This window comes from Phaethon aethereus (genome assembly GCF_964289735.1).
Source record: "Phaethon aethereus genome assembly, chromosome: 1".
In the NCBI taxonomy this organism is placed as follows: Eukaryota; Metazoa; Chordata; class Aves; order Phaethontiformes; family Phaethontidae; genus Phaethon; species Phaethon aethereus.
Window position 1 is genome coordinate 187,393,291 of NC_138575.1, and position 101,008 is coordinate 187,494,298.

At 39.4% G+C, this 101,008-nt stretch overlaps 2 protein-coding genes across 3 annotated transcripts; both read left to right on the forward strand.

The window, feature by feature from the left end:
- Nucleotides 1-3,661: 3,661 nt before the first annotated feature.
- NAA16 (N-alpha-acetyltransferase 16, NatA auxiliary subunit) lies at nt 3,662-70,181 on the forward strand (the record flags this gene model as incomplete). 2 transcript variants are annotated; one of them, XM_081998071.1, is made up of 20 exons in its annotated part: nt 3,662-3,715; nt 15,562-15,646; nt 17,812-17,916; nt 21,932-22,089; nt 23,149-23,283; nt 29,217-29,370; nt 30,918-31,037; nt 33,153-33,248; nt 36,934-37,040; nt 58,778-58,850; nt 59,088-59,257; nt 59,613-59,765; nt 61,696-61,824; nt 62,368-62,581; nt 64,594-64,787; nt 65,528-65,636; nt 66,129-66,242; nt 66,812-66,955; nt 69,609-69,706; nt 69,981-70,181. In XM_081998071.1, the coding sequence occupies 20 exons, from the start codon at nt 3,662-3,664 to the stop codon at nt 70,179-70,181; spliced, it is 2,613 nt and encodes an 870-aa protein (XP_081854197.1). The 2 variants fall into 2 exon arrangements, with proteins under 2 accessions (XP_081854197.1, XP_081854198.1); XM_081998072.1 differs by having other exon boundaries at nt 66,129-66,227.
- A 15,357-nt stretch (nt 70,182-85,538) lies between these two features.
- On the forward strand, nt 85,539-100,791 carry RGCC (regulator of cell cycle; the record flags this gene model as incomplete). The annotated part of the gene is made up of 5 exons (XM_082014593.1): nt 85,539-85,700; nt 85,953-86,607; nt 97,078-97,185; nt 99,090-99,152; nt 100,784-100,791. 5 exons carry the CDS (start codon nt 85,539-85,541, stop codon nt 100,789-100,791), a joined length of 996 nt encoding a protein of 331 aa, XP_081870719.1.
- Between the last annotated feature and the right edge of the window lie 217 nt (nt 100,792-101,008).

Consider the following 101,008-nt stretch of genomic DNA (forward strand, 5'->3'; position numbering starts at 1 on the left):
GCCAAGGAAAATCAAACCAGCTTCTATTCCAGCCAGTAATGGTTCTTACATTAAATCCTCTGATTAAATGTAATCATCATTCACTTTTTATTATGCCTTGCAGGTGAATTCTTTAACTTAAGTGTGAAAATAGAGACTGTAACAAACTCTCAGCCCTCCCTACCAGGCAGCAGACCATGCAGGGACCACGTGGCCAAGGCAAGGGCTGGACTTGGTACTGTCAGTAGGGTTGCCAGATAGACCGCCAATCACAGGACCTGTGTCCATGCATCTCATATTAAAAACATGTAAGATACAGTCTTTCCTTATATTTACTGTTTGCTTTTAGAATGCAGTACTGGAATTGAGTATGAAGGATGGGAAATCCCATCGCTGCCTGTGCTTCCACCCCCCCCTTATGGTTTGCTTTGATGCCTTAAAACCTGCGTGGCTGAAGCAGCTGCCAAGGAACCAGTGAGGACCAGGGGTTACGGGGCGGAGGCTGGTTGGGGCAGGGTGCCACTGCCTTCCTCAGCAGCCATGGCAGGCCACGGGGACGTCGGGTGCAGAAGGTAGGAGTGACAGCAGAAATACAGCTGGGCTTCAGGGCTTCGGGACAGACATGGCGGTCCTCTACTTTAAAATCTGGCAATCCTAAACCGCCAATTGCTTTAGAAACTGGAGGAAAAGAAATGGCTCATCAGACAAAACAGGCTCCAGGCCTTACAATGTGCTTGGCTTGAAGGCTGGTCCCTGCCCACATGGAGGCCCTTTTTCACTCAGGGGGCCCTAACCAGGTTTAGCTATCTGCAAGTACCGTGCCACACCTTCTACAGACACCAACTGATGTTGACAGGTAAAGTGAGAGAGACAGCAAAATCACAAGCTTCTTATAACATAGATATCACTTTAATATTGCTCCCCCCTTTTGACCCAAATAATTTGTCAACAGACTTCTGAATTCTTTCTCTTTGAAGGAAAAACTGGTGACAGAATCATACGCGTCTTGAATACAGTCCTGCTTATTAACAAAGCCTGTAGAAAGAGCTTTGTTTTGCCCAGCACAGTGGGATTAAATGACAAGAAGTTTTCTTGACTGTGGTCCCAAACCTCACTTTCAACTAGAGCTCTGCCTCCCCCCAAAAGCTAATTTCTTTGTTTATTCTCTCCCAGCTAGCCTACAAACGTTTCTTTTCTTGCCTCCTTGCTCTCCTTTTCTTGCTGCTTTTAATACAGATTTTTAACACAGGCACATGTCTAAATGCAAATCGAACCCCTGACTTTTATTTGCAATTTGCCTATTTTCAGTGTTTCCAGTATCTGTACTGCGGGAAACAGAGACCTTTAGCTGTCAAGAACAGCCTTATTGCTTCAGACCAAAGGTCCACCTACTACAATATCTGCCTGACCATCTTGGAGATGCATCCATTTATCCCTCAACCCAACCGGAAGCATAAACATGCCTTTTGCTAAGACAGAAACACAGAGTTCATAAGGTCAAGGGTTCAGCTAGTTATGAAAAGTGCTGAATACATGCTGTGGTATGAAGAAGCTCTGAAAATGATGCAGCAGAGCAAAGTCAAGTTGGCCATCCTTGTCAACAAGTACTCCTGCTTTGAAAAAATCAGGCTAGGGCCTGAAAAAACAGCAGGGCTACACTATATAGCAGAAATAACAGCGAATTGGGTACAGCATGTGGAAAATACACATACTTCTATCAGTGATCCAGGTGACTGACATCATCAGAAGCATGCCGGAAAAAAAAGTGAGAAATAAACACAACAAAGATATTCCTTCTACAAAGAAACTTATTACAGACCATACATCTAAACAGATTAAGAAAAAAACACTGAAAACAACCACCATCCACAAAAACAGTGGCCATAAACTGATGCTGGGCTAAGAAAAACTAGGAAAGCATACGCTGTACTTTAATATTCTCCTCGCCTTTGCTATTTTTATCTCAGGAGGCTTCCTAAGCCTACCATGCTTTCTGTTTTCTAATTACTAGTCCCCAAGTTAGGCCGTCATCCAGGTTACCCTCTTCCAAGAAATCGTCCACTCTTTTGTTCCCCCCTTCAGTCACCTACTTTATGCGTAACCAAATAAAATACGTTAAGTACACAGCTTTCCTAAATGGCTCTTGTTATATACCATTTTCCACACACTTGCTTTACTGTGGGTATCATGTTCATCATCTGGGATGGTAAGTGGATAACCATATTATTACAAAATTAATATCCTTTTAAACTATACCAAAATACAATTAATATTTTTAAAGGGTAATTACATAAAAAGAGATTCTAATTGAAGCTGCCTCATTTACAGAGGCAGACCATTTTGTAAGATGGTCTTTTTAATTGGCTGTCACCTTGACAGTTTAACCAGTTTTGCTTCTGGAAAGGAAAATGCCCCAGGCCATGTGGTTTTAGTGTTTCTGGTTGGGATTGGGGTGGGGTTTTTTTCTTTTTCCTTTTTTTTTTTTTAGTTTTGCAAAGATTAATTCAAGAAAAATTTCTGGGAATAACAAGAAGAAAAATTTATTTTCAGAAGACCTTAAACCTCCTTTGGCGAAGGAGCCAAGCCATGAATAAACGCTTACTGTTCTAAGCATGCACGATAGTGCTGGGAAGTTTTACATAACCGACTGCTGAAACAGGCATTAATGCAATAGATGGCATCCCCGCTTGCTGAAAGTCTTAAGTTTGCTGTTGTTTCCTTAAATACCAGCCAGGGTACAGCGAGCACGCAGCCTCCCAGAGCTCTGCAGTTTACAGACTTCGCTCTCTTCCAACAATCCCTCCCAGGCTTTCAGGCAGCCCGGCTCTCCAAAATACCAGTTTAAGCGAGCTACTGGGATGGCGGCCACTAAAAACGAGGTTACTAGGGGCAGAGAAGCAGGGCAGCGATCACACCAAGGGGACTTGCTGCCCTCCCAGCCGCGGCCGGGCGAGGCCAAGCTCTGAAAACCCCACCGCACCCCGTTTCCACAGCCCTCGCCCTGGAAACAGCCACCACTCCGGCTTCGGGCGAGCGGGAGTTATTATTTGTTAACCTCGGCGGGTAGGAGCCCCCTCTCCCCCCTCCTCCCCTCGGGGCGTTACCGAGGGCTCCCGCCTCAGGGCCGCCCGCCGCCGGCCTCGCTCGCGGCAGGTAACTCCCCTCAGGGCCGCCGAGGGAAGGGAGAGATACAACCGCCGACCACCGAAGCCTCCCCTCAGACCGGGAGGGCAGATGCTACGCGGGAGACCGCCACGGGAGATCCCCTCACGCCCCGACTCGACGCGGCAGGAAGGGTGGGGGGGTGGTGTCGTGTGTGAGGGGGACGCAGCGGGAGGCCGCCAGGCGGCGGTGCGCCTGCGCGGAGGGGACCCCGGCTGCCATTTTGCAGCGTCAGCCGGGCGGCTCGTCCTCCCCAGCAGCTGCGCAGAGGGGCCGCGCTCGCGCGCAGCGCCGGAGGGAGCCGGCGGGGAGGGCGGTGCAGGCCAATGAGTTAAAGAGTCGCCGCCGCCGCTCGGGCAGGAGCTGCCGCCGCCCCGCGGAGTTCGGGGTTTTCCTTCCCTTCTTCCTCCTTCCCCTCCCTCGTACCGACAGCTGCCCAGCCGCCTCCAGCCCCGCTAAGCCTCCCTCCCTTCTCTCCCTTCCTCCCGCCCGCCGTGCCTGCCCTGGGGCCGCCCGCACCATGCCGTCCGTGCCGCTGCCGCCCAAGGAGAGCAACCTTTTCAAGCGGATCCTGGTGAGCCACCGGCCCCGCGCCTCTCTCCCCTCCGCCGGCGCTTCTCCCTTCTCTTTCTTCTCGCACGCCGGCCTCGCTTGGCGCCCTCCGACCGGGGTGACTTCGCCCGCTGCCGGAGTTGGCTCCGGCTGAGCGAAAAAAAGGATGCGGCGGCCGGGCTCGCCCGAGCCGGGGCGGGGGGGGAGCCGGGGCTGCAGCTGCCGCCTCCTCGTCCCGCTTCGTCCCCGTTTCCTTCCTTTGTCTGGGGCGCGCCGAGCAGGCCAGGCGAGCCCCCTTCGCTCATGTGGGGGGCCGGGAAGGGTTGTTGTCGCCCCCGGCCGGACGAGGGCGGGAAGGAGGGAGGCAGCCAGCCAGCCGCCCGCCCGCCGCTCCCCCGGGGGCCGCAGTTCCCCTTCCTCCCCGCCCGCCGAGGTACTGCCGGGCCGAGCTCCGCAGCGGGGCTCGGCAGCGCGCCGCTGTCGCCGCTCCGTCCTTGCCGTCCCTCCCGCCGCGAGCGGGCGGCCGCGGGCCCCTGCCCCCGCCCTGAGCAGTTCTGGGGGTGGCTGGAAACGGCGACTGGGAGCGGGGGGAGCTGTCATCCCCCCCCCCGCTTGCCCTGCTCTGGGGGTCTGGCTTGGGGGTCGGTGTGCTGCTCGCCGTGGTCGCCTCCCGCCCCTGTCACCGCGCTCGGGGTGGGGGGGGAGAAGACCTGGAAGCACGGTGCGAGCGTAGCGGGATTCGGTCTCGCTGCTTGGTGTTCTGTGGAGCGTCAGCTTTAGTACAGGGACTAGCGTAAAGCTGGTTCACTGAGCAGTCTGAAGCGTAGACGTCTGGTGGGTTAAAGTATGCTGACTCTCTACGTCCTTTGGAAGACTTGTCTCAACTTTTACGTGCTGGGCTGTTTTGACTAAATTATTATCTTGGGCTGCTGCAGCTCTTCGAGGCTTAGTGGTGCAACGGACGTTTAGCGTTTGTGAGGTAACTTTAAAGAAAGAGCTTAAACTGTAAGTTTCTACTCAATCACTGTATATTTTATAATGCGAACTTCTTACGGAGAGAAAAGGCCCCCACTTCCCAAAGTAAAAAAAACCCACAAACCCCAGCAAAACACGCAACTCCTCTTTTCATGAACTTTCAGTGTGATAGTAGTGGAGTTCCAGCCTCAACAAAGTTGAGGCGTTTTGTGCCGGTTTACCAGTCTGCAGGCAGAGTAAACGCCGTTACCTAGTACAGTGGTCATCTCTTGGCAGGCACGAATTTCTTCAGTTGTATTGGCATTTGTTAGGCTAGTTTCAATAAATTTGTGGTTGAGGGGTGAGCATTTTGGTTTCAAGGAAGCTGAGCTCAAAACAATGTGTGTAGGCCTCTATTCTGGGTAGCTGGTGCATTTCAGCAAGCGCTTCAGAGCGGACTCTTCTACCTGCTTTGGGTAGTATGCAGATTTTTAAAGCCTTAAAGGTTCTTAATGGTGATTTGTTGCTTACTGCATGCTTATGGTATGCATCTTAGTAAGTCATTCTAGCACTCCTCTCTCTCTCTGCTAAAAATAAATGACTAATATTAGAACAGTTCAGTGATTATTCTTACTAGTAGCAAACAAGTTCACAGTAGCAGTCACTTCTGAAGTTTTTTTGAACTGAAATAAAGAAGAGCTTTTCTGGAGATCATATTTTAGACAACTTGTGTGTTTTTTATATTAAGCAATGGACAAAACATAAATGCTTAGGCAAAGAAAGATGCATAAAACTTCATTGAAGCTCATGTGGAAACTTACTTGCTCTCTAAAGCCTTCAGAAGGTTTAACTGGTGCTGTGTAGTGGCTAGTCACAGTTCCTGAAGTGTTAGTAACAAACTTAACTTGTTGGCTTGTCACTTCATATATTGATATTTCTTGAAACTTTTTCTAGCTAGCTTTCACTTTTTCATGGCGTGCTCTCTTTCTGTGATACTAATATCTAAATAGTACAAATTGAGCCCTTTGGTTGCTTGATATGTTTCAGGGTATTTTAGTGTAGTAATAAAACATGTAGTGCTAAAGACTCTTCTTTTAATTGAAGCAGCTTTTGCCTACTTTGGAACTGCCAGAATACTTGAAATTACTAGGGATGCTATGGGCATTTTAAAAATTGAGGGGGTATTATGTGGGAGGCTGTAAGTAAGACCTTACATGTGTGTAGTGATTTGATCACTTGGAACAGAAGTGAGGAAACCGTACTCATATATTAAGACTAAGTATTTTTACGGATGTTCTGTGGAGAATTAGCAGTGACGAAGTGGGACACTCATTTGGAGATTATGAGAATTACTTGGGAGTCAGTGACTTTGTGTGTGTATGTGATGTGTGAGACAGATTATCAACAGTCTGAACAAGATGCCTGCATAACAGCAAACCAAGCTTACAGAGCTGCCTGAACTAGTGTGGCCTCACAGAGTTCAGTGTAAGGTGTGAAGTCTGCTCAAGAAGCTGAGTAAATAGCCTTTAAGCTGCATCAATTTGTGTGCCTGCATGCTTGGCAGGACTTGAACAAGCCGACTTAAAACTAGCGGTGATGTGATTAGGGAATGAATAGTGATTGCGGTGTCAGTAATAGTTCTAGTTTTAGTACTACTGTAAGGTAGTGCTAGAACTCATTTCTCTTGCTGTCCTGACCTCATGTCTGTTTGTTTCTTAAGCCTTACTTCCACTCTTCTACAGGAGCTTTTTCTCAGACTAGTGCTCTTCCCCTGGAAGTTCTGATAGTGCTTATAGGTAGGACGTTGCTGGGGTGGGAGCGCGGTGCTGAGCAACATCAGGCTCTTCTCTTCCACTTCACAGTCTCACAGAAGGCATGGAGGAAGTGTTTGAAAGCTTCCTGGCTCTCCCTTTACGGAAAGAAAGGCATCCATAAAGAAGAATTAATAGAAGAATGCTGGTGTGTTTCTTGCTGCTTAAAATCGGTGTTCAGCTCATGTGAGTTTAAGTGAATGGGGGAAGATGCAATCTAAAATGAACATGTACACATGGTAACTTAAAAATGCTTCCTGTTAATGAAGTTCAGTAATGTGCATTTGGATTTTATTTCTAGTGGGCTTAGGTAGAACTTTTGTGTATTTAAAAGAGAGTTGTAAGCTTGCCTTCAGAGTATGTTTCAGTTTAAGCAGCTTTTATTTTTTTCTCCACCTGAGAACACAAATTATAAACTGTGATTCATCTTAAAATCAGTTTTAAGCTTTGGCTTTATAGAATCAAATCATCTCTGTCTGGACAAGGCATGGTAGTAGCCTGTGTGAGTCCTTTAGAGGAAAGCTGTGGGGTTGTTGTCATACTTTTCATGGCTTACTTTCCAAACTTTTTGATTTTAAGAAATGCTTAATGTCTTGTAATAACTATTGGTGTCTGCTGAGTACCACAATGTGTAAGGTATTGTCTGCTGTTTGTTTCATGCCTAATATAACTGTGGATAGTATCATGCCTTTAAATAACGAATCCTTTGATTTCTTGGTGAATTCCACATATTGTTGCATAAAATAAGGTTTGCTGCTTTAACTGCAAAGGTGTTTCCTTTGAGGCAGGGCTACCCTGTGAATATCTTGACCTGTTATAAGGGAGCTGAGTCCTAGTACCTCTTCAGATACAAGGCATTACTTGTATTGAGATGAGTTTAGCCATTTACTCTTGTTTGACCTCAAGTAATTAAACACAAAAAGTCTGCAAGTATATCCCTTTGTGGTAGTGACTTGTTGCTGCTGTGTTCATTCAGGTATGTATCTTCCACTTTTCTGCGTGAGGAAATTTTAGAAATTACCTGAAGTGCCCCATCTCTGAGGAGTTACTTAACTTCTCTGTGGTGTCCTTTTTGATCCCTGACTTCTATAATATCCTTAAGAGATTTCTCCCTTGATAAAAGATGAATATGCAAGTGTTTGTAGGAGTTAAATTAATTCTTACTGATGAAATTCTAAAAGTTTTTTCATTTTAGTTAGTGAAATAATAATGGATTATAAGCATCCAAATAGTCAGTCTCCTAGTAATGATGTGAGGGAGTTACCAAACTATCAAACTCAGCTGGGAAGGTATGATGCTATGCTAATTAATGCCTCCCAAATTAGATGAATAATGTGGCTGTTGTAATCCACTACTGGAGTAGTGGATGTTTGAAGTCTTAAAGAGCCCTTGCTTTAAAGATAGGAGTATGGAACCATCAGTAAAAATCTTCTGGTGTAACTAAGATGACTTGCGGTGCAGTTGTTACTTGCGCTGCTAAGGAGGGGCAGCATAGGGAGAGTGTAGGCTGTTTCCTTGATACTGACTTTCAAAAGAGATGGTGAGGATGCCTGGCCAGCTGCAGAGTAATTGCAGGGGATAGTTAATAGACTAATGGTAAGAATCAGTAAGACTTTCATAAGGGAAAATAATGCTTCTCATTTGTCCATGATTTCAGGGAGTCTGATCTGGAGAAGACTTTATCCCAAATAAATATTCCTGCTTGAACTTTTGAAAAGGAGTTTGTAAATGTCATTGTGAAAGGCTCATAAAGTAGGCTTCCATGGAATGGTGCTGGTTGTTTATTCACTCTGGACTTTTTTTAAGGAAGGCTCCTGTATGAATAAATAATAACTTTTCAGAACTAAGTCCCATTGTGTTTTGTGCTGGAAGACTTTCTTAATTGCCTGTGGTTATATTGAACAGAACAAGTGATGAATAGCAAGAAGAGTTCAGTTGTACTGAACTACTCATGGCACAAGAAGGGAAAGCCATCTAAAAACATGCAGAAGTACTTCATGTTTCTGGACTAAGCTGAGTCATAGCAAGTAAAATTGTAGGTGAATGTTAGACTTGGAAATCCTAATGTAATGTAGACCTTGTATGGGCTGTGAGCTGGATTGCCCCTAAAATTTGAAATTAAGGGATTTTTGAGGTTCTTTTTAAAACAATTTCCTTGTACAGTAGTTGAAAGCTGGCGAATCCTGGGAAGAGAAAAACACTGTTACGCCACTGCTCAAGTACATTCCAAGTCTACAGTTTGCAGTGCTGTGCACATCGCTGTTTCCCCTGGTCCAGCCCCACCAAGGCTCATCAGAAAAAGAATGCAAGTATGAAATTACCTTCTTGAAGGAGAAATAATGTAATGGCAGATTCTGAAACTGTGAACAGTCTGGAGAAGTTAAGTAGGGACTTGCCTATTTTCAAGCTAACATACCTAGTTTTCGTTTTGGTAGAAATGGTGGCTGCAAAATAGCAGGCTCCAAACAAAGCTCTTTAAAAAAAAAAAAGTATTTATGCTGTGGAGCTGTTTGCTGCAAGATGTAGTAGCTATGGAAAGTTTTAGGCACTTTGGGGAAGGTGTGTGGATATATACCCTTTGGCTCAGAGGATTGGTGAGGCACAAAGAACTGGAGCCTGAGAATATTCTGGAGAGAACTGTAATAATGCTTGTCATATTCATAAGCCTCTCCCTATGCATCCTGCCACTTGTATCTTGCTTCTGGTGGCCTGTACCAGGTGGGTCTGATCTCTGGCCTGATCTGTTATGATTCATGCAATGTTTTTCTCTGAATCACTGAAGTCTTCTATGGAATGTTAAGATGCAATTGGTGTCAAAGGTTTGCATCAGTAACTGCCTTGAACTTACTTTCATTTAAGCATCTTAAAGCATAACTTTTTTGAAGTCTTAGGATTTATATGCATGTGTGTATTGGGTCTCTCAAAACAATGTTTGTGTTAATAGTTTCATTTGCTTAACTGCTCACAGATGCGCTTCCATTAGCTTGTGGAGCACCTGCTCAGTCTGAGTTCTTGCTAGGCAAATTGCAGTTTCATCTCGGGAGATGTGGCAGATTGGTCTTTCCAGCACTTCTACACAAAGTGCAGATTTAAAAACTAGTAGAAAATGTATGATGGGGCTATGATTTGTCTAATTTCTTGTGTTGCTGTTACAGTTTCTGCCTTGCAGAGGCATACACATGTTCATAAATGGTGGAGAACTCTAACTCAAGTAGTGAGGAAGCTACAGAAGCAAAGTGCTTGTAAGCAAGAGCTTTTTCTACTGCTTGTTCTCTTCTTTCTGCCCCTTTGAAGCAAAGGATATTCTAGGGACTCAAGGTGTATTGAGTGTGTGCACAGTGTAGAATTAGACTAGGTCTTAATTTAAGGCAAACTCTTTATCAACAAGCTTCCCTCTTCAGAAGAGGCATAGTTTATAGGGCTCTTAAAGAAATCTCTGACAACAAAGGCTGAAACAATGTTCTCTTATCACATATGATCTTTCCAATAATAAATACAATATCAGTTCTATTCTGCTGATTAATATAGAATACAAACAGCAGTGATTACAACTGTTATTTTACAGAATGCAGGTGGAAATGTTTTGTGTATTCTGTAGATTTAAACTTAAATAACTAGAAAAAGCTGGTTGGAGGGAAAAATACTTGTTGTATAAAGAGCATCATGATAGTGAAAGCTTTAGATGACTCTGACATTAGTACTTCGATCAATGTTACTGCTGCATATGACGCAGGCCACTTGTTCTATTGTACACCATCATCTGTATTGACTCAGCACTCTTCTGCATTGCCAAGTCCCCAGGTCTGGGGAAGAACTATGTGGCCTGTCCGTTTTGACAACGGAAGCAAGTAAGGCTGGAGCTAGGTGGTTGTCTTTTTATTTCAGCTGATGAGATTAAGCACTCTTACCAGCAGAGAGTAGGGATGGCCATGCATATATGAAATAGCAGTAAGGCCTGGGAGGATGGGTAGCAGAACATGTTGGTACTCTGGAAGGGTTGTCCTGGGACTAGAAATCTAGGATGCTGTGAGAGTGGCAAAGCAGTAATGAACTTTTGCTTTGGCCTCCATGAGCTGAAGCCCCTTCCAGCTGATACTTTTTTCCATGCTCTCAAACATCAGTGAACTGAAATTAGTGTGGAGAGAGGATTGCTGTTTGGGGAACCTCATGCAGACGTCCCTAGTCTGTCTCTGAAATTTAATAGCATCATGATGCTTTCTTTTCCTGTATCAGTATTGCAAAGTATCCAAATATTTCATGATACAAGGAACACTTCCAGCACAGATGGAAAGCTGAACTCTTTTGGAACTTAATCGTATGTCATTCAAACAAGATGGTGTGAGACCTTGCTATCAATCAGGTGAATAACTTGGTAATTATTATTTGTTAGCATAGGAACAATATATACTGAGTTCTGCCTAGAATCTGACTGAGGTACTTAAATAACTAATTTCATCAACTGCTGAGAGAAACATAGATTGTCTGTTAGATGCAGATGATATTGTTTTATAGATTGCACTAAAACAAGGAAGGCTTTTTAAAAGGTCCAAGTGTTAAATGCCAATTAAGAACACTGAGAGTATGCTGATGTTTCTGTATTGATTGTGCCTGGTTTTGGTCAGAAATGTGTATTAATAATTTTAACAGCCCCTAAATACTTGCTCCCAGGAAAAGTTGCTGATCAGAATTGCAGTCAGTGATAAGTGAGGGGTTTGTTTTATTACTGACTTGATAACCATTGTGGCTTAGCGATTTCTAGTACAACTGACTTAAACCACCCTTTCCATAGGGCTTGATGTGTAAGGCTTGTCCGTTTTTCTAGGCTCTAATGTTCCACATTTAGCTCTGGGGTTCCTTGCTTACCCAGCCCCCCCATTAGTGTTACACAGCAGACACACAATTTAAAAAAAATTGAAGTTGTAAGTATTGAGAATGTAAGATTAAAATTTTGTTTAAGTGAGTCTTGGGTGTTGCCAAAATCCCCATAGTTTTGTACCAAGATCTTGGCAACAAGAGAGAAGACACTACCTGGCAAGAAGAATGTTGTAACTTTGTCAAGTGCTTAGAGGTCTGAAAGTAGGATTATATGGAAGTACAGCAAAACTTAAACAAGTTATGTTCTTCCAATAAAGCCTGAAGCTGTTTGTATTCAGCTACTTAGAAACAAAATTAGTTGAAATGCTTATTGTTCTTATTGGTGGCTCTGGTGAGGCAGCCTACTGATGTGCAGACCCTGTATTAACAGAATTTGGGCTGCACAGGTAGGATCTGAGAATAGTGTTAAATTGCTGGCAGTGGCGTGGACTTAGTGTTTGACAAGCTCTTATCAAGAGACAGCAAAACCAACTTCCAAATTGCAGTATCGTTATTAAGGAAAACTGCACATAGAATCATAGAATCTTTGGGTTGGAAAGGACCTGTTAAGGTCATGTAGTCCAACCCCCCTGTAATGAGCAGGGACATCTTCAACTAGATCAGGTTGCTCAGAGTCTCATCCAACCTGACCTTGAATGTTTCCAGGGATCTATGGGGCATCTACCACCTCTCTGGACAACCTGCTCCAGGGTTTTACCACCCTCATTGGGAAAAATTTATTTCTTATGTCCAATCTAAATCTACCTTTCAGCTTAAAACCATTACCCCTTGTCCTATCACAACAAGCCCTGCTAAAAAGTCTGTCCCCCTTTCATATCTGTGATTCTGGTGATATTTAGTAGTGCAAGGGGGTTTTGTCTCTAAAAAAAGACAGCAGGATGCAAAAAATAGATCAGAATTTGTGAATGGCAGTTCCCTAACTAGAAGCAGCAAAGCACTATAATACAGCATTGAAGTCTTCTCTTGCTCTACACTGTTGTATCCTTGTTACTAGTATTTTTTACCTTTACAGTTCATAGTTACTTCCTAGAAGCTGTGCCATTTGACCTCTCTGTAGAGGCACTTGATACTTACCTGAAAGTGCATAAAATGATGTATGTCTTAATTGTATGGCAAAGTCTACAAGTAGATTATATCTTTGACTTCATGTTGAAAAGGGGAATAAACCAGGATGAGATGTTTGCTGGAGGAGGTAACATCATTTCAGGAACATCTGGTAGCAGGAGTTCTGGATAACATTTTGGCCTTGCCAAAATCTCCTTTTGAGGTTTCAGGCATGTAAACATTCGTGATTTGGCCTTAGTTTTAGCAGGAAATCATTGCTGTAAAAGGGTAATGGGGAGCCTCACATCAAGCACAACAGATAAGGCTGTTTTTTTTTAAAAAAAAAAACCAACAAACCACAAGCCAACCCCCCAACACCAAAAAAAAACCCCAAAACCAGTGTATTAGTGTGAGCTGTTAACATACCAAAGACTTAATGCAATGGGGGACATACTAATGAATAAATTTCAGCTATATTTGTCCTGATTTGTACAAAACCTGAATACCTATGGAGACATCAGTTTTTTCAACTACTGAATTGCCATCAGTACTACAAACTGAGATGGTATCATATAGCATCAAACTCTGGTCTCCTGTATACAAGATACAGGTGGAGCTTGATGTATTCTTTCAGGTTTTGGACAGACAGAAACTTAAAAGCACTCCACTCACAATGTCTGGATATTTTAAAGCTCCAGGCTTATGTAACTGAATCTGTAAGCCTTTCAGTATATCTATGTATGTTGATGATAATAATAAAGTAATTGTTATTGCTGAGCAAAGTCCTTTTTCTCTTATATTGGTATACATTTAAGCCAATGTATTGTATAAATACATGACTTATTTGTGAATTTATATATGTATTTGGAGGGAGCGGGGCTGGGAAGTCACCTTTTGACTAACCAGCGAGGCTTGTCCCATAAGCAGTGGAACTGCATGAAGTTGCGTTTCGTGCTGATCCATTGTGTTTCTGTAGTTGACCTCTCTTTTTGTCTAGTAACTAGCAGCTGGGTAAGAAATGCTGTAGTTTGTGTCTGGTTTTGAGCTAACCTGTTCATTGACAAGCACAAGTATGCTGGTTGTCTATCAGTATGCCAAACAACTGTGAATGTTGAACTTGTGCTTCTTTCTTGGTGGAGAGCATTAATTTCTCTCTTCCATCTATCTGTTGGCTTTTGGAAAATGTGATCTTGTTTTTCCTCAAAATCTCAAAATTTCTGTATGATTATCTTAAGTTCAGTTCTTATTCTAGGCCTGAGACTGAGCTCTATAGGATAAAAATATCAGAACAAGGGTAATAGGTATGATTTCTTCAAGTAGTTGATCTATTTTAAATGCACGCTTGATTCAAATAGCTTCTGTTCTATGGTTAAGCATTGCTGTATATTTGGAGTTTCACTAATCATTGCAAGAGTTGTAGAATTGTGGATGAATGTTTGCTATTCTGTTACTTTTTCAGACATACCTGAATAAATTTAGAAAGCATACTTAGAGCATTGTTGGTATTTTCTTATGATTCTTTAAAAATGGTCCTAGGCATCTTATGGTAAGAAAGAAAAAATAGATAAATGGGAGGATTTTACTTTCCCCTAGAGGGGACTCCCAAGTTTTGCTGAAGCCTGAGTTATTTCAGGTAAAGATGTGGTAACTAGTTCTCAGTTTAAAATTCTCAAAGCTTTTTTGTTACTGCTGGTTAAGTGTTAATTGCCATAGTATAACTATTGCCTCTCATGGGAGCTCCCTGGCCATCCTGCCAGAAGTCAGACAGGCAGAGCAACCTGAGCTAATACCAAGGTTAGCTCTCCGTTGTTTTAAGGGATGATTTAGGTGACCTCCAAAGGTTCCTGCAGACCTAAATTATTCTATGATTTAGGCTCTACTTAATTATGGTTAACAGAAAATGGTTTGAGTTTCAGGCAACAAAGACTTAAAAACTGTCTGCAGTTAAGCTCTTTCCCCCAGGTTGGAGGAAGACCCGTGTTTCGGCACCTTAGCCAATTACCCAAGAGTGAGCATAGGCACATTTCTGTATTGCTTGTACCTTGAAGCAGTATGATGATATATTATGACTGCAAAGGAGTTACTACACTCTGCATTAATTTAACATAGATTTTTATCTCTGTCTTGGAAGATTGATGGAGTGGGAGTGATCTATGATAGACAGTTAAAGTACTCAAGCACATACCTGAAATGATGCAGTTTCTCCTGAGAAGAGCTGTCTCAATTACAGTACTAAGGGCAGTACACCTTATTAACTGAAAATGGTGCCAAGTTAAGCGTGGTTTAGTTTTCTTCAAGTTGCAAAGCTTAAATGACCATAAATAATCTTCATGCTTACTGATAAAAGCATGCCTTTAACTGGCTTAAGTGAATTTGTTTTAAAGTAATCAACTGTAGTGATTGATTTAAATTACTAAGAACTTACTGACTTAGTAACATCAGGTAATATTTTTCAAAAGAAGAAAAGGGATCCAGATTCATGTTTTGTGGTTTTTTTTTCCTTGTGTTCCTGCAGTTGAACCACATTCCTTGCCAGTTTACGTAGTGATTAGGTAAATGGTACCCTAAATAAATCTAAAAGTAGCCCTTAGCTGTACTATTCCAGCTAGAAATTAGATTTTTTTTTTTAATAACCAGGTATGTTCTCTCTCCCTGGATATCTACACAGAGATTTTTGAGGTTATGATAGGTCTATCCTACTTCATCGTTTTTTTCTTCCTCCCAAAAGTCTCCATGAGCAGCGAGGAAAGTCTTCTGTCTGAGATTTCTTACTCTGGGAGGTCACTAGCCCAGGGAAATGGGATGCTGAAAGGAGTGCCTAGACCCTTTAAAACTAACTCTTCTCAAAAGTTCTGTTGACTCAAGATTTCTAACTTGGCGCTCTGTTTTAAGAATTTCTGAATTGAAGTAGATGTTCCTACTTGCCTTTCCTATTTCTGTTAAAAAAGAATTACTAACTTCTAAAAAGGACACCATGAGGTAGAGCATTGGCTGCATGTAAATGAAGGCAAATATTGTTCTAAATGCTGAAAAAAGGCAATGTGATATGAATAGTCATACTGAACTAGAGTTTGTTAGTGATGGGATTAACCATACCTTAATAAAAGAACTACTGCATTTATAGTATGTTAAGGTACTCTGCTTTTAAATGCATTTCAGTGATTGTATTCCACCTCTTTTCCAGAAATGTTACGAACAAAAGCAGTACAAAAATGGACTCAAGTTCTGCAAGATGATCCTCTCAAACCCAAAATTCGCTGAACATGGAGGTAACTGCAGACTCAAAAATATTTTTTCTCCTGTTGTGAGCTTAAATATGTAATCAGTCTATTCCATACTGTTGGGAAAGGAGCCTGTTGTTGAGTATGATTCTGGTCTTGTGACTGCAAAGTTACTCTGGATTTTCAGTCTTTGTGCATTCAGACCAAGTTTCCACCCTAGCAAAGTCAAACACACTTGTGCAGTGCAATGATGATGATCAAAAGGTGTATGGTGAAAGCACACTTTAGTGAAGCTTCTGAGTAAGTTGCCTTTCTAGGTTCCTGGGTCAGAATTCTAGAGTGGGGTTTTATTACATTCCTATCTAATAGCAAGCCTAGGCTTTTATTGAATATTACATAAAGATATTCTGCTAAATTAATTTAAAATCTTGTGGTTTAAGTTCATACTCTTAAATTTTCTGTACTGCATACCAAATTTCTACTTAAAAGGAGCAAAGTTAAGTTTAATACTGTTGCTGCAAAGACTTGAAGCTAAAGACAGAATCTGGAGATCCTGTTCTGATAAATATTGCAGGAAACAGAACAGCAAAATGTTGCTTCTGTTTACATCTGTCAGAACTTGAGAACAAGAAGATACTCTACTCTTACTATATTACAGGGTTTCTGTTGCATGGTTCAGCCAATCTTTCCTTCTGATACAGTGACTTTTTCTTGTTTGTCTGCTTTGTTGAAGCAACCTAATACTGAGTGTGCATGTACTTCATGCTTCCATCAGTGTCTTCTGTTTCTTTGTCTTCAGTACTTCCTCAGATTAAAAGTACAGTTTTCTTATAGCTTCAAATGTAGTGGCTTGTCCAGTTCTGACATAATACATTTGTCTCTGATACTTGTGTTTTTGTAACATCTCAGTATACATCTCTGTCTTTTCTGTCTTGCTGCCTCTTAAACTTTTCCAGGACAACTTGCTGCCTTGGCAGTCCAGATACTACTTGGGCTCTGAGCCACTAATGGCTTTGAAGCTTGGGACCAAAGCCTGGAATGAACAGCTGAAGCAGAACTAAGCCAGTGAAATGATCTGATGGGAAGCTGCACTGTTGTCACACTTAGCTTCAGAGACAAGGAATTTGAAAAATTTAGTAAGAAAGTGTCAAACAGATGGATTGCTGTGGCTAGACAGTTATCTCCCTGGTGTGGGAAGGTAGGAGTAGCTTGCCCTCCTTCCTACAGTGGGGATATTCTTTTTCAAGCTTCCTAGTATTATTGGGAAAGTATCATTCTAGCTTCCTCTGTTCTTACAGTGTGGATGTAGGACAACGTAAACAAAACAAAAACCTGGGCTTGTTTTGGGTCATCATTCATTTCAGGTACACTTTTATACAAAAGGCTGTTAAACAGGTCTGTCAAGCTTCAAACTGCTGTTACGGCTGCCCTTGAGATGATGGGCTCTTGCCATTAACACTGAGGGAGAAGGTTGCAAGTGGAGGAAAACCAGGGTACTGTGGTGAAAAATTGACTAATCTGGCAGGGGCCAAAACTAAGTGGTCTCTTATTTAGCAAAAAAAAAAAGTATTAATCTGGAACAGCTTTCAGGCATAGTGCATGCATTACATGCAACCTCTTTCCCACAGTGTTACATGAAGAATGGGGGAAGAAGGGGAGTAATAGTCATACCAATGTATTATTTGGAATCTGTGTGTCTCAGAATGTTGATTAAAATGCTACTACTTTGAGAAGGTCTTTTACCCCCAAAATATTGTAGTAGGAAATACAGTCCTTTTAACTAATGCTTTGTAAGCAACCTGTAATAGTGGACCTGACTGACAGAGATCTGTTTCTTATGCTATGGAACAACCTAATGAATTTTTTTCTTGTTCTGCCTACATGGAACTTTAACACACATTGAGAAACTCTCTAAAATTGGTTTTGTTTATTGTTAACTCCCTTAAAGCCAGTTAAACCTATTTTTTAATTAATAAAGTTTGTGTTGTCTGTGTTCATCACATCTGTGTGGTGCTCTGCAGTGGGCTTTTTAAGACCAATTTCAAGAAAGGAAATGCTTCTGTGTAACAGTCTTCAGCTGTGTTAGCCTGCTATCCTGATGTAAATTTATCATTTAATGAGGAGCTTCACTGTGTAACAACTTCAGAGGATATCTGCACTGTGAAACTGGCATATGGGAAGTCAGAAACATAAGTATATGATATTTCTTACAGAGACACTTGCGATGAAAGGACTGACCTTGAACTGCTTAGGGAAGAAGGAAGAAGCATATGAATTTGTTCGTAAAGGACTTCGCAATGATGTAAAGAGTCATGTCTGTATCCTTTGTAATAAAAAACCTGATGTTTTTTCTATGAGTTCTCACTCCTGTGTGTATGATTCTGTTGCTACATCAGTACATACTTTTGAAGTCTGTAATGTCTATATAAAAGCCTAAAATAGGTGTGTACAGTGAATATTAATTGGCAATCAAATACTTGAAATAAACTGTAGAAAGGAAAATGAAACCTTTTTAGAATCTTTAAGAAAAATGCCTTTTATATTTATTTCTTGGGAAAAGACCATCATAGATGTTTACTTTCTGCAGAGAATAGGTATGGCTTGTAAAATCTGGCCTTTTCTAAAGTTTTCTTCTCCTTTAAAAAGGTGTAAGAAATCCATTCTAGAGGTGATCTAAAAATACCTGTTTTGCTGTTAAATTTTAGACAATGGTTTAGGTCTGGCTTGATGACTAATTATGTTCTAAGCTTCTCTTCTAAAAGGTTACACCTGTGAAATACTTAACTACCCAAGAGCTCTGGGAGTGGCTGCCTTCTGTTTAAGCCACAGATAGGAGGCTACTTCAAATTTGCACAGAATGCCCTACTTGTTCTGTATGCATTTGAGTTGCATGTTAAAAGGCAGATTTGTCATGAAACATTTTTTAACACTGAAAAAATAATCTTCCTTTAGCATCACAGGAGACACTTTCTGATGGCCATCTAGTTAAGACAAAGACTGTATACTGTTCCCATATTAAACATCCAGGGAGCTTGAGGTTGGGAAAAACCTCTAAATGTATGGAGGTTATCAGAGTTACTAGAGTTATGCCATAGATCTTAGATGCTAAACATCTAAGGAATACCAAAGTAACTTTGTATGTAAGAAGTCTTAGACTATTTTGTTCCCCGATTTAAAGTACGTGTGAGTTAGTGAAGAGTTTTGGGGATTCTGATTCCTAAGCAAAATTCCAGAGTGGGATTTATCTGTATCACTAATTCTTGTCTGCAGTTCATGCTCTTACAACTGTCTGGAAAACTTGCCTAGAAATGCTGGAGGGATCTGTGCCTTTTCAGATCTAATTTGGGGGGTAAGGTGGTCAAAGGGACCCTCTTCCTGGAGGAGTTTAAAAAAAATTGGGCTTTTTTTGGTTATGAGTTTCAGTGGATTTTTATCACTTTCACTGACTCATTAAACTTGCCTTACCTTAAGACTACAAGGATTTTTGTTTTCTGACTTCTGAGAAGGAGTAAACTCATCTGAAGCCTGTTAGGCACAAATGTTCTCTTTTTTTTTTGAGCTGCATCCATAGAACTAGCTCTGACAAAGCAAGAAGTTCCAACTTTTGTATTCGAGTGTATTGTTGCAGCTCTACAGATAATCCCCTAGAATAATCTGTCTATACAGAATTACTTTTCTAGTGAGCACAAGCTAGCTGATACTGAATTAATTCCAGACTAGGCATCAGGTTTGTCATGGTACTTTCAGTTGTTATCTCTTGCTATTTCTTTAGAATTTACCAACTCTTTTACTATTACCACACTAAGAGCACCTGATGCACTATCATAATGTCGCTACCCAAATATCTGGGGCTCCAGCACATGGGGAGAATCAAGACTAGGAGAATACATATTCTAGCCCATGAGAAACTGAGATCTGAGGCTGAGCTTTTTAATAAAGGTTCGTTTTACATCTTTTGCTAAGGCTTGTGACTAGCCATGAAGTTCTGATGAAAGCTGGAAGGCCTGGTGATCCTCAATGCTACCTTAGCAAAGCTTGGGCATCTCTCTAAAATAGTGTTTATGTTCCCTGTTTTATGTGAGCTTAATACCTGTAACTTGGTTGGGAGAGGGAGGTAGCTGGTAAAGTCACTTTGCTGCAGTAGCACCGAGGAGGTGCAATACATCTATGTGTTCTTATTTTCTTGTGGTAACATTTGAAGGTGCTTTTGGTGTGTTTTGTCATCTATGGTTTTCAGAAAGCACCTGGTAGAGGATGTTTAAAATACAGCTGGTCACTTCAGTGTTCTGACTTGTTTAAGGAGGAGTAGAAGACACTAGTTTTTCTGCTGTTCTCTATATTGAGGTGTGGGGGAAAATGGCCATTGTGAAGTTGGTTAGAAATCTGGAAACTCTGGTCAAGCTACAGACAAATTCTGACCTGTTTTAGGATATAACTTGAGTAATGATCTGGTCAGATCTACCCTTATTTCAATAACAAATATTTCAGATAGTGGCACATTATACTTGGGGCACTGTGGCAACACATGCAAGATTGCCCAGAGCTGTCTACTAGAATAAATTGGTGGCATTGTGCATTACTCGCCTGTATCAGCTGTTAACATTTCTTATGCTTACTCTTGATTCCTGTACACACTCATTTCTGAGTGGTTTATGCTTTTCTTTACTTGATTGCTTCGTGAAGAGTATGATTTATGAATGATTAAGCCAGATGACCAATTGAATTGTCTAATTGCACTGTTAAAGTGCATGTGAATTCTTTTGGACTGAATTGTCTTGCTCTAGGTGAGAATCTGAAATATCAGTAGTTCTGAGGCGGATAAATGAAGATGCTGTATTTAATGTTGATCCATGTCCTGAATACTTGAACTCAAATAGGCAAGGCAGGATTTACAGAAAGCAGTAGCAGCATTAAATCAAATGCTGTAACTGTATCCAAAATTGTTTCAGGCTCCTTTTCTATTTAGTTTTAAATCATCACAGCAGCAATAGCAGCTCTCCTGGCAGTCTCAAGGATGCCTATGGAGTTTTTGTGTCCTTCAGCTGTCTGAAATTAATTTGGTGTTCCTGTAGAAATGCAAAACAGGGTCTTTTGAGTATTAGAAGTTTTCTTCAGACTATTAATTCTCATTAGTCTTTCCTTTTGGCTGGAGTCATATCTTCTATTCTTGGTAATTACAAACCTGCTTTGTATCTTCATATCTAGACCTTACTTCAGCACATCAGTTTTTCTTAGAGGGAACTTATAGTTGTTTCTTTGATTACTTTGACCAGGTTAACCTGTTGAATTTATGTGCTTTCTCAACTTCTTGAGATGCAAAGTTTAGAAATGACTGTCTTTGGAGGGAACAGTTGGCTTCTGTTTCAATTCTATAGCATAAGAATTCTTAAATATTTTGGTTATTAGCACTATATGTTATTTGTGCCATCTTAGTTGAAAGCAGGTGAAGGATGCGTATACTTCTACCCAAGATTTGCTGTGTTTTGCTGCTTCAGGGGCACATGGGAGAGCTTCCTGAGAACTTCTGAGCCACTTCTAATTTGAAAATCAAAGCAAGTTCAGATTTACTATGTGAAAGATGTTGCCTCAGTGAGTTACTAGTAATCTTGAGTAGCAAAACATAGATGATGTCAAATAATATTTCTTTTAATATGAGTTTTGGAGACTGATGTAAACGCACACAGTGTAAGGCATTGCTATGATGTGTGTTGGTTTCGTGCTTTGAATTCAGAATCTTTCCAGGGTAAAAAAGGATGCTTGTGAGAAAAAAGTCTATTGAAATGACATGCTACTGATGGAAATGAGAGATGCTGGGAGTGTGACAAAGACTTTTGGTGCACAGAAATGCTAAAACTTCCTTTTGTCAATGAATAAAGTGTAGTTCTGTGTTTACCCCTTACTGTAAAATCTGGCAACTAATTGAGGTTACAGATAGGCAAGTGAGGAAAAATAAAACTTGTACAACAATTGTATTAGAATGAGACACTTCTAGGAGTCAGAATTCTTACTGTAATTACAGTAGTATGTTTTAAGGTATACATGTCTAGAAATAACTTCTGGGTCTTGCGGAGTTTGGATCATTTAGTTTGTATAACAGTTTCTTGGCAGGGGTTATGGATGACTTAACGGAATTTTTTTAAATAAGACTTTTTTGCTTATTTGGCAGCATTTAATACTTTGAAATGTGTTAGTAAAGTCTGGCTGCAGTAATCAAACTTAATTTATAAGGGTACTGATCTTCAAGGAAGATGTCAAGTTGTTTGGTTTGTAACACAAATGCGCTGCAGTTTTCTTTGTGAAAATTGTGAATGTGTCTTCCTTAACGTGCATTAGGTTGGCATGTCTATGGTCTTTTGCAACGTTCTGACAAGAAATATGATGAAGCCATCAAGTGTTACCGGAATGCACTCAAACTAGATAAAGATAATCTACAGATCTTGAGAGATCTCTCTCTCTTGCAGATTCAGATGAGGGATTTAGAAGGATACAGAGTAAGTATTCTCTTTGAATTCCACTGTGTCTAGCATTCTCTCTTGTTATTCTATTCCATTATTAAATATTAGTAGTAATCCTGTGGCTACTTGTTTTTGCTGTTTCAAAAGTGTTTGAAGCTCTTGTTTAGGAAAGTGTGAAAATGTATTGCAGCAGAGCTCAACATAACATTGAGAACAGAACCAGAACTACAGTTATTCTGTACAATTTGACTTGTAGATCACTGTGTAAAACTCTAGTTCTCAACTCATTTTTCACTAAAATAACAAAAATAAAAAGGATAAGACTTAAAGCTTAACAAGTAGGAATGCTTACAGTGCTATTGTGAAGTAATGCAAATGATGTTTTGGGTGCATATACTGAAGGTGTTTTTTGTGAGAAATACACTATCACGTTTCTTTGGAGTATGTGGGAAACTTGCCTCATGATGACTGATTTTTGTGAACCCCTATACTGATTTTTATTGTAAATAAAACCTTAAAATTTGTTTAAAAACAGAATTAGTGGCTTCAAAATGACTGAACTGATGTGGCTGTGAAAGGGAAAAGTCCTGCTCCTCTTCTGTCCCGCATTTCATGTAAAGTATAACTGACTTAGGGATATGATTTGACCCAGGAAGGGGGTCTGAGAAGCACTGCGGCATGTCATGGTGTATATATATACAGCAGTGGAAGTAAGAGGACCTTGTGCCTGGGCATGAGGAGAGTGGGACTGCTCTTTCAGTGGCAGTGAGCTCGTGCTTTCTAATGGAAACCCATCTTGGTGACTTAAAAGCTTTATCTTTGGAAATAATTTAGGCCCTTAAGGGGTACTTTTGAAAATGACATGTCTTGAGTCCTGACAAATAGATTTTATGTGTTGTGCCATGACTCCTATATCTAGAATGTAGCCCACAGCTTTGAGATGGAAACATGCTGCTTTTCCACATGCTGTTAGAATTTCAAAAATTGCCTAGGGCTTCTAAAAGACTTTTTAAAATATTAGCTGTACTGGTGATAAATCATTATTAAAGGTGTAGTAAGTCTTTTTATTTTTAAATTGCTTTTCTTCTACTGAAGGAGACAAGATACCAGCTGCTTCAGCTGCGCCCCACACAACGGGCTTCCTGGATTGGATATGCCATTGCATACCACTTACTAAAAGATTATGATATGGCCTTAAAACTACTTGAAGAGTTTAGGAAAACCCAACAGGTAAGACTTCCTATTCTGGAAAGAGAAGACTTTCTGTATGAGAGACGGAATCTGAGGAATTAGTTCTTCGCAGTTAGGAACCAGTTAAGAATTCGGAAGAAACTTTTTTCTTGTGGAGCTTTCTGCTTTGATCAGAAAGATTTCCAGGAGCTTAGCAGCTGATGCAAATTACATAGGAATCCTTTTTCCCCTTCCAATAGTTAACTTCCTGTTAAGGTTGAAAATATAAGGGTAGACTGATGTGGAATAACTGAGTAACTCAATGTTTATGGGGCTTGTAGCTAAAGAAAACCTGTGATCTTGTCCCTTTACAGTAGGTGAAACTCAGAAAATACGGTTTAGTGTTGGATGTGCTCATTTGCCCTTTCTTCTGCCGTAGCCTGGATGCCATTACATGCCTACAAAGAATGTGAAGAAACTTTTCATTGCTTTGTATGCATCTATATATTATGCACTTAAAATCAGTGCTTGGTGTCAAAGTAACGTGAAAGCATAGCTGAAAATTCTTTGTTTGAGAAGATTTGGTGTTACTGAAACTTTGAATAAATCAAATGGTACAATGCTAAAATTACAGAGTATATAACCTTTTTTGAGAGAGAGAACTCCCTTGTTCTGTTATTGGTAACACAGAACTATGAGGTCTGAATTAACAGAACAGAGTGCATGTGTTGATTATTCTGTAACATGGAAAGAAAAACTGTGTTTATAGATGCATTCAGTTTGGGAGGCATGCTGGAAGTACCATGTGCAGATACTAAGATACTACCTGACCTATAGGTGGTGATTTTTTTTTCAAACCAAAACCTTGTATCCTTTGAGAACTGCATTTTAGATCTTAATACAGCCAGAATGGGACTAACTGTAAGAAAGGAAATTAATAATTGCTAGGAGGCACCAGTGTTTATGTCTTGATTGTCATGGTCAAACAAAGGATTGTTGCAAGCCAGCTGTATATATAGCTTGATATTCCAAGAGAGTTGTACCTTCGGTGTTGAAGAAAAACTGAAAACAGTAAGTTTAAATGAAAGCTCATCTTCTATGAATGTTTGACAGCAAAAAAAGTCATGGTTCTCAAATGAGTCAGCAGAGCCCAATCTGAGTTCAGTGTTGAAATGACTGTTTGAATTATAATAGAGGGGAAAGCTGCAAATGAAGTGTAAGGTTGTGTGTAAACATGCTTGTTTGAGGGCAGTAATGATATGCTCTTCAGTCTAGTGACTAAGCCAGATTTAAATATCATCTGCCATAGATGAACATACTAAATCAGTTGAGTCTGTGCAAGTTAAGACAACCTTAAATCTCACCGTAAAACAAAGAAATGCTGAGAAGATCTCAAACTCTGATGCCATTTTTCAGTAAAACTGGAAATATTTGGGAAATGTCCATACATAGGAAAATGGTTTATACCTCAACAATGAGCTGTTTAACTGTTGATTAACATAATATCAGTCACAGGCAAATGGTGGAAAAGCTGGCTAAGCATTGAAGGACAGAAATATGCCTCAAATGTTGGACAAGATGAGTTTATAGGAAATGAGTTGTCAAGCCTTTCTTCTTTTTTGAGATTGGTAGAGACAGTTAGGTGGTATATTGTGTTTTCTCCCTCAAAACACTAAAAGTAAGGATGACCATATTAGTTTCCTTTCTTTTGCAAATAGAGTGTCTTGTGCTCTGCAGTGCTAGCTCCCTGAGGAGAGCAGGCCCATGCAGAGCCCCAACCACTGGAAGAGAGAATCAATGTGTTGGGTCCAGAACAGTCAGGAGAACCCAAGCAAACTCACAGCTCAATTTCACTATGTTCTGGTTCTTCCATAGTAGTCCCCAAATGTACTGTTTGTGCAGTCTCTGGATATTTAACAGTCCTGCACTTAAAATAGTTGAGTTCAGGATACTCCCTTGATCTTTGAGGAGGTACACTTCTTTGCTTACTTTACTTTCTAAATCGCTCCTCTTGCCCCATAGTTTGTACATACTCCAGCTCAATAGATGAACTCTTGTGATTGACTTGATAGAATATTGCATGTGACTGTGACAAAAGGGTGATGTTGTTCAAGGCTTAAAATGGCGGTTCAAAAACAATAAGCTTCCAAATCACTAGTGAATGGGAGTCTTCAAGAAACTGATGTTTTTGAGGAATTTTATGGCTATCTGTGTTAGCTTGATACTGTTTACCATTATCTTTAATGAATAAAGAAGTAAATGTAACATGCTATGTAAAATGCTGCTATCATAATCATTGGTAAATAATGGTGATGTAGAGTTATCATATTCATTTACTTGGATTACTCAGGGAGCTGTGTCCATTCAGATGTGAATTAACATATCCAAAACCAAGCAGTAAAACTAAGAAAAAGATCAAGGAACTGTCATTTTAGTGACTGTAGGTGAGTACGCTAGTATCTAGCTTGTATCTAGCTAAAAGTAGTTGCTAAAACCAGCAGTCTGACTTTTTCCTGTGTGCTCCCACTGCTTCCTTGTGCAGCGCTGGTTGACTCGTGGAGGGCTGGTTCAGGAAGCCAGAGTGACAGAAAAATAATCACTCTTTTGAAGGATTGATTGGCTGAACTGAACAACTGTGAGGTGAGAGGGGAAGGAGGAAGGGGAATAATAAGAGGGAAGTGAACAGCCTTTGTTGATCCAGGCTGCAGTTAGATTGACTTAGCTTATTGTAAAATTGTCCCTTGGGGCAGATTGGGTGGAAAGCAGAAAACACCCTTATTTCTGAGAAGCAAGGATTTTCTCTATAGAGCACTGATTAACTGAGAGATCAAGACTTAATGATGACCCTGTTTTTAAAAAATTAGAAAATGAAAAGAACGATGTGGAAAGACAAGAGGACTAGATAAAATGCTAGTGAAGGGCAGAGATTGTTTACTGTAAGCAGAAAAAACCCTAGGGGATTTTAGTACAGTTTAGATACTGATTTTGGGAAGAGTGATAGCTAGGAAGATTGCTTTGTGGGGAAAAATAAAGGAACAAGTAGTGTCAGGAAGTTGAGCAACAAATTCAAATGATAAATCACTTTTTATCACTGACAGTTTTATTCTAATGGCTAAGATATCATTGGAAATGGTGAATTTGCTGTCTCTTGGCATATCCAGATCAACATTTCCTGTCATCTGAAAGCTGTAAATTAGCCAGATGCATGATATTTCAGTCAAAAACAGGTTATGAGGTTGAATGCAGACATCACTGCAGGAATTATAACACCCTGTGCTGTCCAAGTTAAATCAAATTATTTAAGAGTCACTTCAGAATTTAGATCTTGGGAACCAAGTTGTAAAACAACTATGCAATTTGTTTTACTGTTGTATGTCCCATTTTTCCTTTCTTCTTTTCCAGAACAAAATTTTTATTCTTAATTTTTATTTTATTCCTAATTTCTGCATCAGGCCCACAATTACAGATATGGACAGAAAACCTCTGGAGTTTTGGGGGTCTGCTTTTAGGTATGTTTTGGCTGTATCTTGTCACATTCTTTCAGTGACAGTTACATTAGGACATCTACAGTTATAAAGCTGATTCTTTTTTTTTGGTCCAGGAGAGGAAGAAATTTATTCTGAAACAGCAGAATTAAGTTCAAGAGAAAGTTGGACATCTCATGTGCAAGAATCATAACACTTCTGGGGGGATGGAGGAGTAAAGATGTATTGTGCAGCAATAACAATGGTGTGGAAAAAACTTTTTATAGAATATCCAAGTCTTATATAGACAGTCTGATTATTCAGGCTAAGTACTGGGGTTATAAGCTGCTTGCCTTCTGATGAATTGCACGTTTAAATCATCATTAACCTGATGATATTTCAAAATCTCTTTTAAAATACTTTTCTTAAAACTGCTTTTAAAAATGGCTTTTTAAATGGAGTGACATTACAGTATCTTTCTGGTGGATTTGCCCTATGTGTAAAAGGCAGTTTGTTTGATTTTTTGGTTTTCACATTTTGCAATTTCTTTTGTTAGTCCTGCCAAGCCAGAAGAGCTATGAGAATGTTAATTGATACCTGTTTCTTGTCTTACATTTTAAGGGGTTTTTGGGGTAGTCTCTGTTCTAAAGGCCTAAACCAAACTCATGATGTAGCAAAAAGCTGTGCTACTTGTAGAATTTAGATGCGTATTGTATTGGAGAGGATGATATTTTTATGGAGGAAGTGAAGGAGAAAGAACTAAACTGGTGCTCTGCAGTTTCAGTTCTGTGGTATTGCACTAAGGATAAGCAGGAAGATATACTTAAACACGTAACCCCTGTTGCATGTGTCAATTTTGTGAAGCAGTTAAAAATGCTTTCCAGGTAACAATGTTTTTAATTTGTAACTGCCAGTGTTTAATATGGATAAAAATTGAGCAAAGGTGGAAACAGAAATGGAGTGGCAGATAGAGGAAATACACTTTAAGAAATGGATAGGATTTAATGCTACCTGCTGACTTTAGTATGTGCAAGGTCTAGTCTTATTCCATTAGCCATGACTTGCTATATGTTAGTTACTAAAAACTACTTGAATACTGTTATTTCCAGCCCCAAAACTGATGTTCACTGTCAAATATACTCTTCTTTACAGTATTTTATTTAGTTATTCTGTTTTTCAGGACATTTCTATCTAAGAGGGAAATCTTCTTTGTAAAAATGCACAGTACTACGAAATCTGCCTCTAAAAACTCAGAATATGTAAAACAAATATTAAGTCTCAGAGTTGATCTGTGCTTAGGGGAATGGCCTTAATGAGTGCTTTAGGACAAGAGTCAGTATGAATGTTAATTTCAAACAGTTCAACGTTTTGGGGTTTTTTGTTCCTTAAATTACTTGGTTCTTTAAAGAAGACAGAAGAAAAGCTTTACTTAGGGAACAGAAAAACAGTAGGAAACTTTTTGGTGACCAATGTGACTTCGAAGTATTGCTTGCTTAGAAAGAAACAAAGTATGTAGTGTCATGGGAAGGAAAATCATTAACATTCATCAAGCTTAACTGCTTCTTAACTTTTTATTATTTAAAAAATCATGTTTGACTGTGTCTTTCCTTCTACAATTTCTATTAAGGCAGTATATTTCACATAGTAAACTGTTGTGTAGATCTGCTGGGCATTGTCTGCAGACTTTTGCATTTGGTCTCCAAAATTTGTACAATTTACTTGTAGTTGAAGTAGCTCCTGTGCATATTAGTGATGAGCATTTAGTATGAAATAATTATAATTCTGGCAAGACTTTTCATTGCCTAAATCCACTTTAGGGAGTTATTCTTGGAAAGGAATACTTATACATGTCATTCTGTTTCAGTGGAAGGTGGATAACCCACTAGTTTTACTATAGCCTGCAGACAAAGTCCTAGGTATGCAACTGGCAGCAGACCTCAAAATAATTGTCTGTTGCTCGAAAACACTCTTTGCATGCTGGTGTGTTGTACTTTCTGGGGGATTGAAGTGTAGTACAGAGAACACTTGGTTAGAGAGAAATAGTGTAAGTTTCCTGTCTGAAAAATTCTAGTTGTCAAGCTATGGCCAGTATTTGGCTGGTTCATTGCTCTTGGAAATAGTTTGATCCAAAATTTTTGGTATGCTGAAAAAGTATTGTGATATCCCAGCAATCTGTTGCAGAACTTGTGGAGTACACAAGTCCTTCAGAAGGAGAAGATTACCAAGATTTTTGCAAATCTTACTGAATTATATGAGAGAAGGCAAGCATTCTGGTTTTAATTAGCTTGCCACAGTGATAGTGAAAAAGTACAGGAATTCTTTTAAAACTCTTCTCTAATATAGGATATCCTGAATGAATGTAATTTGATGTGTGAATAATGGGAGTTTTACACTTTGAATGTTTGGGTGGGTATGTAAGTAGACCGGACATATTCTGTAGCTTGAATCTTGTGTTCTGTAATATTGCATACAGCATACAGTTGAGGTACAGGTAAATGTTAACTAACTTATTGCTTTCTTCCCCCCCAGATTCCTCCTAATAAAATAGATTATGAATATAGTGAACTGATTTTATATCAAAATCAAGTGATGAGAGAGGCAGATCTATTTCAGGAGTCTTTAGAACATATAGAGACATATGAAAAGCAAATATGTGATAAATTAATAGTAGAAGAAATAAAAGGTAAGTCATTCTTCTTCCCTCAGCCATTTTTGTTCTAAACTTTTGCACTGGCTTTCAGATACGATAAAGCAGTAAAAAATCCCACACATGTGAAATCTTTGATTTGAAACAATTACTGTGGGGAAAGTGGTATCACTATATTTACAACTTCATGCTCAAGTAACTTGCCCTACCAAAGTGGATAGTGGATGCAGGTAGTATAAGCTGGCTTGATGCAGGAACAGAGGAGATCTTGGAGGTTTATTGGTGCATACTAAAGTAGCTTTCCGTAAATCAGCTAATCTAGTATAACCCAGCCTGAATCTCATGAAGAATACTGTTTGTAGTACAGACACTGATTATATTCTTCCACTGAAGTATCAAATTCTTGTTTCCTTCTTAAGCTTTCCAGTGCACTTACTTGTCTTGATGTACTTAAGTGAATACTGAAGTTCACTTTTTTCATTAAAAAAAAAACCCACGGTTGTGTTGTGGATATGAAGTACAAATACTGAGTTCTGAATACATGCAATTATATAGTGTAATAGCACGTATTCTTCAGCTGCTCCTTGCTTGCACAATTGTGATGGGTTGACCCTGGCCAGCAGGTAAGCCCCCCACAGCTGCTGTCACTTCCCCCAGCCTCTCTTGTCAGGACAGGAGAGAGAATAGGAAGAGCAAAAGCAAAAAGGCTTGTCTGTTGAGATAAAGATATCTTAAGTGAAGGAGAGAGGAAGGAAAAGAAAATCAGGCCCCTAGTGATGCAAAGATAATCATTTGCCATCTCCCACAAGCAGACTGATGCTTAGCTGGTCTCCAGGCAATGGCCACCTGCCCAAACACTCCTTCCCCTCTATTTTTATTACTAAGCATAATGCTATATAGCATGAAATATCCCTTTTGGCCAGTTTGGGTCAGCTGTCCAGGTTGTGTCCACTCTGAACTTATTGTCCACCCTGGCCTGCTTGCTGGGTGGTAGAGTGGATGTAAAAAGAGAAAGCTTTGATGCTCTACAAGTACTGCTTAGCAGTAGCAAAAACACTGGTGTGCTACCAATGTTTAGTTACAGATCTCAAAACACAGCACTCTATGGGCTGTTGTGAAAAAAATGAATCCCATGCAAGCCAGATCTGGTAGAACAATTTACTTAGTAGCAAACCAGTGTGATTTAACTGGCTAAAAACTGGTTAGTTGATGTGAAAGATACAGGTGTAGTTAAATAATCAGCCTGGTAAGAAGTGACAGTCATGTGTTGGAGTCCTGGAAGGAGGAGTTGCTTGTTTCTTCAGTAATTCTAATGGCTGTTTTAAATACTCAGATACAGACATACAAATAATCTCTTGTTTTCACAGGTGCTGAATGCTCCAAACTGTGTTTGAGCTATATATGTGTGATAGCTTCAAGTACCACTTGTAATACACAGTAAATGCCTTTGGAAAAATAAAACCTCTTTTTAAGTATCTACATATGATTAAGCCCTATTTCATGTGTCGAATTTTGTAAACTTTACTCCCAAGCCCTCAGTGTTTTCATATGTGATTCTCAGTTCTTTACTGCGTTGTTTTTAGGAGAGATGTTACTGAAGTTGGGAAGACTGAAAGAAGCTGGTGAAGTATACAAAGAGTTAATTGAGCGCAATGCAGAAAACTGGTATTATTATGAAGGCTTGGAAAAGGCCCTACAACCTAGTAAGTTAAGATATAGATACATTGAAAATATGTATGATATAAGATATACTTAAAACTCCTGTTTATGTTACTGTTTCAGACTTGGTAGATAATTATGTACTTTCTAATCTTGAATATGATATAGTTGCGTTTATCCATTTTAAAAATGTTCACTGAAAAACTTGTATGCATGAAAATATCAACAGGAAGTCTTTCTCTTCTTGGAGCTAAAGGTGGCATTTGCTAATGTGCTCACACAAAGAACACTTCCTTGCAACACATGAACTTGGAAACCAAATTGCAATTAATTCCTATCTAGTAGTTGATTGTCAGACTACTATCATCTACCACAACATAAAATTGTCATTCTGAAACTTGTTTAGGTGGTACTTCTTTAGATGGGCATGTGGAAATATACTCAAATACCTATTTCAGGTGGCCTTTTAAAGATAGGCCATCTGAAAAAAAAATTTTTTAAAGTTGACTCTTCTTTGGAGGAAAAGGTGATATATGTGATAATCTGTTATTCCACATTAGTGCTGTTCTGTCTTTCTAGGAAAATAGTTAATTATTTTTTTAAATTACAATAGTACAACAATTTATACTATAGGAAGTGTTTTGCAGTGGTAACTTTCCCAAGTGTTTACCTTTACAGAGGAATGGTTGCCTTGTATTTCACTGTTCACTAATTAGTGGAAGTTTTTATTGGAATTATTCTGATGACATCATAAATCATAAGCCCACAAGGATACGATTTGTAGATATTATGGCTGCATTGTATTTCTCAACCAGCTTTCTTTTAGACAGTTTTACAGTTGGGTTTCATAAAATCTGTGAATACAGCTTGTGATTGGGAAATGGAAATTACTGCATTTGTTACATTTATACAGAGAGTAGTGTTGCCCTTTGAATGGTTTTCCTAGTGTACCCGTACAGTTGAAGATCATGATTATTGTCTCGGAAAATAAATGACCCAAGAACATGATTATTCTGTTTGATATAATGAATATGTTAGTGAAAATGTGTAGTTCTTACCAAAGAACAAATCCAGTAGTTTATTTGACATATTAAAATCCTGTGTAGATTAAAACTGTACTAATTCATAAAACTAATAATGCTACTTTATTTTTTAGGTGGTCTTAGGACTATTTCCTCCCCCATGGTAAGTTCTGGAGCTCCAACTTGTGACTTCAATTAGGACTTTTATATGCTTTAGTTCCAATCCAAACATTATTTTAGGATAACTCTTAGAACTGTACATCTCTTGGAGCCACTGGGTAACATATTCCCCCCCCTTCCCCAACATCTGAGCTCAGTGACAAGATAAATTGTTTTTCTTACGAAATGAAAACAGCTATATTTATTAAATATATGTTGTGTCATAGTCTCGATCTGTACATTTGGTTTGATTTTAAATTGCTCATCAATTTAAAAATATTTAAGCAAAATTGATCTTAATAATGTGAAAATGGCATTTCAAAGCAACAGATTAGTTTTAAGTTCTAACCACATTGGAGCTCCAAAGCATATTATGGGGGAAAGGGGAGGAGTGGGAAGATAATGTTTAACAAAAATAAAGCTACTTAAACATTAAGGTATTAAGAATTCTGGTGCTCAGTGCTTACACAGGCAGTGTTGTGCCCTGTTTTTGCTGCCACCAGAGTACCTATAATAAAAGCATGCTTCTATAGTACGCTATTTGTATACCTGTGACTTAGAAATGTGATATACTTCTCTGAATTCTTTAAGTATGTCTGAAACAGATGCATAGTGAAAAACAGTTAATTGAAGCTATGAATGTCAAACTACTGTGTGAATGGGTCTGCACAGCATGTAACTGAAAGAAATGAAACTCTAGTACTGTACGATTGATAGTGCAGGATAAATGTTCTGTTTGCAGTTTATCCTTACAGTGATTAATGCTGGTAGTTGTGTATTGTACATACAGTGTGTTTCAATACACAGTTTTACACAGTAATGTTTATGATTAACTGGAAAAAATAGCTTGAAATGTTTAAAATGTTTCAAATCCAAACTGTGTAAGAAGTCTAGCTAAATTAACTCTCAACATTTAAAAACATCTAGAAGAATAGTTTTTTCTCTGTTACTTACATCTATTATATTTACTGATAATAGGCACTTTAGAAGAGAGACTTCAGATTTATGAAGAAGTTAGTAAAAGACATCCCAGAGCAGTTTCACCTAGAAGATTACCTTTAAACTTTGTTTCAGGTAACAAGTTGCATATCTGTTCTGTAATAGTTTTTTATTTGGTTTTTTTCTTAAATTTTCATCAGGCTGTTTAATGTGCATTTAATACCTATTTGTACATGTACACAAATAAGATGTACATATTTCTCTTGGAATAGACAGAATTATTTGTTATGTTTTAGGCATTGATAGAAAAGGTTCATGTGGTCTAATATGGTGATATGAACTATGTAATATTAAAGCTACAGTACAGAATGGTATGTAAATTGGAGGAATTATTGTACATAATTGTCCTGCATCATGCAAGTTAAGAATCATAAGGTAAAAGGATAGGGGGTGTAGTACACTTGAATTAAATAGATAGGGGTGTGTGTATGTGCACACCCCCTTCCTGTATCTTTAATATACATACATGGTAACTTACACCTGGTTTCAGTGTTTATAAATTGTAAATTATGCATATGACAAACACAATAGCATAGGACTGAATTTCCTAGTAATTTTTGTACTGTGCAGAAAACACCAGATCTTTTTTATGACTCTATCTTATGGGTGTACAACACTGTTGTAGAACCATTAGAACTTAAATCTACAAAAAACCTAACTTTGTGCTGATAATTTAATAAGAATAGGAACAAAAAGCAGGTCAGTAGTGTAGGTCAGTGGCACAGATTATTTTATTTTAAATTTTATAGCTAAGGTATTTCAATGACTCTGTCCTTTCAAAAGTTTTTCTGAAATACAGTGCACAAATACCCTCAGTTCTGGAGGGAATATGTGTATACTCTTTAAAACAGAAAGCTATGATCTTCCAAAATAAAAGGAAGGAGGCGAAATGAAACAGTAAATACCATAAAAATACACTCTTGGTGTGTGGCTGTCTAACTGTTTTTCTAATTTTCTAACTAATTTTCTACTGTAACTCCAGTAGAAAACTTTTGGAAAGAAATATAAAGTATGTAAGTTAGATATCGAGTGTCATGAAATTTTTAACCTCAGCTGCAAATTCCCAACATACTTGCTCATGCTTTTAACTTCATGAGGTTAGTTTTTAGTTTAGTTCATGTAGTGAGCACTGCATTTGTTGTACCTTTAAATGCTACACAGCATACCTAGTCCACTTTTCTGCTGTTGCTCAGGAGTCTGAATGTGCATATACCTTTCCTGCATAAAATCACAAGATTTTAACTGCTTCTTAAGAGATTTAGCCCTGAAGTTAACACTTGTGCCTTACTTAATCCCAGGTAATTCAGTTTATTGGAAGGTACAAGGGCAGATTTTAAGGCAGTTCAGCTAGATTTGAAAAGCTAGGTGACAAGTTATTGATCTTCTCCTGTAATAAAATTGTTATGGTAATACATGGCAAACAAGGAAATAACCTGCAAAATGCTTTTCCATATCTTTATTAATAGTGCATTTTGCTGTTGACTTAATTTCGCTGTATGTTTCGCTCTAGAATACCTTATCATATCTGACACTGTAGTTTTCATAGCTAGTGCTCATTTAGATGGTAATAAGGATTAGTTGTTCTTGCTATAAAGATACTCTAAATGAAAGCAAAATTTGTTATTACATCAGTTGAGAAAGATCTCTCAGTAGGCTACTTTCTGCAGTGTTTCATGACATAGAAGTTTTAATTTAGGAAAATTCTTGTTTCTATTAATCTATTAAGCTTGTATCAGTTGTGGATGTATAAGACTGTTTTTGATTCCCTAGAAATTAATCCCTTTAGTAAATTATTCCTCATGTTTATAAGTACCACAGATAAGAATTCCTGTTGGCGAAAGGTAATGGTGAGAAGGTGAAGGTATAGAAATAAACTTGTTTGCAGAAATGTATTTGCAAATTTCAAGAGGATAGAATTTTTGGTTAAATGAGGTTGCTGTTCCATTGTGGTCACTGACCAGTTGCTTGCAACCATTCTGGTTGATTCAGAATTGGCTTGAAATACCATAAAGTGCAGGCTTGTATTAAAAGGGCAGTCCTTCCCAGACCTTGCTGTGCATTGCATCTTAATAACCTTGTATCTGATAGAAATCAGCTCCTTGATCCATCTGGAAGCCACCTTTATAGAGGAAGGCTGTTACAATTCATTTTCAGACTGTTCAAGGAGGGGAGGGTTGAAGTCTGGACATCTAGTTTTAGATTTGTTTATTCTGCTTTGGATTTACTGTTCCTGTAGTCTTTTCTGTGCCTCAGACTAGATTTTGCGCTTGGCTTCATGTTATAGCTGGGTGTCTAGCTGTGTGTTCTGCATTTTTAAGACTTTGCTTTTAAAGCTGTTCTGCTTTCTATAAATACGTAGTAAATGGAAACTTGAATCTTGGTTCCCTAAATTCTGAATTACAATTCTTCCATCAAGAATATAAATGAAAATAATTCAACAGAAATTGAGAAACTTCAGTGGATTTTATGTCATACAGGAGTCTTGTGGTGTGAGGAAAAAAGTTTTAATTAATCCACCTGTAATAAAGCATGTGCTTATAATCCAGTCATGGATCCCCATCTGCAGATAGCAGTATTTTTCTATATACAGCAGTTTGTTTTAGTGCAGCAAGGTGAGAATGTGAGTTACTGTTATTAGTCTTAGTAACAGTGCTGTTAACAGTAAGTGTAGGACAATTAAGAACTGGTGCAAGTACCTAAGAATGTTATGTACAAAGCAGTAGTATCTTCATTTTCTGAATACCTATAGAAAAATCTGGAAATCAAATTTATTAATGGGTTCTTAATTTATTCCAACAGTTTTGTGTGTATGTTAGCACTATGTGATGTGTACCACTTCCTTGTTTAAAGAGTTAGAGAAGTCTACAACAGAGTAGGCAGTAAAGTGTAGCACCTTCCTCTGTATGCAAATTGAAAAAAAAAAAACCCCACCCTGAAAAAACATGAAACAACCACTTCTCATCATAGGAATAAAAACATGAAAGCCTGCTATTTTCCTGGCTGGATATCTTCTCTGAAGTCCTGCTTTTTTTTTTTTTTTGAAACAGCATTTCTCAGAAAGGTGGCATACTGCAAGTACTGTAACTTTTACCTGAAAACATAATTAAATCAGACTTTTAGCTTTCTGCCAGTATATTCTGATAAAGATGATTCTAATATGGTGCTTATCCTTCTGAAACCCAGTCTTCTATTCTGTTTCTGATTCCAGAAACAATCATACTATCATCGGAAGTCATGTCCTACTCATAAAAAATAGGACTAGAAGAGAGGTAGAGGGTTCATTTCATCCATCCTTCTTCCTCAAAGCAGGATAATTTATATCTGCACTATTGCTAACACACATTTGTCTAACTTAATCATAAAAACTTCCAATGATGGAGCTTTTACAAGATCTCCAAGGTAATCCATTCCAGTGCTTAGTTATTCTTACCATTATAATTTTTTCCGATGTTTGTTTAAATAGCCCTTGCTACCTCCTCTGTAGCCAGCACTTAATACTTCTGTTTTAATAGATTTTACAGGTTTGAGGACTGTTACCATGTCTTCTCGGCAGTCTCCTAAACACTAGCAACTAAAGCATTTTACTCTGGTCTTTACCTGGAGCATATTTGTGTCTTATTCTTAAATAGCAGGAAAGATGAAAACCCTTAATTGCATTTTCTCAGTTACTCTATTATCCAGAGTTGCACAGCAATTAGTGCTTATATTTATGTAACACTTGCAATCACTGACATATAACCAAATACACTTTTGTTTCTAGGTGAAAAATTTAGAGAACTAATGGATAAGTTCCTGAGGGTTAACTTCAGTAAAGGCTGCCCACCCTTGTTTACCACTTTGAAATCTTTATATTACAATCCAGAAAAGGTAAAATTTAGTGTTTATTTGGTTTTAATGAAGTCTTCTATATTGCAATACTAATAGACTATCTAACTTTCTTTATATAGATTTTTCCTGTAACTTACCAATAACTGTTGCTGAACACTTTTCTCCTTAATGTGCTATTTTGTCATACGTGAACTTCTGATGCTTGATATGTATGAAACTTCATGTCTGTAGACAGTTGATGTCAAAATGCTTGAAGTCAGATTGGTGCAGAATGCACTGAAGTACTTGAAAAATCACACCAAAATAAAATTATTGGTTATCTTTATTTTGAGTGCAAGTGTGTGAGGAGTCTTTCCACTTATGGTTTATGATGTCACCAGAAGTCACGATTTTAAAATATCACACAGATGGCTATTGTTCTATGTACACCTCTGAATTGCATGAATCCATGAATACGTTAGTATTTACCACAAAGGCTTGTTTCCCATTTCAGTCTTTAGGTAAAACTTTAGTGTTTAACTTTTGCACTTCTACACTCTCACAGTTTTGTTAAAATTGTATCCCATTGGAGCTAATATTTCAAATGTAGTTCTTCATTCCAAGATTGTCAGTAAGGTATATTAAAAATAAAACTTCAAACTAAGGCATATTGCTAAAATGCATAGAAAACAAAGGTCAGTCTATTCAGATGTTACATTTTTGCTACAGGCAATAAAACTCTGGGTATTTTAATCCATTTATGACTAGGTAAGAATTTTTTGTAGCTGCAAAGACCCTAAATTCATAAGGCAGCTTTTCAACTAGCAATGGGTATTTCTTTAATTGGACTAAAATTATTCTTCTTTGTAAAAGTCTCCTTGCTAGTTGTCCTAATATGAAAATTTCAATACACTTGTGTTTTGGAGAGTGTAGTCTGTACTGTGTCTTCATGGTTGACATAATTTTAGTAAATTGTGTTATTGTGTATAGTACAAGTGTTTCTACACTGCCTATTGCTAATGCATACTTTTCAATGTAAACTTTTGAAACTGTATGGAAACTTTTTAAATGATGATACGCTGACTATCTAGACAGAAGTACAGCCAATGTTGTGGAAGTCTTACCTCTGCTATTTGAAGCATGAAAATCCAGAAGTTAAATATACAATTAACCTCATTTTCTGTGTGAAAAGATTTTTTTTTTTACTTAATTTTTTACATGATGGGTAAAAAGATGAGTACTACTGTGGGGCAGACTTACCCAGAAGGATGCCTTGCTGCTAGTTATCTTCAGTGTCTCAAACCTTTTTAATCCTTAAAAAGTAATTAAAATCAAGAGCCTCACAATTTCCAAATATGCTTGGATTTGTTTGTGCTGTTAACTTCTGCAAAAGCATTTTCCTTTTCTCCTCATTCTTTTACCAAGACAGGGTCTCTTTTACACTTCACTTGGTTGGGTTTTCATGTAACTATACTGTAGCAAAGCGATCTTTGAAACCAAGAGAAACTTTAATTTTAAGCCTCTGACAGTTAATTTTAGAACTTCGAGGATTTGGGGTTAGGTGGCAGAAAATTGTGGCAAACTACTATGTGCTGCACCTTTCAGGAAAATGTTGTATTTCGGTATCTAACTTGTCTAAGTCAGTTCTTAATACTAGCTTCTTGCATAAATTACTGGTATAGTTTGACAGAAGACAAAGAATTGTAGTCAGGACCATGTTATGCCTACTAGAAAATAGCAAGCAAACTACTGAATTCTGTACAAGTTGGGAATGAACAGTTGCCCATGTACTGCTTTGGAAACATGTAATTTGGTGTGGTCAACTGCAGTTGCATTTTAAAATGGCATAGATACGAGGATTTTAGGAAAGAGTTGGTGTTCAAGCCTAGAAAGTTTCTTGTTTTTAGAACTCTGGGTGAGGCCAGGATCTTTCATAAACCATGGTTTTAGAGAAAAAGGTGAAATAAGCAATATTTCTGTTAATAGATGTTTTCTATTTGTATGTATCTAACTCAGATAAAAAATAGTGAAGCATTTTATATGTAGGAAAGGAAAATATAAATTACTTCCCGCAAGAACACAGAAGAATGGTGGGGGAAAAATGTCGCTGAGCAAGTAAAGCTAGGGTAAGGGTTAAATTTCTCAGTATGTGTTGTAAGATTTTGGTGTTAAGAACCCGTTCACACCTGAGTGAGTGGAGAGACCAGAAGGTAATGTAAAGAGTAGCTGATTCTAGAGGAAAAATATTGACGTCTGCCCTCTGTTTGGAGAAGGTGAGGGGGGGGAAAAAAAGTGGTTGTATAGAAGGCAAATGTTTGTCAAATGTATTCAGGAAAATGTTGTTTGTTATCTAATTGCTGTAAGTTGGTACTTCATACTAATGTTTTAAATAAAAAGTTCTGGCATATTTTGATTTTAAAAACCGATTCTAGTCTACTACTGTTACTAGACAATTTTGGGTGAAATCTAGCTTCAGGTACACAGAGCTGAAAAGAGCATGGGACTTGCCCATACCAAACTGAAGACTATTCAGGGAGGTTTTGGAAACACTTTAGTACTTACACTGCTTAGGCTCCAAATACCAAGGTTATAGGTTGGAAGTTATGCTTTGTATTCCAATCCAGACATTGGTGTGATAAAGATCTAAACCAGATTTGCTGTACTTGTGGAAGTTGGGGAAGTAACATTAGAAAATATTTTGGGAAAAGTTCTGCTTTTGGTCTACTTGAGGAGTTGGAAGTTCAGCTGTGTTTTATGGTGATCCATTAGCAGTGTTTCAGTGTGTTAGCATTGACTTGATCAAACATCCTTTAAGCAACTGAGGAGCATAAAAGGTACATAGCTCAAATGAATAATCAAATCCATCAAGAATACACTGGAGTAATTTTGAATCTACAAGTTACCCAAACATTACATTTAACTTTTTTTTTCTTTCAGCTACAGTCATTTTTCTTCTGAGAATTGTTTGACAAAATCCTTCTCTGGTACTGTTTTTACATATTTGTTACACTGAGTTGTTTTAGGAAGACTAGAAGTGTGTCATTCCTGTTTTCATATACTTTTCTGATTCAGTCAAATACATGAAAATTATAGTTCGTGTGTGCTAAGCATAACTTCTGACAAGAAAAAATTGACATGACTGTCATACAATAAAAAATGGCTGAAGTAGTTTCTTGGTTCTATTTTTTTGGGTAGGTGAATTGTTTTAGGCAGATGTGTGTTCAGATTTCAAAAACTTGCAGTTTGGTTGTTTGTCTCTGGAATGTTTTTTTTAGGAGTGACATTAAGTTCCAGATTCGGGCATGTGAGTTTAGGTCAGTGAATATAGGGAACTGTTTAGCTCAGCACCATGTGTGGTTTCCAACACAGGATCAGTTGAACAGCTGTCAAGGCTCCTTTTGACTGTCTTAGGCAGATACAGATCTGTGTTGATGGTAGAGAGAGCACAGGCACCTATATTACAGTTATCTAAGTACAGATGTCTGAACCTGAAGGTGCCTACTGTCTGTCCAGTCTGTTTCACTGGGGTGTGTTGGGAACTGTTTATACTTATTCCCAAAGTATCTATTATATGAGGTATTTCATATCTATGAAACAGTAACACTGAGCAAGCTTTACCAGTTGCTTCTAAAAGAATTAATGAATGTCCCACCCAAAAAAAAAAAAACACCAAAAAAACCCATTGAAGTGTTGGCTGGGTTGAGGGGATGTTGCTTTTTCAGCTACCTAATTGGAATTTGTTTATGTGCTTGTGCAAATATTAAGTGGAAGAAGGTGTGGAGTACAGCTGATTCTTCATCACTTCACTGATGGGTATGCTTTACTTTGGTTAAGGAGGGAAGACGGTTTTAATCTTCCTTCACACTTAAGGTAGAACTATTGTTTAAGAATACTTGTGTAAAGTCACAGAAGGGTACCATATGTGGGAAAGACATCATAGTGCAATAATGTAAAACTATTTGTTTCACGAAAAAAAATAAGGTTATTGCTGCAAGAGACTTCAAGTAACTAAAGGCATGATGATTTGAAGTCTGTTCAGTAAATAAAGATTACATACGGCTTTGTTGCTTTTTGGCATCCTCAAAGACTTCTTTTGAGGTAAAATCGTCCCTAATAAGAAAGTTTCTAACAAGTTAGTGTACTTTGTTATGCAGTCTGTCTTCCCTAAAATTCTGGAGCAGAAAAAAAATCATGTGTTGGCCTTGTGTTCTGTTAGCAATGTGCAGAGCTTTATATTTGATTGCACAACTAGGTTGAAAAGGAAACTGTTGAAGATTTGCTAGCTGCTTGAAACTTGGATACTTGAGAAGGTAACAGATGGTATGGTGAAGCCTGGGATAAGCAGGTTTGCTGGATGTTTCATCACAGTCTCAGCAATATTGTTTGTTACCTTCTAGGAGTGAGTTGTTAACCCACTGAGATTTGAGATAATAATGTTTCAGAGGTACTTAAGGCAGACTTTAAAATAACTCTGGAAGCTGATGGGGAGAGGGAGAAAGTGTTAAGTGCTGTAAATTACTGTATGTGCTTCTGCAGCAAGATCCAATTGCAGATTCTGTGGGCCTTCACTGCTTGCAAAGTGGTGATCTGACTAATATTTTTCTCCCTAGTTTTAGATTGGAGTTATCCAATGAATTGTTTAAACCATCAAAGTTCTTCAAATGAAGTTGTGTTTTTTAAGGTTTTGTGCTGTCTGCTAAGTAGCATGTGAACTGTTTTTTTTTGACTGTTCCTTCCTCTGTCAAGCCACCTAGACTGGAGGAGTTACAAGTAGTAGAGACTGAAGGGTGAGAAGCTTGAAGTGGAGCTGACAATTGTCTTTTGCCTAGGAATAGTACTGATATTTGATCAAATATATTGTGCTGTGGATAGAGCTTTTGATTATTAAAATACTGTGTAACTGAAAAAAATCATGCCAGCTCTTCAGTATCATGAGTGCACTTCTATACCATGCTGTAGCATAAAATCACTCTAATAATGCCCCCTTTTTCAATGATTTCATTGAATTGCAGGAGGAAATGTTGGACAAAGGCCAACTGAAAATATATTTGCTTTTATTTTCTGTAATATTGGCAACTGATTTTTCTACAGGTTATGTTGATGAGCAAGGATATGTTATGTAAAGAGTTCAAGTTCTTTCTCAAGTGATAATTGTTATTATACTCCCTGTTTGCCCAGATGCCAAAAGCATGCACTAATCACTTCCTAACTTGCTGCATTGGTACATAGCCAGATTCTATGTCTTTCCAACTGAAGAAGGGATCAATTAGAGGGTGATAGAGACTATCAGACAGAATTTTACTGTATTTTCCAGTGTCTCATTCAAAACAAGTTTGTCATACTACATGGATGTCATAGTATGTCAAGTTTGTCATACTATATGTTCAGTGGTACATCATTGCTAATACTTGATCATAGATCACTTTTTACCTACAATATATTAGAGAAATCATTTGCTGAAACACTGTCTTGATGGCTTTGTTCTTATTCTTACTGGCTAAATATTTTTTTTAAATAATGTTCATCACTATGTTTGTTTCAAATGATGATAAAACGTAGCCACTATATGTTTTGAAGAAATTGGCTACATCTTCTATCGATTCATTATATGGCAGCCTCTAGGGAATGCTGTAAAAATGGTCTGGGGCTTTTTAAATGTGAAAACTCTTGGTCACGATGAAGTAGTGTAAAGTGAGTGTGGTTACATAAAAGACAAAGCTCACAAATGTTGAAAGTACTGTGCCAGGTTCTACTTACCTGTTAGGTAGACATGTCTCAAGCAGATACTTAGAAGCTTTTTTCCTTCTCAGCCTGCATCTTCCCACATCCACAAAGACTAACATTGCATATGGTGATACTTCTGTGCCCGTGTTCTAGGTATCATTCATTCCTCTAAGTCTGCTTCTGATTGAAGAAGTGTCCTAAGTAAGGTGTCTATAATTAACTGTGTGCAGCAAAATGGCAGTGGATTGCTCAGCTGACACCTTGTTGGTGCCCTTAGTACTGTCTTGATACTTGTGTGTCTTCTCTTACGTGTCCAAGAGTGGATTCCTGTTATGTATCAAGGAAATGCAGAAGTTATAAATTGTCAGGGACTTCATTAACAGCTTTCACTGTTGTGCTAAAAAAACCCAAACCCCCAGATCTTTTCAGGAGACAGAATCCAGAGAAATTCAAAGAACCTTTCATGATAATGCTTTTTGCCATCTTTCCTAACAAGATTCTCATTTCAAGCTTCAACACTTGCAGTAAATCTTCTTAAAGCCTTCTGAGAATTGCTGTTAAAAGTTGCAAGTTTGGCATACCAAGGCAATAGAAAATGTACCTAACTTCTGTGATTTTTTTGAGGGCCTTACGGGTGTCACTTTCACTGCTTTCTTAACAACACATATCTCGGAGGAGGATCAAGTTATAGAACTTTTAAACAGATTGGATGTGCACATGCCCATTGGACCTGATGGGATGCACCCACAACTGCTGAGGGAGCTGGACAATGTCACCGTGGTGCCATTCAATCTTTGAAAGGTCATCTTGATGGATGGTGTTTCCTGAGGACTGGAGGAAAGCAAAGGTCACCCCTGTTTTCAAGGGTCTGAGGAGCTGTAGGCCAGTTGGCTTCATTTCAATCCTAGTGAAGCTGCTGGAGCAAATAATCCTGGAAACAATTACCAAACACACAAAGCACAAAGTTTGGCTGGGAGTAGGTAAAGATAGATTTATGAAGGGGAAGTCATGCCTGACTAACTTGATAGCCTTCTGTGACAAAGTGGCTACCTTGGTGGACAAGGGGACAGCAGTTGATAGTGTTTATCTTGACTTTAGCAAGGCTTTTGACACTGTCTCCCATAACACAGATAAACTGTTGAAGTACAGCTTAGAAGACAGTAAGGTGGACTTAAAATTTGCTCTGAGCCACCAGGCTTGCTGTTGTGATCAGCAGCGTGAGGTCCAAGTAGTGTCCCCAGGTGGTTAACACTGACACCAGTAGTGTGTAACATCTTCGTTAACGACTTGGTCGATGTGGCAGTGTACCCCTCAACAACCTTGCAGATGATACAAAACTGGGAGGAGTGACTGATGCGTGAGAGGATTGTGCTGTCATTCAGAGACCTTGATGGGCTGGAGAAAAGACCTGAAAGGAAGTTTAATAAAAAAAGTACCAGGTCCTGTACCTTAAGAGGAATAACCCCAGTATAGGCTGGGGACTGACCAGCTGGAAAGGTCCCTGCAGATTCTGGCAGACAGCAAACTGAATGTATCCTGCAGCAAAGTTGGTCAACAGCATCTTGGGCTGTGTTAGTAAAAGCACCATCATGAGGTCAAGGGAGATCCTTCTCTTCAGCCCTGGTGAGACACATCTGGAGTTCTGGGTCTGCTTTTGGGCTCCCCTGTACAAGAGTCACATGGACATACTGGAAAGAGTCCAGAGAAGTGACATGAAGTTGAAGGGACTAGAGTGTGGCATATGAGGAGAGGCTGAGAGCTAGGAGTGTTTAGCCTGGAGAAGAGAAGGCTCAGGTGGGATCTTAAATGTATAAATATCAGAAGGCAAGAGTGAAAAAAGAGCTAGATGCTTCTCACTGGTGCCCAGTGAACAGACAAGGTATTATGTGCATAACTTAAAATAGAATATTTGAGCCTCAAAAAAAAAAAACCCAAACACTTTTAGTCATGGGGATTGTTGAACATAGGAACAGGTTGTTCAGAGAGGTAGTGGAGCTGTCATCCTCAGAGATAGTCAAAATGTGACTAAACGTGGCCAGGAGTAACCTGCTTCAGCTGACCCTGTTCTGTAAAAGGGGTTTGGACTAGGCAGTCTGTAGAGGTCTCTTCTACCTTAATGATATTGTGATAGTATTTTCTTACTGGGTTTCATCTTCAAGCCTAGGATCAGCTTGTAGCCATTGACTTGATAACTGGCAGATGGTACTTTGGTACTGGGACAAGTGCATTTTATGCAAGTCTGGCAACACTAAGATTCTATAGCAAACAGTGCAGAAAGGCACAATGAAGATGGACGTGCCTATGTACGTGAGTGCCTATATTACATAAGCATTGAGATCCCTAATGCAGACACTGTGATTTGGAATCTTTAGTTGTGATTTTTTTAATATCTGTTTGCCAGTATAGCCCTCCTGATCAACGCCTAGAATTTTTTTGCTTCTCCCTTCTCAGACCATTCACAAAGGGAAAAAAGGCACTTGTCACAAAATCTGCCTTTTAATCATTTTCTAAATGGAGTAACTTCAAAATACAGGTGAGTAGCTGCAGACTTGCCTTAGTATTAGGTTAAATGTGAGTACATGCATAGTTCACCGCATGTCAAGTGAAGCACCTATAACTGCTGCTTCAGGGTAGGCACTTGCCAAAAGAGCAGGTTGTTTGTTCAAGAATGAAATGGGATTAAGACTGAGGATGTTATCTATAGATACAAAGGGAGCTAATAATCATTTCAATACAGTTCTCCATCTATCATTCTTGATTTTGGAGCTCTCAAAGAGGGATGCCATATGTGCCGCTTTATTTTTGTGGTGTTCTACAGTGCAAATTCTAGTAGCCAATGTAATAGTTGTACATTTGGTGTTTTGTCAGAGATCATCTGCTTGTAGTTTCAAGTAAAGAGAGTGAGCTGTGTAAAGAATACTTTGAACTTAGAAATCAGCAGTGACTCGGCCAAGTTATTGATGGAGATGCTCACTGAAGTTGAGTTTGCCCTCATCTAGTTGGAGAAGAAAAAGTGGAGGAACAGATGCTCGTAAAATTCTAGTAAAGTCATAATTCCATCCAGATTATTTCTCAGGTCAGATAGCTCACGTTCACCTTGAGTAGTTGCCTGCTGATGGGGACAGTTGTGGTTTTGGTGTTTTTTCAGCAAATGTGCTGATATTTGTAACGCTATACAGCAGAGACTATTGGTGTGACACTGTGGTGGGGTCAGTGGGCTGTGCCCTTACTCTTGGCTTAGTGTGTTATTAACACACAACTGTTGGGAGGTACTCAGTGGAGCTGTTGTCTTTAGTGCTTGACATATGCCATATGCTAGGCTTTAAATGAGATGCTGTATTTTGGAGATCAGTACTTCAGTTTTTAATGACTGTTAGTTATACTCACTATCCCCAGTACTTACTGCCTTTCTGTACTCTATAGTGGCAACTGCAGTGCCATACATTTAAAGAGAAGATGACCTTTTACCCTAAAATAGCCTGTTCTATGAGAGGTGATAACACAAGTCCCATGATCTGTTGTCATCTGGGAGTTTTAGCTTACATAATTCTGCACCAGAGAAGTTCATGGTCTTTGTAACTCGTGTTGAAGGTGAGAATAACAGGCACAGAATTTTTATAACTCCAGTAGATGATGCTACTCAGGGAACTGATTTGTGTGTGTGTCACGCGATTCAAAATAGGTTGTCCAAGGGCCCTGACTTGCGGACAGTGTTTCATATTCCCACTTGTCCATTCCACCCTTGTCCTTCAGTTGCCACTTTTGCTGAAGGAGCAGTGCAGTTGTTTTGAGTACCAGTTTCTGAATCTGTACACATTTAAACTTGTACTCATTTTTTGTTTTCTTAATATGTTGTACTATTTAGCTAAAAGTGCAGCTGTTCAACAAACCATTTATGCAGTGGCAATCTGTAAAAGACAATTGGATTCAGCATATGAAAGTAAAAAACGACTTGTCCTCGTTTCAAAAATCTACTCCCCATGATTTAGAGAAAAATCACATGCTGTGAGGGAGGTGCTTGTGTAGTGGGGCCAGTGTTGTGTTCTGAAAAACTGTAGGGTTTTTTGAGAAAAGAAGTCTCTCTTACTTCAGACCGTTATTTAAAACATGTAGTTCTCGTACTGCCTTTGGAGATTCATTCACTTGATTTTCTTGATCTTGCCATCTGCATCATCAATTCATAAGCACACTGTGGAGGTAACTTGCATTTTAAAGTGAATTGATTGTCTTTGTCACTTTTAACCATGGATTAAGTAGTCATAATTGTAGGTGACTCACTAAAATGAATTACTTCTAAGCAAGTGAGATACATGGGAGGATAGCAGGGGAGGCTATATAAAAAGGCAGCGTCATCCTACATGAGGAAACTTGTGGGTTTATGTTTTGTTTTTTTTACTAATGTTCCTCTAGAATTTTGAAATGTTATCTAAACAAAACATGGCTTTAAAAAACTACTATAGTGGAAATTTTTACTTATGGTTTATAGTTCTAAAATAGTATGAAAAGTTTTCTTTTCATGATCTGTAGAGCCTTTTGGAATAACCACTTTAATGCTTTGTGAAAGGTTTTGAAATGAAACTGTACATATGTTTTACTTCCATGCTAAGAAACATGGAACACTTATAAGGAAAATGTCTCAACACAATACAGTCTGTATGTACATGAAGCACTGTGGTATGGGTGTCAATCCTTTTCTCTGGTATAGGAGACTTACTATCTAGCTACTGGATTCTTCCTCTTTTATGCTACAAGTGGTTTTATGGTTTTTATTCTTTGCTTAGTGCTTTAGTTTTTGAAGTTTGTTATTAAAAAAATGGCTATTATCAAAGTACCTATGAGTACTCAAACCTCAAAACCTTGAGTTTTCTAGAATGTGAAACCTTTAATTTAAAAAGCCTGCTATATAGCATGGAGACTTATTTTTTTAATCGGGCTTTTTTTAGTTTCTAAATAGCAAGTATACTCTGCTATTTAAACGACACTTATCAAGTTGATATCTTTGTACTTGAATAAAATTCACACCATTGACAGAATACATATTCTGTTGGGAAGTAGCTGTAATCTTTTTGGCATATTCAAGAAGCAAAAACTCCTGTTCAGGAGTGCCACTGCATTATTATGTGTTGTCCTGTTCATGCAAAGTTGCTGTTCAGGGTGAATGTAGCTGTGGTTCTTGGCAGAATGTTTCTGCTGGAAGCTAATAACCTGAGATGTAAATAATTGCATGGGATATAGTAATTTTCACTTTCCGTAAGCTGATGTCCACATGTATTAGAAAAACTGAAAAGCCGTATTTGTTATTGTTCCTCACAAGAGAGGGATCTTGAAATGCTACCCCCACCTCCTCCCAAAAAGTTCTCTTTGTACTTGAGCAATATTCAGAAATACTCTTTGGTTTCACATACATGCTGGTCTCTGTATCCATGAGATAAAAATCCAAAGGGCGAAGACCTTCAATTAGTCAACATCAAGGTTTGCGTCGATTGTGTTGCAGGTGCGTTGGTTGGTTCCATTGAAGCTCGACATTAGTGCACATGTGCCCTTTTTCTGAGTAACTAAAAACATGGAGACTGTGAGGAAATACTGGATGAGAGAAAATGTCTGGAAGAAACATCAGAAACAACAGTCTCAAAAAAAGGTGTAAGACTGTCTACACAGGAAGGTAGGCTGTCTCCAGTGAAGATCTTTCTTTAACCCTTTCAGGAAAGAAGGCATTTTCTCTCCTTGATGTGGAAACCTAAGAACTTCAAGTTGCAACTGTTTTTGTAGTTAGGTGTTCTCTGAACTATTGGTGGATTATATAAGGAAGTGAAAAACATTGGTTCCACTAGGAAGTTCTCTACATTTTAAGAAGAAATTACTCTAAGATCAACTGAGGACAAACTTTTGGTCATACTGACTCTGTCAGTTCAAGTTTTGGAAAGTAGTGTCTCTGAGTTAAAATTCCAGGAGGGGAAATCTGGTAAGTGGACTTGCTCAAGATCTGGTTAACAACTTGGTACATTCACAGTGAAAGATAGCATTTCGGCTATATAACTGTATCTTAAGGAGAAGTAAGGAAATTCTTAAAATATGCAGGGGAACGAGAAGGATGAGAAACGTCATTGTAGGTACTGCCAGGATAGGATGCTCCCACTCTGTAATGAGAATGGGTAGTGTAAAACATGTTGATGACTGACAGTTTGAGTCCCTGAGGTAACATGTAAGCCAACAGCTGACAGGTGTTAGCAGATGACTTGTGAATTACTTTATCAAGAGAGCTTTTTTAGTCTGAGTGGTTTACATTGAGAATAAGTGCTCCAAATACCCATCTGAAAACCCACAAGAAATGCTCTCAGCATCTCTTACGGTTTTTGGTACTGATGTTCTGCTCATGATATTATTTGCCTTTTTTTGTGCAGTCCCCAAACTCATCCAAAAGCTTTCAAAAAAAAGGTTGCTTATGACGTTAGTCACTGTGGTGATCATACAACATCTTAGAATGTTGATTTGCTCTGAATTTGTATTCTTATGAGTGTCTTAAAACATGCAGTGCAAACTTGTATAGCTGTTAACTTATTCCATTGCATCAACAGTTTTATGACTGGATCATTAGGAGTAATAGTAAAACTGGAAAGTTTTATTAGTTCTCTGAATGTGTTTACATACTGTGGTATAAATGCAATTTTTTTGTTTGTTTGGCAGTTTTCTCATGTGCTGTGGCTTATGTCACATCTCACAAGTTATTAGTCCTGACAGTACAATAAAGAGGGGAAGTATTATCCATACTTCACACGTCTAAAACAGGCAGTAAGATGTCAAGGCCAACTTCTGCAGGCATTGATCATATAGCCTAGGAGTTACAGTTTCAGGGATGTTTATCTTCAGATGCATTCACTGACCTGTTGATGTGGTGTGTTCAGCATGTTGGAAAATCTGGTTCTGGATGTGAATATGAAAAGTAAAGCAAAATCTGTGTTGTGGGTGTCAGTAATTTCTTAGAACATTATTTCTTACCCATTTCATTCACTCTGTGTGTTAAATGAGGAAAGTGTTCTTCAGGAAAAAATCACAGAATCACTAAGGTTGGAAAAGGACCTTCAAGATCAAGAATGTGTAACAGTATTTTATATTGTGTTGCTTGGTACCTGTATTTCTATGGCTTTAGAGCAATTCCTTCATTTATACTTTACAGCTTGTTGTCTAGTCTAATTCAGACACATGACTACTGTTGGGACAGTAAGTCTGAGCTATCCAGTCTTCTCTGAATTTTACTATTGTTTTTCTTCTATGCTACACTCGTATCAAAAAAATGTCAGTTGTTTCAATTAATCAGATATTTGCTGTTCACTGTGAAGTGTATATTAACTTGGGGTGGAGCAGAGTGAATTAAAAAAAATACGTAAACTTCAGATCCTGTCCTCCACATGAAGTGCTCTCCTAGCGCAACTTTCTGATTTATGACTATCTAACTATAAGAGTCTGTTTCATAAGGCTCTGTCATGTCTGTAACAGCATGTCTCGGGAAAAATAATATCCCATTTGTAGTCTGTTACCCTTTTTGGGCTAATTCCCAGCTGAAAGGTGTCTAATACATTTAAGCAATGTGCTTTTTCTCGAGGTGTCTCTGTGTAATTAGAAGTAGCAGATAAATGAGTACGCTTCTCTAACCTATATGCAGACTCAGTAGTAGAATGGCATGTTAAATTTCTATAGCTTATTTTGAAAATCAGTGGAATATCAGTGTTTGGAAGTGTAAACTCAGGCAAAAAAAAAACTTAAAAATTAAGCCTTTAATAGTTTTTTGTGCAGTCCCTAGGTTTTTATTTTCTGTTGTACATTTAACAGCTTGATCACTGCAGGAGAGTTTTCCTGGGACAGCAAGTCTGTTCTGACTGGTGTTGCTGTCCTACTGAACTCTAGGGTCCTGCACAAAAGTTTTCTAAATGGTGTAACCTCTCATTGACAGTTTTGTAAACTGAATTTATGAGCTTTTTTCCTTTTGGGAGCTTCTTTATTTGAAACTTCCTTCCCATCAGTATTTCCATCCAGAAAGGTACGGTCAGTGTGTCCTGGACTGAAATACTGTTAATCGTGTGATGGGGCGGTGCTGAATGCAGTAGATCATCAGAAGTGTGCTACCATTCATAAATATTTTTCAGGCCTGAAAGTTCACATCTAAGCTTCTGCATTTGTAGAGGTGGGAACTTCAGGTGGCAAACTTACTACATGGGCAGAGCTTAACTGACTCTGAACCCAGGATCCTCCTGTACAAGATCCTCTCTAGGGATCTGGAGAAGGGTCTACAAGTTCCTTGCCAAGCTGTACATCTGTCTCGTCTATCGCAAGTAATCAAGGAAGCTTTTTTCAGGGAGGCTATGAAGATGCATCACGGAGGATTATTCAAGAAATACTATTTTAGAAGATGTTCTTGTTTGTGCTATCATTATATCAGCTTTTTTAGTGCTACGCTGTTTCTGGGGAAGGTTCTGTTTAGAATGGTGTGGTGAGCATAGCATCAAAACAAAAGCAAGGAACCAACTCTTTGTAGTATTTCTCTCCATTATTTTGTGAGTTCAGCTCCCCAGCTTTCAGCTCTGTGTTGGCTGGTTTTGTGTGTGTGTGTGTGAATGATTACCGTTATCGGAAATGGACTAATGCTGGAGACTACTCAAGGGATGGTTTAGTACTGTTGTTGTGTGCTGCAGACCAGCTGCAAGCCCTGGTCAAAATTTTGACATGAAAGGCCTTCTCTAGAACATTGAGCCAGCAACTGCTTTCTTTTTTTTCTGTCTTAACTTATTTTTGTATTAAGTTCATAAATACTTTTCGGGGTCCATTGATACTGCTTCTGCATATTGTGAGCACCTGCTTCTCTCTCTCTTAAATAATATCTCATTGTAGCAAAGACTTAAAGTATCGATGTAGTACTCGTGGACTGTTTTTATTGTTGCTTCTCCATTTCCCATGAGGCAGAGTACTGCTTCAGTGTACGTACTGGATACCTCTTCCTTTTAGCAGGGCCTATTGTGATAGGACAAGGGATAGTGGTTTTAAACTAAAAGAAGCTAGATTTAGACTAGATAGAAGGAAGAAATCTTTCCCAATGAGGGTGGTGAAACACTGGCACAGGCTGTCCAGAGAGGTGGTGGATGCCCCATCCCTGGAAACATTCATGGCCAAGTTGGATGGGGCTCTGAGCAACGTGATCTAGTGCAAGATGTCCCTGCTCATTGCAGGGGGATTGGACTAGATGACCTTTAAAGGTCCCTTCCAACCCAAACCATTCTATGATTCTGTCTATCTTGTGAAAGATACTCCGAATTTGGCCACAAGGACTTTAGTCTGTTAATGTCAGCACGGTTTTCTTCTGGCCCGAAGATGACACTTTGCCAGGGCCACTGTTGAAAGGCTTAATGTGTCATTCAGATTTGAGTAACATCTAGAAAAGAATTCTAGATGATGATGACTGTGTTGAAGTTGCACAACAGCAATTTCCTTTGGGTATTCTGTAGCAAAACAATTTCCAAATGGTTTATAGATATTTTGAAAAGTACAACTACCTTTTCAATTTTCCACGCAGACATAAGGATTCTTACCAAGTCTAGTGGATGCATTTTCTGCTGTGCTGGCAAAGTGGTGTTACAAACTCAACTACTCTGCATTCTCCTGAATAAAGAATACTATTCTTACTCAGGGAACCAGAAAGCTTTGTTCAAGCACAAGTACTTACAATACTGGTGGTGGGAAATGCTGTCAAAATTCAGTTGTACTTTGAGGTGAAAACAGGTTGATTTATTCAGTTTTGAGACATACTCTTCTGCTGTTTAAAGTAGAATTTTTGCATCTTCAGGAGTTGGTTTTTCAAACAAGTACTCATCAGATTCAGATGTTTGATTTGTTGATGGCAAATGATGTGGTTCTTTGGGATCAGTTTCTGTGACCTGCAGGGCCACTGTTGTCAGCACCATGCACATTACCTGCAAGAAACAAGTTTTCTTCAGGAAATAAACTACTGTGGAGAAGTCTCTATTTAAGAAGAAAGGTTGTTGAATTCCAAGTTTCAAGGACAAATAACATAATCTTTCTTTGAAGGGCAAGAACACATACTCTTCTTTTTCTGTATGCGTCCTTTCACCTTGCGTGAGAAGGCAATATGCAGAAATACTGCCTTTGCAGGTTGTTTTTTGCGGTCCTTCTCCCACTCTAGGTTGTCAGAACCAGCTGAGAAATCAAGCTTCCCAGTGGTGAAGACCACCTATGTTGACACTTTGAATCCTAAGAAAATGCAGCTGTCTGACATCTGAACCAAATTGTCAGATTCCAGAATTGAGAACATCTGTCTTAAGAAACATCCTCTTTAATTTCCAGCCCAGAAGACGTATCATGCTGTGGATGATGAGCAAGTTCGTGAAGGGTATTCCCTTCTACCTTCTGTTTTCCCTCTCTTTTTCAGGCCCTTCTGCAGCAGACATCTTTTTGCTAGAACAACAGAAATGCTTTATCAATATAAAATAGAATGTTTCTGCAAAATTACTCCCGTATTTTGAAGGAGGGAGAAAAGTTTGGCAGGAACCCATCCCCTTCCTCAGGAAGGGCTGCTGTTGTCTCTAAAATTGGCTGCAAAGTGAAGTTCAGAAAGGTTATGTTCCATGTAACAACTGCCTCTGAAATGAGGGGAATGCCTATATAGGATGTATATGTTACTTCTGATACGTGTGCCAAAATAACAGCTAGTGTTTGAACTTTCAGGCTGCTAACTATTTGCAAGATACCTGCTCAGTAATACCCAGGCAGTTCTGATGCCTGGGTGTTCAAAATCTTTTTTCATGCAACAGAAGGTTTTACGTACTGCTTCAGGATTGGGTATCTCAAGACATGTGTGTGTGAGTCTGTGTTTGTGTAGATGGGGAATAAGAAGCACCCACGCTTTCAGCTCTTTGTTTTTTCCTGTCTTAAGTACTGATACTAGACAGCTTTTGAATATAGTATGATCCTTCTACGTCATCCTTCTCTTACAGTTTAATTCTTCTGAGCAGGTGAGGCCTTGTGAAATTTCTAGGGGTTTTCTATACCTATCTGCTGTAATTACTGAGAAGATAATACACAGAATTTTCATGAGAAGCCTCTTTGGGTCACCTGCTGGAAGCTGATGAACTGTTGGCTAATTTTCTTCCCCTAGCCCTTTGTGGAAGGTTATAAAAAGGATCAGCTAAGTGTTCCCCCATGGGGAAGTCTCCAGCTCTGTCATGGGGGTCTCAAACTTGTAGCATCCATTGAATTTTGTTTGAAGAACAAGGTACAACTTGAGACACTGAAATTTCAGGAGTTTGTAGGTTTGACACTGAGGTGAGGTTGGACTTTTTTCTGAGACAGCAGCATCCTTCTGTTAAAGACAGCAGTTACTATTTTGGAATGGGTTGCAGTGGACTGTGCAGCTGCTTGAAGGAGAAGAAAAAGTTACTCTCATTAAAGTAACTGAACAATGAAGATTATTCTGGATGCAGTGTAGAACTAAATAGCTAGTCTTAAAGTTTCTGTTCTCTTAAACCCACAAAAACAAACAATGCAAATACTTAGCTTCTGGTATGTATGATTTTTAGGCATTCCATAAGGAAACAGTCAAAGTGTTTTTTAAAGTGTCAGTCTCCCACTGTGTGGGAATTCCCAGAAGTGATACACTTAATGCATGATGGTGATGGGCCATTTTAGTGATTTAAATGTCACTGTACATATTTGGGCCAAGTAACATGTGATCTTGTTCCTGTCTTGTCTTTTTACTCTTCCTCACTATTTTGTATCCTTTTTCATTGCTGATTAGGCAATGTAATGTACCCCTTCACCTGTGTCTCAGTAGTCTAAATATGTATGGATTTTGTAATAGTTAAATCTTTCTATAAAAATGCATACTAGAGCACATCTTTATAAAGTATTTCTGGGATTTGCCTGAAGATTTTTCTACACTGATGTGTAACTAAATTTTCTTAACTTTAGAAAACCCTTGTGTCTGTATAAACAGGTCAGTATTATATTTTCTTGTTTGGGCAGCTTTATAGATGCACATTGAAACTTTATATCTCAGTAGCAGTATTCAAACTTTCCCTTTTGGTTGTTTGCCTTTGAGAACAGCACAGATAATACTAAACACATACTCAGGAATTCAGAAGGCAGGGACTCAAACCTGTGCCAAATGTGAAACATACGGATTGCCTCTGAAACTGCCTATGGTAGCTTTTAATCTGTGCACTGGAAGTGCTGGTAACTTCTTGCTGACTTCTAATGGCATCAACTGAAAAAAATACTTAAAAGTAGTTACTGTGACGGGTAAATTAACAAGCTGAATCCTTTTTTTTTTAAAAAGCTTGACACAGCTTGAGTCTGACCACTTCATAGTACATTACAGTATTTCTATAGGATTGGTATTGATAATTCAGTTCCTTTTCTTGCAGTTGTTTCACTGAAGGAAATACAGCATTAGTGTCTCCAGGGTTGTCATTGAAACAGAAGTCTAATATAAAATATTCTGCCCAACTGCTGTAATAGTAGGATATACAATCAGTTTAGTAATTTAACTTCCATAGTAATGAACCAGAGAGTTTGAGCTTTTTATCTGAAAAATTTGCATCCCTGCTTTGCGCTAATGGGCTGTTGATTTCATCTTCCATTACGTATTTCACTTCACCTTTGTTATGTATGTTTATTAAAACCCTTTCCATACTGCCTTTCTCTTTACTTTTATTCCTTTGTCATTCCATCCAGCTTACCTTCTACATGGAGTGTAATAAAATCAAACTAGGATTTAGGCTACTGTTGCTCTAACATCTCATTTTGGCTCCCCATGTTATTGTTCTTATCTTTGATAGTCCTCTTCTTTTGCTCTTTGTCTACAGAAAAATTTCTGTGGCCAGAGTCACTTGATATATGCACAGATTTCCATTTAATGACTGGCCCACAGCTGCTACCATAACAGCTACAAGTGATGATAAAAGAATACTAGCCATCAGCCATTTACCTGGAAAACAGTGACTTTCTCTTAGGCTGTCCCTTACAAAAGAGGACATAAAATATTTCTCAGTATAATCATATAAGTGAAAACTAATGCTCACAGGAAAAAGTAATTCAGAAATGGGGTTCAAGTGAATTGTGTTCCTGTTGCTTGCAGTTTAAAAAAGAAATTAAGGTATGTATGCATGATACTTACTCCAGTCACAGTTTGTGAGCATGTGCAGTTTTAATCTTTACATAAGGTATAGGAGGGAAAATGAATATTTCGCTTGTCTGTGCTAATGGGGATGACTAAAGCCCGTTTCCCCCTTCTTGGATTCGTGCTTCTTAGTTCATCATTCTTTCTTAATTACATCAGTTGTTGTGACCTATAAAAAGGTTTGAATTTTTGGTTTTTTAAGAGGCTTCTGTAACTGGTGGCCCCAGTTCTGGAATCGGCTCCATTCTTCTCATAACAGAACCTAAGATTTGTTGATGACTTCAGTTACGCTTTTGTAATACCTTAAGCTTTTTTTAGATCCATAGCAAGGGAATAACAAACTTTTTTTCCTAGAGTAATACCATTTGAAATTAACTCATGGCCGGTATCATGGTATTTGCGGATACCTCAGCTTGATTAATCTTAATTCATGTTTCCAGATCATTTGTTTCCATTACATGAACCTGTAATTACTTACCTAAATTATTAGCAAGAGACTGAAGCATAAGCATAAAAAGGGAGGGAAAAGGCTCCTAGTAGTCATAAGAAACGAAGATACTGTCATTTTCATCAATGTCTGCAATAGCCTAAGTACCAAATTTGCATTATTTTTGTAGCTGTTGCTTTCACTGCATACTTGTTTCCAAATGTGGTGTTGAAAGTAGTTTCGAGAAGACAATTCCAGTGTAGGTTTCTTGGACTATAGAAGCCAAAACCACTGCAGAGTTCTGAATTTGGAAGAACGTAGCATCTTTAAAAAACATGGTACTGTTTGGTGTTCTCCGTCACCTCAAGATCAGAGGATTGATTTAATTTCACTGTTACTGTAAGCCGATTGAAGACCCTCCTGTGAGGAAGCCTTCTCACTGCCCCAGGTCTGTCTACTGCCAGCTCCCCCTGCTGATACAACTAGTAATTGGGCATCTGTATGCTGAGGTGGAGCAGGGAGTAAATCACTTGTAACCATTGATACAGCCACTAGCACTGGCCCAAAGCAGGAACCAGGCACATGTGACTCAGATGGTGGTTCCATTCTTTTTGGTGGTAGCATGGTCTTTCTCCAGCTGTGAAGCCATACTCCCAAGTGTGCTGTAGTGGAAACAATTATGATACGGAGTTTGGTAGTGGCAGGGTGTGTTTCTCCCTTTACACGCAGTTCATTTGCAGTCTAGCAAAGCTGGCTGGTCTCAAAGGAATTTGAGTTTACTAACAGTCAGGTGAGAATAACTTTGGGAATACTTTGTTGCAGTGAAAAGCAGCAAGGAAATAACGCTTATCCTGTTGTACATACACTGCAGGCCTACTGCCTGAGGCAGATGCTTACTCTGCATTTAAACTCATTTTAGAGAAGAGAATCTTCAAAGATATTCTGAGGTTGTTGAAGGTTTCTTGTAGTAAGTAGGTGTCTGAGGCCAGAGAACAGCCTAGTGTATTTATTTGCCTTTGTCCATTTAATTGTGACTTCTCTACATTCCTTTATCACTTTGTAATTATTTGAAGTTTAATAACACTTTATTTGAGATTTTGATACCAGAAACAACTTCTAATGGGATTTGTCCTGAGCTTTCCAGAATGTGTCTGTGTTCGTACATTTTATTACACTTTTGAGACCTTTACACTGGCTGCATATGACTTGGGTGTGTTGCCTTCTCCACTCTTTGAACCCAAATGTTTGGCATTTCTTGCCTATTGGGATAAATTAGGTTAACTATAGTAGTATCCTTCAAACTGTGTACTTCATTCTACTTTGTTCTTCTAGAACAAGGTTTACTTCTTTCCCCTCCTCTCCCAGAGTGTATCTTGAAGTGGCTGTGTGCTTTGTGAAATACTGCTTTTTAGGATTTTGCTGTCTCTCCACAATATTTTTTTATTCTATTCTTGCAACTGACTCTTTTTTTAATGTAGAATCATCTTTTAATAATTGCAATGTTAGGTTTTTATCATCTATAGGTTTCACCTAATTGGTGAATGTAGCTGTTATCCTGCTATGCTTAACAGTCAGATCTTATTTTTAAGTCCCTTCTGTGTTTTGGGTATATATACATAGTTCATATTTCTTTCTTTAGTATTGCTCTTATTTCCTTAAGAGGCTGGTTACTTACTGGATGTGGCAGGCACGTTTGGAATGTAGCTACAAAACAGGTTGAGCATTTCATAAAACGCTTGGAAATACTACGTGGCCCTTTAAGCTGTGGACCTGGTATTGGAATAGTTCATTGTCATGAAATGCGCTGGGACTAACATTTGTGTATATTGTAAAGTCAAACTCATATACTGTGAGTTCAAAGCTGTATGGGTGAATTTTGAGTCTTCAACCTTGGAGTGAACAACAATGTTGTTGACAAGGTCTGATTCCAGGAAGTATTAGCCTTCAATCAATCAATATATATATTTCTATGTAAAAAGATGCAGCCTGTGTTCTAGGCCATGATAACTTTAACAACAAATCTATAATAGTACATATCAGCCTGCCAGAAAATCACGGAAGCCACTTCTATAACTTTGTTATGGGAAGTTCCTGCAGGGTCTTTTCCAAAGCACCTTTATTCAGCTGTCTTAGTTTGGACACTTAAAAACTAATAGTATAAATAAATAAAAATTCCAAAATACAATTTAAAAAGGATACTAATGAAATGTACTTGGTTACTTTCTGCTGTAAGCTGCCAAAGATTACACCTGTTTCCCTGCTGTATCACCAGTTAAAATGGGTGATCAAAGGTACCTTCTGAAAGGTGAAGTAAACTATATGAGGATACATCCAATTTCTTTCCCAAATTAAGTAATTATTTCAGTATAGTTTCTCTAATTTTGCCCAGGTATTTTTTCAGTGTGTTAATTTATGTAAACTTGATAGTAAAGCATAATTTAAGTTGACTTTTTTTACATGTAGGTTTCTACAATCCAAGAACTTGTTACTGGTTATGAAGCCTCTTTGAAAACTTGTGACCTTTTTAGTACATGTGGTAAGTTTCTATGGTCTTGTATTAATTACACTGTATAGTTACTAATTTGTTTATGATAGTTACCAAGAACTGTTGAAATGCTGGTACTTTTTGCAAGAAAGTAATTGTAATACCTTCTAGTAAATGAATGCATTACAAGAAATTTTCTGGATTTGCCAAGCTTTGTTTTTTGTGTGTGTTTTTCAAATGTAGTCTTGAACTTTACTGGTTACTGTAACTTTTTCCATTTTCTTGCAGAAAACGGAGAGAAAGAGCCCCCAACGACACTGCTTTGGGTTCGATATTTCCTGGCACAGCACTTTGACAAACTTGGCCAGTGTTCCTTGGCCTTGGATTACATTAATGCTGCAATTGCAAGCACTCCAACATTAATAGAACTATTCTATTTAAAAGCAAAAATTTACAAGGTAAAAAGTGACTTTGGACATGCAGAGTACCTAGTTTATAAAAAAACCTCATCAGGCTGGTGTGAATGTGTGGATAGTATTTCAGTTAGCAATGGTTATGGGCACCAGTTTTCATGTGGTTTTTTGGGACTCTTCTGTCAGGAAGAAAATGAAAACCCTTTTGTTTAGGTTTTGCAGAGCAAGTCACAACTTGGAGCGGGTTGTCATTCTGAAAAAATCTGGGGGTTGGGAGAGTGAACAACAATACTTGCCTTCTGTTATTTCTGAGGGAGAAATACCAGTAACTACAGATTTCAGGAGTTTGTCAATAGCAGGCTTATACTGAAAGTTAACTATTTAATTTTTTCTCTAACAGCATGTAGGTAACCTCAAGGAAGCTGCCAAATGGATGGATGAAGCACAATCTTTGGATACTGCAGACAGATTTATCAATTCTAAATGTGCTAAATACATGCTGCGAGCAAATATGGTGAAGGATGCAGAGGAGATGTGCTCTAAATTCACGAGGGTAAGTATATTGCTGTATTAAAGAGAGGTTTTGTTTGCCTCTGGCAGTTTATTTTTCACTCATGTAACTTTTGACCAAAAAAAAAAGTAAAATCTTTTATTAGTGTCCAGTTTTAAGATAGTGCTCTAACACTTAGTGGTAAATAATTATATAGAATCATAGAATGGTTTGGATTGGAAGGGACCTTTTAACGATCATCTAGTCCAATGCCCTTGCCGTGGGCAGGGACATCTCTCGCTAAATCAGGTTGCTCAAAGCCCTGTCCAACCTGACCTTGAACACTTCCAATAACGGGGGCATCCACAACCACACCAGTGTCTCACCATCCTCACAGTAAAGAATTTCTTCCTTATGTCCGATCTAAACCTGCCCTCTTTCAGTTTAAAACTTGTTACCTCTTGTCCTGTCACAGGTGAAAAGACCCTGATGAAAAGTCTCTGTCCTTCTTATAAGCTCCCTTTATATACTGAAAGGCTGCTGTAAGGTCTCCCTGGAGCCGCCTTTTCTCCAGGCTGAACAACCCCAACGCTCTCAGCCTTTCTTCACAGGAGAGGTGTTCCATCCCTTGGATTTTTCATGGCCCTCCTGAACCTGCTCTAACAGGCCCATGTTCCTCTTGTGCTGGGGGCCACAGAGCTGGACACAGGACGCCAGCTCTATAGACCCAGTAAACAACTGAAAGAAATGATTGTTCAAAGGTAGTTGTCCAGAAGTACTTTTTTTATTGCCATACTTCAAAGTACCTCTCCGGAAATGTATCTGATGGATATGTTCTTTACAAAACCTGCCATTTCCCAGTAATACCATCTGACCTAATGGCACAGGAATGTGCACTATATTCATTGTGATTTAGCATTAACAAATTAATTTGGACTGGAACATTCAATTCCTTTAAGCTAGTACTACAGACAAAAAAATTAAAGCAAATCCTATCCTTAAAAGATGGAGTAAACACTTTAGGAATCTAAATTTTATTCACTGTCAAAAATACGGACTTTAAAGACCGGATTTCCATATTATTTAACTAAATATGAGGACGGCTACTTGGTGGGATTTCCTGGAGCATATAAATGGGTTAGGATCCTTAATTCTTATTAATTTTAGGTGTGAAAACTCTTGAAGGTGAATCCGAGCTTTCTAGATATTTCTAGGAACAGTTGAAATCTTGATTACTAAAACTCATTGTGTATGGTTGTTGGAAGTGTTAGAGAAAGAGACAGAGAACTTTAGCGTAGATCCCTGTGGTAAGACACATATCTGATCCTAAATAATTAAACATTGTGAGTTAAGTGGGTTTTCTTTCTGGTATAAAGACTGTTCTGAAAATTTGGTGGCTAGTATTTGTGATGTGAAATGTGCTTCCAGGTTGTTTATTCCTAATCTAGAGCCTTGAAACTATAAAGAATAAATCCTAGGATTTTTTTTGTTTTGCAAAAATATGAAGTATAAATCTAACTTCACTTAGGCTAACCAGTTCGAAGAAACTTAAAATTTTTCATACCACAAGGTAAAGTAGTAAATATATTAGCGGATTTTTAGACTAGTAGATGCCACTTAACCTCACAGGTAAAAACAATGAAAATTGTTTGCTGAACTTAAATATTTTTAAACATAATTTTGTTTTCTGCCCCCAAATTGTAAAAGTAAGACTGTGTATACAAGCACAAATTAATCTTAAAAAATCTGAGATGCTAATCTTGTTCAGGTAATTTTTTTTTTTAAATCCTTTAAATCTATTCTTCTCTATCTTGGGGAGCATAGGGTATCACAAGTATTATTCTCAGTTGCTGGGTGGTTATATCCATTTTCTGTTGCATTCCAAGTGATTGAAGGACTAATTGTTTCCTATTAGTGGTCTGAAACCAGCCATAGTTGAAAGAAGCAGCTGGTAAATGATAATAGCAAAAGGTGATAATGACACTTATTTCAGGAAGGAACTTCTGCTATGGAAAATCTAAATGAGATGCAGTGTATGTGGTTCCAGACTGAATGTGCTGCAGCTTATCAAAGGCTAGGGAAGTATGGTGATGCCTTGAAAAAATGCCACGAAGTAGAAAGGGTAAGTAGGTGCAAACACCGTCAATTTATTTCCCAATATTTCTTACACACTAATGAAGATATTTGCTGATATAATGAGCATTATTTTATTTGCATATAAAGTTTCTAGTATAATGATTTTTAAAAATAGGTTAATACTTGGTTATTTATTGTAATAAATTTCATCCCTAGCTATTATGTGAAGAATGGTTATTTGAAGTGAAAAGGATTCAATATCAATACCATCTCTCCTAACTATAAAACTTTATGCTGTCTTTTGTCAGTTGTTGGTTTTAATCAGAATAATTGAATTTCAGTTGGCTTTTAATGAGTGCCGAAGTGTTCGAACAGTCACATCATAGTTTTTAACAAAATGAGTTTTTTCTGGCTGGGTTTATTCCCTACTGACAGATTCTCTTGGACAGTCAGTACTATAAGGATATTTCTATGCCTGTTAGTAAAAAAATACCAGTTGTACTTTTTATTCATTTCCATCTAAGTAAAAAAAAAATAGACTTAGTAAGGGAAGTGTGTAAGAGTTGTGTGTCTTTTTTTTTTCTTGAAGCATTTTTTTGAGATAACGGATGATCAGTTTGACTTCCACACGTACTGCATGAGAAAGATGACTCTTCGTGCCTATGTAGATCTTCTGAGACTAGAAGATGTGCTCAGGAAACATGCCTTCTACTTCAAGGCTGCCCAATCAGCAATTGAAATCTACTTGAAGCTCCACGATAATCCTCTTACCAATGAAAGCAAAGAACAAGAAGTGAATTCAGGTATCTAGACCATAATGGAGGTTCATGTGTGTATGACGTGTAAAACCTTATTAAGCTAATTATGTGCTGTAGAATAAATGAGTTGTAACATACACAAGTCTTTCCTCTTCTCAGTCACAATTTGGTAACTGAAAAGAGATCATAGATAACATGCTACAGTGTTCTTCCTTTTTGTTCTTCTCTCATCATACTGTAAAACTAGTGAATGAACCTAGCTATAGTTGGAGTACTTAGAGGAGTGGCATTTCAGAATATTAAGAGGAAAATTAAATTCAGTTCAGCAATTTATCCATTTAAACAAAAGATTAATGTCATTAACAGACTAATTATGAAACAAGGGATAGATTTTGTGGGAAAGCAATCCGAATTGTAAGAATTTAATTTTGATCTAGTGTATTTAACTTAGTAATACTAGTTAACGCTGCATTACATTTTATCAATTCTCATGTAACTTCAAGACCAAAGAATACATGGATAAGTGTGTATTAACAAAACTAATACATATCTAAAATTAGTGTTAAATGGAAAGCAGACTTTCTTAGGAAACCAGTGAGGTGTAGTTTGAAAATCTGAGGATTCAATGACAGTGAGTTGAGGTGTTTTTCTTTAAGATAAAAAGTTGCTTCTCCTTTTGTGGAATTGCAGCTACTGTCAGCACTGCAGTGGCTGTTGATGCTCTCTGCAAAGGGAGGAATATTTGACATGGGAGAGAAGTTAAATTAAACCAAAAATGTCCCTTAATATTGCCAGTAGAATCTTATCTTTCACTCAGAGGTGAATAGTAAGTTTTTCCCTATCTGCCTATGTATAATGAAGTATGTAAAAAAGGCACACTTCACAGCGCAGTGCAACTTGCATCTTTTTTTCTCTCCAATTTTAATTTTTTTCTGTATATAATGTAAGACTGGTGTGTGACTGAGTCTAAGAAGTAGTTCCTTTGCCTGCTGTGCACTGGGATTCGGGAGACTCATCCACAGGGGAGGACAGCACTGTATGAATGGGGTAAAAACACTTGCTTCTCCTTGCTTCCCTATCTCAGAATGGTGTCTGGCCCCAGCAGAGAGATCATGGTGCCATAGCCACAAAAAAAATGTGGGCTTTTTTGTAGCCCATTCTTCTGTTCCTCAGTAGCCCATTTTTCTGTTCCTTGCAATGTTATTAGCACAAATCCTGTTCAGTGAAACACCACAGTAAAGAGAGTGGAAACTACAGTATTATTCTGGCTAAACTGATCAGGTCAATGGGACAGCAAGGAAGGAAAAAGGAGAGGGGTGAATGGAAAGGCTGAAGGCTCCTCACTTCTGTGTGAACCTGTAGGAAACCATGTTTTGTGTGCTCTGCTTTTCATGCAACTGTTAAATTTTCTTGGTTTATCTAAATGCTAGTCCAGTCTAAACATCTGAGTACAGCAAGCAGCCTGAAGATTCATATAATGGTCCTGTTAATACATACCAGAATAATTTACCTCCTCACCCCAAACAATACAAGTTTTTCCTTGCATCGATTTAGCTATCCCATTGGCATTTGCAGAAAATTAATGCAATTATCATGGCTGTATATTGTTCAGACACTTAAAACAAGCTTGTTATCTTTCATTAAGATGGAGTGTAAATCTGTCTGGATGTTTCTAGTTAGTGTTAGAAGGAAGCTGAACTACCGTCAATATGGGAGCTTAGTATTACCCTTGAAAACCATTGTCTGTTTTCTAAGGTAAAACCTGTGACAGATGCAACAACTTCATGTAGTTAACCTTTTGAACCGTTGAAGTTTTTATAACCACTACGTAAGAGAAAAATATGCAAGATCAAGTGTTGTATTATGCTGTAAATGGTAATCCAGTAGTAATGTTGGACTATATAGTGATGATAGTCTGGCAAGTGCTGATATTTACAGAAATTGCTGTAAAAGTATGCCATTTTGATATGGGGGAGGAGTGTAGTGGCATGTCAGAGTTTGAGAGAAACAAGATTTTAATTAAATAGTCTGTTAATATGTTACCTGTTAATATGTAGAAAATCTCTCGGCCAAAGAATTGAAGAAAATGCTTAGCAAGCAAAGAAGAGCACAGAAGAAAGCGAAACTTGAAGAGGAAAGAAAACATGCAGAAAGAGAGCGACAACAAAAGAATCAAAAGAAAAAGCGAGACGAAGAGGAGGAAGAAACTAGTGGACCCAGGGAAGAGCTAGTTCCTGAAAAACTGGAAAGGGTTAGCATGGCCTTTCATGTTAAATTCATGTGATTATCATAAAAAGCCTATAATATGGAATTGCTATCGGGTTCTCCTAAAAGAATCCATTTTTTTAACGAAATCATTTTTGTATGCGAAGACACCTTTTTGTAGTCTACCTCTCCTTACACTAAAGAAAAGTAATATTTTCCTCTAATAAATCTAAGTTCTATATTAGTAACATTGTTACTTTCTTTAAATTTTGGTTTTTTGAACAGTAGGCTGTTCTTCATTAAAATAGATACTGAACAAAAAGATGGTTCTTGCCTGAAGAACTCTGGTTTTCATACAGTAAATAGAGAAAAACTAACAGAAATATGGTTGCATTTCACAAAATTGAAGACATGAGCCAGTATTTCTCTAAGCACAAAGAACTATCTTCTTTATCACAGTAACTTCAGAAGCTGGAGCTTGTTGTCTAAGGTGGTCATATTGTTTCCTAAATGCTAAATTATGACACTGAGTACTTTATATAAGCACACACCTAAGCAGAGTTAGCAATGAAGTTGTTTTTGTCAACATGAAATCATTAGCAAACAGTTTTAAACCTTGCTGTCCAAATAAAAATGTTGTGGTTCAGTTTTAATTCAGAAAGCTATCTACAGTTAACCTTTGGCTTCTGATGATTTAAATGCTCTGAATAACAGAAACTGTCCTTGGTGGTTTTTGTTTGACATTTATCTTAAGCTTTAAATTTCACTGTGTTTTTATTAAAACAGGTAGAAAATCCATTAGAAGAAGCCATTAAGTTCCTTATCCCACTTAAGAATCTTATTGGAGATGACATAGAAACACATTTATTAGCATTTGAAATATACTTTAGAAAAGGTAAAGTACTGCATAATTTTAGTTTTGCTCTACAAAATTTAACCCTTCACTGCAGCCTATGTTATCTGAGTGTAGCCTAAAATGCTCTGGAATATATATTTGCTTGACTGAAGCTGAGCTTTGCATCATATCCAGTAATAATAGGGGGTATAGCACTTTTATTTTAAGGGTGGCTAAACAAAAATAAGAGCCAAGTTAGTTGTAGTATATACTAATAAATTCTGTGTAAAGGTATTTGTAATGTGATCTCCAGGGGAAAACAAAGCCAAACAGATAGTAACATCATCTGTGCAGTGTTGCCAGAGTTCAAGCAGCAGGCATTTCTATTTCATTAAGTAATTTGGATGGGAAAAATAAATCTTTCTGATTCTGTGACGGCATTGATGTTTGTAATGTTTGTATTAGATATACCAAAGAAAACAGTTGATATCAAGAAAAAAATTTCTGTGTTCTTAATCTTGGTATGTTTTTGTTGTTTTTTCCTTCCCACAGGAAAGTTTCTGTTAATGTTACAGTCTGTCAAAAGAGCTTTTGCTATCGATGGTAATAACCCACGGCTACATGAGTGCTTGATTAAATTCTCTAAAGCTGGTATGTGCGTAGGAAGTACATGTGTATGTATAAAGGTACAGGAGGTTATATTGTATGAGGATATAACTACATATTTTTGTAATGTATAAATGCTCTTGAAACAAACTGATCTGAAGAAAAATAAAAATTGTTTGTTTTCCACGGTAATACCCAAGAAAACACAGGCTGTGCTATGCATGTGTCTGCATTATATTATACTCCTTCCTCCATTAATCCACCAGGTGGACCCACTAACTCATTTTGGCTACATTTCACAGAGGAGTAGGTGTTCCAAAGATCCTTGAAATTCTTATCTGCTGCTTGCTTTCTTAAATGTTATGGTACACAGATTTGTTGACTGAAGCAAAGTATGTGTTGTGAACTAGCAGCAGAAAGTTTACCTGTCAGTGTCCTTTATGAGTGTGTTGCCTGTAAATGTGTTGGTAATGCTTGTGTTGACATGTTTGGAACAGAAATTTGGGTTTCTTTCTGTGCCCAGATTTTGAAAAGGGGAATTTTAGCTATGATGTTTATCGCTTCACACTGTTTTCTACAGGTGTTTAAATGGCCTTTTTTGCTTCTCTCTCTTACCTTCCCCCTTCTAGTATCTGACCATAGTAACCTCCCAGAAATTGTGAGCAAGGTCCTAACTCAAGAAATGCAGAAAATCTTTGTTAATAAGAACTTGGAAAGTTTTAATGAAGAATTTCTCAAACACAATGCTACCTCCATTCAGCACCAACTGTCAGGTTTGTTTAACTTTTTAATGCTCTTCAAAAGAGATTAAGTGATTTAAATCCAGAATCTTTCTCTGCAGTCTATAATTCATACATATATTCCAATGAGCCAGAATTTCACATGCTTACACTGGGGTGGGGTTCTGCCTGCTTTTATCATGTGAAAAAAATCTCATTCACTTTTTTATTAGAAGCATAAGGAACTTGCTGCTTACGTCCAAAAAGTGTGACCAAACAACCACAGATATTCAAGTATGGAAGCACTGTTGTCCCTCCTGTTGCAGTTTCCAGTTTTGAAACTATTAGAAAATACAAACCAAAAAATCTTATATATTAAAAGCAGGGCTTCTTCCTGTTTTCTTATCAGCTGGAATGTTCCTACTCAGCTTTGTCACATAGCAACAGCATCAATAAAAATATCATGACAAACTTGTTAGGCTACTTCTGCTTTTCTGCTTCATGGTCAACAGTGAAAATGTTGAAATGTGACACTCTTGCACTGTTTGTGAAGAGCTATGAGTAGCTGCTGGAGATAAGTCAAAGGAAGTTGGAATTGAAATTTGTCTGTCTACTAAGTACAGAAAGTTTTGGAATAAAAACATGTCACCTAAGAAGATAATAGAGGAGGAAAAAAAACCCAAATGCCTCTCCAGCAGTTTGGAAGCAAAAGTAAATGTAGATTTATCTAGATTTATTATCACATCAAGAATTTAGAACAGTACTGATCTCACCTAGTTCGTAGAAGTTACTGAGGGTCTGTCTGTCCAGAGTCATTGGAGAAAGTTAGCTTCAGAGGATTATTCATCTCTCTTAAAGGAAGGTTAGGTAACTTTACCCCAAACCTATAGAGGCCATTAAGAGGTCCATTTCAGGACAGCATCTTGAAAGAAATACTTGCATCCTTTTCTTCTGAGCAGGCTCAAGTTCAGATATTTCAGCAGGCAATCGCTCCTGATTCTTAAAGATGTGTTCTACTCTTGTCATTGTTGGGCATCTAACTGGATGTTTTCCAGACTCTACTTTCTGGTCCTGTATTATTATGGAAGATAGTATAGTCATTTTATCATAGTAATTGTACAGGCTAAGACTGTCATACTTCAGAGTTTGGCTCTACACTGTCTACATCTTTAGTGCCTGTCAGAACCCAAGCTAGATCATTGGCAGTGACGGAACCCGTATTAGAGACATGTCAGGGAACCATTTGAAGAAGGTGAGTCTATTCACACTCAGGGGAGGTAAGGGGCTTAAATGTGCAAAAAGCTCCTTAGGGTCCATCGATGGACCTTAGCGTCCATTGATCACTGTGATCAAACAGTGTATCAATTTACAGGCAGTGGGAACAAATGTAGAATTAGGATTTTGAAGTGAAATTAGGAGTGAACTAACTATAGACATGTCCTTGGTAGCTTTAGGTCTTCACCTATGTGTCAGACTTCTGTTTATGCTGAAACAGGTTTGAAGTGATTGACTTACCTACTGTACAATTTATAACTTCTTAAACTGTCATCTTTAATCCAGGTTTGAAAATGTAAAGGTCTAAAAGATCTAAACCCTAAGTCTGAGAGTACAAATGAGTGTTTTCTTAGTTTAAAATGATTACTAGTAAAAAAATTATAAGCATAATTTTAATCCCTTTTCAATTTCCGTGCCATAGCCTCCCTGACTTTAAACAAATGTAACTAGGTTAAGTTTAATAAGTTTTTTGACAATGATGACTTAAACCCAAATATATTCAGTCTAGTGATTTATTTTTCTGAAACCTTCTGGATACAAAAAGCAGTAAGAACTAGGAAGCTTACTTTAATTAGAAAAACAAATTTAATAATTGAGGAAATGAGCAAGAGGAGACAATACACTCGGGATGTGGGTTTTCAACTTCTTCAGTAAACCGATTTATTAAGCTTTTTGTTCTTTGTAGAGAACTATGTAGTGAGGTGTGTCTGGACTTTGAGAAATACAAAGGGAACTCTATGAAATGCCTACATGTTCATTAATGTGAGATTTTAAACTAAAGCAGCTATGATATGAGGAGCAATACAGTATTTTGCAGAGATGCACAGACCAGTTTTGATAAACCGTGGTCCAAGAAGCTGCATAGCTACAGTAATACAATGTCTTACTACTTATCAGTGCACTTTCCTTGCACCTAAGCTGTTTCACTCAGCTCCAGGTTAGTAGCCTAGCTTGGCCTTACTTTCTGCCATACAGACTTCCTTCTGGACTGTGTTCCGCAATTGTTCAGTAACCGTATTGTTCACTTTCCTCCATTACTTTTCAAAAGAATTCAGAGTGTCTCTGAGAAAACGTCTTTTACTTACGTCTGTATTTGTAGGATGGATTTCATTTAACCTGCTGATTTGAAGGGCTTTGTTATCAATGTACTTTGTATGTGTATTTCTTGACAGGTCTTCAGTAAAAGTGAGGCATTTCACTTTTGCAGAAGCAGATCTTCTGTGTTACTCAATCCTGATGCTTCTAATAACTTTCAAAATAGCTTTAATTTTCTTAAAGTTGTAAATAAGGGGGGGAAATAGGGTTTCTTAAAACTTCACAGAAGTCCTAATTCACACAGATTTATAGGTTTTCGGATTCTGTGTTGTCTGTGAATGTAGTATTGCATTTAGGAATGCTGTTACGTAAGTGTTGTGTTCTTTCTTGTGATAAGGTGCAAAGATGATGTATTTCCTGGACAAATCAAGACAAGAAAAAGCAATTGCTGTTGCTACTAGATTGGATAAAAACATGAGAGACAAAAATGTGAAGGTAAAAGATAAAGAATTTATCAGCTGAAAAATGTGTAGCATCTTAAATAATGTATACTTAAGTGCAGGATAATATACATTCTACATATATCATGATAAATTAATATTAATTGAAAGAACAAGTTTTCAGTTTTTTCCCCCCTAAGTAACTATAAGATATCTGGATACCAACGGAGAAGCTGTGTATGCTCAGATTCGTATTATTTAACAGTACCTTTTTTTATTCTAAAACCATTGTAAATCAAATTTATTAACTGTTACTTTTGTTTCTTTAGACATTAACAAAGGTTTTTGAGGCACTGCTTGACGGCAGTTTTGGAAGCTGCCACGCTCAATGTGAAGAATATCAAGCAGCATGTCATAAACTGTTTCCTTTTACATCTGCCTTTATGCCTGCCACAAACGAGGACGATAGCAACATTGCATCTGTGAATCATACAGCCATTAACCATGATTTACTGTCTAATGAAATTTGAAGTAGCATGTGCAAGCCCGTGTGTGTGTATACCTACATGCACACATGTATATGAAACTCTGACTCTCACTACATGCTGGCTGGATACAGATCAGGGTTACTCTTCCAGGTTGTATTTTAATATCTTTAACAGGTATAAAACAAAATATTTGCATAGTTAAATGAGATGGAGTATGCTATTAGTTATTTTTTTTCTCCCAACAAAAACTGCCAATATTTATGTAAACATTATCCTTAATCAGCATTTTTCATGTTTATACTTGTACAGTTTTAAGTCTTTTAATAATCCATCAGCCCTCCCTCACAAAATAAGGATGTTAAAGACTGCTTTCACGTACGTGTTATTACATATACAGATAAATGTGATCATATCTTGTTAATAAATTATCATTTGAACGTTTTTAGCAGATAAAGACTGAAGTGCTGCTTGAATCGCCCTCTTCATCTATTACTGTTGTTTAGGGTTTTTCTGGTTTTGTTTTTTCTTTTTCTTTTTTCCTTTGGTCAGTTTGGTTGCTTTTGAAGCACAGTGACAATGAAAGCATTGGGGGGTTGCATGTTTTTGTCAGGTTGTGTGTCTTAAATGGAACCTGTGTTGATGGATATGAAGATTAGGTTTGTGTAAAAACAAAAAAAAAGTATGGCTTTTTGAAAACTATTCTATCTACCTTGTGTTCCATAGCTATTGTTTTCTCAAGTTTATGGTCAGTTTAACGTTTTAAAGTTTAAGTATCCTAAAACAATTCCCTGTGAAAATATAATGAATTTGATACTGTTTGTCCTTTGTTCCATCTTCCCCTTCCTCCTTTTCCTTCTGGTTTCTCCCCATCTGTTCAGCTATTGACACTTAAGTTGAAAAAGCTGCACCAGTTTTGGGCAAATGCAGAAGGTACAGTAATGGGGAATACAGTTCTCTACATCATAAAAATTCACTGGTAAGTGTACTGTATGACCTTCATTAAAAGTCTTAGTTGTCCACTTATGGCCAATACTCCAGTACTTCTCATGCCTAAATACTGTTGCTTTAGGTGCCGCAAAGCAAGTAGTGTGTGAGGAGTATGTTTTACATTTAAAAACTAAGGGAGCACAAAGAGGCTGACTACAAATCACAATGAACCTTCTCCTTATTTTGTATTCTGGTGCATTAACTATTAAACATACAACAAAATGAAAGTCTGAATCTAATACACCTACTTAAAGCATAGTATTGCTGGACAAAATGGCTACATGTGACAGCTTTACATTCTATAAGAATTGCTATGAAAACATAACAATACTGTGGCTTGTACAGAAAAATCCGTTTTCTGGAAACTGTAATGGAATCATTCAATCTTGGTTTGTTTTTATTTCACTGCAATGTAAATAACTTCAGTAATATTAACTAGCCCCTCAAAGGCAAATATAAGTTCATGAAGAGGGAATTTTATTAAGACAAATAAACTGTTCTAATTAAAATTCTCCTTTGTGTCATCTGTTTAGATTCAAAACTGTTGAATGGAAAACTCACTGTAAAATATTGCCAACATATGTTATGCTATAATAAATTATTTTGTACACACTTGCCTTTGGTTTGGAATTTTTGTGTATTTATGGACATCAAACTTCAGCCTGTCATGTTCATTAGTTTTTTTCCATTCAGTTGCACATTCAGTGGTTTAATGTGAACTCTATATAGTAGTAGAGAAAAAAAAAAAATATCACTGTATTTAACATGTTGAGACATATGTATACCTCTATATATAGTAAGGTGCTGCCCTGAGAAACACCGCAAGATGTTTTTCTCTTACGCATTCACCATATGCCATTTGTTGTGGAACAACTTGCTCAAAGATGTCTTGAGGAGGGAGAGGTAGTTGACCATAATGGGATTGGTTTTGCTCAGCTGTACTCTAGAAGCATTTTATCAGCCTGCATAAGGTAAAGATATTAAGTGGTATGGTGGTCTTCTGTCTCTTAGAGCAATGACACATTGGCAGAGATTTAATCCAGGTGTTCAAAAGAAGGCTGCAGTGCTGTAGGTGGGAAGGTAAGACTGCCATTCCAATCCTCTGGTACCTGTTTAGCTTGAAACTTTAAATCAGCCTTGAGCAAAAATACCTGGGGTATCTTCTCAGCAGTTTATTCTTTGAGGAGGTAGATGGGTAGTTTTATGACTTCTAGACTTAAGAACTGTAGGAGCTCTTTTAAGAATTCTGAAAATACAGAAATTAATTCTTCTGTCGCCTGTTGTGTGGTTTGGTTTTCTCTTAAAACTGCTGGAGGCATAAGCTTCTGCGTTTTCTTCAGGGCTGTCATCCCATGTGTAAACTGCTTGGAATAATAGAATCATAGAATTGTTTAGATTGGAAAAGACCTTTAAAAGATTGTAGGTGCTTGGCAATCCTGTAGACCATTGCAAAGAGCATACAGATGTCCTAGTATGAGAAAGATAACAAAAATAATGGAGAAGAATAGACACTAAGGAAAGGTGTTTAAAATACTCTCAAAAGATTTGGTGTCTTGTCAGTAACTTGAATTAGAAAAGGCATCAAACTTAACAGGCCTGGTAAGTCTTCCCAGAGGAGATGTGCAACAATATATAAATGCCCACTGTTCACAAGTTGTAGAATTGGTGCTTCACATTTCAATGTTCAAAACTTCAAAATGCATCAGCCAGCCTGCCCCCCTCTTTCTCTCATACTGTCTCTGTCATTCTTGTGTTCTTCATCCCTTTCTTGCCTTTTTTGCCTCTCTGCAATTTGAACTGATTTGTCATCTCAAAAATCATGTAGTCCACTTCAACAGTCATAGTCATTCTTGTTCCATTTTCCCATCCCTAAACTTTTCTTCCCCTAGCAAATGCGACAGCCCAGGAGGGGTAGTATCAACAATTTGTGGACAATCCAGATTGAGTCAGCTTGTGGGGACGACTGGAGTTGAAGAGGCTCAGATCTCTTTGTCCCTGCACAGTCATGCCCTGTACCTGATCTCAGGTCTCAAATCTGAGACTGCCTACCCTCTTTCAAATGAGGCTAGCTAAAAATATGCTGGGCTGTGACGAGGTGATTTCCTGTTTTCAGCATTGCATATCCCGTTGATCCACGGGGAGGTGGAAGGAGTGACCCATTTGCACTGCAGACTACGTTTCTTCTGTAACTCTGGCCTGGTCTCAGTTAACGCATAGAGAAAAAGGCAGCGATTTCATTGGGCCCCAAGTAATTTGCTTTAAGATGCTTTCTATGGTTACCCACAAGCAGACCTGTGTCAATAAAGTCATCAATATACAGCATATGTCAATGGGAGATGGCCTTTGTGGTAAGGACTGGTAAAGTTTTGCTTGACTGTAGCAGTGATTCCACTAAGGAAAAGTCACTAGTGTAGACGGGGAGTGAAGCTGTGATCATCTACCATGAGAGGTATAGCTCAGCCTTGGAAACTCACTCCTGATTCAAACCTGAAAAGTCTAGAAGAATTGCTAAAGGCCAAAACAAATTCCAGGTCTCGTAATGTGCTTCAGTATTTTTACCCTGTTCTTTTTAACAAAAACAAGCAACCTTTGACTAATCAAGGAAAACATACTGTTTCCCTGTGGCAGATTAACATTTCTATATAGGCCAGATTTAATAGATTAACGTTTTTTTAATCAGTATATCACTACAATTTTTTATTGGTTGTTTCTATTGATAGCATATGCAAATATTTCACAGTCTTGCGATGCATTCTCCCAGCCACCTTCAGATTTCACCTTTGTTGCAGATGGGCAGGGTGTGATGATGCCCTAAGAACCTGCAGGTACCCTAAAACGGGATTTGCTGTCCAGGCAGACAGAAAACCTGCGAGCGCAGCAACAGTACAGGAAAAAAGCTGCCTGCAAAAGGCAGGACCTCGCTTATCTCGGCATGGCTGGCAGCGTTACATAGGTCAGGGTGTCGCTTAGCATTTCACTCCGCTTTTTCTGATCGGTCTAATTTCCAGTGGTTAATGAAAACTCAGGCGCTTGCCAGGACGAGTGCAGGGGAAGCAGCGGCAGAAGGAGCGATCGGAGACGGGCCAGCTCACCTTCGACTGCACTGTTGGCCTGTCGCTGGGGCGTGCGCGCTGGGATTCACCGCCAGCAGGCTGAACCCTGAGCCCTCGCTGCATGGGACTTCATCCACGTTGGCTAGCTAGCTGGGTGTCAGAGACGCCGCACCTCTGCTAGCTGCAGGAATCTCGGCCCGCATCGGCTGCAGCTGGGGCTGTGCCCTTCCCCGGGCCTTGGGACGGTTTTAGGAGGAGCTGAGAAAGAGGGAGGAAGCGGCAGTGCTGCTTCAGGACATAGCTGCCCTCGCTATGCGCGCCACAGAGGCGTGGGCACAGTTCTGACGACGCGTTATGTGCGTTCGCAGCCCTCTGCAACGGATGTTCCGCAGCTATGTGCTCGTATAGCACCTATATGATTGCGTTGTGTTCTGCTATGCTGTGTATATATGTTAGTTAGGCTTCGTTTGCTCGTTACGACTCTCAGCAAAACCTTCAAAATGCCTTACGTAAGTCTGGATGTGAAACTACGGATGCATTAATTTTGATTGCTATAAATTAAATGAGTTTATTTACTTGTCTTCTTTCTGGATCTTTGAAAACCTTTTGTTTTGAGCTGTTTTATTGTGAGTTTCTTTTATAAGCCCCTATCGCTTATCCCTGCACAAACCAAATAATTATGTCAACAACATAAATGTCATGAGAACCCACTGACCCAGCATCTCATGGTGGGTCCTGCGGTACATCTCACATCTCTTTCCTTCTCTCGCTCTCGCAAGCGGGCTGGCAGCGAGGCATACCACAACAACCTCCTCATCGTAGGGAATAAGCCTGTTCCAAAAGCCCAGGCCCTAACGGATAAATCCTCTACCTGATACTCCTATGGATAACAAAAGCTACGTCCGGAATTAGCAGTGATGGTGGGGGGGGCAGTTTCACACATCTCTTCAGCTCTAGCACCTTCACAAATAATGAATCCCTGAGGTAGGTTAAGCTTTCAGTGTGACAGAAGATTCAGTCATCATCATGTTTTTATATATGAATGCGCTTGCCCTTCATCGTTTCGAGAGCACCAGGTGTACTTTTGGCATTTGTGCTTCGCGGCTGAAAGGGCAGGTGCTGGTCACGAGTGGGCAGTTGATGGATCTTCCACTAGAGGGAAGTCTTGCGTCCAGAACATTCTCATGGTAACGAAAGGCTGCGGGCTTGGTTCTTTTCAGGTGTTTTCTGGTTTTGTAGTAAAAGCATAGGAAAATGCTTATCTTCTTTTCTTTTCTTTCAGGCAGTGGAGAGAGAGGTCGTTGGTGTTTTGTACGTGCTTAAATGGCTGGATTAGACTTGTCATCGTATAACCCAGCTCACTGCAGGCATTGGTTTAGCGTTCCGAAGCTGAGAGCATAGGTGCTTGGGCTTATTTCGTACCAGCTGAGAACAGAGACGCTGGGAGAGGATTATCTGAGCCCACAGATGGTCAGAAGCGCCTTTTGGGACATCCTGTTTCCTATGCAGAAAGCACCTCGGTTCCTGCCTTACCTCAGGCTGTTGAAGAGAGGCAGAATATACTGGGCTTGAAGAGCTTTCATTCCATTTAATTTGTCATGGGCTAAATATGCTGTCTGTTTACTGCTCAGACTTTGCTGCTTAAACATATTTCAAGTCTAGACAAAGTGTTTGAGAATATGATGTTAACGCTTAAGATGAGGTTCAGGTTTTGAGAGGTTCCTAGAGGTATTTTAGGTATGCAGGAAGGCAGGAGAAGGAAATACATGGTATTTTCTGGGACCGATTTAATGAGATAAATCATCAAACTTAAAACAAACCAGGAAGCGAGGATCAGAGCAGGAGCCGTCTTCCTGTTCTCCATGCAGACGGTTTATACCACAAGTAATAAAGTCATAAAACCTATATATAAACATAAGTAAACTATTCTTGCTTGAGGCCTGGCCTGGTAAATAGCAGTGCAAAAGATGTCCAAGTAGCCACAAAAGGTGTCAGGCACCGAAGGAGTCTGTTAACTATCCCTGGAGATGTTTAATAAAATTTTAGCTAATCCACACACTTGATTATATTTGAAATGGGCTTAGAGAGTACCTGAGGTTGAACGTTTATTTCTAATAACGTTCCCTGCAAGTCTAAACATCTCTCTAGGGACATTCAGACCAATGGACTGAAGCAGTTAGATTTGCCATGGGTAAATTTATTACCTTGGGATCTGTAGGAGGGACTATAATTCATTTGCTCAGGGGTTAGAGTGCAAATCCAGGTGGTGAGGACATGTACTGGTGGCTCGCTCGGGCACTGCAGAGCATCCAGATGTGAGCCAGCATAGAAATGTCAGCAGATACCTTACTGTTGTGGCACTGTTCAGGACTACGGCACTCAGCTGTGAGATCTGTGAATGCTGAAGTGTCCGCAGGGTGCTTCTCCAGCACACAGAGGCAACGAAAAACAAACAAACCTGCAGTGCCATCAATAGGTGTAAATCTTCTCTTTGGGAGCCTACAGCTTCACTAGAGTCTGTCTTTTTTAGTAAGCAGGGAATTCTTAAAAAAATGTAAAGGTTGGATAACTCTGCTCTTAGGGAACCACTATATCCAATTCAAAGCTACGGGCACCTCGGGATGCCAAACATCTAAAAATGGTTATTGCAATACTGAGATTTGCAACACCGATACTGTTTTTGCTTTTGATGGACTGTAATGCATTGTGCTGAAAGATGTAGATCCACAGGATTTCTTGAGCCCATCTGACAATTGCTAAAAATTCCTTCTCTTCTCCCTGATGTACTTTTCCTCCAGCCTCTGCTTCAGGCTCTGGCACTTGCTGTTCACATCTGTGAATAGATTCAAATCAATGGCTTAGCAGGAACCTAACCCAGCAAATGCAGGTTGGTCATCTCCCAACTACATGTAGATAGACAGTGAGAAGACAATGATGTCTAATCAAATATTTAAGGAGCAGCCCACACATAGTTGAATCAGGCTATGAATGTTTTGTACATGGTCTTCCATTCATGGAAGGTACAAATTCCTCTCAATTATTCTCCCAACATAGGAAGTATGTTTTCTGGAAGAAACTGTGCTCGTTCTGGGTTTGCTTTAACAGAGCCTGGCTATGGCCATGCATGGTTCTTCCTAACATGTTTCATGGACAATCTCATTGGAAATGGCAGCAACAAATAACTGATCAAAAGAAAGTTGCCACCTCATTTGGCTGTTTACTATTAGACAGCTTCTCATCAGCATTGCCCATCTTGACAAAAGCCCTGGTCTTCCTGAGGAACAAGGACCACAGTGGCTGGTGGCCACGCTGGTCTGACCAGGTACGTGACCTACCATGACACAAATTGTCTGCAGAGATCTGACTACCTTTTTTCTCCAAAAACATAAGCTATTTCTATTTCTGCTGACCACCTCTTTCCCCCTGTTGTCTCCTCCTACTTGCTGAGGGCTTGTAAACTTACTCTAATAACAAGAAATTCATGTCTGTGTCAAGTGCTAAGCCTGGCACAACGCCATGTAAGTATTGAGTTGGTGTGTGCTCTTTGAAGTGTGCTTTCAGGCAGACTCCTGGCCTAAGTAACCCTGGGTACAATGACATAATACACACATTTTTGAATACCATGGCAGGATAAACCTGGATGTGCAGAGCTGGGGTTTTAAGTGTCTACACTGTACATAAAATACAGTGGTATTTTATGTTCAAATTTTTTTTTTTTTTAACTGCTGTCCTCTTGCGTAAATGCTCTGACTCTAGTTTTTTATGCACACCCTCTGCTGTAGAAACACAACTAGTAAATCAGTGCTGGACCCTATGGAGTGGGCAATACTGAAAGCCTATTATTTAGGAAATAAAAGTTGGAAATAGACAATGAGCATATGGAAGAAGTTGCTGTCACAGATCCTCCCTCTGGCTGGGAGAATTAGAGCATGGTTAACTTAACTTTCGTTTGTAAGGAAGACAGGATGCTGCTATGGCTTGTCACAAAAATTATTCGAGGCTGAGAAAAATGGAAAAAACCCGGGGTTCTTAATAATTATTCTTAAATCGAAATGCAGTTGTCTCAGAGGAAGAGCTGGATGCGGTACGTGGTCACTGACTGTAACACTGATTCTTTTCTTCCCGTCTACACAACCCCCTGTGCGCTGGTAACATGAGAGGCTCCGATGGACTAAAGCATGGTTATTTCCCAACCATAAATATGCAAATCCCCGTCCCTTAAAGCAGGATGATTTACTGGCTAACCAGAGCTCAAGGATTTCTGCTTTTTGTTCCACGTTTGTATGGTGACTGTCTCAATGGGGTCCCGGTCCATGACTGGCACTACTGCAACACAAATAAATGAAGAGCTCCACTTCTGTTCTAACATATGCAACCACATGCCTTCAGCAAATAAGCGGTCTTGGCTTCTCCTTTTGCCTCCTACTGTCTTAAAGCCAACAGAGCATGGGAGGGAGAGTAAGACTTGATTTTTTTTGCCTTTCTTCAGTAGGTTGGGTGGGAATGACTGACATCCTGCACCTCCTGCCATTCCTGACTTCCCCTATTCTTGTGTCTGTACTAGTCCAAGTTACAAGAGAAAGATGCTTCTGGACCATGGAAAAAACAAAGCATTGGTTTAGTCACACAAGAACAAGTAAAACAGACAAAATAGAAACCCACGTATGTTTTTTAAAAAGAAAAACACCACAAAACCCAGAGGATATTCAGTGTTCCCAGGGAAACCTAATAAGAATTCTTTTGGGGCAAGGAACATTTTTCTTTCTTTGGATGTGGTTAGTATCTTTTTGGCCAGGTATTTTGGCCACAAGCATATTTTATTATTATTGTAATTATTAATGACATCAATTTAGAATCTATATTTCTTGGCCAGGCTTAATGCTCTGGAAACACATCCCAAACAATGTTGGACACGAAGTATAAGATGACTGAGCCATACAGGCTGCAGGTATGTGACTGTGTGAAATACCATAATAGAAACAGTACAAAATACATAATTTTTATTCAGAGCAAATAGCATGGAAGTAAAATAAATCTGCCTGAAAATTTCCCTGCCTTTTATTTTATTTATGGAGGAGATGAATTAGGAAAGATGTCTTTTATTATTTTAATACATAAGGGCTCCCTTACATGTTTCACTTCACAAGACTTAACATTTGTTTCCAATGTGGTTTGTGTGTCAGATATTTTTCATGAAATAAAAGCCTCTTAAGCCTTAAGTTCTCATTTGTTTCTTGTATGTAATCCCCCACTGTTGAGTCAACATTCCTTCTCCTCTTGACAAAACTACCTTTTTTTTTGAAGTAGCACAGTATCCAGCTATCTTAACTCCTCAATTTATCAATTCAGAGCAAAACCAGGTGCATTTGAAATGGTACAAGTTTCTTGATGGAGTGGTAGTCATGAAAGGTTTTGAAGCAGACAGGTAAAGAACTCTGCTTCTCCAGTTCATGATCCAGTAGGTTAATTTACACCAACCCTGCTATGGTGGCACTAACATCAGGTAGAGGTAGAAACAGTGGTTTGTCCTGAGCTAGAGCCCACAACCTAATGACATGGAAAATAAAGCTGCTACGTTGCATTGATATGTATGCTTTTTTCCTTTTTATTTTTTCACGTTACCCTTTTAAACTGCTATTTACTGTTACTGGACTCTGTTGGATGACTTCTGCTGGGGGAGAACATTAAGTTCATTAAGAACATTAAGTAAACTCATTCCTTCACTCAGTCTTGTGCAGAGTCTCATGTGCAATCTGTCCATGCAGAGGGTATGTGCACTGCCTTGTTTTCCTGAAAAAGGACTCGCAAGGAGGTGATTTCTTCACTTCCAGTTGCCACACAGCACTCCAGCCACCACGATCTCTCCCCCTCCTGGCTTACTGCCATGGTCCCTTTGCTTACATTTCTCTTGCTGTCTCTGTAGCTTTTTGACCAGTTCTCTCTACTTGTTCTCTACTTGCTCCTTTGCACTGCAGGGGAAAAAACACCAGACAACATCCTTGCATTAAGGTCCAGAAACACTAGTACAGCTTTCAAGCAGTGTTTTGGTTGGTTTCTCTTACATGTGAAGCAATCTCACTCTGAAAAGGAGCTTCTTGTATCTCTGTATTGCCACTGTAGCATTACCTACTGCCTATATACTTTAGAGTCAGTGCATGCTCTGTGCAGCTGGATTTTGAAGATTTTCTGATGGATGTAAACTTTTGCTGTGACTTTTAGTGAACTCAAGATTGAAGGTTCCCCAAAGCCTAGCTGTAATATATAATACAGCCCAGTATTTCTTGTGTTGGTTTTATAATGCACTCCATTCAGTTTGCTTTGCTCCTAGACATCCTGTTTTCAGGATATCAGCAATGTTCTGTACTAGCAAAACAAACACAGGCATCATTGGAAAAACCTTGTGACTGATGAGGAAAAGAAGAAAAGGACTTGTCATGCAGCTTGATATTAGAAGTTTTTCTGCAAATGTGACCAGGAATGAGGTTGTCAGCAGTTGTCTCTTTTGACCCAAACATCTAAAATTTAGCTTAAGTTAAACCGATGTGAAGAAGAAATGGAGGTGGTACGAAGAACATGCAGAGAGTACTTTCCTGACTACAGAAGAATCAAACAAGCAAAGACATCTCCACATTTTCCAGTCCTAGCCTTTCATCGGGACCTGTATGTTTCCTGTAGAGTTGGAGTACATTTGGGCTGGTCTTCCAGTTAATTTTCCTCTGAAAGAGAAGTTGGCTTATGTACAAGAAAAATGCTTAGAAACTGAAACCAGAAGGCAGCTGGAGACAATAGCAGATCTGCATTGAAATTACTATTGCCCCAAGCCAGACTGATAATATGAACATACCTTTCATTAAGTGACACTATTCCTCTCATCTTCTCTCAAAAAGGCACCAAACAGAATCAGATTGAGTTATTTTGAATCTTCCTTATCTCTTATTTACTTACTGCCATCCCTCTCCTTACCTGAACTCTCTGCCCTTTCCCATGCAATGCTCAGCCAAAGTCCCTTTACCCAGAACTTTCAAATTCTTGAGTGGTTTTGCATATCTATTTGCTGTAGATAGAAGCTCACACTAAAATGTCCCTTCCAACAATGTCATTATAGGTTACAATTACACCTATCAGTTTCAATGACTTTAGTCCAGCTGCAACAATAATGATTACACCTAAACTGCCATAAACACCTTTCAGAGTAAATAACTTATTTAAACATATCCGTTCAAAACTCAAAGAGCTTCTGCCTCATGTTACTAAGACAGAGGAAGAGAAAATTGCACGGGCTATATTGTGTTCATGTTTAGGAGGTTAATCTGACAAGAAGAAAATTTAGAAGTGTAATGGGTGGGAGAAAGTGAGTGAGTCTAAGTTTTGGCAGAATTCAGCAAGAAGGTGTATGCTTTGCTCACAAGGCCACGGTCACGGGTGGCAGTGAGCTGGTCCATGAGTTTGCATCCTCTGTGTGTCAATCAGAATGAGAGAGAAAACCAAAAGGAAATGCATCAGTTTGTGGTAAGTGCAGGTTCAGGTTTAAGGTCTACAGAAAAGGTTGGGAGAAGAGGAAGGAAAGTCCTGTGAAAAATCTCCAGCAAAAGTTTGAGGGGTTTTTTTTCATTTTTTCATGATTAATTATATCACTGTAAGTCATACACTCTTCCCCTGGTGTCGTGGACTGAGTTACAGGTCACAGGCTTGTATTTAGCCTGGCTGGCAGCAACTGCAGGTTGTCACGCCTCTGATGGTAGTTGGGTAGCCTGTGTAAAATGCATGGCTCATCTCAGCCAATTTTAATTAGGCAGCTGTCCTCATTACAGAACAAGTTTAGCAATTCACTCACATCATAGGCAATTCCACTTGCAGCATGAAGGATAAAATAGACTGGAGTGTTAACCACTGTCTCAGCCTTCAAAAGAGCATCCCAAGGGCAGGGTTGCAATAGACTGAATGGGGAGACAAGTTATACCAATGACGTTTGGTCTATTCCTACTCTGTGGCTCAAGGAATTGGGTTTCCTTGCGTTGTCAGTCTGGCTGGCACCTGTGCTTCTTCATCCTCTGGCAGTTTCCAGTTTTCTCCTTCAAAGCTGTCTAAATTTGGGGTTTCCTTGCTTTTCTTCAGCTAGAACTTTGGTGATGATGGGCTTCTGTTTGTCATTCCCAGGTTTTAAATGAAATATCTAACCACTTGGTATTGTTACTTTTGTAAAAAACTATTATTTTCACAGACTGAAAAATATTAGAAGACTTGTGGAAATTGTATGTTCAAAACTCCAGGCTGCTTCCATGGGCAGGGGTCTACCACTCTAGCTTTTGTCTAGCACCAATACCAGTGAGAAGACGGGATTAGATTTCACGAAACTTCTGCTTTTAACCGTGGAAACATGGTTCTTACTCAACAGGATTGATATTTTGGGGTACTCTTGATCTTTGAAGTGGTGAAAAGAAATGATTGATTGGATCAAAACTTCTCAGCCATTTCTGACTTAATTCCTCCCTTCTGCAGCTCCAGTTTCTGCATATGTGCATATGGGCCTATGCATGTACTGTCAATTTTAATCCACTTCCAGTAAATTTGCCTTTTTTTCCTGTCTTACATGAATGCCTCAGAAGTTGCTCATGAATCTGTAAGCATCTCTGGGCCATGGTTTGAAAACCACTAGATTAGTCAAGATGCAGCACCAATGCCTGTGTAAACCAGTCCTAGGATTCTCTTCGGTGTAGCAAGACAAGGTTTTGTGTCCCAGATGAGTCCATGTTTTACTTAGAAGACTAGTACCCTGTGAACCTTGCAAGGCAACATCAGAGTGCCTGCTAATGTTTTAAAAGTCTTTCCCTGAAGCATATTTACAGGCAGGATTTGTTGATTTAAAGAGCTATGTGGCTCACAATTTTGTTAGGTTAAAAATGCAGTAGGAAACCACTGTAAACATTGCATCACCAGCTGAGAAGGATCTGGAGACACTGAGTCAAACGGTCAAGAAGAAATTCACTTTAAATACACCTTGGATGGCTGCCTAGAAGATGGGAGGGATTCAGTAGCTGAGGTTTACATTACAAGTCGCGTTGGATGTTTCCACCGATAAACAAGAGGAGCCAGGCGCGTCAGTATGCAGCATTTCAGGGCACTGCATTTAAAAATGACTTCTTCCTTTTGCCAGATGTGGGCTGCTCCTCTTGGCATCAGTGGCAAAAAAGGCATCCAGTTCAGTGAGAGCATGTTGGGGCCCTTCAATAATATTTATGGAGATGCATGACTATATGGTCTATAACCTAGAACTGATAGGCATAAAAGTAAATGTTTATTCCCTCATCTATAAGCTAATAGTTTATGCAGAAGATTAAAATTCACCAGCTGAATTTCAGCTGCATTCAATGGAATGGCAGGCTGCTTAGGAGAAAGAAGGAGCTGCAGTAAAAAACATGAGTATTTACTGGCAGAAATGTTAAGAGACTTGTCTGTAGAGCAGTAAACATGACCAAGGATTTTTAAGCCCAGGTTTTCTTACAGAAAGAAGATTCCCAAACACATGGCTGTAAAGAAGGGAAGTTTATGGAATCATTTCTTCAGCATGCCTAGAAATTATTCTGAAAATGGTAAATTCATCTGTAAAGTAATAATTTAAAGAGAAGGCCAGGGATGAACTCTTGTATCACTACAGAGAAGCAGTTCTGCTCTTAACCCACCCACATCCCCTCCACTCTCTCTCCTTTTATCTGGAGCTCACCTGAGCTGAGCCCATTCAGCTCAGTCCCACAGAAAACTACTCACTTTCTCGCTGGATTAGTTTTCTGCTGTTCTAATGTGTTGAATTGGCTCAGCAGAAGATGCGACAAATCAGCTACAAAAGGCTGGCAGAAGGTCTATGCCAGGAGTATGAGAAAGAAGGACAGGTCATTCCCTGATTTTTGGCAACAATTCCCCTGAACAACTCAAGCCTTATTGTACAGCTTCATGTGCTACATGTGTGGTCGTTCTTCATGTTGATGTGACCCCATTCCAGATGCCTGTGAGATTGCTTGACCATTTTCAGGAGAATTAATAGAGGGGGCACAGCCTTTGGTTATTTTGCCTGTATTCCTTGCAAAACAGACAGATTCAAGCCTGATCTAAAATGTCTTTTGCCCCTAAGTCATATCTTGCTGTACAAACAAGGGTGGGGACTGAATAACCAGTGCTTGATGGGGATGTGTGTGGGCAGTTAGTGTTGATCGTATGTGTAGGTGCTCGGGCAAAAGAGAATTGACGTCAGCTGTGGGACCAGGTCCTTGTCTTTCTGGGCTGTGAGTTCTACCTAGTCACCGACTCATCAGTTCTCCTTTCTCCCTTGTGTCTATTGTCATTCATCCTGCTCCTGCTCTTGACATCATGCCCTTGTATCTTCTTGTTCCTTACTTTTTAACCTCACTTTCCATCTGTGTCACTACTGTCTTCAAAAAGGGTTGTTTATAGCCGTTTTTATTAGCAGAAAGAAAAACAGAGGAAGACCACAAGAAAGCAGGAAGCCACAGAATAAATAATGATTGAACTTCACCACAAGAACTTCTTTTGATCCATTGCAAAAATAAATAATTGCCTCCATATCAGCCGGTAAGGAGAGGTGAACAAATCTCTTAGCTACAGATGGTTTATTGTCTAGAATATTTTTTTTTTCTTTTTATACCTTGCAGAAGCAATGACAACATGTCTGAAAATGTCGAGAAGTTTCGGAGAGATTTTTTTCTCCCCTCTCCGTGGCCTTGACCCTTCTATTTTAATTCTAAATATTCTCATCAACACACAAACATAATCATAGCTTCTGACGCATACGCATGGAATAGCACCTGATGTCTGTTTTCACTATTACTGGCCATAACTAAATGTGACAGAGTCTTCCCCAATGAGTATTTAACAGAAGTGGTGTTTTAGCTGCTCAGACAACTTTTATTTAAAATGAGCAAGAGACAGTACAAGAGCAATATTCGGTAGCTATGGCATGTATAAACATCAGGTTAACCTGACTTTAGGACAAGTGCTCCTATCTTTCTCCTAAGAATAAGGAAAGCTCTCCACTGGAGAACGCCCTGGCCGAGGCAGCTGGGGTCATGGCTCCCTGTGCCTGAGCAGCTCCCCGTGTCACCCCCGCCACCTGCTCCTCTCCTCAGGTCACCCTCTCTAACGAACCGTCCCAGCTGCCCCCGTGGCCATGTTTACAGCCCACTAAGGGATCGAGCTGAGCAATAACCAGACAGATGCCAGCGCAGCACAGGGTGGCGATAGGGATGGCAATGGCGATGGTGATGGAGATGGCAACAGCAGTGGGGATGGCGATGGAGGTGGCAACGGCAGTGGGGATGGCGATGGGGACAGCAATGGCAATGGCAAAATGGCGATGGGGAAGGGGGTCTCGGTGGTGGCTGAAGCGGCACTCTGCTGCGTGCAAAGCCACAGCCTGGCTGCAAGTGTAAACCAAGCAGCAGAAGGCAGGCTGCTGCCTCTTGGTCCTGCTCTGTACCCCCGGCGACTAGCAGCCATGGGGCTGGGTAAGGTGTGGTTTTGTGAGATGCCCTCCCTGCAGGTGGCCCCGATGCTCGTGGTACCCTCCACCCGCAGCCCGGCACAGAGCCGGTGCAGACATTCCCTCCTGAACCACAAATAGTTGGGATGAGTAAACCGACATCAGCCAGGAGAAGACACCATCACCCTGTCGGGGGTGACGATCAAGAGGACGCGGGGCGATACTTCCCACTTGCGGCGGCGGTGAGCTGTTAGAGGGACTCGAGCTGTCCGGGAACCACAGCCTCCGGCCAAGCCGCCATGCCGGCTGGCGGGCCGCGGCTCTGCACCCCCTGCCACAGCGCACCTGCACCGCCCGCCCGGCCCCCCGCGGCGGGCAGGGCCGGGCCGAGCCGGGCCGGGCTGGGCCGGGCCGGGCCACGGTGCCGCCTCCCGCCCCCTCCGCCTCACCCCCCAGCCCGAGCGGGCTATAAGAGGCGGCGGCGGCGGGGCCGGGCAGCCTATGCTGGCGGCGGGAGGCAGGGGCGGCAGCGGCGGTGGGGCACCTACGCCCGCCGCCATGAAGTCGCCTCAGGCCCAGCGGCCGGCGGGTCAAGGTGGGAGCGGCGGGACCCTTTCCCCTTCCCTCTGCGGGGGCGGGGGGGATCGGGACGCCGGGCTGGAGGGCTGTGGGTGGGCGGCGGGTCTCCCCTTGCAGCGCGGGGGTGCCGGGGGCGGGCGGCGCCCGGCAGCCCCTCACGCTTGCCGCCCCCCGGCAGCGCTGGGGGAGGAGGGCGGCGGCGGCCTGGCGGAGGCGCTGGGGGAGTTCGACGCGGTGCTGGCGGAGTTCTCCTGCCCCGCCGGCCGGCGCCGCTTCCACTACGGCGAACACCTGGAGCGCATGAAGCGGCGGAGCAGCGCCAGCGTCAGCGACGGCAGCGGCCTCAGCGACTCGGAGAGTGAGTGTCCGTCGGGCCGGCCGGCCAGCCGTCTGTCCCGGCCGTGCCGCGTCCCGGGGCGGGGGCGGGCGGAGGCGAAAGCGGGTGTTAAACCAGCGCATCCCCCACCTTGAGAGAGGCAGGGATCCCCAAGCGAGAAACGAGACTCTTTTAAAAAAAAAAAAAAAAAAAAACGAACACAAAAAACCCCCCAAAAACCCTCTTTCATTTACTTTTTGGAGTAAAGTTGGAAGTCGCAAGGGTGCGGAGTCTGGCCCCGCTGGCTTCCTTCTCCTGATGCTGCACAGCAGAGGAGGGAGGGCGAGAGCTGCTCGCAGGGAAGCCACATCAAGGTCGCCTCCAGAACAGATAAGGCCGAAAAACTCGCTGCAGGAGAAGGTCAAGCCGCCAGCCGGCGTCTTAAAAAGAAAAAAAAAAAAGTCTGTTAAGTTAATGGGGACTGTCCGTTGTATCTCAGTAGCCCGCAATATCGGTTGAGAAAGGGTGAACTAAAGTGCGCTTTCCAGAAGAGATGGAAACTCATCCAGGTTTCTAGCTTGGTGTTATCACTCTTTCCGAGGTGATATTTTTAAGCTAACTTGCACCCAAATACACTTGATGTATACGAATGGTGCATGCAGAACATAGCACGAGGAGAGTGGGAAGCCGATGCTGACTCATGACCTGCTTTGAGCAAGAAAACATGGAATTGGAACTAAGACTTTTCTAGCTAACTTGGAAAAAAGTTTTACCCCTCTTATTTTTTTGCTAGTCAGGGAGAGGAAACATCATTCCTGTTCCAGAGAGTGAGGCTGGAAACTGCTGTTCTTGGGAGCAGTAGACTCGGGTTACTTTGTCAGAAGTGAGTTCTTAAACTGTCCACATTTTTTTTGAGTTCCTGAACTGTACAGGGAGTTGTATGAAACTTGCCTGTTTTTCAGTTACTTGTAACAAAATTCCTCCTTTAATTTCTGTTGTGCATCTTTATTGGTTCAGTGACTTACAGCACAGTTCTGTTGGCTTAGCGCTAAAACATTCATATAATCTTCCTGGTGCTTAAGCTGTGACACCATATTATCAGAGCACTTTATTTCATCATCAAGGGTAGGGTTCATTTCATTTCATTGACAGGTAATGTTTTACCTGCTCTGAACTTGGATACCTTGCCTAGCAGTACCTTTGAGGGTTTTTTCTGTAGTCAGTGGAGGTACATGGATCAAGATACTGTTCTGCTGTTTCATAATGTGGTGGGTGAATCACTCCTTGTAAGTACCTCTCACCCTGTGAGGAAGATCTAGAAATGCATGCGTGATTTAGGCTGGGTGCTAGCCTTTTGGATGGCTGAGGGTGTGTAAGGTGAGGTCTGCCTTTACTGAGTCAAGCTGATTTAGTATGTGAGCTGTGTTGTAAATCTAAGTCTATTATTAACTACAGCAATACAGCCCGAGTGTTACTATTTCTTGTGCAGTCCTCAGTATTGTAATATATTAACCTCTCACATACTCTTACCACAAATGAGACACTTAAAATGATAAGAGTGAAGATTCTTTACCCAGTGAAATAATTTACTGTTGAGAAAACAATAAAAAAACCAAAATGGTGTCAAGAACTTTTTCTTCTTGCATGGGTACAGCCATCTGTAGTTGCTTAGCATACCTGTTGTGGTTCAGAAAACGTAAATCTTGAACACTGCTTTAAATTGTTCTGTTAGGATTGGCAGGAAGGGCCTTCTGAGGAAGATGATGGTGTTCTCTAACAGGCCTGGTGAGAAACAGCATGCTCATGCAAATTGGCAGACCAGATCTTCAGGAAGATCTGGAAAATAAAAATCTGTGTCACAAATCTGCACTGATTTAGGCTGAAGACATTAATGGGATAGCAGGGTAGACAGGGTTTGATGTCTCTGTACAAAGTCCTCAAGGATCTTGTATGGTGAACTTGTCAAGCTTCCAAGTCCCAGCCTGTGCTATGGTTACTCCCTTGATGATGCATCATGCGAAAAGTGGCTCTAGAGAATTCAAAGTCCCTGTGTTCTGGACACTGGCATATACTGGACCAGGATGCTAAGAGTGACCTGTTGGTGTCCAACAGTGTCAAGTATATGAGGATATGTTTAAGGGAAGGGAAAGAATAAAATAGCCAGCTCTCCTCATTTCTCAGAACAGGCTCAGTAAAACACTTCTTCCTAAAGGCATCATTCAGTGCAGACAACTTCTTATTTTGAAGTTACAGTAGGATTGGAGAGGAATTGCAGATTTATGAAGAGGTTCTTTTATAAAACAGGCTCCAGTGTCTGATGTAATCCAGCTACACTCCCTACATTTATTTTAAGAAGAGGTGCAGGAAGTTTCCTACTTACCCAGGCTCTTTCTGTTCAAACTCGTTTTTTTTCCCTAGGTTTACCTTTCCTTTGGTCTCTATCATTCAGTGCAAGTGCGGCGCTGAATTCATGACCTTGCTATTCCCGTGGTAATGCTTAGGTTAAACATCACTGCAGGATCAAGGAGAAACTGGGCTGAAAGAGCAAGTTCTGACAACACAAATCTGTAGCAACACAAAAGAAATTCCAACAATGTTATCTGCAGATAGTTTGAATTAATTTCTTTTTCATGGAGACTCTTTAAGTCTTTGCAAAATCTCGTTATCCAGTGCCAAGGCTAGTACAAGTAAATTTTTTCATGTATGTACAGAACAGTTCAGACTATCAGATTTTAGTACTATCTCTCCTTGTTCGTTGGTTAATCTAATCCTCCTAAGTGACGTGGCGTGGCTGAAGGTTAGGTTTACATATCTTTTGGCCACTCCTGCAGTGATATCTTTTGAGTCTAGGGTGGGACTTTAAGGAGAGGTAACATTTTAAACTGTTGCAACTGTTTGTTTCAGGGGCTGTGAATCGGTCTGAATCAGTCTTAAATTCAACTTTATGAAAAGCTAGTGATAGGTATCAAATGGTCATACTCACACAATACAGTTTAGGGTAAGGAAAGCCTTTCCAGCTGGAGGTTTTCGTCATGAGGATGAGCCCATTTAATTTAACAAAAGTATTTACAAAAGATTTTTATCAATACTGTTAATCCTGCAAATATTGCTTTTTAACTTAAAATCTGTTGAGGGAGCCAGCTCCAAAAATACTAATTGAAATTCTTATATTGTGTATTTCTGCCTCATAAAAAAAAAAAAAAGAGAGAACTTGAAGACACTACTATTGAAAATGGGCAAGATAGTACTTGGCTGTCCCACATCTTGTCCTGTTATTTGACCAAATGATCTTTGGACAAGGTCTGTCTTGGCTGTGGTTAAGTATTGTGCATAACACAATGGACTCTTGACCTTACAGTAATAGAAAGGCTCGCCTGTGCAGATGTTCCTGATGATCTTGGTACTTGGGCCACAAGTATTGCATTAACCACAACTGATTGGGTCAGTGCTGGAAATTGCGATGGAACTGATGAGTTACTCCAACAGGCATTCTTTTGTTGCTGGACTCTGAGTGAGTACCAATTATGTTTCAACTTGATGTAGTCAACCGCATCAAAGTATAACAGCTTCCTACTTTAGGTTATTAATAATGCTGAAACTTCTAAGTTAAGGGATACCTTATAACTCTTTGCTATTTACAGCATATGTTGGTCATGATAAAATATGATTTGTGTTAGAGTGCTGTGCTTGCAAAAGCCACTAGTGTAGATGCAGCTATATTGACGAACTTTTAGAGGTGTCATGTGTTTCTTGTGTGTTGGAATAACCTTGCAAAGAAAAGTGCAGGTTTGCCTGCATAAATTGCATGTCCACTCGGTGCGTTGTGCTTGTACAGTATATCGCAATGTCAGGACAGTCTTCCAAGTTTAGGCTTAGGATGATGAATAGAAAGTTGGACTTTTATGAGAGGTTGTGAAGGGAAGCACTTTAACATTTCTTGTGCCAAAGCTGTAACACCACCAAAAATACTAAACCATAATCTGTTGTGCTCTCAGAAGTGTTTCACACTTCTAGCTCCAGATGTGTTTTCTTGAGGCAGGTTCAGCTTCCAGTCTCTCTGTTAAAAGCATCGCAAAATTAATGCATTGATTTAGTTCTTGCACTCATACAGCCTGCAATGTATCTTCGTAGTTATTTTTAGGAGTATGTAAATGCTTTCTGACAAATATCTCCTGGCTTTTAAACATAACAAAAAACACTGTGTGCATCTAGAACTCTTAATTTTAGAATTTCTAAATCAAGCAGGTGCAGGTTTACTGAGGGGTTGAACAATGTCTGTGAGCACCCAATGCCCGGTGTAGTGCAAGCATTCATGGTTACATGCCATGGATGTCTCCGTGTGGTTGTGCTAATGCCTCCACTATCTAGAGATGAAGGATCAGCCACTGTTGATACTGCAGCACTCATCCTGAAAAGCTTGTGTACATTTGCAATCTTGCAATATGCGACTGTAAAGAAGATACAGAAAAAGGCAACACGAAATGATTGAAGACATAAAATAGTTTCCAAATGACTAAATTGACTGGGACTTTCAGCCCAAAGGAGAGATGACTTGGGTGTGTCAGTCTTCCAGAAAATCCCAAGTGACTTTAGGAAAGTGAATGCTACCTCACCCAGTATGAAGAAATAAAATTAAACCAGCATGTTTCAAAGAAATAAGAGGAGCAATTTCTTCTCATCATGTAAGATGTAAAACTGTAAAATATATTGCCTCAAGGTATTGTGGATGTTAAAAGTTTACATACTCAATAACTAAGTAAAATCATGTCAGGAGGGGCGGGGCCATCGGCGACTGCTGTAGGCTAAGATGCTACCACTGTTTTAGAAAAGATACTGATCTGTGCATCACCAAACTTGGCAGAATTTATTTTGAAACTATCAGGGTGTGGCTGCGCCACTCTTAAAACTCTTTTATAGGCATCTGCTGTGAGCTGCTATGAGAATGTGGAGTAGGTGAGCCTTTGGTCTTAGCAGCAAATCCTGGTCTTCTACGATGAAGAGACCATTTTAAGGAGGTAGATTGTTTCTGTGAAGTTCTAATGGCCTCTCTCAACAAGAAGGCAACACTATTTATAATGAAAAAATGAAGCAAGACTCTTATGGAGAAATAACCTTTTATTAAATCAGCTGAGAAATACTGTTTTATTAAATTACCAATACATTCAAAAGGAAGAAAACCCAAAAGTTTCAGGTGCATAGGCTTCTCTCCAGGTATGTAAATTTCATGAGAGATGTGCTTTATTGTGAGATTTCCTGTTCTTATCTTTCCAGCATACCTGTTTCTCTTACACTTTAGAAAGGAAGCATTAGTAAAGGGGAAGGCTGGAGTTGGAAACACCACCTCACAGATAGTAAATGGTGGGAGATAGTAAGTGGTGGGGGAGCGGAAGAGTACACTTTGTATATAATGAGAAGGCACGCTTGTACATCCGAATTTCAGGCTTCCTAGGTAACTTCTGTGTAACTAAGTGATTTAAAATCTTTTAAATCATGAAGCCTAGACATGTAGATAGTGAAAAGGTGTGATTTTTTTGTGTCAGTGTTGGAACAGATGTTTGTCAGCTAGGCAAAAAAAAAACCCCCACAAAAACCCCAATGCAGCCAAGTGTTACTGTGATTATGATAAATATAAGCACTATCCTTGAGGGCTGCAACATACATATTGTCAAACAAGCTGTTTGCATCCTGAATATTTCTCACTTGTACTGTTGGCATTAGAAATTCCTGATTTTATCTTTATTTTAGCAAGTAGGCTATGTTCTGACTAGGAATTAGTTGTGCAGTCTGTTCATTAAATGCTGAACTATTGTTTTATAATAAATTCATGGCTTGTAGAGACTTAAGTGGAATTTTAAATCTCTTCTCTGAAAAATTTAGGGGTGTGGGGTTTTTTTTCCACTCTAAAACTTTCCCCACTGAAAGTGGCAGTAAAAATTTTACTGACTCCAGTGCTCTTTAGAATTGTATCCTGAACTATGGTACTAGAAAGAGCATAATATTAAAAGAAGTCACAGCTGAACTTTTCCGTTGTCTGTTTTAAGATTAAAAGTTTGAGGTTTTCCTCCTTCAGTTAATTACTGACCAGAACCTTTCAATTGCTCATTTCATGGGGACATTCTATATTTACATGGTATTGCTGTGGTTTTTCTTTGTGGTTTAACCATATACTGGAACAGTAAAGGTCAATACTAACTATAGATTCCTTTGCCAAAGTAAAATACACTCATTTTTATTCCAGCCCCCTAATTTTGCAGCTGTTGGCTTAGTTTAACTCATGTAAGTCAACTCAGTAGCTTAAATCTCAGATTTTTACTTTTTTTTTTAAAGTAGACAGTATTATAGAGTATTTTTAAAAAAACAGCCAAAGGGGCATAGTTCCTGATTGTGCACAAGCAGTAGAATCAAAATAAAGTGGAAAAAAAAAAGTAATGAGTGATAGATAAACTTGCATCACAGTGGGAGAGAAGGGGCTGGATGAGGAAGGACAGCAGTGATGAGGGATCCTTGGCATCAGCCTCTGGTTATTGGGCTGCAGGGGATGTTGTATTTGTGTGGCAGTGGAAATCTTCCAAGGGCCATTATTGGAGGTGAATGAGCAAATCTGGGCTGTCGCAGCTGGTAGAGAGCAAGGACTGAAGTGTCCTTTTCCCACAGCTTTCTGCCCTACAGCCACACTTTGCCAAAGTGGCTGTTTTTGTGCGATGGATATCACAAGTTTGTTTTTTTTAACACTACATTGTTTTCAGCAGTTATAGTGACCTTGATGGCGGAGTCAGTGCATTCCTCCTTCCACTACCAGAATTTATGCTGCTTGGTGGCACGTGTAAGCCACAGCCAGTAGCTAAAGTATGTTTTTGCTTTTTGAAAGATAAATGTTGATATTTTCCTAAAATTATTAATACTACAACCCATCAGAAGATAACACTGTTTTGTGAAAACATTTCACCTGTTGAAACTGGAAAAAAAAACATTCAGATATTTAAAGCAACAGTTCTGTCTTATTTTCTCTTTGCCCAGTTGTAAATACTTCCCAGCGTAAGGTTTGTGGAAGCCAGTATGAAATAATGTTTTCTGGTTTCAATACACTGCCAGGTGAGTGGTCAGCACTTTCAACTGCTTTATAGGAGGAGTATGGAGAGAAAACCACAAAGAATCAAAGGTGACTGCTAGCTCGGATGTGTAGATGGATTTAAATAAAAAGAACCGTGTGAAGAATTTGTGGCCAATTTAAATGGCTTTTGTAATTTGAGTTGCCCTCACAAGTGTTCACAGAAAGAACATTTTATTCCAGCTGTGTGTAAGAGCAACTTGAGCTTTAGATTTGGTGTACAAGAAGGATTGGTTTATAATATAAATTCCCAGCATCCCTACATTTGGTGTCTGGATACTAGTAGTATAGACTCCACATTAAAAGTATACTCAGTCTTGTAGTTGTTGTCATCTGGATTATTTTTTATTAATTCAACTAGCTCTAAAACCTTTAAAATGTGAAATAATTTGGAAGTTCTTGTTCTGCTCTTTTGAAATACGTTGCCTGGAAAGTGTTTTATCTTTCATGATCTGTTCTGTCAGTGTCTCAGTGAGTTGTACTCTTGACCACAGGACTGTTTGTGTGAGGTGTTATGAGTTGCTTGGCTTTTTTTGTGGTGGTAGGGGTTTTGTCCTGAACAGCTACAATTTTCCATTCTGAATTTTTTGGTCACTGAGGTTTGCATCTTGGCTGAAAAGAACTGTGGTTTTAGTTGAAACTTGGTCTAGAAAACTGATTTCAACAGGAAATTTACCATCCCTTTAACTGTTACTTTCAGTCCATTAATGTACAGGGTTTGTATTGCATAGTCCAACACTGGTGATACATCATTGCAGAGCAGTGTCAGATTCCGCCCCCTGCCCCCCCCCCCCACCCCCTTAGGTTGTTTTTGGTTTTTTTAGGAGCTACTTTTAAAATTGCTTATTTTTCCATTTTTCTATCTAAAATTATCTCGATTCTGCATTGTATTCCTCAATCTTTCTTATATTGGAAGTTTCAATTATGCTGGATTTGATCTGCTCAGGTTTAGAGAGGAGAACAGGCACTTAAGAGTGAAGATAAAGAAATGACAATAAAAAGCTAGTATAGAGAAGTATACTACCCTTTCTGAACAAGAAATACCAACTGATCGCTGATCAAGCAGTAGTCCCAGGTAACTGATACCGTTCACCTCATCGCTGACATTTGCACAGTGCTGCAAGTAGCATGTGCATTTGCTGGAACGGGATGTCAGATGATTGCAGAGCAAACAGAAAGATACAGGACTGTGGTGGGTCACCATACTTGTGAAAGAGGAAAGTCTTGGATGAAGCTTCTCACACAAGCCTCTTCAGTGTTTATTGCGACAGGTAGGCTTGGAAGCTAGCACAGAAGAAACAAATAGACAATCAGCCTACGGCTAAGGAAACATCTAACAGGCTTAGATGCAGTTGTCCTGTATGGTCTTATTTGTCACTGTTCCTGTATACTCCTGTGGAAACTGGGTTTATGCTGATAAGGACTGCAGACTAGAGGAGATGGGGCGTGGACACATGCTCTTCTTCCTGAAGAAAGAGGGAACTTACGGTAGAGGAGTAGTCAGCCGGAGGATGGTCTCTATGTTTGATATTATAGAATCACAGAATCATTGATGTTGGAAAAGACCTTTGAGATCATCAAGTCCAACCATCAACCCAACACCACCATGCCCACTAAACCATGTCCCAAAGTGCCACGTCCACACACTTTTTGAACACTTCCAGTGATGGTGACTCTACCACCTCCCTGGGCAGCCTGTTCCAATGTTTGGCCACTCCCTCAGTAAAGAAGTTTTTCCTAATACCTAGTCTAATCCTCTCCTGGTGCAACTTGAGACCATTTCCTCTCATTCTATCGCTAGTTACTTGGGAGAAGAGACCACAACCCCCTTTCAGGTAGTTGTAGAGAGCGATGAGGTCTCCCCTCAGCCTCCTCTTCTCCAGATGAAACAACCCCAGTTCCCTCAGCTGCTCCTCATAAGACTTGTTCTCCAGATCCCTCACCATCTTTGTTGCCTTCGTTGCTCTTCTCTGGACACTCTCCAGCACCTCAACATCCTTCTTGTAGTGAGGGGCTGAAGACAGGATTCGAGGTGCAGCCTCACCAGTGCCGAGTATAGGGGCATGATCACTGCCCTGCTGCTGATGGCCACACTGTTTCTGATACAGAAATAGTCTGCAAATATAGAAATATATCTGCAAACATCGTGTCACTGTTAAGTGTAAATGTGCAGATCTTGGCAAGGCAAGCTGTGGTCCTTCCCCTTTTTGCTAATTCAACAAGACACCCTTAATTTAACTAAGGCAGTCATTTCCTGCCGTAGCAAATGGGACGGGTGGACAAGGAAGTGTGACAGTTCTGACTTGCATGGACTTAATGCTGCAGTATAACCACCTCCAGGGATGGAGCTCCAAGGACAACTGCCATATGTGCTGCAGGGAGGCAAAATTGCTGGCCTCAACGGCAAGCAGTGGTAGTCACCACACCACATAATGACACATACATTTATTTCTTAGGAAATGTGCCAGGTAAGTGGAGACCATTGACATGTTCATATTACAGTGGTTTCTTTTTGTAGAACTACAGTTTTCAGGTCACTGGCTCAAAACTGCAGGAACTAGCAGTTTTAGTGTCTCTAACACAATGACAGTTCCTCCTTCCATGGAGCCGTGACTAATACTTGTGTGCTCTGTGTATCACGGGACTCTTTTTATGAAAAGGGACAAGATAAAGATGATTTTTTAATACTTTTGAAACTTAAGGCCTTGTCTAAAATCTAAGAACATCAGAACCATGTTGGAACCTTTCCCATTGCTTTCTGTGGAATATAAAAGCTTTCTTTGAGAGACCACCTAAAAGAAGATTGCAGAACATCTTGTGTACAGACTTATTTCTTTGTGAACTCCAGAGGGCTACAGAATAAAAGAAAACTAAAATATGCTAGACAATTTAGCTAGAACACAGGACCTAAAGCAGCTGAGTATGCAAAAATGGATGTGTTTGCTTCAGGGATGAGGACAAAACTGAATATATTTTCCGTTCTGGGGGACTGTTCTTGCTCTGGAGTGCTCTATTCAGCTTTTTTAATAGCTTTTGAAAAATTCAGGTAACCAGAATTTCCCAGAATACTGTGTATCAGGCAGGTCTTACCAGACCTTATTTAGTGGATGTGGGATAATTGCCATTCCTGTAATATTTTCCAAATGATGCTGACGTTTCCCTCACTGGGAGTGAGGATTGGGACTGGAACTGCTTGCTTTTTAACAGTAGGTGTGTGAACAACAGCCTTCACGCAAATTTATCCCTCTGGTTTTGACGTCTGTAAATTGGAGTTCTACAGACTTTGAAGCCCATATAAGAGAGGCCCCATTTCTGTTTTTAATTCTATTGCAAAATTGCAGAAGGTGTTAATTTTAATATGTATTTTTTTTAATACGTATATTTAAAATGTAACTTTTTTACAGGTGCAGATTCACTCTACAGAAATAGTTTCAGTCTCAGTGATGAAAAGCTTAACTCTCCAACTGCATCTATTCCAAGTTTGCCATCTCCATCAGTAACTCCATGTAAAGGTAAACTTAACTGTTGACGTTTCTTCCTGATTCTCAAGTATGTAGGCTTCTTTCTGTGAGCCAGGGTTCACATGCATGTGTTGACTTTTTTTTTGAAATGACAACAAAACTAAGAATTACTGTTAAGCACACTACAGATGCAAGTATTACTGTGTTGATCATAAACAGCAATAGCACACTGCATTAGGTGACCTGGGAACTCTTTTGGTTTTGAAACACCGAGCTGAAGAAAATGGCAGCTTTTGTTGATCAGGAATTGTGGTGCTCCTTACAGAGTGCTTCACTTCAGAATTAACTCATGTTATTTCTAACTTAAGCAACTTAAGTAGCTTAGGTGTCCCATCTAAGTAGAGAAATACTTAGCCTGAATGCAGGGGTGTGCAGTAGGTGACTCCTCAGAAGCCATATGCTGCCATTCAAGTTAACACAGTTACTCAGATCCATGTAGACCTTGCACTGCTGACACAAGCATGCACTACTAATTCCTTCTTCCTTTGTAGCTATGCTGTTCGAGTGGCTTCGGTCTTGCAGCTGATCTAACTCCTTAGACGCTCGTTTCATTCAAGTTAACTCAGATTAACTCTGGAGTAGAAATATCAATAAGTGTACTACACGGTACTTTCATTGCAACTAGTCTTCTCAGATGCATGCTCAAGAGCTTTTCATACTTCCATGTCTTTTCCTCATTGACCAGTCACAAAAAAGTAAAATGCTTTTTTTCTAACTAGCATGGTAGTAGGGCGAAATTATGAGTAACAGTTAATAAGAAGTAGCAAAAATAAAGTTCAGTTAAACTGGCAGGGAATACTTGGCAAGGCATTACACTAAAGGTCAGGATGCTTTTCCTGATGAGAAGACAGAAAGACAGAAATAGAGTTGGAGCAGGCTTGGAATAGACCGCAGCAATGAGATAAGGAAGCCACTTGCAGTAAAACTAGACTGAATGGAACCAGTGGTGTTCTCAGGAGTGGAAATTTAGGTGTATGTTTGGATCCAAACATACGGTGTATGGACTGAGATCAGATCTGACATCATAGCAATCCAATGATACTGACATGATCTAAGAGGTTTAGATCTGGGTAGGACTGGGAGCTAATGAGGTAGGATTTGGTTGGGGCCATGAATCCAGTAGCTGAATAAATGCAAAAAGGAAGAATCCCACAGTAGCAAGGATGTGGTTTATTTGACCTATAACTTTTTTCTCCACTTAGACCTCTGCTTTTTAAGGAAACTAAACAGGAGATTGCTTTGTTTTTGTCAAATGGAAAACTATAAAAACTAGAATTTTAAATTGGTTTCCCCTGTCTTCTAAAGAATGCATTTGGACATTGCAGCAACCCTATTGAACTTTTCTGAAAATAATCCAGAACATAGAATCATAGAATCTTTGGATTGAAAGGGACCTTTAAAGGTCATCTAGTCCAACCCCCCTGCCATGAGCAGGGACCTCTTCAACTAGGTCAGGTTGCTCAGAGCCCTGTCCAGCCTGACCTGGAATGTTTCCAGGGATGAGGCATCTACCATCTCTCTGGGCAGCCTGTGCCAGGGTTTCACCACCCTCATTGGGAAAAATTTCTTCCTTAGATCTAGCCTAAATCTACCTTCTTCTAGTTTAAAACCATTACCCCTTGTCCTGTTGCAGCAGGCCCTGCAAAAAAGTCTGGCCTCATCTTTCTTATAAGCCCCTCTGAAGTACTGAAAGGCTGCAATAAGGTCTCCCCAGAGCTTTCTCTTCTCCAGGCTGAACAACCTCAACTCTCTCAGCCTGTCCTCATAGGAGAGATGTTCCATCCAGCATGTTTGATACCACTGAAAATGATTTGGGGGTTGTGTGGTCCATGTGTTCCTTTTGGTCAGAGAAATGTGTGCTGTCTAAGCAGTACTGACTGTCTCGCATTTTGCAGCGAAGCTTGGAGACACAAAAGAACTGGAAGACTTCATTGCTGATCTTGACAGGACACTAGCAAGTAAGTAGATTTTTATTAGTAAGCTTCATCTCGCTTGGTGCTGTCAAAGGGTGATGAAAGCCAGTGTATGGAGGGAGGAGGAGGGGAGAGTGGCAATAGTTTCATGTAACATGGCTTCATTTTAGCTTGCTAGTCCTATGGATCATTATGTGGATAAGAAAGTAACATAGCCTAAACTCTGGTCTTTGCCTAAATGTTAAAGGCATGCAGTTTGGCTCATGTGACAAAGGCTGTACTCTGATGAACCTCTGTCCCCACCTCTGAGGCAGCTGCAATTCACCCCTCCTTGACAGTCTATAGATCAAGTAAACATCACTTTCTTTAAATACTCAAAACTCAGCTAAAAAGTCAGGTTTTGTTTCTTCATTATAAAGCTAAGTAACTGGAGGAGTAGCTGTAGCTGAGGGAAACTTTTATTCTACACCTTGCTTTATGAAAGAATTAAGGAGACAAGATCTGTATCTATTGATTTAGACTAAATATCAAAATCCTGTTTGTTCTTGTCTTTATCAAGAATGGAATTTAGACCCAGTTACAGTACTAGCTTTTTCATTATGATTTTTAAAGAAAAACAAAAAAGCCCAAAATAACACCCTCCTATTTCCAACCATGTACTCTGCCTATTCTTCCTGCTTCTTTCTGTGCTGTTACAGACATGATACTGTTGATGGGGTTTTTTTTGTATGGAACCAGACTATAGAGCCCAAACCAAGAAATTGTAGGAATAGACCTAAACAGCAGCATGTACACCACCCCCGCAATAAACTATGAACTAAGGGTTTCTTGTATTCATTAGGTATTTTCCCTTCCCTGTAATTCTTGAAGCCTTGGCCATCTGCCTTGGACTTAAGACAGCTGCCCTTATGAGCTTCCTACTTCTCTGTTGTCTTACTTGTATCTTAATCCCGGTTTCACTTCTGTTACTTAAAATATATTTCTAGTTTCCTGACTTCTATCATGAACACATGCTTGATCTAACTCTTTCTTTACTACTGAAACCTCATTGACCGATTGTTCTCCTGAAAAACTTCTGAGTTTGAAGGTTTATGTAGAACAATGAAACCCCCAAACCAAATATTTACATTGCTGTATCTTGCACAGACATGTTGCAGCTAACTCTTAAGGGGCTGCCTATAGTATATTACTTTCATTCTCTTGCAAGGCACATCTAAGATTAGGCCAGGGATTGCCACCTGCTGTAGTGGTTTGGGTTTTTTTTTTTTCTCACAGCTAAGCAAATCTGTAGTTACTTCATCAGAGTCTCATTTATACAGTGTCACTTGTCTTATAGTGATACACTTACCTTTTTATCTTCAGGATTTCCATGTATGATAGTCCAACTTCCATTTGATATTTATCATGACATTTCTGAGGAGTTGTATTTATATGTTTGAAGTTACACAGAACCTTGTACAGATGTCTTTTCAAGCCTAATGCCCTCATTAGAACAGTAATCACCTTGAATTTTTACACACTATCCTTTTGGCTCTCATGTTAATTAAAAAAAGGCATAATTTTTGCTTGTCAGGCAGTGTAGCAAGCTGGGCATAGATAAGGGTGTCTGGTATGTCAGCAACGTGCAATCTTCTTAAATATGGAACTTAATGATCTTTCTTGTTTTGTATTTTCAGGTATGTGAAATGAATCTTTGGCATTATGTTTGCCTATGAATATCCTCTGAAGGATAAGTGACATCAATCACTGAGAACTGCAGCCCTTGTCTGATAATGTTGCTACCCAAGATATTCACCTATTGAACATAACCTTTGTAAACTCCTACCAGTATTTAACTGGCAACATCAGTTTTGATACTTTGCAGCAGATGGAATAAGATAACTTAAGTGTTACAGCTGTAT